This window comes from Rhincodon typus, chromosome 12 (assembly GCF_021869965.1).
Source record: "Rhincodon typus isolate 14 chromosome 12, sRhiTyp1.1, whole genome shotgun sequence".
NCBI classification, from domain to species: Eukaryota; Metazoa; Chordata; class Chondrichthyes; order Orectolobiformes; family Rhincodontidae; genus Rhincodon; species Rhincodon typus.
Genome location: NC_063343.1, coordinates 1,162,900 through 1,291,045, shown reverse-complemented (window position 1 = coordinate 1,291,045; position 128,146 = coordinate 1,162,900). Strand labels below are relative to the sequence as shown.

Genomic DNA, 128,146 nt, shown 5'->3' with positions numbered 1-128,146 from the left:
CTGCAGTTCCTACTAACCCTGTGGGTGAAAAATGTTTTCGTCAAATCCTTTCAAACCTCCTGTTCCTTCCCTTAAAACTATGGCCTATGGTTATTGATTCTTCTACTGAGGGAAATCTATCCTGTTCATGCCCTCATAACTTTGTACACCTCAAACAGATTCCCCCATCAGTCTACTTTGCCCTCAGGAAAACAATTTCAGCCTCTCTAGAGATAGTAAGGACTACCGATGCTGAAGTCTGAGATAACACAGTGTGGAGCTGGATGAACACATCAGGCCAGGCAGCATCAGAGGAGCAGGAAAGCTGACATTTTGGGTCAGGACCCTTCTTCAGAAATGGGTGAAGGGGTAAGGGAGTTCAGAAATAAATAGAGAGAGGAGGGATGGGGCTGGGGAAGGTAGGTGGGATGGTGATAGGTGAGTGCAGGTAGGGAGTGGTGGGGATTGGTCAGTGAGGCGGGAGGAGCAGACAGGTGGGAGAGAAGACGGACAGGTCAAGGAGGTGGGGATGAGAGGGAGGGTTGGTCATGGGATGAGGTTTGGAGGTGAGGAGATTTTGAAGCTAATAAAGTCCACATTGAGAGCATTGGGTTGTAGGCTCCCAAGGCGGAATATGAGGTGCTTCTCCTCCAGTTTCCGGGTCTACCAAGGAGCTTGAACAGTTCATCAACTTTACTAACACCTTTCACCCCAAACTCAAGTTCACCTGGAGTATCTCTGATACCTCTCTCTCCTTCCTGAACCTCTCTGTCTCCATCTCTGGTGACCGCCTCGAAACTGATATCTATTTCAAGCCCACTGACTCCCACAGCTACCTAGACTACACCTCCTCTCACCCACCTTCCTGCAAGAATATCATCCCCTATTCCCAATTCCTCTGCCTCCGCTCCCGAACATCAGAGCACTTGTGCTTGTTTCACGACAAATGACAACGCCTTCCACTTCAACTCCCCCTCCCACTCCCTGGGTGACATGTCCATCCTGGGCCTCCTTCAGTGTCACTATGATATCACCCGGAAACTGGAGGAGCAGCGCCTCATATTCCACCTCAGGAGCCTACAGCCCGATGGCCTAAATGTGGATTTTACTAGTTTCAAAATCTCCCCACCCCCGACCTCATCCATTGACCAACCTTCCCTCTCAATCCTGCCTCCTTGACCTGTCCGTCTTCTCTCCCACCTATCGGCTCCTCCCACCTCACTGACCAATCCCCACCACTGCCTACCTGCACTCACCTATCACCATCCCACCTACCTTCCCCAGCCTCACCACTCCTCTCTCTATTTATTTCAGAGACCCCACCTCCCCCATTTCTGAAGAAGGGTCCCGACCCAAAATGTCAGCTTTCCTGCTCCTCTGATGCTGACTGGCCTGCTGTGTTCCTCCAGCTCCACACTATGTTCTCTCAGCGTCTCAAGTCTCTCTTGTAGCAGCCACTGTGCTGCCAGACCCCTGGGCTTGAACCTTAGTGTTTTTGAAAAAAAAAACATAATGCCTAAAGAGATAATATTATTCTAAAAATAAACCTGACTTTATCACGAGACCATAAGGAAAAGACAACTGAAAGACTCAATTTTTGTCACAGTAACTTGACCTCTGCTTTCTGTGAATTAATCAGGAAGGTTACTTATGTCCATGACCTCGAGAAGCGAACTTTGCTGAAATGGCAATGATTTGATAACAATTGTTTTCAACCACTTCATCCCAGCCTGGTCTTTGCAAACAGCCCAATGGGACCACTTTTCTTTCCAACTGGCAGTGAGATGAATAGTTGCAGAAGCATTTGCAAGGTTTCTTGTCAATTAGCAATGATGTTTCGATCAATTTGGTTAGTTTTCTCAAAATCTTTAGAGTGTTTGCTTTTAACAAGTCATGATGCTTCTTCTGGATACTTTTGATTTCTTGGTAGTTCTGATTTTGAAAGTCCCATTGTCTGTCACCTCTAGTTCTGTAATATTATTAGCATCCATCAATAAGTTCCTGTTGCAAAGTTTTGTGTTCCTGAGTTATCAATCCTTAAACCATTGCCTTTTCGTTAGTGCTCTGTGTTCCTAAAAGGACTACGCTGATATTTAAAGGAAAATATCACTTCAAAGATACAGTTGACGCTATTAACTACCAATCAGCCGGAGTAGCTGGAATCAGATGTAACGGTATTACAATTGAGTGAAGGTAACTGCAAAGACACAAGGAAGGAGCTGGCCAGAGTTGATTGGAAAGGGACCCTAGCAGAGAAGACAGTGGAGCAGCAATGGCAGGAGTTTCTGGGGATAATTTGGGAAGCACAGCAGAAATTCATCCCAAGGAAAAAGAAATATACTCAGGGGAGGATGAGGCAACCATAGCTGACACGGGAAGTCAGGGACAGCCTAAAAGCAAAAGAAACAGCACACAATGTGGTGAAGATTAGTGGAAAGCCAGAGGATTGGGAAGCCTTTAAAAACCAGCAGGCGATAACTAAAAAAAGCAATAAGGCCAGAGAAGAAGAAATATCAGAGTAAGCTAGTTAGCAATATATTTAAAAAAATGCGAGAGTTTGTTTTGGATATGTAAAAGGTAAGAGAAAGGCAAGAATGGACATTGGACCTTCGGAAATTGAGGGTGAAGAAGTAGTAATGGGGAAGAAAGAAATGGTGGAGAAACTGAATAGGTACTTGGTATCAGTTTTCAGGTGGAAGACACTAGCACTAGTTAGGGGTTGGAGGTGAGTGTAGTGGCCATCACTAAGGAGAAGGTGCTGGTGAAGCTGAAGCTGAAGCTGAACGTGGATAGATCACCCAGACTAGATGCACTGCATCCCAGAGTTCTGAAGGAGATAGCTGAGGAGATTGTAGAGGCATTGATGGTGATCTTTCAGGAATAGCTGGAGTCAGGGAGGGTCCCAGAGGACCAGAAAATGGCTAATGTTTAAGAAAGGAGGAAGGAAGAAGACAGAAAACTGTAGGCTGGTTAACCAGGCCTCAGAGTGAAGAGACCCTTTAGAATTGATATCAGGAGGAATTTCTTCAGCCAGGGCGTGGTGAATCTGTGGAACCCATTGCTGCAGAGGGCTGTGCAGGCCAAGTCATTGAGTATATTTAAGACAGAGATAGGGAGTTTCTACATTAGTAAGGGAATCAAGGCTTACAGGGAGAAAGCAGAAGTCAGCCATGATTGAATGGAACAGCAACAATTGAATGGTGGAGCAGACTTGATGGACCGAATGGCCTAATTCTGTTCCTATGTCTTATGGTCCCAACACGTTTGTAAGAAGACCTTTGCAGGTTTGCCAGGACTGTCTGTGCCATTGCTGTTTCCCTTGTCTAGGTCAATTCCAGCTGGTCTGTCTGGTTTAATTCCTTTCTTTCGATTTTGCAACAGTTTGATAAAATTGAATGACTTGCCAGACCACTTCATAGGGCAGTTAAGAGTCAAACACATTACTGTGGATTCAGGAGTTACATATCAGGCAGACGAGGTAAGGATGGCAGTTTCTCTTCCAGAATGGACATCTGCGAACTAGATGAGTTTTTATAACAATTGATGGCGTTTATATGATAGCCATTAGACTAGTTTTTAAAAATCCAGATTGTCATTCATATTTCCCCATTTTCCATGGTGGAATTCATACACGTGTCCCCAGAACTTTAGTCTGCAGTTCTGAATTAGCAATCCAGTGACATTGCTACCATCCACCACCTACACCTTACAGGTTATAAAGTTTTCATGTTCTTTTCTGCAGAACCTAATTATAGCTTTCCCACTGTTTTACAAAATCTAATTTGCTTAAAGATGTTTCACTTCTCAGGAATGCAACTCCAACTTTAAGTGAGGACTCACTGTATTTTCCTCTACAGAATGCCCATTCTTTTCTTTAGCCTCATCCCACAGGAAATATATTTCAGTGTTACAGTAACTCTACAGCAAATATATTGTTAGTCCAATTCAATTTCCATCTCACTGATTAAAGACATTCCTTTCTTCATGATAAAAATTCTCAAAACCGACCTTGATACTGAAGGCATACGATAATTTCCAGCCAAATGCATTGAGAAGCAAGTCCCCAAACATAGCCTCATACTTTGCAGGAAGAATAATTCAAACCCATGATCTAATCCATATCTTTATTTATTAAGGTAGCCATGATGTAGAGGTGCTGGTGATGGGTGATGGGGGGGGAGCGGGGGAAACAAGGTCAGAAGTCACATGACACCAGGTTATAGTCCAACAGGTTTATCTGAAAACGCAAGCTTTCTGAGCACTGCTCCTTCATCAGTTGAAGTCACCTGAGGAAGGAGCAGAGCTTTGAAAGTCTGCAATTTCACATAAACCTGTTGGACTATAACCTGGTGTCATGTGACTTATGATTTATTTATTAAGGATATCTCTGAACCCACTCAGGCTCACAGCAACAAGTTTCCTACTTCTGCTGGAAGTTGATTTATAAATTCTACCTCACCCTACAAGTAGCACATGTATAACCTAAATCTTGGTCCACAGGATGTACATTCCTAATCCAACTCACTCAATTAAACCCGTATTCCAATCCCAACACCACACTTTCGAAGACTATACTCACATTCCTAACTTTGCTCCATAAGAAGCCCATTTCACAATTACAGACTGCTAGAAAGATGTTAAGACCATTAGACATAGGAGCAGAAATTAGGCCATTCAGCCCATCGAGTCTGCTCCGCCATTCAATCATGGCTGATAAGTTTCTCAACCCCATTCTCCCACTATCTCCCCATAACCCTTGATTCCCTTGAAAATCAAGAACCTATCTATCTCCGTCTTAAATATACTCAATGACCTGGCCTCCACACCCTTCTGTGGCAGTGAATTCCATAGATCCACCACTCTCTGGCTGAAGAGGTTTCTCATTATCTCTGTTCTAAAAGGTCTTCCCTTTACTCTAAGGCTGTGCCCTCGGGTCCTAGTCTCTCCTACCAATGGAAACATCTTCCCAAAGTCTACTCTGTCCAGGCCATTCAGTATTAAGTTTCAATTAGATCCCCCCTCATCCTTCTAAACTCCATCGAGTATAGACCTAGAGTCCTCAAACGTTCCTCATATGATAAGCTTTCCATTCCTGGGACCATTCTTGTGAACCTCCCCTGAACCAGCTCCAGGGCCAGTACATCTTTCCTGAGATATGGGGCCCAAAACTGCACACAATACTCCAAATGTGGCCTGACCAGATCCTTATAGAGCCTGCTTTTATATTCAAGTCCTCTCAAAATAAATGCCAAAATTGTATTTGCCTTCCTGACTTCAGACTCAACCTGCAAGTTTACCTTGAGAGAATCCTGGATTAGAACTCCCAAGTCTCTTTGCACTTCAGACTTCTGAATTTTCTCCCCATTTAGAAAATAGTCCATGCCTCTATTCTTCTTACCAAAGTGCACGACCTCACACTTCCCCTCATTGCATTCCATCTACCACTTCTTTGCTCAGTCTACTAACCTGGACAAATCCTTCCACAGCCTTCCCGCATCCTCAATACTACCTGTCCCTCCACCTATCTTTGTACCATCTGCAAACTTAGCCAGAATGCCCACGGTTCCTTCATCTAGATCATTAATGTATAAAGTGAAAAGTTGTGGTCCCAACACTGACCCTTGTGGAACGCCACTTGTCACTGGCTGCCATCCTGAGAAAGACCCCTTCATCCCCACTCTCTGCTTTCTGCCAGACAGCCAATCTTCTATCCATGCTAGCACCTTGCCTCTAACACCACGGGCCCTTATCTTACTCAGCAGCCACCTGTGCAGCACCTTGTCAAAGGCCTTCTGGAAGTCCAGGTAGATAACATCCATTGGCTCTCCTTGATTTATCCTGCTATTTACTTCCTCAAAGAATTCTAACCGATTTGTCAGGCATGACCTCCTCTTGATGAAACCATGCTGAATTTTACTGTGCACTTCCAAATATTCAGAAATCTCATCCTTGACAATGTACTCTAAAATCTTACCCATGACCACGACCGAGGTTAGGCTAATTGGCCTGTAATTTTCAGTCTTTTCCCTTACTCTGAAGAGTAACACAGAAGTGTATGTAAATCTCAGATTCCTGTTTTTTAAATTCCTGGTCTCAAATTTTGAAGGAATACCAGTCAAACTTGTGTCAGACACATACTAGTCCCACTCATTTTCTATAATTTGAAATAAAGCTGCAGTATGTTCATTTCCAAATATTACTATTTTTTCCTCACCTTTATTTCCAATGAAGCTAACAAATTTGGACTTCCAACCTCCCTTAATGCAGGTTCACTCCGAAAACTGGCTTCCTTACCTCAACCTTTACAAGGTTTGTGTCCCCCAACATGTTTCTCCCCACCCAAGTCGTATTTGCTGTTGAAGAATCCCATTTTGTAACTTTACTGGGATTGTTTATCCCACTTTCTCAGCCTAACATAGTGTAATCCCAGGTTCTCGGAATTTGTTGGCATGGATTTTTTGCTTTGAACATACCTTTCTCTTCACAGGTTTGTACTTTCTGTTTTAGATTTCCAGTTGCTCTGCTCAAATCCTGTTCGTATCCGGAGCATCTCTCTGCAGGAATTATCCCAGATGCTGATTCCTCATTATCTCCCTCTCTGCAGGTTAGACATTCCCAATCCCAAGTGTCTGGCTTTGTTCTCCACAGGAATGTGAATTCTCAATCCCAAAAATGCTTTCCAATTTGCCTTTCTCTCCAGATCTTCAAAATCCCATCAGTGTCTCTGACATCCCAATCCCACATTCCCATGGAAACTCCTTCCCATTCCCCAACTCCGGTGACGTCACGGCGTCCTAGCAGCTGCGTAAAGAATAAAAGAAAGTTTATTGCTAGGGCATTTAAAAAGAAACTCGAAAATAGAAGTTTACAGTTTAACTTTTAGCAGGGTGGGGAAAACAAAGGTGGTGAGAAAAATAAATAGCCGGCTATGAGAAGGTACAGAGGGGCAGGAGGCTGGAATAATAATAAGACACTATTTGCAGGTTAAGATTGGCTGAGGGCTGGTTTCACTCGGTGTTTTTTCTGGGAAAGCCGGGTGAATTGTTTGTTCATTTATTTCCCCCCTCTCTGCCTGCCTGTGCAGTGATTTAGTGTTTCTGAATTGTGCGAGGCGTGTAGCTGCCAGGACCTTTGCAGAGCTGAGTTGCCGGAGGGAGATATGGAGCCGCGGAAAATCGAGGTGAGAGAGAGAGAGAGAGCATTTTAAAAAAAAGTTTTTTTTTTAAACCTTTAGTGAATAAAACCCCTGTGGGGTAGGAGAGGGTGAGTGGGAGAGCTGTGTGATGAGGAGAGGGTGGTCTGGGAGTTTGCTGAAGGGGGTTAGAGAGTGTTTAGTCCCTGAGTTGTATAGAATAGGGGAATAATAATGATGATGATGATGATGATAAAGTTGGATACAATGTGTCCCGGCTGCACCCCGGGAATACTTTGTTACTAAATGGCTCTCTCTCTCGTTTCTTTGTTTCCTTTCGTGCCGCTGCCAGTGGGTCGGGCCTCCGTGCGGTTCCCACGGACCGTACACCTTCTACCGGGCTTTCAGCGTGGCCGAGGCGGCCTCCCCAGGCGGCGGGAAGCCGCTCAGCGCCAGGCTCGGCCAGTTCCTCTTTGTCCGCTGCCAGCCGCATGAGCCCGAGTGTATCGCCGAGCTCCAGCTGCTGTGGGAGGACCGCGGGCGCCAGCAACTGCTCGCCAGCACCAGGCTCTACTTCAGCCCCGAGGATACCCCGCAGGGCCGGAGCCTTCACCACGGCCAGGTACGGAGACCACTACTACAACCCTCCCCGGGGGAAGATAAACAGGGAATTGGGGACCTGTAGGGTGCCGGCTGGGGGGTAAACAAGGAGCTGGGGGACCTGTAGGGTGCCGGCTGGGGCTAAGCCTCCGCTCACCGGGAGCCGAACATTCCTTCGTTATCGCCCCGAGAACCCTCTTCAATACTTTCCACTCACTTCAAGGTCAGATGATCCCTATTCATGCCTGACTCTTAATCACTGCCTATTCTGCCCAGTGCTTTCTGCATTTTCCAAACTCAAGAGTTTCAGGGAGATTGAATTGCTCGCTGTGATTTTAATTTTCTTTCATCACCCTCTCCCTTCCATTTCCTGACTTACAGCTTTTCTCTTTCCTGAGATATTATTTATATTCTCTACATTGAAAACGGATCCAAATAACTTGTACATTTGCCGTCTCCATTACTAATCCCGAATCACTCTTGCCCTCAAAACAAGGGATGTTCTTTTCTTTTTTAAATTAAGCGATATTTTTCAACTCCTTCGAAGTTCTACCTGTGTAACATTATCTGTGGTTGGGTGGAGGCATTACAGAGTTGTTTTCAGGAATTTGCAAAGAGAAGCCTGGTATTTTTTTCAAAAAACAAAATCTTTAAACAATGTACGCGACAATGTTATTGGCGCCGCTTCAAAACTGCAAACAACTTTTAAACGATTGGTATCGCTGTGATTCAAAAATGAAATAAAGGAGAGATTAAACTCTCTCGCTGCAGTTTGATCTCTGCTACAAAGGGCGTAAATCTCACTGTTTCCCATGTCTGCTGTTTGCGGGTTAGATTCAGTTTGATGGCAACAAATATTACAGTGATCTGCAGCTATGTGGATTTAATCCCAGGGCAGCATTGCAGCGCTGTGCAATTAATATCGTGAATCTGCAATTGACCGTAGTTGAGCCCCACAGTCCCTGCTCTCAGTAGAGCTATTGCGTGAAGGTAGGCTGCCTTAATGCAATATTAATAAAATGAAGGCTTCACATAGCAGTTTTCATTTGTAGTTTTTCATGCTGTGTGTAATTTGGAATTCAGTGGAATAATCTGTTCCGATTCAAACCAAGCATTTCCTGACAAATGAGTTTTGACTTTATTTCCCAAGAGCAAATGGAAAGACTGCCTCTTTGAAAGTAGGCCTTTTATTCTTTCTCAATTATTTTGTCTGAAGGAGTTTATTAGACTTTGGTGTTTTGCAGTAAGTCAACCATTATGCTATAGAATTTTTACATCCGTTAATTATAGTGTTGTCTCCTTGCATTACCACTAGTGGTAGAGGCCAAGAACAGGCTGAATGATATTATTGCAAAGGATTTTCTTTTAAACAGTCAGAAAGCCAAAACTTAATGACAACCAAAAATCCTATATGATCTCAAAGCACATTATTAGATTCACATCTTGATGAGATTCCCTGTTGTTGTACTTGTTTTTTTCACAAGAAACCAGTAAGTTTTTTTAGAGTATTCTACATGGGGGCAAAGGAGATAGTCCTAGAGCTATACAGCACGGAAACAGACCCTTCGGTGCAACTTGTCCATCCCGACCAGATATCCTAAATAAATCTAACCCCATTTGCCAGCGTTTGGCTTATATCCCTCTAAACCCTTCCTATTCTTTTATGCAGAGATAGTAAGAACTGCCGATGCTGGAGTCTGAGATAACACAGTGTAGAGCTGGAGGAGCGGAGCTGGCAAGTTGACGTTTCACAGAAGGGTCCTGACCCGAAATGTCAACTTTCCTGCTCCTTTGATGCTGCCTGGCCCGCTGTGTTCCTCCAGCTCCACACTGTGTTGTCTATTCTTTTACCCATCCGGATGCCTTTTAAATGTTGTAATTGTACCAGCCTTCACCACCACCTTTGGCAGCTCATTCCATACACGCACCACCCTCCGTCTGGAAAATATTGCCCCTTAGTTCCCTTTTAGATCTTTCTCCTCTCACCTTAAACCTCTGCCGTCTAGTTCTGGACTCCCGCAGCCCAGGGAAAAGACTTTGGCTATTCACCATGTCCATGCCCCTCATGACTTCATAAACCTCTATAAGGTCATCCCTCAACCTCCGACACTCCAGGGAAAATAGCCCCAGCCTATTCAACTTCGCCCCATAGTTCCAAACCCTCCAACCCTGGCAGCATCCTTGTAAATCTTTTCTGAACCCTTTCAAGTTTCACAACGTCCTTCCTATAGCAAGAAGACTAGAACTGAACCTAGTATTCCAAACGATGACATGTAGGACAGGGGATCCCTGACAATGTTCAGAAAGATTGTACCAGCTGCCCAGAGGGAGCCAATGTTATTATTGCAGTGCAGATCTTTGTTGGAATGTTACAACAGAAAAAGTATTTAATTATGTCAATAAATCTGGGTCACTGTCAACAGTACTGAATGAGTGCTGGTTAGCACTAAATGTCTTTGTCACTTTATTCAAATAATTGAATAATCAAATTGTTTTTGGTTCAAAAAAAATTACTTCAGATGATCAGAAGAATGTACAGCAGTAGCTATACCCTGTAGTTTAATTTTCAGTTTCCCTTGCGTGTTTCCACCCCCCACCCTGTAGTTTTTTTTTTAAATCTTATCTGTCATAATGACTGCCTACATCCCTGGGCTACAGTCAGATTAAACATGACCTTATTGAATAGCGGAGCAGGCTCAAGGGGCTGAATGGCCTTCTTATGTTCCAAATACTCTTTATGTTTGAACATTCATATCTGTGTATAATGTTGCCCATCTCCACATGTAGCTCTGGTCCATCTTCTGGTGAAAACACGATGAATGCCTTTGTTGCCTTGCTTTCTGTGAACTTGAGCTAGTACAATACCTGTATCTTGTTCTGTGCCAAACCTTGCATACCTATCACCCTTATTGTTGTTAAACTACATTGGTTTGAATTCCAAAACCCTCCAAAATTCTTGTCATTGTATTTAATTTTTTTTCATGCTGTTCCATCATTCCTTCTCTGTAATGTCCTGCAGCCCAACCACATTATCACCCACTGACAAAAACATACTGTTGCTCTGTGTACACCTCACTACTTAATGCTCATGATTGGCACCAGGCTTTTTCCTGCTTTGGTTTCATGGTCTGGAATGACCTTTTTAAACTCAATGACGCCTCCATCACCTCCTTTGGGACTCTTCTTAAAATCCAGCTTTTGATCACATTTCTGTCATTCCTTCTAGTAAGACCCTCTTTGTTTGCTTTTTTTATTTTGTAAAGCACTTGGGATTGTTGTTGATGGAGGCAAAATGTTCTAATTCTGTGTTATCAGAAAGGTTGGGAAACAGCATAGATTTGGATTTGAGCTGCTGGGACCTATAGAGATGTGGCACTGTCACTTGCTGCAAAAATGAAGTGGGGTCCTTCTAAAGTCGCACCTTTTGACTTATGGAAATATTTCAAAAAGTTGGCCTTGATTTATGTTCAGCATCTGGAAGTGTATCATTTCTATTAGCAAATAGAAGTTCGAATAGTCCTTTATAGTTAAACATTGTTGAAGTATGGGACACAAGTAATGTTCTGTGATCTTGGAGGAGAGAAGTACTCCTTAATTTTCCTTTTGATTTGTGAAATAAATTGTGACTGTGGAGAGGATGTTTGTATGTAAAAGCATTGCTGAACTTTAGTTAAGTAACTTCCAGTTCTGATTGTGTCATTATTGTAGAAATTACAGTAACGATGGAGGCAATTTGGCCCATGTGTACTTAACTGGACGTACTTGCCATAATCTAACTTTCTCTCCTTTACCAGGTGTTTTATATTCCCTTTGAAATAAACTAAATTAGTTTAGTGGTCTGCAGTAAAGAATTCTGCTCTTCCAATGCTGTGATTAAAAAAATATTCTAACCCCTCCAGCCTTCCAATTGACAGTCTTTGATTCCAACTACAGAAACACAATCTTACATTATTATGTTCTTAGAAACCTTTCAGAAGTTTAAAATTTATTTTAACAATTCCAGTGAAAATGTTCATTTATTTAACTACTTTGTATAACATTTGATCTTTATCATTCTGGTGAATCTTCATTACATTATTTTCATAGCAACAATATCTTTTAATGTAATGTCAGGAAAGGCACACAGCATTCTAGCTGTCACCGAATTAATTGCATGACTTTGTTTTTACATTCAAAATGAATGTAAATAAATTCAGAATCCCGTTCTTTCATGTTTTTTCTACTTGCACTCTCACTGTTATTCTTTATGCAGCTGTTCCACTGATCTTTATTCTGCTGCACTACGTTAAGAGTCTTAAGTATTTAGATTATGTTTCCTTTCATTCTTCTTTTTTCCTTGAAGTGATTAACTTCGTAACTCATTGGACTTCAACTGCTAACTATTTGTTACACTGCATTCTCCCTCTTTTTACATTATTCCTCTTTTTTTATATTGAAGTCTTTATAAGAGCTAATTGTGATAGATTTATAATAAGTTCTAACTGCTGGATAGAGGAGCTAAGGTGTGCCAACTAATTATCTTCGACCTTAACTATCTTGTAATAGCATGTCTCACTATTGAATTCTTTCTGGGTTGAAATGGATTAGAAGTGTTAACCATTTTGGCCCCATTACTATGGCTGTGTGCCCCATTGTAGTTCTATCTCCATGATGTGAAAAGTACTACTGTACAATATTGAGACTCCAGGAGAGCAAGCAATGTGTTGGTTTCCTAATAACTAGTAGTCAGACTTGTTTATCATTACGTGGTCTGTTTGGGGATCTTTAAGTACTTGTTTCTAAACGAAAACTGTAGAAAATCTAAGTGGAGTTCCAGGAGAACTAGATTTTCTACCTGTTTCACTTTGGATATAACAGGTGGTTCTCTCTTGGCAGCTCAATTTGATGACAATTGCAGCAGATTTTAACAAAATATTATTGCAGCACAAAAGTTTTTACTCCATAAAATTCTTGTTTCCTGAACGCATATTGACCATTCAGTTCTGACTGTACTATTTTGAGAGACAAAATACAATAAGTATTACAAATTATAAATAAAAGTTAAATTGTGATATAAAGTACAAATATGTTAGTAATAAGGTGCGAAATATTTATGCAAGAAATATTGATAATGAATCCTGTTACTCTTAAATAATCAACATTGATAAAATAGTCGAGTTCTTATGAATAATGGTCCCATAGTTATGCTGTGTTTATGTTTGTAGACTTAGGACTCCATTTTGTTCCTTGAACATGTTACATAGATATTAGAAAATAATATGTGTGAAAACTGAAAGTAGTTATAGATGAGGAAAGGAAATGTTTGACTGTTAAACATAATTTTGCTTGGAAATGGGAAGTTCAGCCTACTTACATTCTCTTTTTTGCTATTTTAAATGTGATGATTAACTCTGTAACTCATTGGACTGCAACTGCTAACTACTTGTTACACTGCATTCTCCCTATTTTTTGCTATTTTAAATGTGATGATTTGTGGTGTAACCTTCCGAGAAAGAAGCCTAATTTAAAAAAGGGACAAGAAAGAAACCAAGAGTCCAAGAGAAGAAATTGAGAACTAATGATAAATTTTAAATAAACCTAGGAAGTGCAAGGGATAAATCTATGTGGAAATCCAAACAAAATACGCAAAGTGGCAGAGAACTAAAAGAGCCCACAATAAGGGTCAGGGGTGAATGTGGTTTTTGAGGACTATTCTTGAAGGCTACTTCCTGATTTTTCAGGCCCTACCTTTTTTCATTTTCAGAGATTTTACTTTACCTTTCATTTTCACTAGCTCCTTTATTTGACAATCATTACTTCAGTGCACTACCTTCTCCAATAGTGTTGAACCTCACGAGGTTTGTTTCTTTAGGCAGCAAAGAAGGCAAAAATAAAGATTCCCCGTGTATAAATAAACATTTTGTTAATATAAATAAATCTACCGTGCTCTGTTTTTGTTATGCATTTAACAAAATAAATAGTTAAATGCATGCGTAGGTTAAAAAGATGAAAAATCAAATTGATTTTTCAGAAATTATTTCTAACACAAATATGATTTGGAAATGACTTTTACAAGAAGTTTGCAGGAAGCTAAGAGATGCTGACTATTATCTGGCAGCACTTTGCAAATTACATATCTCTGTTTCTATGTCTCCATCAATCAAATAAATATCAATTACTCTGCCTCCCCTCTACAGATTCTTCTCTAATGTGCAGTGTCCTTTCAGCCTGTTGTTTATTGTAAATGTTTATAAACTTGGTCAGTAATGGATAAATTTCCACATTGTATAAAAACTGTGTGGTACCTACCTTCCCACTCACTAGTGAATCAACTGGTACCTAATCTGATGCTGTGCCGTCTATCCTCAGCTAGTACTCGGGCTGTGCTCATGGCCTGTCTGATCCACCCACTTGAAATCTGAGCGCTGCCCCTATTCTCCTCCCTGAACAGCCACTGCTCTGCCCTCATGAATCTCAGCTGTGTGATAACTCCAGCACTAGCCAGTGAAATCTTTCTAACTCACCATGCGGCATGGTGGCTCAGTGGTTAGCACTGCTGCCTTACAGCGCCAGGGACCCGGGTTCGATTCCACCCTCGGGTGACTGTCTTTATGGAGTTTGCACATTCTCCCTGTGTCTGCATGGGTTTCTTCCAGGCGCTCCAGTTTCCTCCCACAGTCCAAAGACGTGCAGGTTAGGGTGGATTGGCCATGCTAAATTGCCCATAGATGTATAGATGGGTAAGCCATGGGCAATGCAGAGTGACAGGGATAGGGTAGGGGGGTGGGTCTGGGTGGGATGCTGTTCGAAGGGTCGGTGTGGACCTGATGTGCCAAATGGCCTGCTTCCACAGGGTTTCTATGATTCTAAGAAATAGCCTGCACAGATGATTGTTAAAGTAACTTTCAGATCTGAAAGAAAACAACTGGCTAAATCTTTAGATAAGAAAGAAGGCTATAATTGTAGAGTACATAGGAAAAGTCCGTATTACCATACTAACATAACTTTTTTGTTTCTGGGTTAACAGAATACAAGAACAGATGAATAACAGAGCTATATTATTGATATTTAAAAGCAGCAATTTAGAAAAATGAATGGATCAGCCCCTTGATTCATTCTGTTATACAGCTGGATAATGTGCACTCTACCACTCGTTACTCTATATCCCCTGTTATTCTTAGCCTAACAAAACAAATTCAAATATTTAAATTGACCCAGCGTTTGTAGGTTTTGGGGAGACAGACCTTCAGATGTCCTTTATCCACCATGTTTCCTAATATTGCTGTCTTAGCTTGAAGTTTCTGATCTTGCCCTTTGTTCAGGATCAATCCTGAGGGATTAACTTTTTTTTTTGTATCTACCTCATTTTTATTACCTGTAGAAGTTGGATCACAACCTCCTAAACTCGAGCGAATCAAAGTCATGTTGCCAAACTTGCATTGTTTCCTCTCTTGCAGGTGAAAATATTTCTCACTGTCTCATTCGTTGGGCAGACAGTGTAAATCCTTTTGTTCAATTTAATTAAAAAAGGTATGAATTCATCCTCTTGACTCCAGAATTTTTGTTTTATTCAGTTAGATAGAATAAACTCTGCATTTTCAAATCTTAACACTTCAACTTGATAAGAAGCGATAACAACTAGAATGATAGTATTTGCTAATGGGAGAATCCTGTTGTACAGCAGGTGGCCATTTGGTCCATCATGACTGTACCAGCTTTTTGACAGAGCTATCTGATTAGTCCCACTCCCCTCCACATTCCCTGTAACCCAGAAAATGTTTCCCTCTCAAGTATATATTTAGTTCCGTTTTGGAAGTTACTGTTGAGTCTGCTTTCATCACACTTTGAGGTAGTGCATTCCAGATCATCACAGCTCACTACTTAATGAAAAATCATTTTGGCTGTCCTCTGGCTTGTCCAAATAAATTAGGTGCAGGAATGTGTCCCTCATCCTCTCCTCCACCACTCAATGAGATTGTGTGGCTGAACTGATTACTCCATAACCATACCCAAGAACCCTCCAGTCCCTCCGATCTCTGCGCTCTGCAATCTCCCTCTGTTCAAATAATCACTTTGCAAATCTCCAAGTCAACAAGGAAAATCTTACATTTTTACACTTTATACTCTAGTTTCTAGATCTTTGCCCATTGAGTAATGTGTCAATGACCCTTTTATAACCTCCCTATGTTGGCATCACAACCTAATTTTGCAACAATCCTTTATGTCATTGACATATTTAGCAACTATATCTTCTGTCCCTTCAATCCATTGACATGAATGGTAATGCATTGAGGCGCCAGCACTGTCCATGGCACGAAACCTGTTACATCTTGCCAAACAAGTTGACTCATTTATGTGTTATCTTTCCTATTAGCTTGCCAATCTTCTAGCCCTTGTCTGTGTTACCCCTAAACCATGAGCTTTCATTTTCATAGAATCCCTACAATGTGGAAACAGGCCCTTTTGGCCCAACAAGTCCACGCTGACCCTTGGAGCATCCCACCCTGACCCATCCCCCATAACCCACAACCCACACATCCCTGGATTTAGCATGGCCGATCCACCTAGCCTGTACATCTTCGGACTAGGGGAGGAAGCCAGAGCACCCGGAGGAAACCCGCGCAGACACTGGGAGAAAGTCACCTGAGGGTGGAATTGAACCCAGGTCCCTGGCGCTGTGAGGCAGCAGTGCTAATCACTGAGCCACCTTATGATACCTTATCAATTGCCTTCAGGAAATCAGAAGTGCACTACATCTACTGGTTCTTTATCCACAGCAGGTTACCTTCACAAAGAACTTCAATGGATTGGTCAAATATGATTTCCTTTTCGCAAAACGGTGTTAATTCTACCTGATTACCTTGAATTTCCCATGTGACCTGTAGTAATACCTTCAGTAGCCTAACATCTCTCATAGGGATAATGTTAGAAGTTAATTGGCCTGTAGTTTCCAGCTTTCTGTCTCCCCTTTCGAATAAAGGAGTTATATTTGCTATTTTCTTTCCAGGCGCTTTCCTGGCATCTGTCAAATTTTGTAAAATTAAAACTAACTCATCGACTGTCTCACCAGCCAATTATTTTAAGACCCTACATTGAAGTCCATTAGGACCTAAAACAGTTTGCTCAGTGTCCTTTTCCTGAATTACTCTCTCCGTTGCATTTCCTGACTTAACAGCTTTTTTTCTGGGATATTTTAAGTATTGTTGACATTAAAGACTAAGCCAAAGAACCTATATGTTTGCCATCTTCATTATTAATCCCCCACATTTATATTCCACAGGACAAGCACTCTCATTACAGTTTCTTTGTTAAATATTTATGGAAGCTCTTACTATCTACATTTATATTTCTCACTAAATTTCTCTTGTATGTTAATATTTCCCTCCTCATTAATTTTTTTGGTCATTCTTTGCTTTCTTAAGATTCTGTCCAATCTTTTGACCTGCCATTCACCTTTTCTGCAATTGTATACTTTAAGTCTGATTCTATCTCAATGTTTTAAGTTAATTGTGGATGGTGGAACTCCCTTTTGGAATTTTTCTTTCTTCAAAATGCATATTTCTTAGAAATAGAAATGCATCTATTCTGTAAATTCTTGAATATCACCTAAATGTTTGCCATAGCATCTCTGTTGACATATCCCATGACCTAATTTGCCTGTTCATGTTAGCCAGCTCTGTTTTCGTGCCCTCCTAGTTATTTTTATTTTTATTTCAGTTTGAGATACTAGTAATGGGCCCGCATTTCTTTCCATCAAAACTGGTATGATTGTCAAATTCAATCAATTATGGTTACTGCTACTTGGGCTGCCTTCACTGTGAGGTCATTAATTAATCCCATCTCATTGCAAAGTGCTAGTTCTGTTGTAACCTGCTGTTTGGTTGACTTCAGAATAAGCTACCTTAAGAAACTAGCCTGAAAACACTCCGTAAACTCCCCATCTAAGCTGCCTTTGCCCATCTGATAGATTTAAATCCCCATGATTATCACTGTACCTTCAAGTTGCCTATATATCTTTTGCCTTGCTTCATTCTGTCACATTACTGTTAGGGGACCTGGACAGCACTGCCACAAATGACATTCTTGCCTTTACCATTTCTCATCTATACTCAAACAGCTTCCAAATCCTAGCTCTTGGACTTATGTCATCCTCCTCTGGATGCTGATACTATAATTAATGTCTTTGCCTTTTCCTAGCTTCTTGTCCTTTCTGAATGTTATGTACCCATTCAATTCACAGGGTCACACTCTGTCATCCTGCAGCCATGTTCCTGTAATTGCTATCAGATCATACTTTATGTAAATAGAATAATCAGTTCTGTTTCAAATGATACGTGTATTCAGACACAGAACCTTCAGTTTTTGTCAGAGTCATACAACACAGAAACAGACCCTTTGGTCCAACCAGTCCATACCAACCATAATCCCAAACTAAACTAGTCCCACCTGCCTGCTCCTGGCCTATATCCCTCCAAACCCTTCCTCTCCTACTTGTCTAAATGACCTTTTTTATTATTTTTCTAACCTCTTGCCTTGTTTCATTTACTCATGGATTTGTACTGCCTATCCCTTCCTGTCTGGATATGTTTATCATCATTTCCCCTATTGATATACCTTTTTCTGTACTATTACCTACATTCTTTGGTTTGTCCCGTCTTCACAAATTTGAGCCCTTACCTCCAGTGTTGTGTTTAACCCTCCCTACTTCCCTGGTTACGTGGTTCACTGAAATCACCAACCCCAGAAAGTTCGGGCTATAGACCATCCTAATGATAACCGTCCCATTTTCCTTAGCACTAGTACTAGTGCCCTATGGATGATTTCTTACAATGAATGTTAAATCTGTGTCGTCTGGTTTCCTACGCACTTGGTCACTGGGAATAATAGATATTGTACAGCCAGAAAATATTGCCCCAGATAGCCAGTATTTTAGCAAATGTATTGCTCTTTTGGTCAAAAGACTTTTTTTTTTGGATTTGTAACTAGAGAACATGCTGACATCATTTTGAAATGTAATATTTTCTTGCAAGGAAACCAAAATACTAAAAATTCCCATGACAGGCAGGTGCAACCACGGATCTGAGGTGGCGGACCCTGGTTCAATTCCCCACCAGAGAAGAGTCTGGGGTGGGTGGGGTGGTGGTGCGGTGCAGTACAGGGATAGGTTTAGACAGGAGATTGAGGGGAGCAGTGCCAGTGTGCGATGAGTTAGCCAAGTAGGGATGGAACATGTGGGTGGTGCAACATGGGGATGGTGAGGAAGGGGTGGGGATGAGTGAAGAAAGGTGTGTGTATTGTGGATGGGAATCATTAAAAGCACTTGCCAAAGGTAAGCAAATGGCCCAAAGGGGCTCGAGGGAACGGTCTTCTTGTGAAGACGGAAGGAGCATGGCATTTGCTAAGAATCCATCTCGTCCCACAGTCTCCCCAGATGGCCGCTGAAGGATTCACACAATGGCCAGGGCAGTGAGTCGCAGTCTGATGAAATGAGGGTTGCAGGTTTTCATGCATTTGGTGGCAAACACCTGCACTGCCTTTGACTGCATTATCCTGTTGTTGAATACCACTACACTGCCGGTGACACAGGAACTGCACAGAAATTACTTCTAAAGCAGCAGTCTTGATTTGTTTGGAAATTGCATGTTATTCACAATTTCTCAAGTTTATTACTAAGAAAGTTTTCAGTAAGAAGTTCTCCAACTTTCTGGAGTTTGATTAGAATATACAAAAATCACACTGGATGTGGCGTTACAGCTTATAACAATTTTGTGAGACAAATGCTGAGGTTATGTCTGGTCCTGCTTATTATACAGAGCATTTAGACAAATGGGATTTATTGTGCTTTCCTCTTCTATATATCAGAGTATACTCAGTCAACGTATGCTGTTTCACATACTTCTCATTCCTAAAATTTCTGGTTCCTGCTTGTTTGCTTTTGGAGAGCTGTAGTGCAGGCATGTTCAGGGCCACAGTTACTCCAGGAAGATATTAACTTGACAGAGGCCAAGAAGGAAAATAAAATAAAAAGAACTTAAATATTTATTGCTGTGCAAGCCAATCATTGGCTGCTAGTCTGGACCATTAAAGGGAAAGCTCTACTCATTAAATATCTAGAGTAGAACAGTTATGAAATGAGAATAATAGTGTTTCAAATGAACAAGCTATAACATTAAGAAATATTTGGGCTTGAAAAATGTGTAAGTTGTACCTACTATAATCTCTTAGGGGTGGCTCAGTGGTTAGCACTGTTGCCTCATAGCGCCAGGGACCCGGGTTCGATTCCACCCTCGGGCGACTGTCTGTGTGGAGTTTGCACATTCTCCCCGTGTCTGTGTGGGTTTCCTCCGGGTGCTCTGGTTTCCTCCCACAGTCCAAAGATGTGCAGGTTAGGGTGGATTGGCCATGCTAACTTGCCCGTAGTGTGCAAGGATGTGTAGATTAGGTGGGTTATAGGGGGATGGGTCTGGGTGGCATGCTCCAAGGGTCGGTGTGGACTTGTTGGGCTGAAGGGCCTGTTTCCACACTGTAGGGATTCTATGATTCTTTTATCGTGTGTGTGACAAAACTCTGTATTCGGCAAGTAAAATCTAGAAATTTTGTTTAAGTTCCTGATTGTTGTGCTTATTTCTGCTTTCAAAATTCCTTCTGACCAGAATACATAACAAGTGAGTTAAGTTTTTGATTTTAAGGTTGCAGATTTTTTACTTGTCAGGGCTGCCTGAAATCTGTGTTGTATTGTCTTCTTGCTGTTCAGTAACTACAAGCGTGCAGTATTGTAGAACAGAATTTCACAAGATGTTTGATTTGATTTATTATTATTAACCTATGCGAGCAAGGTACACAAAAAGCAAGATCAGCATTAGATATATTAGTGGTGTTCACTAGGAGATTTGAGGGGATTTTGTCATCGTTGACTTGCAGTGTTTACAGCTTTTGTCTCCTCCTGGACTGCAGGCTGAGTCTGATATATGAAAAGGGATCTTTTAGATGATTAGCAACTTCCACTATATAAATTTATAAAGTGAAAGCCCTAGATGATGCAGGCATGCTATGGAGAGGAAGATGAGAATCAAAGGGAAAATTGGTTCTGGCTACACTTGTGGTTTTTTTAGTGGCTGTATTATTGAGTGAAGTCAGATCCCGGTAGTAGTTTTCTGTGGAGGAGGATGAGAAACCTAAAGAAAGGAACTGGCAATTTTAAACACTTTTGAGGGTGTAGTATTTAATCCTGGATAATAGCTATCAGTTAAAACGTTTCCGGATTTTCATCTTCTCCTCCTGAAGATTTTGGAGTTTTTGTATTTCTTGTCAGTATACTTGTAAAAATCCAATTTTTCTGTTGTGCAAATGTTACTTGATGAAGCAATATTGGGTTTTTCAGTGCTTGTTTTCTGTTTTTGAGCTGCTTCAGTATGAAACTGCTTACCAGTTTAAATTACATTTGGTAAAGATGCTGTGAAAATGTTTGTTCCCAAAACATTAGGAAGTGAGACTGAAGTAAGACAAATTAGTTATTGAGCTGGTTTTAAATAGTCTGGTGAACCCGTGTGGCTTATTATGCTCCCATGAGGCATCTTGCAATACTATATTACCTGAAAGATGCGTTATGAATTCCGGTTGATGTTGGAAGGGAGAAGAGTAAACTTGTATTATTTCTGCCTGTTATCCACATGTAGAATTATATGACATTGTTTTAAGAACCAGGCCTGGATTTTTGACACTTCAGTTCATTCAACTGAAAAATTAATTAACCTAAAACAAATAAAAAGGATGGGGGATTTTGAGAAAAGGGGACACATTTTTAAGGTGAGAGGAGAGAGATTTTAAAAAAAAGACATGAGGGGCAATTTTTATTTTTTAAAAAGAAGTTGGTTCCTGTGTGGAATGAACTCCCTGAGGAAGTGGTGGATGTGGGTACAATTACAATGTTTATAAGTTATTTGAATAAGTACATGAATAGGAAAGGTTTGGAGGGATATGGACCAGGAGCATGCAGGTGGGACTAGTTTAATTTGGGATTGCGTTCACCACGGACTAGCTGGATCAAAGGGGCTGTTTCTGTGCTGCATAACTGTACAAAAACAGAAATTGCTGGGAAAGCTCGGCTCTGTGGACAGAAAGAAGAGTTGATGTTTTGGGTCCAGTGACCCTTCGGATGAACAGGTCATTTGGCCCCTCAACCTTGCTCTGGGAGTCAATGAATCATGACTATTCAATATCAGCTACACTTTGGCCTACTATCTTCATGTTCTTTGATTTCCTTAGTATCCAAGACTCTAAGGGGAGGTTGATCAGCCTTATTGATGACTTGCCACAGATTTGCAGGACAGCGTCAAGGCAGATTAGTAGGAAAATTAATTTGCCACTGATCAAAAGGACCATATAGCTGTAAGACTAGTAATTACTGCTAATTATGTTGCAGTCTTATATCTTCAGCTGCAGCAATTAGAAATGTGCAGCATTTATTTCAATCTGTGGATAAGCTTTAAAGGAATAAAAATTTCAGTTTAGCTTCTTGTATCCAGTTTTTTTTGTATTGCATTTGGATACATTCTGCCAGGATGAAAATAATTTATCAAGTTACCAAACAATTGGTGTAGAGTTTTAATTTCTGGAATCTGTTTAATCGGGTCATGTAACAAAAGTGTCTCTCTTTTAGGGCAGGGGTTCAAATGGCTGGTATTTATCGGTATGATTGCCTCTGATCAGGCCTTTGTTTGGATACACAGAGTCCAGATACATGAATACACCTTCAAAGGATCAGAATGCTTCAGAGGTTGCCTGCTATCTATTACCGGAATGTTTGGGTTGTTTTCCAGTATTTGGGTCAGTATTTGGTGAACTAATAGATATGCTCTTTGGGGTTGAGCATGAGTTTGACGAGGAACTGAGGTCACATAAGAGCAAGGCAGGCCATCAGAAGAGGGTGTAGGAGGAGGGGTTGAAGCACTCTCCACGGCAGGAAACTATATTTGTTCAGGTTATTCAAGGAGCAATTTTGTTACCTGAAACTCAGCAATGAATAATGTGTGAGACATCAGTACTTCAGTCTGGGTAGCCTCACTATAACTTGCCACCTGCTGCAGTCGCTGTGGCAGTGTCAGAGTAGGGTAAGGCCAACGTTTGTCAGTGGCTAAAGATGAGTGTGATCACGAATTTTTGTTTCCTACTATTGATGCTTGTCTTGCGGTTTACTGTTCCCTCATTGCGTAAGGGAGGTTATTGAGGTTCTCCGTTCTCGGACAGTAATGCCCATTTTGTTCTGCCTTGCCAGAGGTAGATAGGTGGAGCAAGTATCAGTGACTGCGCTCTAGGCTGGTTCACTGATGGGCTTAGAGTGGTAAAGTTAGAGGCCGGATACTGTCTTTCTGAGGGAACATGGGGGTTTTTGCTTCATGGAGCCAAGGCTGCTTCACTAGGTGGGATGTTCTGCACTCCCATTAATGTGACAAAGTGGAGACAAACTGCTGGATGGCTGTAATATCCTGCAGGTCTATTTGCACTCTGCAATCCACAGCCATGCCAGTAACTGTTCCCGAGTTTCCAGTACAGCACTCGTGTTGTATGGTTACTGCCTGTGCTGCATTGGAAATTGTAACATTGGCTGTCATAGGCTACATAAAATCCATGAGTTAAACTGGCCCAGGGCTTGCATGGGAGTGAAGTGAAATTCATGCTGGAAGAACAGGAAGAGTGATTGGTGACGATAATGTGATCTGTTTGGCTGGTGTGCCTTTTGTGGTTAAATAGTTTGTACAACCTGCAAGCTGTGGAAGTGAAGCTTTCAACAGTGCTTTGTTTGTGAGAGAACATACCTAAGTATTGCCTATGGAGCATGACTGTAATTCAGTCGGTGAGTAATGGTCAACTGATGGTTGAGGCTACTCTTGTATTTGGTGAGAAGTAACACGACACCAGGTTATGGTCCAACAGGTTTTTTCTTGAAATCACAAGCTTTTGGAGCGCTGCTCCTTCAGGTCACCTGACAGAGGAGCAGTGTTCCGAAAAGCTTGTGATTTCAAATAAACCTATTGGACTGTAACCTGTTGTCCTGTGACTTCTGACCTTGTCCACCCCAGTCCAACACTGACACCTCCACATCATTGTATTTAGTGAGGAGATTGTCGAACCTCTTGTGACACTACTTCCAGGTTCTTGAGAGTTGACTCCTTGCGTGGATGCCCACAGCTATCTGCTTTCAATTCCCCTCTTGCTTGCTGTGTCTGGAGAGCCTCCTTACAGTTGCACCTTACAGGACCTGCTCCTCTTTTCTATCTTCTTGACTGTGAAACTTGCAACCTGCCTTCTCCTGTGCTGTGCCATTCCTCACTCCACCCCAGGTCAGATTCTCCGCATCCTGACTCCCAGTTTGCATTCCCCCTTTCAGGCTGCCTTTGAAGTTGCATGACTAATCATCTAAACTGCTGATGCTTCCAGCCAGGGGTCAGCAAGGTTTGTGCTGGTTGGAGGCAGAGATCATTCCGATCAACAGGCAACGTAAAGCTGACTGCAGTGCAGTCGGTGGGAACTAGTTAATCGGGTGTCGAAATGGTGCCGGCTATCCAGTTTAATGACATTGGTATTTATGGTGAAAATAATGGGCAGAGAGGCAAAAATGTCCAAGGAAATCTATGGAGAAGTATGACTAATAGAGTGAGCCATTTACTCAGTGCTTCTCTGATTTATTTGCATCCCAGGTCCACAATCGGAGTGGCAGTGGAGATGTGGCCAAAGTTATGAAACCTGATAGTGTCAGGGTCAAATGGTGGTGTTGTCAAAGAGCAGATCAGCAGCTGTCAGTGAGAGTGAAATAACTTGGGGTCATCTTAGGTAAAGATTAAGTGATATTTACATAGAACAGTCCTGCACAGGAACAGGCCCTTCGGCCCACCGTATCTGTGCTGACAGTGATGTCGTTCTAAATTAATCCCATCTGCCTGCACATAGTCCTTATCCCTCTCTTCTCTGTCTGCTCATGTGTCTATCTAAATGCCTCCTTAAATGTTGTTATCTGTGTCTGCTTCTTCCACCTCTCCTGGCAGCATATTCCAGGCATTTACCGCTGTCTGTGTTTTTAAAAAAAAAACTCATCAAAATGCTTTTATTTGAAATAAATCAACCTAGTCCAAGTTACATGTCTTGCCTGCAGGAAGGTGACTGATAGTATGTGATGAGAGAGAGTGCAAGAAAGAGTCTACCAAATTCAACTTGCAGCTAGGTCAGAGAACAGAGCTTTGTGGTGTGTCAGATCCCACAAACTGATCGAGCTTGTCTCGAGCAGAGAATTGCTGCTGCATACTTGGCCCGGTTTTAATGTTAAGACCAGCGTGTTTCCATGGTAGTAGGAGCTTTTTAACAATAGCCATAATCCACTGATCTGACAGGAGTTGCCCAGTGGGAACATTTTCTAAAGATATTGAGAAAAAGCTTACTTGTATGAGGAGCTGGGCTTAATAATGGAATTCTTTTGTTCGGTATAGAGTTACTCACAAATTAGTGGAACTATTTAAAATAAATTTAAATAAAAATTATTACCATGAAATTGTCTGCGGCAGGCAGTTGATAAAACTTCAAACTGGAGAGGGCTTTTGAAGAGATTTTTTTTGAAGTGTTGGTTTTGAAAACAGATTTATTTAAAGGGACTAGTTTGTCGGCTGTCTTTTGAGCAGACTTATTAGTGCTTGAAAGAGGTTTTTGTTTTCCTTGTTTGGGTGAATGTACTTTAAACAGTGATCACTAATGGCATCTCTGGAGAAAACTGAATTGAATTGGTAACTGATCGTGACAATGGAGCATTTCAAATTACCCGAGCCACTGCTCAAGCTGGATTCACATTTGTATAATTCCAATTAAATATATATTTTCTTTTCCTTAATTTCATTCCACTCCTCCCTTTTCCCTTGCTTTTAGGTCTCCTCAGGTCTCACTGAGGTGGACTCTGCATCATGCAGTACTGTTCTCAAGTCTGCTGTTGACAGGTATGTGAAGGTGACCCAGTTACCTTTCTGTCACAAATCACTTGGCCTATGTGCCCCACTTTCCCTTCATAACCTGGCTGAAATCGGAAAGATGCAGCAGTTGGAGGGACTGTGTGAGAGAGAGAGAGTGTGGGGGGGGTGGAGGGAATGATGATTTATCGTATTGTTCAGTGCCATCTTCACCTGCCAATGTTAATTCAGCCATTTTCACCAGTGGTATTAATACAGGGAGTCGGTTAGCTCAGTTGGCTGGATGATCTGGTTTGTGATGCAGAATGACACCAACAGCATGGGTTCAATTCCCACACTGGCTGATGTTACCATGAGGGTCCCACCATCTCAATCTCACTCCTAGCCTGAGACATAGTGACCTTCCCAATTAAATTCACCCACCAGTTGTCCCTCTCTAATGAGAGTTCCACCCCATGGTCCTTAGCAGCAACTACTGCTACTAGTATTGGATTCCCAAGAGAGGAAAGAATGATTGAAGATTGCACACTGTACTGAACCTGAACTCCATTTAGTACACTTGGGAATTTTTAACTCCTTCCATCGCCTCTTCCTCAGGGTTAATGTACTAGTCTAAACCAGGAATGGAAGTTTCTCCTCTCTCGTGACAGAAGTCCATAAGCAGCAGGGCTGCCTCAGCCGAAGTATTTTTTATACAATTGAGTTTTGTTGTTTTTTTTTATGTAGTGTAAACTTGCACCCCGATCTTCTGTCTTGGAAATCATGCTAATGGGGGAATGTGATTTTCCATTGGTTTCTGGAGTTGGGAAACTGGACTAAAACATGAGGGATGCACAAAGAGGATCTCAAATTTTTGGGAGCTATGTTAATGTCAGATACCTGGACAGTGCAGTTGATGCATGGCATTCTGTTTCATCCTCCTACCCTCCATGTGGGACCTAGAAAGCTAATACCTCGAATTCTTAAGGAAAGACTCCTTTCAATGTGCTGGTTTTGTGCTGTTGGATTGTTACCAGTTTTAAAGAGTTAACCCAAACCTTAAAGCACAAAACAAAACCTGTGTGCCCATCTATTTATTGGGAAATATTTCTGTGGAAGATTGAAGAGGCTGGTGATCCTAGACTTGAGAAGTCTAAGGTGAGACTTTAATAAGGTTCTTTGCAATTATGAAGTTGTCTGACCTGGTGCAAGTACAGAAGATGATCCCTCTTGTGGGAAGTCCAAAACTAGGGGTCATTTGATGTTTAAAAATATTGGGAGCAACCTCTTCATGTAGAGAGTTGCTAGGATTTTGAACTTTTTATCACATGAAGTAGTTTGGGCTAATGGCTTTAAATGCACTTACAACAGCTGGATTAACTGAATTCCTGTCTTAACTTCTCTGAACCAAGGGAGAAATGAATAGAAGGATAAGTAGAAAACAAAAACACTGTGGATGCTGTAAATCAAGAACCAGACCCGAAACGCTAACTCTGTTTTCTCCTTTACAGATGCTGCCAGACCTGCTGAGCTTTTCCAGCAACTTTGAGAAGGATAAGTAGATTGGGTTAAATAAAGTAGGGCTGTGTAGAACACAAACACCAGAATGGACCAGCTGGACAATTTGTAAAATAATGTAATTGGTCCTTCTGTTCTTTGACCCACCACAAAAGCCATATTGGGGCCTCGCCCATTGCAATCGTAGATGTGAACCTGTATCCTAATACAATAGCCTCGATAGGCTTGAGATATAATGTTGAGAATAAATAGAAGATGTCACTGCACTTGGAGAAAGATTTTTTAAAAAAAAATTTCTGTAAAACAACTCTATCTCTGTAGTGAAGGCGCAGATTTAAAAGTAGTTACCATTTGCAGTGGGAAGTGCTGACCACACTAATGTTGAGGCTGTGTTCCCATTTAAAGTGGAGGGTTTGCTTGAGTGGATTGGGATCTCTTCAGTATCCTGCTAGCTGTAAGAGAGTCACCAAGTCTTCTCAGAGATGTGAAACAAACCGTAATAAGAGTATAGAGAGGTGGGTGGGGGACGGTGTCGGGCTTGAAAATGAAATTAGGGTGGGCAAATAGGGGTCGCAAAATACTTCTGGCTGATAGGAAAACCCCAAGGCATTTTGTATGTAATCTAGGAGTGGATGACCAGGGAAAGAATGTGACCTATTAAAGACCAAAGGGGCAATCTATACGTGGAGTAAGAGTATAGGTGAGATCTTAATTGAGTATTTCTCATCTGTATTTACAAAAGAGAAAGACATTGTAGTTGGAGATTTCAGTTGGGCTGGTGAGGTTCTGTTAAGATTAATAAGGAGGATGTATTGGATATTTTAGCAGACATAAAGATGCATAAATCCCTAGGGTCTGATGAGATGCATCCCAGGCTGCTATGGGAGGCCAGTGACAGGGGCCCTGCAGAGATATTTAATACTTCACTGGCCAAAAGTGAAGTGTATGATGACTAGAGGATAACTAATGTGGTTTTACAGGTCAGTTAGTCTGATGTCAGTGAAAGGGAAATTGTTGGAAAAAAAATTTTGAGGGACAGGATTAATCAATACTTGGAAAGGCAGGGATTGTTCAGGGATAATCAGTGTGAATTTATTGGAGGGATATACTGTCTGACTGACTGAGTTTTTCGAAAAGATGATTAAATATGTTGATGAGGGTAGTGCAATTGAAGTAGTTTGCAAGAACTTCAGTAAGGCTTTTGACAGGGTCCCCCATGGAAGGCTGGTCCAAAAGATCAGAGCCCGTGGGATCCAATGCAAATTGGCAGATTGGATCCAAAATTGGCTTGCTAATAGGAGGCCAAGGATGATGGTGGAGGATTGATTTTGTGATTGGAGCTTCTGGCCAGCTGTGTACCGCAGAGATCAGAGCTGGGACCCTTACTGTTTATTATGTACATTAATGACTTGGATGTAAATGTAAGAGGTATGATTAGTAAGTTTACTGATGACATGAAAATTGGTGATGCTGTTGATAGTGAGGAGGATGGTCTCAGGCTGCAGTCTGGTATTGATCAAATTGGGCAGAGCAATATCAGATGGAATTTAATCCTGATATGTGTGAGGTGATGCATTTTGGCAGGTCAGTAAGGGAGGGATTTACACAATGTATGGTAGGTACCTAGGAAAGTACTGAGGAACAAAGGGACCTTGGCGTACAAGCCCATAGATCCCTGAAGGGGTCAGAACAGGTAGACATGTTGGTGAAGAAGGCATAAAGGGTGCTTGCCTTCATTAGCCAGGGCATAGAACATAGGAACAAGTCTTGTTACAACTTGATAAGATATTGTTTATGCCACAGATACTTTTTGTAGTTCTGGTTGCCACACTATTGGAAAGAAGTGATTTTACTGGAGAGGAGATTCCTTGGGATGGAAAGTCTCAGTTATGAGCAGAGACCAGAAAGGCTGTTAATTTTCTCTGGTGCAGGAGAAGCTGAGGGGTATCTGATTGAGGAATATGAAATTATGAGGGGCATGGACAGAGTAGATTGTGAGAATCTTTTTCCTGTAGCAGACGTGTCTAAGACCAGAGGGCATAAGTTTAAGGTGAGCAATAAGTGGTTTAGAGGGGATCTGAAGAAAACATTTTTTAACTTGAGAGGGCGGTAGAAATATGTGCTATCGCTGTTGTTCATGTCTCTCTCTGTCTCTCGCGCACGCATACACTTATTCCTTCCCCCCCCCACCATCATAAAGAATTGATATGTATTTTTAATCTGGATTTTCATCTCTTGAGATGGGATAGTTGTGGATGATACACAATCTACATGTGGTGGCCCATTGTGTAGGACAAGTTTGGATGGACTGGTGAACTTTGTCAATTCCTTCTTTGTTAGTAGCTCAAAAATGAGAGAGATCATTAAAATGAGGGTGGTCATCTTTTATATGAACTGTCAGTCTTCAAAGAAAACTCTGAAAATTCCAAATGATGGAGCAACAAAACTATTTGGAATGGATCTCAAAACCAAGTTTGTTACTCAAGAATTAACATGAACCTTTACATTCTACTATTTAAGATATATTAGACTGAAAATGTAAAAGTTTTTCTTCTGAAAAAAGAGAAAGGAGTATAGTCATTTTCCACAGTCTTTCCTGATTGAAAAATGTACTGCCCTTTTCTGTGGGCAGGAGGCAGGATTGCTGTTAATATAGACCAATTTCCTTTAAGACTTTAGCATTAAGGTGGCCTTTGCCTGTGTCTTATGTGGATAACTGCATGTAGTGAGTTCTGTGCTAAAATCAGACCGGTGTCTGCTGGGTTTCATCTGCCTGACTCTGACCTGCATGTACCTTTCCTTAGAATGGTGGAGATGAAAGAATTCAGAAGCATTCAGCAATTAACTTTTTTAAACTTGCCTTGGTTTCTCCTGTGATGTGTGTAACAAGCTCAAGAGAGGAGGAGCCTTGTCCATTTGGCAAATGTTACATTATTCGAACAATACTGGGAAATCTCCAATCCTCTAGTCTCACTCATGTAACAATTTTACTTTACATCAATATTCAATATCAGGGAAGATACATCATATTAGATATGGAATGTGAACCTACTACTCGAGTGTGGAACACAGCAGGCCAGGCAGCATCAGAGGAGCAGGAAAGTTGACATTTCAGGTCGGGACCCTTCTTCAGAAATGGGGAGGGGGAAGGGAGCTCAGAAATAAATAGAGACAGGAGGGGTAGAGTGGGGAAGGTAGGTGGGAGGTGATAAGTGAATGCAGGTAGAGAGTGGCGGGAGAGAAGATGGACAGGTCAAGGAGGCGGGGATGAGAGGGAGGGTTGGACATGGGATGAGGCTGGGGGTGGGGAGATTTTAAAACTGGTGAAATCCACATTGAGTTGTATGACACGACCTGTAATGGCCAAAACGAAGACCAGACTAGCTCCAGGCAGCTGGCATCCCCGCTCTGGACTACCAACCGCTGACCCCGTTTCAGGGGGCCGGGTGTCCAAGGCCAAGAGCCCAAGAAAGTAGGAGAGGAGAAGAAACCCACGGGGGGGAGGAAAAGAGGGAGTCAAAAAAGGAAAAGAACGGGTGGGGGTTGTGTCATTGTGACACCTGGAAACTGGAACGGCAGTACCTCATGTTCTGCCTTGGGAGCCTACAGCCCAATGGCCTAAACGTGGATTTTACCAGTTTCAAAATCTCCCCACCCCCGGCCCCATCTGATGACCAACCCTCCCTCTCATCCCTGCCTCCTTGACCTGACACAAACTGTCTGTCTTTTCTCCCACCTCAATGACCAATCCCCACCACTCCCTACCTGCACCCACCTATCACCATCCCACCTACCTTCCCCAGCCCCAGCCCCACCCCTCCTCTCTCTCTCTCTTTATTTCCGAGCCCCCTTCCCCCCCTCCCCCATTTCTGAAGCCGTGTCCTGACTGGAAACATCGGCTTTCCTGCTCCTCTGATGCTGCCTGGCCTGCTGTATTCCTCCAGCTCCACACTGTGTTATCTCTGACTCCAGCATCTGCAGTTCTTGCTATCTCTGATACTGCTACTTTATTCACCTGTATATTCGCCAACATTTTTTATTTATTTATTCACTGGATGTGGGCGTCACTGGCTAGGCTAGCGTTTGTTGCCTATCCCCAAAGGCAGTTTAAGAGTCAACCACATTGCTGTTGGTCTGGAGTCACATGTAGGCCAGACCAGGTAAGAATGGCAGTTTCCTTCCCCAAAGACATTAGTGAATCAGATAGGTTTTTCCTGACAATGGATTCATGGTCGTCATTTTTATCGAGATTTTTATTGAATTCAGATTCCACCATCTCCGCCGTGGCGGGATTCAAACCCAGGTCCCCAGAACATTTCCTCCGGGTAATGGATTTCTGGATTAACAGTCCAGCAGTAAAACCATGAGGCCGTTGCCTCTTTTGTGACAGGAATCACTGGCTAGTGATCAGAAGCAAAGAAAATCTGTCCAGTCTAACCTGCCTATCCCCTAGGTTGCTGTGGCCAACTGTTCAGATCAAGTGGTTTCTCAGGTATGAAGAACCCAACTTGGAACCTTTTTGTCTATGCAGATGAGTGACCTACATCGTGATTATTTAAATGGAACTTCTTTGTGAAGCATTGATGGATTAACTGCAATATCAAATATCAGGTTATTGAAATCTGTTGTGATTTCATATTGCTGTTACTTGTGGATCCAAATCTATTTTACATTTCCAGTGTGGTGCAGAAATTTTCCTTTTGTTAATGGAAGTTATCAGCCTTGAACTGAAACGCTGAACCTTTTGCAGGTTTCTGGCTGGAATTATTCCCATAATTGTGTCAAAAAGCAAACTGACTGCTGTCTGTGTCTTACTGATGGGAGAGATTTCTGCATTTGCAACTAATTGTGTGTGAAGCACTTTATGATGTTTTGGGAAACCTAAATGGAAACTCAGCATTTTTTTTTTAATATTTAGCTAGTTGAAACTTACTAACAGTTGATTGCTCTTTACTTTTTTTGTGATAGGATGAGGTCATTGCAGCTTCGAAAAGGATAATTATCCGTCTACAAGATTTGGTGAAATGGGTGTGCACTGAGAGTTCACAATGGACCACAGATACTGAGGAAGAGAAATCCAGCATTATTGATTTGCATTGCAGTGACTGCAAGGAGGACCCCGAGCTGAACATCACATCACCTTCACGCTGCTGCCCCACCTCAAACAGTGTGGAAAATGAATTTGAAAGTTCAGGTGAGGATTTGTCCAGTTGGTGGTGCCTGAACTTAATTTGTAAAAGAACTTGGAGTTAAAGCAGTCATCTGAGATTTACCTTTCTCTCCCCCCGGTCCTGTGAATTGTTGGATGCTGATATTCCTGCAGAGATCAGCTAACTTTTATCCACCTTTTGTGGAATTTGGCTTTTATATTGGCAGTAAGGGGGACTGAGTGAGGTTACTTAAAATGTCTGTCTTGGACACTGTTTGTTTATTTTCTGGGCTCCCTAATAAAACCTGCCCAGCTCCAGATCATCTTGTCATTAGGGCCTCCTCGCTGTCGCTGTGGCTCAAAATACATGTTCAATCTACAAACAAAACGGAGTAATTGGGAAACAGAGTGGTGTGGTGTATCAGGCAATGGTCTCTTTCATCTTAGCATTGCTCGGCTTTCACAAAAATCGAAGCCGACTGGAAAATTGCTGCAGTTCAGTGAGTGGGCATTGAGTGCAGACTCCCAATACACGTCCAGGGGACTGGCCAGTAATGTTGACCATCATGAAAACCCATTTCCTGTGGGATTAGTAAATCCTGTTGGAATGTATATGAAGTCCAATACCTGAACAGAGAGGTGTTTTTTTTGATTAATGTATGAGAACCCTGGCAGCACGGTGGCTCAGTGGTTAGCACTGCTGCCTCTCAGCGCCAGGGACCCGTGTTTGATTCCACCCTCGGGCAACTGTCTGTGTGGAGTTTGTACATTCTCCCCGTGGGTTTGCTCCGGTTTCCTCCCACAGTCCAAAGATGTGCAGGCTAGGTGGATTTGCCCACAGTGTTCAGCGATGTCTAGATTAGGGGGGGTTAAAGGGGGATGGGTCTGGGTGGGATGCTCTGAGGGTCAGTGTGGACTTGTTGGGCTGAAGGGCCTGTTTCCACACTGTAGGGATTCAATGTTCTTTGAACCCTGGGGTAATAAGGGGCTTATTCCTTAGTTGTTGCCATACTTGCCACTAAGCACAGTGCTTGGATTGTAATCGAGCAATTGCTAAATTTTAAAGCGGAACACAGCCTTGTTGTGGACTGAAACCTTGAATAATAAGTGCAAGAATTAATGTTGAAAGGATCCTGGATTCAAATAAACCTGGCCTTGGGCAATGCTGACCTTCGGAGCCTCACAGTTGGAATGCATCTTTGTTGAGTAGGTGAGCTATGTTTGTTTCACGCTGGAAAGTCCTTTCTGGCTAAAACCGGGAGCTTGAAAAGAGCAGCAAGTCCTTTTATGACTTTTCACCAAGCCCCTGCAAGATGCTGTTGATTTTTACCGAAGTAGGGCAAGGAGGCAGGCCCCTAGGTTCACCTCAGTGGCAGCAAGATTGAATCCTGTGCGGTTAGTGTGAATTGCCCTGTGTACTAATTGTTTCACCAGCTGACCTCTCTACAGTGGCCCTACAAAGAGGGATTGAAACTTTGAGCAGCTTTAGTGATGTTTCAGGGATAAGTCTGGATAAGAAATGCCTACAAACCCAGAGGGATGAATTTGGGCTTGATCTGTGCATTAATTCCTTGCAGTGATTTTTTTTTTTTCATTTGCAACATCTCCACTCAGTACCTTGTGGGATTGCAAAGTAACATAAAACATCTTCAGGCAGTGATGGATACAATGTACAACTAATGCTGATGTTTCACAGGATCACAGTGTAGAAGATGGACAAGGGTTCTTTTTATCAGTGGTGCATATTTTAGCTTTAAGAAAGTGTCTCCAGTTTAAACACCTGTGATAGTAAATAACATTAATTTGCCAGCTCTTCAGGATCATGAATAGAACCTCATTATGAGTCACTTTCTACTTGTTTTGGTTAGTTTATAATATTTATATGAAGGATCAAGTATTTACTTCTGAGGTTGAAATAGTAGACATATGAATCATGCTATATTCTCAGGCTGAATTCTTTTGACTTTCTGTCCTATTTTAGTATTTTTTATTTGCATATGGAAGTTGAAAGATGGTTAAGATTATTAGATGACTAAACTTCACTGTGTTTTACCTTATTCAATGTACTTCAATTTAGGTTAGAAGAACTTCCCTGATGTCGATATACATACACACAATGAAGTTTGTCATGTGAGGGGCTCTTGTTTATTTTCTTAGTAATTATCAATTGTGTAATCCACCAGAGACAGTTCCCATGAGAAGAAAAGAGAGGGAAAAACCAGAATTGTTGCATTTAAAATAGATTTGAGATGATGATTCAGAAATTGACTGTGTGGCTGATGAAGAAGAAAGCTGCAGACTGCAGGAAGATGCGAATGGATTAGTCAGATAGGCAAAACTATGGCAAATGGAGTTCCGCCTAAAGAAATGAGATAATGCATATGAGGAGGGCTAACAGAGCAAGGAAGTACATCACGAATAGTAGGATACCAAGAAGTGTAGAATAACAGGATCTTGGAGTACATGTTCACAGATCCCTGAAGGAGACTGGTCAATGGTATGTTTGCCTTTATTTCCGAAGCATAGAACAGTCAGAGCTGGGAGGTTATTCTAGAACAGAATAAAAACACAAGTTATACTACAGCTGGCTTACTTTATGCACTTCTGACCAGTGCACTGCAGGAAAGATGGTTGCGTTTGAGAGTACAGAGGAGATTTAGGAGAATATTACCTAGACTGAAGCATTTTAAGTTATCAGGAAATATTGGATTGGCTAGGATTGTTCTCTTTGGAACAGTGGCGACTGTCAGGAAATTTCATTGAGGGGGACTAAATAATGTGGTCAGGAAAGCCCTCTGCTGCTTGGTTGAATAATCCATAACAAGAGGCAGAGATTCAGGGAAAAGTGAATGTGGTTCAGGGGGATTTGAAGGAAATTTTCTTCCACCTGAGGGTGGCGGAAGCGTGGAACTCCTTGTCTGAAAGTGTGGTAAAGATAGAAATCGTCATCGTATTTAAAAACTACTTGGGTCTGCACTTCAGTGTCTTAACCTTCAGACCAATATCTGGAAAGTGCATTACTGTCTGATTTCTCAAGTCTTTTTTGGCACTGGGGTGTCGGTGGGGGAGAATCTCCACAGTAGAGTGTGTGTGTGTGATTGCACATTAGCAAGCTGTAAATTTCTCATCGGTTTGCCTTGGAGACTTAATGCTGGTATTCCTTTCACATAGGATGCTTGGCTGACTCCAAGAGTTAAACAAGGGATTTGTTCACAGTAAGATTTGATTTTACATAGAGCAGGCCATCAGACCTTTTGTATGTCAGGGTACTGTTGTCTAAGGGCCTGAAAGGGTTAATACTGGGGAGTGCCTTAAGCACCACTCACTGTGGTGGTATCATAGACTTGGTGGGGGGAAAGTTTACGTTTTTGGATTAAGATCTACCATCCAGGCACTCCTCATTATTACGTATATTGTGGTGATAGAAAGTAAATATAACTTATCCTTATTGGCTAATGTGCAATGAATTATTTTGTGCTTGAAGTAAGGACCACTTCTAAACAGAGTAGCAAGTGGTCTACTTTTCACATGCCACACTAAACGGGCCATGAGGAATGCTACCTGAAAACAAAGTGGTGGCAGTAAACGTACTGAATGGTGAGCTATAGTGCAGATAGCCTCAAACATAGTGGTCAGCAGTGAAGATTGCTCATATAGTAGGTATCTGTTCCAGATTAATTTTATTGAGTTGGTATTTCTGTATTTTGCAGTAATAATGACAGCAAAACTGTCATGCATCATAGAGTAAACTTCTCTGGGACCAATAGCAACTGCTGAAATCTATATCTTGTAGCTATTGTCATAGAATCATAGAATTTACAGTACAGATAGAGGCCACTTGACCCATCGAGTCTTTACCAGCTCTCTAAAGAGCTAGTCCCACTCTCCAGTCCTGTGTCAGTCATAATACACTTCATTATGGGCTTCAACAGTAATTTGATATTGTCAAAGATCGCTTTCAATACTCACCCAATCCAAATTTGTTCATTGTCATAAAATCTCTCATTTCTAATTTTTATGAAAGTTTACAATACTGTTGTTTATATCTTAATTGCTTGCTGTTGCCCAATCATTTGTTTAGTTCTCTGTAATTAAAAGTGAATGCAAATCACAATTTTATTTCCTGGTTTGCTGTCTGAGAGAAGTGTTACAATCGATTGACTGATTGTCCTGCTTGATAATGTCACTGTAGGATGGATGGAGACCATCTTGACTTGGTGCCAGATTCAGGCTGATGTCAGGGAAGAGGGAGTTAATGCCACAGAAATCGTTAGATCTTTGAGGCATCTGGCAAATGCTGTTGCTTCCCTGCTGTCTGTGATATCCAAGTCAATGTTTGCTTTTATTAAAACAAAGGTTTCTTTGGATGAGCAAGTGTGGGGACTGTGTGCTTCTGATGTATCAAACAAAAAAAAATCAGATGAAGGTATAATTTCTTCCCCAGTGCTGTTTCTTCAGTATAGTAACGTCACTCACCCAGGTATGACTATTTGTAAGTGGTGGTCACCTTGCGTTTTTGAAGAGAACATGACAGACTCAAATAGTTTTGTTTTCGAGTTTCAGTTCTCTAAGATAATACTATAAAAAAGCATTGGGAACTAGAAATAAGTTCTTTACACACAGACGGGGTGGAATGATAGATTCACTGCCACACATATCTGAAACTACTCTCAGGGCTTCAAAGGCTGCTTGAGAAAAAGGGGACATTGAAGAGAGTTGTTAACAATTTGGAACACCTGTCTAGATATAATGGTACAATGCATTTTGGAAGGTTGAGTAAATAAATTGAAAAATTTGAGATCTTGCACACTGTTACAGATAGCTAGCTTAAAAATGGTGAGCTGAACAGCCTCCTTTGCTGGAAATGTATCATCCTTTGGAAGAGGAAATGTGTGTACACGTGGGATTAGACTAGATGACTCATTTACCAAAAAAATCAGTGCCGATTTCATGGACTGTTTCCCTGTAGTTCCAAATGCCTACCATCTGTGCCTGTGTGAACTTCACTTTAGAATAGCTGAGTAAAGCTGCACATTAATCGCATCAACCCAGCCTTTACCCATACAGTTTAGACAGATGTGGAATCTAATGTTACATTTCCCTTTGTTCTGTGTTAAGCAGTGATTCATTATCATTGTGAAATTGATTTCTCCTGATCTCTATACTTCATCTCTAGAACAGCGAAATGCCTGTGATTCTTGTCGAAATTCCTGCAGTCTCTTTCTTGCTGAAACAAATTGTTACTGATGCATCTTGAGCAGGAAGTCAAATAAGCTTGACTGATGAATGCTGTGAATCATTACCCTAATTGCTTCAGCTCCCACCTCCCCACTTTTTAAATGATCTATTCCCAAAATAATAATGCCTCGCTTGTGCCGAGTTTATTAAATTTTCTAGTGAAACATTGCATCCCTGTTAGCACCATCCGTGCCCATTCTCAGTTTGCAGCTGTCTTCAGTATTTTCGCCGGCTTTTTTTTTTTTGGAAACATTTAGATCAGTGATTTGTTGCCATTACTCCTTGCGTTTCTTTTAATGCGTTTAACCCTTTATGTTGCCGCTGGCCTTTTATAATTTGCAACCTTCTGTCTTTCTGTCAATTTTTTTTTTTTTTTTTGTTTTCCTTTCCTCCTTGAGGATGCACTTGGGATAGTTTTCTCCCACTTTTTTGTTTAAGTTGTTATTCCTGTGTGACTCTAGATGTTTGAGTGGTGGCTGGTAATTCGATGATTCCATCAGCTATTACCCTTCAGAGGTTGTCTCTCACCCACACCCACTAGAAATGCAAAACCTCATCTAGCGTTCAGTAAGCCCATGTGCTCCAGAGGTGTGTAATAGCATCTCCTGAACAGGTTGATTTAGAAAATATCTATTAAAATGTGTAGCAGGGCAAAAATAGAAGTTTTCTCGTGCAAAAAGACTTTAATCTTCTACTGAGAGTCCAAATACCCGACTATGTCAGCACAAATACCAAAGTACATGTTGTACCTCCAAGGTATAAAACACCCATGGAAGCTGCTACCTCAGAATTTGGTAGGTTACTTTTCCAAGAAAAGATTGGACAAGCTAGTCTTGTATCCACTAGAGCCTAGAAGTGGAAGAGATAACTTGATTGAAACAATTAAGAGCCTGAGGGGGCTTGACAGAGAGGGACATGGGAAGGTGGTTTCCTTTTATGGAAGAATTTTGAATGAGGGGTCATTTTAAATAATGAAGTGTCATCCATTTAAGGCTGGGATGAAGCAAATTTTCTTTTCGGGGTTGAGTCTCCTTTGAACTTCCTCCCTTAAATGGTAAAGGTCAAAAATCGCATGACACCGGATTACAGTCCAACAGATTTGTTCAAAAATGCTAGCTTTTGGAGCTCTGCTCCACACTATGCCTGAGGACGGAGCAGAGCTTGAAAGCTAGTGTTTTCAAATACACCTATTGGCCTATAATCTGGTGTGGTGTGATATTTGACCTTTTCCACCCCAGTCCAACACCGGCACCTCCAAGTCCTTAAATGGTAGTTGAAGCCAAGTCTTTGAATGTTTTCAAGGCTAAAGTAGACCGATTCCTGATAAGCAAGAGGATGTAAGGAGTAGGGGCAAATTACTGCAGAAGCTGGAATCTGTACTGCAAACAACAAATGCTGGAGACTACAGCAGGTCAGAAAGCATCAGTGGACAGAGAGCAAGAGGAGTCTAGATGACTTCATCAGAGCTGAAATGAAGTGTGGAGGGGACAGCATTTATGCCATAGTTGGGGGAGGGATGTAGAGTAGGTTGGATTGTGGAGTACCCGAATCAGCCGCGATTTTATTGAACAGGCTTGAGAGTCTGAGTGGCTATCTCCTGGTCCTAATTTGTAAGGGTGAGGTGGGGGAAGAGCTTGATTCCAGTCTCTCTCCAATAATTGTGTTTTGTATTTAACATTCTTAAGCTGCTGTTCCTTCAGGGAAATTTGCTGTGGATCACGCTGGTGCTCACCAACATGCTTATTTTACTAGCCACCTTTTTATTGTACTAAAATTAGCAATTCAGTTAAAATTTACATTAAAATAATTAGTTTTTCTAGTTTTGCTGTGCTTATTATGATGCTGTTTATTATTACAATTGGTGTTCAACTTGCCCTGATTGCAATTCCTTAATTTAGATGAGGTAAATTGTCTTTTGCTATTATGGCACTGAATGAGGTATTGGTATGCTTGTGCTCTATCTCATGAGGCTGTTGTTGAGATTGTGTAATGAACTGTTCCAAGCCAGTCTCTGGTATTACCAAAGAAACCACATTGTGTTTTAGGGTTTAAAGATGATCGACCACGAGTGAAAATACTAAGCTACCCCCAGTACTGTCGCTATCGAGCCATCCGGAAGAGAATTCAGAAAGCATCTGCTGACTGTGTCAGTGAAGCTCAGCTACTGGCTCTTGGAGGAATTCTTCTGGTTAACCAAAACACCAAGATTCTTTACTGCCGGGAAACATTTGAACACCCAACGCTGGGGGATAACAAATCCATATGTGATGAGTTTGGTGAGTTATGGAAGTTTGCCATCTTGTTGCCTGTAGAAGCTTGTCTGCTTGTTTTCTTTAACTGATAGTTTAGTACTCTTATTCCTTTTAATATGAATTGCAACCTCATTATGCAATGTGGAATTGTCAGTTTTAAAATAAAATCCTGTGTCTTGTAATTGGAGAATATGAGCTCGCAGTACTAGACCCTGCCATATGTCTAAGGAAACACTGATAACACAGAGAGAGAGGATGTCTGAATGGCGGTACAGGTTACAGGAAACATTGTCCCTATGGTTGCTCAGGGACTAGTGATAGGAAACATTGTTACGATGCTTTGTTGTTTGTACAAAACCATTAAAAGTGTCGTCACAAAATTTTATGGATGGAAAGTATGCCTGGTATTGTTACAAACAGAAAACAGAGGCTAGCCAAGATGCATGGTTTTCCTTTATGCTAACGTTCAGTATTTCTAAGATTTAAACTGATTCTGAGATTAAATTTTGTTGTGACTTAAAGGTGTTTGGGATTTTATTGGATGTGGGATTCCTCCACTCAATCCAGTATAATATTAGAGGAAGAGTGGTTACAGAAGCAACTTGTGTTCTCACGGCGTTTCCCCAGTTTATTCGTTGAAAGTGAGGAGGAGACCCACCGTAGAAAGTTTTTCCCCTCTCTTAAGGTGAACCTGAATGGAATTGTGAGGTTGTAAATGGCAGAGTCCTTTTGTGTGTTGGAATTTGGGAAAAACATGTGATTTTTGTGTCCTCTTTAGCACCTCGTGTTTTGACACGTACTTCAGCTGGGAGAGTGGTCCGGACAAGGTTACAAATCACTGCACAGCCGCGATCACTGACCTTACTACATCTTCATTTGGCAGGAGGTAGGCTTGCCATTTTTGTCAAGTTGCACAATACGACACTTCCTTTCAGTTGTTCTAAACTGAAATACTTTATTTCTTTCTAACAATCGTGAAATAAAAATTGATGAGGGAATTCAAAATGTGCTTGGAGTGTGCAGGCATTTTGACCAGTGGCTAAAGGCTAGGAAATGAATGCCTTAACTCAGTGCTGCTAATAATGTGACCCAGGGAATCACATGAGATCCATTTCAGCTTGTGACTCTTGAGCTGTGGTTTCCCTTTAGGAATCTAGAGGTACTATTTTTCGCCTGGCTGTGAAATGTTACCAGACCCAGAACTGTCTCTGTTCCTTTTCCCTCTCATATTCATTTTGTGAGGGGATAAAGAGATGCTGTTGGGAAAAGTAATCTACTGCATAACAACGTAAATCTGTATAGCTCCTTCAAAGTGGCAAAGGGCCCAAGTCTCTTCAAAGCTGTATTATCAGACAAAATTTGACGTTGAGTTTTGGGCAGGGAGATCCAATTTCTTGGGTAATCCAGTACAGTTATGATTTAAATGTGTTGCTTGGTAAAAGTGACAGTGAATTTCTACAGGCCAGGTAACTTCAGCTCCTCATCTTTATAATATCAGGAGTCGCAGCTAGAGGAATGTGCAAACAGAAAATGTTATTTTGTCTCAGCAGCCTGGATCTGAAGAGGGAAAAGTTCTTGGTGTCAATACGCTGCCTATCAATCTGGGAAAGGAGGTTGCAATACATTAATAGAACTGTTCCGTTTCCTTCCTGAATTGTTTCCTGTCTTTTCTTCCTCTTATATTCTTCGTACATTTAGCAGTCCTGAATGCTTGACTTTACCCACCTGAAAGCACAGCTCCATGCAACTGAAATCAGTCAACCCATGCTCACTTCCAACATGGGCCCCTGTGGCACCAGCACTTGTCACATGCTGCCAACCTGAAAATGACCCACTAATGCCCCACCTGTTTCCCATTAACCAACCAATCCTCTATCCATTCTGTTACCTCTACACCAGGAGCTGTTATTTTGTGAAGTGACCTTTGTTGTGACACTTGGACAATGCCTCCTGGAAATCTAAATACAGTACATCCACTTCTTTCCCTTTATTTATGTTACTCATCACGTCATCAAAGAACATTTTTGTTAACATTTTTTTCATCTCTCTTCCTGTACAAGCTTGAAAGTTGTTGCAAGCTTATTCTCATTCTGTTTTCTCCATTTTTTTTTTTCCCTTACCCTTTGCTGGTTTGTAAGCTCTCAAATCCTTAAGCTTATTATTACTTTTGCCAACATTTTAAGCCCATCTTTTAACCCAGTACCACTTGATTGTAGTTGCACTACTTTTCCAGTTGGATTTTTTTTAATTGCTCATGGGAATGACACTCAATTAGGCAGAAAGTGACGTAGTGAGGATGTTGAAGACTATCTTCAGAAGGACTGTGTAGTGGTTGCATCAGCAGATGCTGTCATTGACAGACCTATCTGCAGCAGGCAAATGGATGTAGTAGCTATGTCCTTTAGAACTTCACCAGCTTATTCAGTTTAGAAGCTCCTGAGCCACTCTTAGTGGTGGACATTGAAGTCCCCAAGCCAGAGTACGTTCTATGCCCTTGCCACCCCCAGTGTTTCAACATAGAGGACGACTGATTCATCAACCAAGGTGTCCTCATTTGGGTCTGGAGTCAATGTTGAGGGCAGCTCCTTTTCACTCTACAACTGTGCTGTCACATCTGCCGAGTCTGTCCTGCCAGTGGGACAGAGCGTGGCCAGAGGTGGTGGTGGTGTTGGGTCTTTGTGTGTAAGGTATGATTTCATGAGTAAAGCTGTTGCTTGACTAAATTGTGAGACAACTCTCCGATGAGCCCCCAGAGAGCTTTGCAGGTCATCGTTGTTTCCAATGCCTTTTCATTGCCAGGTGATCTGTCTGTCTGTCCTGAAACTTTCTGCAAGTGGTTATGATTAAATGCCTTACTAGGTCATGTCAGAGGCCAGGTAAGAGTCATCCACATTGCTGTGGTTCTGAAGTCACATGTAAGTCCATCGGTTGTTTCCCTCTATTCTATGCATGTTCGTGAGTCTATTAAATACCTTTTAGAGTTATCACACTGATGGGTGAGGGTTTCGGAAGCAGATGAGCTGAGGCAGGTGTAGAGTTTGGAGATGTTGGGGGAGTTAAAAATAAGATACAATCTAATATGATGAATAATAAACCTGGAAATATTTCTGTCCTGGCAAAGATATGCTAATTCTTGTCTATCTGATCCACATTTCTGAACTCCAGCATTGGTGCACCTTTGTTTTCTGCCTGTCCATGTAGTAGTGGTGAAATTAAACAGCAGGGGGCAGCATCTGTGCACTTGCAAAGAGGAAGAAGAGTCGTACTGAATAGAGCTCGTTCGACTTTTTTTTCTGCACACCACTTGATTGGGAAATGTTTGGCACAAAGGCAAGATTTTTAAGGCTTGAACCATCCTGCTCCGGTATCTGGCGTTCTTTAGTTTATTGCCAGTCAACCGGTTGTGGAGGGATTTCTAGCTCCCCCAACCCTTGCCAGCCTCTCCATAAATAAACAGTTCTGACTGAGTCTGCACACTGCTTTAAAATTGACCACCTGCTTCTGTCACAGAATGGAAACTGTGTGATCTCGCAGTGAATCTTAAATGTCGAGGAATGGTTTTCTCTGTTCTGAGCAGTGTTAGTTGAGAACAAGCGCATGGTTTATATCATCTTCAAAGAAATCACACGACACCAGGTTATAGTCCAACAGGTTTGTTTAAAATCACAAGCTTTCGGAGTGCTGTTCCTTCGTCAGGTGCTGTGGAGAATTACCTGGAATTATCTCCCCATTATCTCTCTGCCTATATGTCCTGTGCCTGGGCACCTCTCTCCATTTCACCTGACAAAGGAGCAGCGCTTTGAAAGCTTGTGATTTTAAATAAATCTGTTGGACAAAGCCTGGTATTGTGTAAGTTCTGACTGTGTCTGCCCCAGTCCAATGCAGGCACCTCCACATCTTTGTGGAAGACCAGTTGGGTAGTTATATTGTTGAACTGGGTAAAGAGAAGAACAGAATGTATCGTGCGGTTTCTGAGAGGATAAAATTAAATAGACAAATTGTGGGGGAGGAGAGAGGTAGGGCTATGGGGAGACTTGTGTTCAGCTGGATCCAAAATGGCATTTGTGCTGTCAAATTCTGGTAAATTCCACACTCTGACTTGGTTACATATGATGTAGAAACATACATTTCAATTTAGAAAAGCTGAGCAAATTTTCTCAAATCAAAAATGAAATCAGCAAAGAACAATTTAACAAGGGCAGCACTTCAAGATGAGTGAGAAGGGTCGAGATCTGAAACGTCAACTTTCCTGCTCCTCTGCTGCGTGGCCTGCTGTGTTCATCCAGCTGTACACCTTGTTACGTTACTTCAAGGTGAGTGATGTAGTTCAAATCTCCATTATCGCCAATTTCAGATCTTTCATTCGTCTTTCACTTTTTTTTTGCCCCTGACAACTGAGAGAATATAGCTGTGTGATCTAACCACATGTGGTTTCAGAAAACTGAAGGGCAAAATACTCAAATTTTGCAATGCAAAAGATGTCTGTCTGTTTCTCAAAAGAATGACCAATTGCCTCTTCCAGCTACGTGTGTATAGAGAAGTTAACTAGAAATTCTGAAACATTTTGCCCATCATATGACAAATGCCAAACTCGCCCAAATTGCTGACTGCTACATTTAAACAAATGCAGTTGACAGCTATATCTGAAGACTTCCAAAGTAGAAATGAAAAAAAAAAAACGAACTAAAGGCATGCACAAATGCTACAGAGAAATTTTGGTTTCATGGTTTGACTTCGAGTTGTGTTACACAGGGGGTTGGTAATGATTTGTGAAATGAAGCCTACAGTAAATGAGGTCACACAGCTGTGCTGTGATTGCCAGTCAGTCCTTTCTGCCTCTGGAATTTCCTTCTATGTGATGAGTTGAGCAAAGTGTGGTATCAGTTTGTGTGTATATTTCCCCCACAGTATATTCATTCTGGTGTACTTGCCAAATATAATCCTGGAGATTACATTGCTTCCGTTCATTGGACATTGGAGTGGCTCCTATCCATGTGAAGTACTTTTCAGTGAAATCATTAAATGGATTCTTGTTTGTTCACTTCTCCTTGGTTCTATAAATGCCTGCATTATAAATCTGTCCAAGACCGGCTGTTGCAGTTTTGCTCTATTGACATTATAGATCCTTTCATCCAAGCAGCATTACAAACTTTTTATCGCCATCACCATCACCAATTGCTATTTGTCAATAACTTGCTTTTTAATTTTTAAATCCTCCAGCATTAACATCTCTTCCCTTCTCTTTTTCTTTGAAAGTTTATCTCCATAACATCTCTCCTTACAAGTCAGTTTCTTCTTAAAATGTGATAAATCGATTCTCTGGCTTTTTCTTAACATGTTCAGCAGTTTTCTTTGTTCATTCAGTGTTCTCAGACTTGATCATTTGTTATTTTTTCTGTCCAATTAATGCTTCTATTCTTCTCCACACCCATATTTCAAAGCAGCTTCACAAGTTAGACTCTTTGTGTAAGGGCCAAGTGTCTTCTGCATCCAAAATAACACTTGTCACTTGTGTTATTTCTTCAGCTTACTAAATACATGCTTCACATTAACTATTCTTTTTCTTGTTTGTTACACCTTCCACCTGCGTCCTAAATATGTGAAGATATTAAATGACCTGATATTACACACCTCTGGAGCAGGTGGGACTTGAACCATGGCCTCCTGGCTCAGGGGTAGGGACACTACCACTACATCACAAAAACCCTAATTCCCAATACTAGAATGCTTACATTTGGCTCATTTCCTTTTATGACTGAATTTTTCAGTGAGTTGTTTTTTATTTTGAGGTATGAATCACTTTATTGGTTTTGCCAAATTTCAAAATGTTGCAAATCTTGTGGTTCTCTTTCTGTGTGTTTCTTACAAATGCTTCATCACCAAAAAATGTTTCTTTGATCATTGCTTGAGTACTGGGGAGTCGATTATCCAATTGTAATGTCGGGGGATTATAATCCAAAGGTCAAAGCTAATGCTCTGAGGACACGTGCTTAGATCCCCTCATGGTGGTATTTAAATTCAGATGATTACTGTGGGATTGAAAGCTAGACTTAGTAATGGTGACCTCTTCAGAGATGTCATCACTGACCCCTGGAGCAGGTGGGACTTGAACCTGGACCTCCCGGTCCAGGGGCAGGAACACTACCACCGCAACACAAGAGGGCCATGGTGACTAACCGCTGTTGTAAAACCCCATCTGCTTCATTTAATGGTAGAAAGGCTGTCATTCTCATCTGGCCTACACGTAATTCCAGCCCCACAGCAATGTGATGGACTTATAATTGCCCTCTGAAAAACCTCTGCAAGCCTCTCTGTTCAGGGGCAATTAGGGATGGGAAACAAACACTGTCCCTGCCAACAACACCCACATCCCAAAAATAGCTTAACAATTGCATAAAACCTCAGTGAGATCATTGATTCATTATCTGAATTAGACCATAAAGCAAGACATAGGCTGAAATGAGATGAATGTTTCAGTGGGACGGAGCAGCCTAATCCCATTCTAACCAGGGTCCAGGATAGAAGGGCATTGGAATAATCAGTGCCTAGCATTCTAGGGGGTGCATTCTGCTCTGGTTAGGGACTACAGGGCCCTGATAAGAGCAGTTCTGGGGCCTGTGATTTCTGCCCTTGTCTCTTTGCCTAACACTATTCCATGTTAAATAACATTATTGTAAACTACTTCCTATCCATTCACAGTCAATATCATTAGAATCATAGAATCCCTACAGTATAGAAAGAGGTCATTTAGCTCATTTAGGTCTGCACTGACCTTGTGAAGACCCTTTCCCCACCCTATGCCCATTTCTCTGCATTTCCATGGCTAATCCAGCCAGCCTGCACATTCCAAGACACTGCGGGCAATTTAACATGGCCAATCCACTTACCCTGCACATCTTTGGACTGTGGGAGGAAACAGGAGCACCTGGAGGAAACCCACGCAGACACAGGGAGAACATGCAAAACTTCACACAGGCAATCGCCTGAGGGTGGAATCAACCCCAGGTCCCTGGCGCTGTGAGGCAGCAGTGCTAAATGATATGTTCCTTCTTAGATGGAGTTGAAGAGTGACCTTTATAAAGACTTATAAATTCATGAGAGATATAGATAAGGTGAATAGCAAAGGTCTTTTCCCTAGGGTGGGGGAGTTCCAAACGAGGGGCCATATGTTAAAGTTGAGAGGAGAGGGATTTAAAAAGCACATGAGGGGCAACCTTTTTTATATACAGAGTGGTGTGGGATAGTGTTCAATAGTGACCGAGATCAGTGACTGGCGAAAATAGCCTCTTTTTATTGACCATCTGTAGTGGCACAGTTCGAGGTGGCGATGGAATCCAAAGTACAGTTTTACAGTTGCCTCTTTAATACATAGTTTTTAACATACATTAAAAATTTTAGCACTGTGGTGTCACATAGTTGTATCTATTGTGCACAAGTTTGTGTGACATCTGTCCTGAGGAAGCAGGAGATAGTTTGACCACTTGCTAAATGCTGGCTGTTACTCCTGATGGGATTAGAATGTTTGTCCGGTCTGAGCTTGCACAATTAAGAGGTGTTAGTCCTTTTTCTTTAATGTTAGTAATGATAGAAAAAACACTAGACCTATATGAACTAAATAAGTGACAAATTATATGTGTACTAAATAGAAGTAAAGAGGATATTAAACTGATCTCCTGCAGCTGGGTCATGAGATTTCATCTCCCATTGCTGATTTTGACAGATCTTACACATTCATGGAGTTTCACAGAAGCATTGTTTTAATAGGAAGTGTCTTAAAGGGGATAGCGGCCCTGCTTAAGAAGTACATACTAGTGGAGGAAACTGATGTTCTGCAACCTATTCGAGTCTCGAGAGATGGTCGCTAAGGGCTAATTGATATTATAATCTTTTCATAGTTTCAATTGAGATATGGAGACACAATGGCGGGGATGACATTGTTCTGAGTAGGTTACAGTATTAACATTTATTCAGAGGTGGCCTTTGAATCAGAAACAGGTCTAAACACTGCTTGCGGCTTGGGGCCAGTAAGAATTGAAAGGTATAAAGAAGCACTAATGGGTTGGAAGGGAGGTTTAATTTACTTTAACGTGGTTTTATGAATGAGTAAGTGGAAATGCACTATAGTAAACATAGAGTGCTTGTGAGTGAGTTGGTAAAACAAATCATAATACAATATCTCTCAGCGGTTAGTGGTGGATGCAGGTACAATTACAATATTTAAAAGACATTTGGATAAGTACGTGAATAGGGAAGATTTGCAGGGATATGGGCCAAATACAGGCAAGTGGGACTAGTTTGGTTTGGGAACATGGACAGTGTGGATTAGTTGGGCTTAAGGGTCTGTTTCTATGCTGCATGACTCTGTGGCTCTGTTGATAATACTGTCACCTCTGAGTCAGATGTTTGTGAGTTCAAGTCCCATTTTGAATTCCCGCACTCAGAAATGCAGTGTTGAGAAAGTCCTTTTGGAAAAGAGTTCGATCAAAATCCACACATGCTGTGAAGTTGGTGTACAGGATCCCATGTCACTATTTTCTGAAGAATAAGAATGTTAGCACTTGCATCCTAGCTAACACTTATCTCTGAACAATGTCTCAAAAACTGATGATCAGATTATTGTCACATTGCTGTTTGAGGGAGTTTGCTATGTGGAAACTGGTTGCCGTGTTTCCTACATTATAACAGGGACTACTTTCAAAATGTACATCATGAAAGCTAGGATGTACTGAGATTGTGAAAGTCACTAGTTCTATCTCAGTCTTTATTTTCTTTTTGAAATAATGTTTCATGCAGAGTAGTGAGAAACAAATTTATGATGCCTTTGTATGTATGAGACAATGTATGTACTGTATTGAATGGATTTTTTGTGTTTACTGTAGACTGTCAGGTGTTGCTGAGGAATAATCTCTAATACATAATAAAAATGAAATACAATCATTCCTCGTGAATTAGTGACAATCATTTCGCCTCAAATCATTGAATGTTCCTGCTGATTGGATTGTACACTTTTATATAATTAAAGTAGCAGTACAAGAGCATTGTGTAGTGTCACCAGAAAACTCCTATTTGAGAATAAATTGTGGTGTTTCAAAAGTCAGGATCTGGTACTTATTTATTTTAAATTGTTTTCAGTTATTGCATGTGGTAATGGAGTTTAAGTCACAAAAGACCCAGAGGTGGAAAGCTCTTTCTTCCCATTCTTGTCAAATTCTCAACTTCTACCCCTATTGACGACATGTGCTCCCAAGAGTTTTCCGCACTAATTCTGGTTTTGCCTAATCTATCTCCTGGTCAGCTGTGTTGTAATGCTGAACATTCTGTCGCATTCTACAGATGTGTGCCTCTTTTTAAACACGTGTCTGAACACGCTCAGATCCGTGTATGTGCTGTGTGATGCAGTTGTGTTCTATCTCATGGCCTTACGTTAGTGTGCTTTTAAGAGACATGATCATTGACATTGATCACCATGCCCAAGAATCTGACCTGAGGGTATAAAGGTCTCATGCTTCCTTTTATCTGGGATTCCAAGAAGCATGACAGGCTACTGGTAACACGTTCCTCATTGTTCCTCTGTTATAACCAAATGTTTGTGGATAAAAGTTAGACGGACTAAACATCTGTTGGATTCGTTATTGTCATAATGTCCATGTCCATTTCTTCCATTGAGAGAGACAGCATTAACACTGCTGCATCTGTTAAAATATGCCTCTTGGAGAAAAAAATCTCATCAGATGCTGTTGTGATTCAGCTTCTCCAAAATGTTTTGGCATTTCCACATGGCCAAGGATGTGTAGGCAATGCTGCCCAGCCTTGTTTACAAATAATTGTTTCTGGTATTTTATTTTCACTTTAAGGCAAAGGAATCGTTTAGCTAATACTAGAGCTCTGGACAATTTTTATAAAAAAAAAAGTTTAACCCAGTGACCTAAATACTTACTGTTAATTGGACCCCTTCACTTTGAATGGATCTCTCTCTCTATTTGTTTGGTATCTGCTATTTTGGTACTTTTGGGTGCAGACACTGAAAAGGCAGCCGGACCTTTGGGGAATAGGATCTTTCGATCATTGTGCAGCAAGGAGACCGCTGGGAAATGTTCTTCCAATCTATAGAACAAGATAGATCTGTTTTAAGGAATTGAAACAGGAACCCAATGGTAGTTCTACCTCTCTACTGACTTGTGTTGCCCCAACACATTTTACATAATTCAGCAAAAAAATCAGAAGCGAGAACTTTTTGGCCTTTGCCCCATAATGCTCACTAACGTGTCCTCACCTACCTGACCATCAATCGAGCTTTGTGTAGGTTTGTGAAATGCTGTTACTCACTGTGTGTATTTGCCTGTTTACTCCCCTATGCCTTGTTGCATCAGAGCATCCAGGTTGTCTGTCTGTTCTGATGACCATTTCACACGTACCTTGTTGATTCCACATGGTCATGTCTTAAAACTAACACTTGCTGGTCAAATGTTCACAGGAATGTGTTGAATTAAGGCAGTTCAATCCAACCCAGGTCTGCTGAGTCATTTTCTGAAGATTATATTTTAGTCAGTAGGAAATTGTTATGTGATAACATTTTGGTAAAGTTTCTGACATTCTAGCCTGTCTGGAAGATCATGGATTGTTTTATGGAAGCTGACTTTGTGGAAAATGGCCTGTACAACTTGGCCCAACCTGGGTGAACTGAATGCTGTTACCTGTGAGGAGAATTAGATACGTTGATTTTGGATTTTCAGTTCCTTTCCACTTTATCTCCGATCTGCTGCATCATGTAGCAAGACTGCAAATAGTGGGTGAAGATAAAATGGTTTGGAATTTGTTCTCATTCAGTGTCCTGAAATTTGTGCATGATCGACATTCACTGAAGTGAAGTTAATAATTCAATCCATTCGTGCTGATGGCAGAGCCTTCAACTTACCTGCAGGAGGAGCAACCTACAATTATTAAAGTGCATAGTACCTGGAGTCGTCTTGTTAAAAGCCAGTTTTTTAGTCTCCGACTGAAGAAAATCATTTGAAGACTGTGTTTCCTTTGTTCAATGCAGTAAAAATGAACTGTCATTAGGTTAACCAGTGCTGACGTGTGAGGTTTGATTCGTACTGACGAATTGACCCTGTGCGCAGGAGCTACACTGAGGGGCTTAAGGTTTAAATGAAGAACATTGATTCCCTTTTGTGAAGGAAAGGGTGTTATTTTGGATTTTAGCTTTCAGTTTTTTTAATTAAAATCATTACAAATTCTTGTAAGTTCGTGAATACAGTAATGTGTTTAAAGTTTTAAGCATTTGAGAGTGTCTTTGTGACTGTAAAGCCATTCTGATACAATAATGGGTTATTAAGATCGGAAATAAACTGGTTTGAATTGGTACGGAGAGACTGGGGATGGTTCTGTAAGTTAGATGGAACGTGATGGTAATAACGTAAGGGCCCCAGGATTCCTGTAAGAGCCAATAAATTATTTAAAATGGGTAAATGGCTGCAGTTTGACAGTTCATTTAACCCTGACTGAAAACACACTTTTCCCCCTCAAGATCACATAGTGGGAAACATGACACCGCTCTGTCAGGCACAGCGTAGAGATCTATTGGATGGAATAAAGCAACTTTAAATCATTCCAAATATTTGGATAAGATGCCAATTTTTTTTTTTGAAAAAAAAAGCACAAATTGTTCTTATTGGTTGAGAGATGTGCAGGAAGCCATTGGTTTGATGTGTTCTGGAAATGACTTGTCTGATCTGTCGCAGTTTCAGAGGTGATTTCAATTGGTTGCTTTAGTATGTGCATGTAATTTGGGAGGATATCAGTGAGCGTGTGCAAGGGCAGGGCTAGAGTGCTTATGAGACAGTAAAGAGCAGATTGAGGAACAAGGAACTACTCACAGGTGCTGTTTAATCGTACTGCTATTGCTACAGCAGCCCCTATTCTGGGCAATATTCCTGAGAACTGAATGGAATTTGTATTGGCACAGCGTGGACTCTGGCTGATCAGCATCGGCTGATCAAATGTAAAATTGTAAGTATCATAGTCGGTTGTACGTCGTAAGGGTTGTGAAATTCCAAATGTAAAGAGAACAACCTAAAACTCTCCCAGTAAATATGAGGTGAGGGGAACAATTTTTACAGGAAGGAATAGTTATCATGCTATAGCAGAAAGGAAGTTTGCAAAAATAACCAACTGCAAATAAGACAAGAAAGTGTGTAAAATATTTTTAGCATCAAAATACATAAAGGAGTCTTAAAACCATCTTATTGCAAAAAGATGGGGAGTGATGCAAGATTAATTACAAATTCCAAGTACGCAGAAATGAATACGTAACCTCTATAATCACTGTTCTGTGGTTTCCAAATGACTCAAATTTGTTTTTAATGGTATTGGAATGATAAATAGTTACTTGGAAGTGGAATCATAATTGCTGAAGATGGTTGGAAGTACAGAAGCAGAATGATATTGGCAGCATTTTTGTGTATGATTTGATGCAGATTTTTATCGTGATTATTTACTTTTCTGTCCCCTCGCATTTTGACATACTTAAATGAAATATAACTGGTTATGAGAGTGAGGGTTTTCTGTTTGCCATTTGAATTAAATTACTTTTGCTGCACAAACTGACCCATATAAACGTACAGCTTGCAGTCAGGCATTCAGCCATGAGGGACAAAGGCAGTGGGGGTGGTCATGGGCAGAGTGCATATGTCGACAGACTGATACTGACTGGAGTGTAGATAAGGGTCAATGTTTGCATGTACTCATTTTTTTTTTGCATTTCATTGTCGTAACAGAATCAAAATTTGAATTAAGCAACCCCAAAAGAAGGCTTTAATTCCCAGTCTTTCTGACAACTTCCATGGTGGCTATTGTTGTTTGTTAGCTCATGGCAGGGTGGGCTGAATTTGGGACTGAATGCTTAAACTTGATGTTAGCGCATATATCGGAACTTGTTTGATAATGTGCAACGAGATGGTTCAGTGTGTTGGCACTGTTCACATTTTATTGACTTCCTGTTATTCCATAATTCTACGAATACCTGGTAAATGGCCTGAGGACGGTTTGTTGAACTGTGATTTTTGTTTTAAGTATTGAAATTACATTTCACACCACAAAAAAATACAAAGTTGGGGGGTGGGGGAGGGGGGGAAATATCAAGCAAATGTCGTTGCCTTGTTCAGCAGTCATTTGGATACATTTAGCTGGACCCAAGCCAAAACCCATATTTGGGGAAATAAAATGGGGCGGGGTGGGGGGGGTGCGCAGTGGTGGGGAGGTGTGTGGAAATCCTGTGCTTCACCTCGGGGCCAATGATCGAAAGATACAAGCAGCGAGTTGTCACTGATACTTTTGTGCGTCTTTATGCTTCCTGGCAGCAGCCCATATCAAAGGACGATCTCGAATAAAGAAGAAATCGACATGCAGAAAGAGTGACGAGAGCTTGTCACGGGAGAACCAATGGCCCAGCCAATTGGATGTCAAGGAAGAAAAGGTTAGTAAAATGGCCCATTGTTGGAGAATTTTCACCTCCCCTCTGTAGGGGCTTGGTTCATGATATTCTGTCTTGTTTGCAAATTAAGACCTTGACCCCACATGCTGGTGTCTCTACTGATAGATGCTCTACTATTTGTTTGTGATGAAACCATTCACTTAGAACCTTAGCTGATCAGATTTGTTTTAGTGCCGTACATCGTGTTGACTATTTCTGATATTGGATTTGTCGTATTTCAGGTGGCTAGGAAATGATGATAGCTCGGTGCCTTGACAAGGATGATGCAAACTAATCAGGCAAATAAATACTTTATGATGCAGTAGTGTTTATGGGATGCCCCACCGTTCTCCACAGAAATTGAAGGGTCATCGCTGTTGGAATTTGGATATACGGCAGCCACACAAACACAGTGGATAATGACTGGGCAATCTGTCTTACTAATGTTGATGGAAAGATAATTATTGGGCAGCATACCATGAAGAATTCAGCTGCCTTCCTTGAAATGTTGCGGGATATTTTGTCTCTGTCTAAGAGGGTGTTGGTTTAATATTTCATTTGAAAGATTCCAGTTCTGACTTTTTGAACACATTTAACCAAGGTATCTGGATGTAATTAAAACCAAACCAGGTGTACTTGTACAAACTCTCCCTCCCCCAGGGTTACGATAGTCCTGATGATATAGCCTTTCAGAGCTTCTTTTTAAAAGTCCCACTTTATGGTTTGGTCGTTCCTGGTAAAACTCTCAGCTCTATTGTATGCCTGAGCTATTTAGGTTACAGTCACCTTTTTTAGTGATGTGGCTGCCCCATCACTTCAGCAAGAGTTCTATGTTCTTTTTACTGCCAAACAGAAAATGTACCTCTATTGGTTACTTCTCCTGAGCACTAGGTATTCTGTGTAAGTTCTTCTGCAGCTGAAACTAAGACCTCTGCCTGAGTTAGCTGCTGTTGACATTTCTTAGTTACCCAGGTTGCTTCTCCGTCAGAAAAATTAAATTGCAAATTCCTTTGCCAGAGTTGACTTAATTTTGTTTTGCTTTCGGCCATGGGATTGTCTCCAAAAACTAAGCTTTTTGAAAACTGCATGGGTGGTTCATTACATGGTCCAGAGGTAACAGTAATCTATTTATTGTAAACCTGCCTAACTTGAGTTATTGGATTATTGAATCTGTCATAGACGGTTAATTTGGTTCTGATCCTCTGTCGGAGGTGTATCATCTTGGAACCACCTTGACCGAAAGAGATCTAGTTTTTAATCCCTTTGATCTTTTCCGTACAGGTGTAAGGAGATTAATTGTTGTTTGGTCAACTACCATTTACCAAGCCATGCCTAGATACGCTGAAATAAATTTCTGTTACAGCACGGAATGCGTTAGTGATCTTCCTGTGGCGCAATCTGGAAGAGTTATAAGAGGGTGGTTTTGCTGTTTCCATCACTGAATGAATAATGAATGCCTGTGTGTCAATACTGTGTTTCAAGAATTTGAATCTTAGTTTCAGTGTTTACATCTTGATTTTTGTGGTAGACCAGGTATTATGCGTCAACTTAATGTGGCTCAGTGGTTAGCACTGCTGCCTCACAGCGCCAGGGACCCGGGTTTGATTCCACCCTTGGGTGACTGTCTGTGTGGAGTTTGCACATTCTCCCTGTGTCTGCGTGGGTTTCCCCCAGGTACTCTGGTTTCCTCCCATGGTCCTGTGCAGGCTAGGGTAGATTGGCCACGCTAATTTGCCTGCAGTGTACAGGTTAGGTGGGTTAACTGCAGTAAATGTAGGGTTACAGGGATAAAGATGGATCTCTTAAGAGGGTCTGTGCAGATTTGGTGCACCAAATGGCCTCTATCTGCACTGTGGGGATTGTAAGATTTTATAACAGATAAGATCTCATCTTTGGGAGAAAGAAATTGGTTTAACCGGTGTTAAATGTGGTAGCGTTATTATACCTACGTCTGAATACAATGGACTCTAGACTGGTAGTTTCCAGTGCAGGATTGCAGTGGTAGAGCCTTGACAGGGACCATCGTTTCAGTGAGATGTTAACCCAAGACACTAGTTGCCTGCTGAATGGATTTTGAAAATCTTGTTGTATTACTTGAATACATATCATGTGAATTCTCCTGATGAAATAACATCGATTTATCACTTGACCAACATAATGACTACTACAAGACACCAGTGACTTCACATAAACAGAAAGTGTATTAGTGCCATAAAGATCTTGGGGATGTTATGAGGGTATAAAGGGTGCAATAAAGATACAAATTCCTTCTTGCTGGATGATTTTGTGAAGGGCTCAGCAGCAACTTCTATGTATTAAATTAACAAAGTGTCTTAAGGGCTCTCAAAGTTTGGAGCTAGATCTGAGGAAGGGGAATTCCAGAGTTTAGGTGCAAGGTAGCTGAAGACTTCATTGATTTAAGGAGAGCAGAAAGTTATTTTGAGAGCAGCTAGGCTGTAATGGAGAATAGAATTGAAGATTATCCATTCAGTTATGATCTCGTTGAGTGATGGATGGACTTGATTGGAAGAATGACCTTCTTGTGCTTCTGTGTCTTGTGTCTTATGATACAGAAGCCAGCAGAATTGGATAGGATACAAATGGTGGAAAGCCAGCAAATTATATTTGGAAAACTAACTTTAGGAGTGACATAAGAGAAATTTCAGCAGCAGTATGACAAAGACAGAGAATCTATTTGCGGTGCAGAGAGGTTTTGGTAGATGACCTCTTGCGGGATTGCTCCCTGTAGGGTATCCACTAGGAAGCACCATGAGCATTGGAGATCAAAGGCTGGAGGGGATTGCTGGAGTACATCACCAAACCCAGGAATGTTATTGAATAATTCCAATTAAAATGACCTTTTGAGGTTTTGGCTTGGTTTTTTTTTTGTTGGTGATTAGTACTGCCCCCTTCACCTAATGGGTGCCTCCAGAAAGTATTTTAGTGATGAAGTTGATAGTCTTGATGGACAGGTTACACTGTTAAATGTTTTGCTCTTGGAACTGAGCAGGAAAATGAGCAATTAATGTATTTTTAACTGCATTTTAAGTCAGATACTTTCTGAAGTGCATGGTGTTTTCATGCTGTATCTACATGAATCCCTGTCTTGCATTTCTAGAGTTTGTTTTTCCAAGTTGAAATTGTGTCTGAGGAAAACATGTACTGAGTTAATAACATGAAGGGGAAGTCCATCGCTATTGGTCATGAATTGAGATTATTAAACAAGATGCATGTCATACAGTATTTAAACTTGGTGTCAGCATCTTCCACCACTGTGTATAAATTGGAAGATCAGTGTGGATTTCCAATGGTGCATCTTCACATGATCGTTCTGATGCTATTGTTGCCTCATATGTATTTTATAATAATTTTACATCTCATATCAAAATACTGGAGATGCTGAAATATTCCACTCTGGCAGAATCTATGGAAAGAGTAACTGAGCTCATATTTTGAGTCGCATTGAAATGTTTCAGAGCTGGAAAGGTTCTTTATGACATTTAGAAGTTGCGTCAACTAATATAGGATAAATTCCTCCTGTTGAATCAGTTCTATACTTGTTTCCTTGTGACTACAAGAGGGGGCCAAAGGCAGGATACTCTGCAGCCATCAACTTGACCTACAGCTCTACAAGAATGTCCTTTTGCTTCTTGGAGTTATATTTTCCTGGTGAATGCTGAAGCTTGCTTGATTGGCACTCCATCCACAACATTAAACATTCACTCCCTTCAATCATTGACCGTATACAAAATACACTACAGAAACTCACCAAGGGTTCTTTAACAGCACCTTCCAAACCTGTATTCTCCACTGCCTAGAAGAGCAAGGATGGTTGGTCTATGTAAATTCCAGGCAGTGATGTTTCCCCTTTTACTCATATACACCATCCTGACTTAGAAATGTGTTGCCATTTATTTATTGTCATTGGGTCAAATTCAGGAACTCCTTGCCTAATGGCACTGTGGGTGTGCCTACACCCTGATGCAGCTCGCTACTGCTTCTCAATTGAAAGTGGCCATTGAATGCTGCCCTTGTCAGTAATCCCCACACCTTTTTGAGTGATTTCTAAACAAAAAGAGAGTGGGCATTAATTAAAAGGAGGCTTGAGGCCAGCTGAGGCAGGGAGTGAATCCGAGACCTGAGAAAGCGGGTGAGGTGGAGCCATAGAGTAGTTGTCTGATGTATTTTTTTCAGGGTTGAGTGAATGCTCTGTTCCCCTTGTTGGGGCAGATCTGGATTTGACCACAAAGCCTTCTGCAGCCAAGTAGTATTGTTGCTGTTTCAACCATGCCCAGATATTAAATGTTGCACAATGCTGAGAAGTGACAAAATATTGAGCCTTGAGGGAATAAGAGCTGGGTGAATAAATAATTGAATTCTACAATTTACATTTCCTGTTATTATACATTGCTGGGTCATACGTTCCTCGATTGACCTTACAGGAAAATAGGTGGTGTAATGATTGCAGAACAGGTCTTTCTTTGTTCCATGACTTTGGACAGGTTTGAAATACCAGCTGCTTTTAAGGACATAAATCATATCTGATTTTATTTGCCTTCATTTTGAATGAATGATTTTTTTTTTTTCATTTGTTGAATGACTAGTTGTAACATAGAACTTGAAGATATAGTGAGAAGTGTTTTGTTGCCACAATCCGTGCCATCTTGAGTTACACTAAGGATAAAAAGAAATTACTTAAATAAGAGTTTGTCTTCTGTTCAAATTGGGGTCTCAAGTGCAGCTTCAGGACTTCTGCGAGGTATTCTGGTCCTCCAGGAGCCCTGCTCCAGGAACAGCAATGACCGTGTCAATGCCCCAGGGGACCCCAGCTCTGCTGCTGCTACTGCCTTGCTGACGCCGCCCAGAGTCTGGGCTCTGTCCCTGGCCCCGACGCTGCAGCCACTGCCACTGATGCCACTCTGGCCTCGAAGATGATGAAAGAAGACAAAACGTAGATAGAAAAAACAATGTCACTGGCCTGGAGCAGACAGGCTCCTACCTATCATGCTGGCACCATCTTGGATTTCTTTCTCTCTTGTACTGTAAAGGATCTCAGTGCTAGACTCTGATCCCCATTGACCTCCTGTCCCAACCCTGCCAGATAGCGTGCTGTACCCCTGACATTTTTTCCCATTTAATTCAACTTGAATGAAAATTTTACTTGGAAGGAAAAAGATTAACTGAACTATCCTTAAATCTGTTGCATGAACTTCCATGTGTCCGTTTAATCGAAGTTGAGATCTGCTGGGGGAACATCGTCTGGATTTCCCTATAGAGCTGGATGGTAGAATGTAATACTCTGCCTCCTCCGTATTGGCTCTAGCACCATGTGTTGACCCATATTTGACAGGCCAATTATACAGTGGCTGTACAAGCAGTTAACGTTTTATTTTGTACATTCCTTCAGCTTCTACACATTGATTGACCTTTAAAAATATTTGGTTGGTTCTAGTTACGCCATGAGTGTTACTGCAAGTAATTTGGCATAAATCGTTGAACCATGTCTGAACCTCTGCAGAGTTGGTGCCTGTTTACCATTCTGTGGAGGGCAGCTAGATAAATCAAATCATAAGATCCCGTTAGTAAAACCACTGAGTAACACGAGGTTTACATGAATGCCTTTCCTTAGGAGAATCTGGATAGTCAACCCACTTAGCACCACAACGCCCTTATTCCAGATAGGTTGCCATATTATTGAGTAAGAGTCTGTCAGAAGTTGAGACATTCCAGACTGCAAAACCCTTCCCTATTACCATGGCATTCTTCAGACAGGATAATTCTGTCCTTTTTTCTCTTGAATTTATTGTGTGATTATTTTTCCTTCCAGAACAAAGTTGGATCAGAAACGATGGCAGCTGCAAGTGCACAAGCAGATCAGCCAGCTGATCAAAATGACCTCCTTTCTGCAGAGCAATGCTTCCTGAAGGCTCTGCATAATTTCATGTGTGATCGCAACACTCCCATCGCCAGAATACCTCACCTGGGCTTCAAGAAAAGTAAGTAGGGTTATAATTTCAAGCTGATATAGTTTGACAGCTGGATTATGAAATGAGTTGACTGGGGTCCACCTTTTGTAATGGCGCATTGTTTTGTGTTTCACTGTCGTATGCCACCATTTAAATTTCTCGATCACTCTGGCCTCTTACTCCTACACAGCAGTATGCACTATAACCCTAACCCTTGACTCGAGGTGACCAGTTATTCTGGTCAGCTGCATGTAACTGTTGGATTTGTCATTAGGTACGATTTGGCTGTAGTCCTGTTAAAGTTTGTTGCTTTCTCTCTGGGGATGTGTTGAGTCCATTATCCTGTAGCTGTGATGAGCATCATTGGGGCAGTTGTTGGACAAATGTTTTAAATTTTGGGACATTGCAGCCAATGCAGTCTTTGGGTACCCAATTCTGTTTACTTCCTCATCGGCACTTGAAATTTTAATTTTGTAGCCCATTTTAAAGCACGGGTCAGTTGATCTCACTGTGCATCCTGGAGCAAAGTAACTTTTAGATCAGTTACTGCAACAACCAAGTTAGCATCCTCTCAGCTGCAAACTTGTGATAATCTTTAAAATTAAGAGTATGATTGAATTACCGATGTTTAGAACACAACAAAACATGTATCTTGTACGTCTGTCAGCCCGGCTAGTTACCGTATGAACTGCTTGTGCAGATAGTACATACTGTATTTCTCTGATTGTAAACAGTGCTGGTAAAGGAGGCAGATCAGTGTAGCACAGTAAGCTGTGTGAGGCAGTGACTGGCATTTCAAACGTGCTACTGATTATAATTAAAGTGCAGGTGACTGAAGACACAAGTCAAATGTCACGCACTGTGGTGGGATTCGGAGGATGTTGCATCATAGTGTGAAGGTTTTCCTATCAGTGACTGATATGCACTATTTAAAAGGTGCAGATGTTCAGCCAGATCCGCTGAAAAAATAATTCAGTTGAAAGAACAATGGCACGTATTTGATTCTTTCAACGGAATGAGTATGTTTATAATTATATTCAAGAACTGGATATTGTGAGCTTTCTCCAAATTGAGTCACTGAGCATCAATTTAAATGGGGCACTGTTTGGAGAAGAGATTCCCCTCTGCCCTATTTGGGGCTTTAATGAACATTTATGTACGAAGGTGTATTGTGAACACCCTGGTTCCTTTACTGACAACAGTCCATCAGGAAGCATCATGTGATTAAAGTCGACACTAGTTCAAATCACAGATAGGGGAACTGGGTGGATTAGATAATAATTTAAAATTAAAGCAATGAGGCAAACAAAAACTACTTGACTGTCAGACCCCTTGATTGTGTTGAGTTTTTGTAATTATACTTTGGTTTATGAAACCAGCGCCTGTAGGATCTGCACAATTGCCAAAATTGCTGTAATTATCTGCTCCCCTATCCTTCCAAGTTTGATTCAAACTTTGGCTAAAATTGCTCCCTGCAGGTTTTAGGAGACATAATGGGCAGTGCTACAGGAGTTCCTCATGGGGAGTTTGTCTTGTACATATCTGTACTCGAGATATTGGTTTCTGAGTAAAAAGCATTTTCATTCCTTAAGATCAAGACTTTGCCTGAACTCACTTGTGTATAGTATCATAGTGTGTAACCATTTTATTATATGGGATGCTAACCACTATCTTGCCCTCTAACCTTCCTAGTTCTAGTTAACGAACACATTAGCAAGACACTGCCAGCTATAAGTTGCTTTATTTTACAGTTACAAATGATCATAGCACAAATTAGTTGAAATAAATCTTGTTCATTATGTAATTTTGGTAGCTTTTGCTTAAAAGAAAATAAACCACACTACACTATCCATATTAATTTGCCAAGTAATATTTTGTATGTGCTTAATAAAATCTAAAATTATTAACTAACTATCAGTGGTTGTTTCCTCTATGGAACAGAAAAATGAAGGCTTGATCTGTCACTGCTCCAGGTAGAGGGGCTGGACAGTGAAGTTGTCAATTAGACTGACAATTTTATCCAAGTAGAAATCTCTGGCAACTGACTGGCTCCTTCAAGATGAACAGGCAGGATCCAGCACATTAGGCTGTTGATGTGTCATTCATCACAAGATGGTGACATTCTGCAGACTCGGCTTATCTAGCTTTAATATACATCTCCTGTATGTCGTGATGAAAGATTTTGTTTAAATACTAGGATCACATGTACTGGTCTGGTAGCCTAACTAATTCTTTATTTTCTTTAACCATTCGCACTGGGATAAAGTGGCTAATTTTCACTCTGCTTGCATCCAGAAAATGGACTAACTGTACATTTTGTTGACCACTCCATTCGGTGAAAAGTAAAATTAGACAGGGGGTATGTGATAAATGGGGAATCTTCTACTGATGAATTCCACTCAAATATGGTCAAAGTGAACATTGTCCTCAAAATGCGAACCCCACCCCCATATTACCACAGTTGATATTAACTACCTCACTTAAGGCAAGGCATTAAGCATTAGATCTGCCTTATCTTCATGGACAGCACATGGATGTTTGTGTTAAAACCTCCAAGTATAAAAGTAGGCATTGAACACTCTACTGGAACCTGTGATGAACTAATATTGCAGCTGTTTCCTGGAGATAGGATGTACTGTTTGTTTCCTGTGGCTTGGATACAACAGGGCTCATCATCCTGTTACCAAGCCTATTACCTTTGACCGAATGTGCGTTTGTTTAGATTAATAGTTAAACCTTATCGTAACCTTTGGAATGCTGAAAGTAAATGGTCCGGCTTTACAAAAAGCACCATTGATAGTGATATCAACTAAGCAAGGTGAACCAACAATGATCTGGTTCATCACACCAGTATTCTGCTGTATATTTTTTGATGACATATAGAACAGTTTCACTAATCCATGCTGGGGGATAGAACCATGTTTATGTTACCTTGAACTCCCAACAGAACAGTATTGTGTAGTTCCTTCAACTATTGGGAAATAAAAGGTCTTATCTCTTTTAATATCTAGTTTATTTGTTTCTGAAATGTTGCTAATGAAAAACAAACAGCCACTGCAAGGTGATAAAGACTGACTGATGTAGGAAAGACTGTCTGCTCCCAGTACCCGTTATTAGAAATCAAATTATGCACAGTACTCCTAAACAACTTTTTCATCTTTTAAAGGACTAAATTGGTAAGCAGCATCTGAAAGGCCCGTGTGTCTTATTTGTTTCACTGATATTCTAAACAGTGGTTTGTAAAACTTGCCATATCTTTAAATGCCGGGGGAGCTGAAATTGTCAAATTTGTTTGAGCACTTTTTTATTTTCTGAGAGTTCCCTTAAAATGAGATGTCCTGAGTCCACACCATTGCTGAATGCCTGAGACATTCTGTAATTATCCAACTTTATCCAAATCCTTAGAACAAAAATAAATCCATATCCACTCTCGGGTGTTTTCACTCTTAACTTTCTCAGTTCATTGGTAACACTATTAATACAGAAAGCTTGGAGTGTTTAGGTTATTGGCCTGGAATAGCAGAAGATGAGTCAATACCCATGGGATGTATTATCTCCGTCTACTGATACTTAGTGTGTGTAAGCCTGAGAGTTTCATAGGTAAGGAAGTTTTGTGAGGGGAGTGCATTGCCCCTTTCTTTAATTAACTTTGTCAGCCTCCAGGCGAACAGGAGTGGGAAAGCTGATGGTAGAGTACAGGGGGCCATCAGGAGTTCAGCTTTGTGAAATTTTTGGGAAAGGGGTTTACATTTGGATTAAGTAAAAGGAGCCCTCGCAGGGAAATAGAATCCGAGTGTTACCTTTTAGAGTGGAGAGAACTGGATCTGCGAGAGGCACCATCTACTCGAGCTGGCTGAGTTTGAGGGGATAAAAAAAATCAAAGACCAACATCACAGACAAACTGTTAATTCATTGGTTGGTGAGAAACTGCTGTTAGCAAGTATCTTTAAATAACTGAAAATTAGAAATTTTTTTTTAAAGTGGCTACTTAGAAACACAAACAGTAGGGAAGTAAAATTTAAACTAACACCACGTAAAATAAAGAAATACATATATTTCTATAAAATGAAGGTTCATGTAAGTGAAATAAAGTTGAGATGTGGCAGGGCACATTGGTCAGGTGGATTGCATGTCCTGTAATATGTGGGAAGTCATGGGCGTGATTGGTGGCCCAGACAATCCCAGGTTCAGCAAGTGAACTGCAGCTTTCAGAGCTCAAACAGTGGCTCGAGTTACTGTGGTGCATCGCTGAAGCTGAGAGCCATGTGGATAACATATAGAGAGAGGTGCCACGCTGAGGGTTAGGAGCATGGAGGAGAAAGGAAATGAGTGATCACCACGCAGCCTAAGAGAACCAGATGGGTAGGGCAGGAACGCCCTGCGATCCTGTTTGCAAATCGGTTTCTGTTTTGGATACTGGTGAGGGTGTTACTTCCCTAGGGGAGTGCAGTCAGATTCAGGTCTGTGACACCACAGAGGCTCGGCTATACAGGAAGGGAGGAAGAAGAAAGAAAGAGCAATGGTGATAGGGGATTCAACAGTTTGGGGGACTGACTGGTGTCTCTCTGGCCATAGATGTGAGTCTTAGTGGTTTGATGCATCCCTAATATCATGGAGCAGCGCGAGGGCATTCTTCCAGGGAGAGTGGGCGCCCAGACATCATGGTCCATGTTGGTACCAACACTTTAAGTCTACAGATTTTGGGGAGCTGTGAAAGAAATTAGGAGACAGCACTTCTAAAACACAGTAATGTGAGAATTACACATGAAAGTATATTGTTGCCATCACAGAAACATGATTGACAGAAGGGCTGGACTGGCAACTCAACATTGAGATACAGGTGAGATAGAGGAGGGGGTAAAAAAGGGTGGTGGCTTAGCACAATTAAGTCAATTTATTGCAATAAGGAGAGATGATACCTTGGAAGGCTCCTCAAACGAGGCTTTATGGGTAGACCTTAGGAATATTAAGGGGGCAGCTATTTTACTGGGAGTGTATTATAGGCCCCCAAAGTGGGAAGTAGAGGTGCAAATATGTCGACAGTTCAGAGGTATGTAAGAGTAATAATCGAGTAATTATACTAACGGATTTCAACTTTCCCAACATAAATTGGGATAGTCATAGTGTTAAGGGTTTGAGGGGGCAGATTTCTTGAAATATATCCAGGGGAGTTTTTTGTATCAATATGTAGAAGGCCCAACAAGGGGCAGCACAGTGCTGGATCTGATTCTGGGAAAAGAAGCCAAACAAGTGTTTGATTTGGCAGTGGGGGAGCATTTCAGCAATAGCGACCACTACACTGTGCAGGCCATCCTTTTCCTTGTCCAGACAGAATTTGAACTGTAAAGGACTATAACCTGCAAGGCTGTGGAACAGTTATTGGGGTGGGGGGTGGGGGGTAGAATTAGAATGTGCTTCTTTCTTTTCTGACTCTGGTGGGTGTCCTTTTTTTGTGCTGTAACCTTTTTTTATGGTTCTGTCTGTTTAGTGTTTCTTGGATTTAAGCTACAGGTGACTAAACTATTGTGTTAGAGAAAATGTTTCTTCTGGCAGGGCTAGGCAGGATGTTTAGAAAACCGTGCTAATAGTATCAAATGGTTTAGGTTATTCTTGGACACTGGCAAACATGCACTAATTAAGAAAAGCCAGAATTGATTTGTTAAAATTAAATTGTCTTTTTAAAAAAAACCTGATTGGATTTTTGAAAAGGTTACAGTTGATTGCAGTAATCTCAATGATACAGTAAGCACATGAGTCCAAAAGGCAATTGAAGTGTCACATAACAGATATCAGCAAAGTTGAAGCGTGCGGACAGTGACAACATGAATGTGGACTTATTTGTGTGACAGGAATGTAGACCGGGCGAGAATAGTTTGTAGACTGGTAAAAGGTATGCAATGAAGTTCCTAGTGTTCAATAGTAGGACTGCTACTTCTCTTGTTATGTAAAAATGAACTAGACTTGGTGCGCTGACCTAAATTTCCAAAATTTTCAGAAGGTGCAGTAATAATGAGCAACTTCATTTACTCTTAAAAACAGAAAATACTGAAATCGCGGCAGGTCAGGCAGTATTCATGGAGAGAGAGCAAGACGATGTTTCAAGTCTAGATGACTCGTCTTCAAAGCGATGAAGCAAGCAAGTTGGAAGGGTAATGATATGTTGGACTTCATTGCAAGTGGACTTGAGAACTAAAGATCTAATTGCAGTGACACCACTCCTGGAATAGTGCCTGCACTTTTGTTCCCCTCCAAAGGGATATACTAGCCAAAGAGGGAGTACTTTGGAGGTTCGTGCGATTAATCCTTGGGATGGCAGCATGGTTTTTTGAGGAGAGAATGAGAATGGCCTCACTGAAACCTAAAATTCTCACAGGACATGTCAGGGTGGATGCAAGTCAGATCTTCCCTCTGGTTTGCTGAGCCTGAAACCAGAAGACACAATCTCCAGATAAAGGTCACATAAGACTGAGGTGAGGAGGAATTTCTTCACTCAGGGTGATGAATCTTTGAAATTCTGTACCTCAGAAGGCTGTGGAAGTTTCATCATTGAGCATGTTCAAGACAGAAATCAATAGATTACTGGAGACTAATGATATCAAGAGTGTGCAGTAAAGTGGCTTTGAGGTAGATGATTAGCCGTGATCTAACTGAATGTAGGAGCAGGTTTGATGGTCTGAAGGCTTTACTCTTGTTCCTAGACTAAACTTGAGCCATGAGAGGAAAATGATAACTTTGATAAGACCTTGGTTGATTGAATGGAGAGATGAATTTTAATGCAGAGAAATTTGCAATGATATATCAGAGTGAGACAGTTGAGAAACTGCTTGATGTAGCATACAGCTTCTGAGCTTCATAAATAGAGGTTTGATGCAGAAATGCAAGGACATTATGGTAAACCTTTTGTAGAACACTGGTTGATCATGAACTGGTGTATTCCGTCCATTGGAGAGGTTGCAGAAAAGCTCAACAACAGCGGTTCCATGTTTGAGGTTTTTGTTCGGTGGATAGATTTATAGCTGTTGGTATTCTCCTTTAAACCAGAGAGCTGTGCTTTAAGGTGACTGGAAAAGAACGAAGTAGCAATAAGAGGAAAAACATTTCTTTTTATGCTTTGAACGCAGAATTCCTCCTCACCCCTATCTTGGATTGCCTGTTCTGAGATTATGCCCCCGGTTCTAGAATCACCAGCCAGAGGAATCCTCATCCATACCTCTAACCCCTCATGCCATGTCATTTAAAAGAGGCCTTGTGGTATAAATGATGGACTGTTAATCCAGAGACCCAGCTAATGTTCTGGGGACCTGGGTTCAAATCCTGCCACAGCAGATGGTGGAATTTGAATTCAAAACAAAAATCGAGGATTGGAAGTCTAATAATGACCATAAATTCATATTCGATTGTCAGATTAAACCCATTCGGTTCACTAATGCCCTTTTGGGGAAGGAAATCTGTCATCCTTACCTGCTCTGGACTACGTGTGATTCCACAGCAACATGGTTGACTCTGAACTGCCCTCTGGAATGGGCAATAAATACTGACCTAGCCAGTGACCCCCTCATCCCATGAACAAATTTTTTAAAAATGCCCAGTGAAAATTTTATAAGTTTCAGTGAGGTAGAGAGAGTACAGACCCTGTTATCTCAATCTTTCCTCAGAAGACTGAGAATGTGTAGTGGCAGAGTGTTCAGTTGTGATATTGGATAATGAAATCAATGTGCAAGATTGCAGGGGAAATGTGGGTGAGTGGGACGAGCAGAGTTGCTGTTGTAGAAAGTTAGTACAGATCTACTGAGCTCAATGACCTTTTTCTGCACTGTAAGCATTCTGTGGTTCAAGTTCCAGTTCATTATTTGCCTTTGTGCAGATAGTAATTTAAACTGATTTGGATTTTCTGCGATAATCTGTAGAGGTCAAATTCTAGGACCACCTGGCTCAGCAATCTGGTAATCAGTTCAGCAATAACTATCTGCATTGGATTTTTTTTAACTAATCTGGGCATAAATAGCAGAATGTTTAACTTTTCCCATATACACTAGGTAGTTAGACTTCTTGGTGTATAAATGTGAGGCCTTGAAATAGATTTTGACATGCAACTAAATATTTCCTCCTTTGCCATCTCTGTTTCGCTGCTGTAGTCAGCAACTCCACATTCTGAGGTGAATAGTAATTGTGGGCTGTAGTTGAGGTGGGATGGCACTTGTTAGTTTCATGGAGGTATTCATTTCTAAGGTTTCATGTTTCATTACCTTTACAGTATTGTTTCCCCCAGTGCCCTCCTATCCCTCAATATCATTAGTATCCAGAAATCTATTGACCTCTGCCTTGAATCTGGGCGATGATTGAGCTCCCATACCCCGTCTGAGTGGAAAATTACAAAGAACCGTTCTGAATGAAGAAATTCCTCCTCAACGTCATAAAAATGCATCCACAAGTCTTGACCCACCTGTCAAGGGAAACATCCCATCCACATCAACCCTGTCGAATTTTGTAAGTTTCAATTAGATCACCTCTCATTCTTCAACCCTATACAGAGCACAGACCCAATCACCTCAGTCTCCCCTTGTTAGGGATTAGGGTTGTGAACCTCCAATTGCATCCCCTCTGTGGTAAGTGTCTTCTCCTTTTTAGATAAAGATACCAAAACTGTACGCAGTATTGCAGGAGATGTCTCATCAAGTCCCATTGTTTCTATACCATGACCTCTTTAGTACAGTACTAGAATCCCATTGTCCTGAAAGCTTGAATACCATTTGTCATCTTAATTGCTTGCTGCACCTATGTTGACTCATGAACAAAAGCACTCAGGTCCCTTTGGGTCTCATCACTTTCCAATCTCGCCATTTCAAAAATACTCTGCCTTTCTGTTTTTTCTACCAATGTAGATAACTCACTTTATTTATATTATATCCCACCTGCCATATTCTTGTCCATACACTTAGCCTGTCCAATTCACCTTGAAATCTTTCTATCCTTCTCATGACTTACAGCCCCACCCTGGCTTTGTGGCTGCAGCAAATGTGTAATCATTGGCTCTCCATATCCAAATGCCTTCTGTAGATCGTGAACAGCTGTGGTCTGAGCACTGATCCTTGTGGTACATCTCCAGTAACAGGCTGCCATCCTGAGAATGACCCGTTTCTTCCTACTCTTTTCTTCATTCTATTAACAAATTCTGAATCCATCGCAGTATACTGCCCCCCAATTCCATGTGCTGTAATTTTGTTTACTAACCTCCTGTGTGGGATTATAGTAAAAACTTCAGAAAATACACACCATGTCAACTAGTTCTCGTTTAACAATGCGACAAGTAACACCTTCCAACAAAATCTTCAACGGGTTTGTCAAACCTGACTTCATAGAATCCCTACAGTGTGGAAACAGGCCCTTCGGCCGAACAAGTCCACACTGACCCTTGGAGCATCCCACTCAGACTCATCCCCCTATAACCCACACACCCCTGAACACTACGGGCAATTTAGCATGGTCAATCCACCTAACCTGCACATCTTTGGACTGTGGGAGGAAACCGAAGCACCCAGAGGAAACCCACACAGACACTGGGAGAATGTGCAAACTCCACACAGACAGTTGCCTGAGGCTGGAATTGAACCCGGGTCCCTGGCGCTGTGAGGCTGCAGTGCTAACCTGAGCCACTGTGCCACCCCAAATTCACTTTCACAAATCCATGTCACTACCCAGTCGTTGTTTTGTAATGACAGTAATGTTGTTAACAATGTCGACATGTTACAATGAACGCAGACACAGAGTTAGTTTCTCTGCCATGTGTCTCTTCCTTTGTAAATTCTCCTGTCTCTGCCTGTAATGGACCTACCTTTGTGTAAAACTAAAAGATTAGTGTGGACATACCTAAAGAAGCTTTTACACCCTTTTTGTTAGTTGCTAGCTTGCAAGAACACCGGACCCGAAATGTTAAACTCTTGATTTTGTTTTTTGGCAGATGCTGCCAGACCTGCTGAGCTTTTCCAGCAACTTCTGTTTTTGTTTAAACACTAGCTATTGCCTGTCTGCAATTGAACCTTCAAATGTGTTTTGCCAATCTATCACTGCCACCTTGTTCCTAGGTCCGTATGTAAATTGAATTCACCGTGTTACCGCACTAGCAATGCGACATATTTATCCTTGCTCATTCCGCACTGTATTGGCTCGTAACATTATGTTGTCATGCTGCTTTCCATAGCCGGTTTCTGTTTAGCTGTTAAAATAAGGATGTGGAAGAAGTCGACCATTTGTTTAATTGAACCTGTTTTGTCATGTTTGTTAGTTTTGCTGGCTGTTTTCAATGCCTCTTGTTTACTGTTTTCCTCATTAACCTTTACTTGCTAAGTAAGCAAGCCAGCCAGCCTTTTTACTACCTCAGTTGATCTTGAATCTGAGAGAGTTTGTTCTTAATTCTCATAATCTTTTTAAAATATTCAGCCCTTTGGTGTTCTGCCAGTCAATGAGATCATGGCTGATCTGCATCCTAACTCTATTTATCTGACTTGACTTCAATATCCCTGGCTACCATAGTATACTGATCTCAGTTTTCAGATGTTTAAAATTGATCTAGCATGTACTGTTTTCCTGGAAGAGTTTTAGCCTTCTATCACCTTGAATATTGAAAAGCAAGATGTTGCTAAAACTTTTAGTTGCACGCTCATCAGAACAAACATGAATTCCAAATTTGCAATCACGACATTTCCAAATTCAAATACGTTACGTACAGCACTCTCCTATATTTGCCCTTTCTATTACCTCAACAAATAATTCAGTGTTACTGAAGCATGAAAGTTTCTTTTTGGAGTGTGTACTGGCTGGTCTTTCTGTTTTCTACAACTACATCTTTGAGTAGTGATTCCCACACTCTCTCATTCCACTGCATTAAGCTTACTGGTCCATCCAGCGGGTTTGGGCAACTATCTCTACATTTAGTAGGACCTCTGACATCTGTTTCCTATCTTATTTCCAGATCATAGAATCCCTAAATGGGAAGCAGGCCATTTGAATCCACACCAACCCTCCAAAGAGCATCCCACCCAGACCCACTCCCCCACTTTATCTCTGTAACCCTGCATTTCCCGTGGCTAACCCACACATCCCTAGACATTATGGGCAATTTAGCATGGCCAATCCATCTAACCTGCACATCTTTGGACCATGGGAGGAAACCCACGCAGACACAGGGAGAATGTGCAAACTCCACACAGACAGTTGCCCGAGGGTGGAATTGAACCTGGGTCCTGGCACTGTGAGGCAGCAGTGCTAACTTCTAAACCACCATGCCACTCCAGATGTGTCTATGCAGCCCATTTAGATAAGGGCTTTCTCCTTTCTATGTTTGAATAGTTAATCAATAATCTATCTTCCATATCTTGTATCCCTTTTTAATATCATGCCTACCATGTTAGTTTTCTACTGAATACTGAGGCAATGTAATTATTTCTGTCATTTTGACATTCATTGCCTGTGAGTTTATCATGTATTTCCCTGTTTGGGTCTATCTCTGTCATGATTATTCTTCTGTTGTTTCGTGTCTCTGTGGAATTCCCATGTTCTTCAACAATATGATGTAATTTTACAGTGCCTCTTTTTCCCTAACCTTTCCATGTTATCTTTTGTCTCCTGCATCTGTTTTATTTATGATCTTATTTTTGTTTAAGTTTTGCCCTTATCTCTTTATTGATTTACAGCATTTAATTTCTGCCAAAATTGCTCTTGCTTTTTAGGGAGAATTGTTAAGCCTGGATTTTTCAATTCCTCTTCTCTCTCCTGGTCAGTAAATTTCTCTTGTTCTGTTCACATCTCCTAAATCAGCTTTAACAATTCATTAACTTTGGTATTTGTTTAACTTTTATTGTGTTGGATAAAGATCAAGAAAGATATAAGTTTTCAAATAGCAAATGCTGAAATGTTCCCCTATGCTTGCTCCCATTAACTGTTGTAGTACATTTTCCTGTTCTGAGATCTAGCAGGGCTCCCCATCTTGTTGGAATTTATTTTACAAACTGAGTAAGACAGGGCCTCCACACTGTTCGAATCTCCTTTCCCTGTACGCCTTTTGATGTCTTTTTTTTTTAAACCAGCTTGTTTGGGGTTAGTTAATGGTCCCTTTAATAATGATTCAATGTCTTTGACTCCTTTCATGAAATTATTGCAGTTTTATTCCTAATCTCCTTTCCATCCGAGGTTGACTGATGTACATCCCCATTTATGAAATCAACCCCATGCCTTTTATTTCAACTAACCTTCCGTTAGTTGTGTTCCTTTTTCTTGCTATTAATATTGTTATCCAGACATCCCAATCCTCCCCTAACCTTTCAGCTTTGTTATAACCTACAATGTTGGTTTTCTTTTTGTAACCATGTTTTAGTTATTCCTACCATACCTGAGCCATTGCTGTATGGACTCTTGTTCTTTTATCTCAGAATCTGTTGACATCGTTCAGATTGTTTAATGTGTGTTTAGAGGCAGTTTCTTTTACTTTATATTTAGCTTTTGTTCGTTTTGTATTTATATTTAATCTCTGTAATGTTACTTCTCATCCATACTTTGGTCTGACCTTTTATTTCTCTGTTTTTTTCCCAGTAGATTAATATTACTGTTCTGCTTTTCACCAATACATTGGTCCCACTCGAGTTGAAATGGAGCCTCTCCCAGTTTCTTCCCGTACCAGTATGAGTACTTGTGCCACATAAAATAGAAGGCTTTCAGGCTAATATTTATCTTGCAGATCTGCATATACCTCTGCCAATTAGAATTTAGCTTATGTAGTATTCAGAGATTGCTGTCTGTGAAGTTTTGTTTTAATTGGTTGCTTACTTCTGGTATTCACTTTACAGGACTTCCTCCAATTTGTTCCCTTTGTCATTTGTTCCAACAAGGACCATGATAAATGGATCTTTCTTGATCCTTTCCAAGTTCCCTTCTGTAATGTCATTTACCTTCGCAACAGGTAGATAACACATCCTTTTGGACCTTTCTTCATGACTGGACAGGACACTATTGATGTCTTTAATTATTGAACCTTCTATGACCATAGCCATTCTATTCTGTTCTTGGACTGGATGTGGCTCCATGGTTAGTATTTTGGCAGTCCATCTTGCTGTCTCCTTCCTTGTCCTCTCAAGCAAATAATACTTTTGTACCTACTTCCCAGGACCTGTGTCTCCTGGATGTTCTTCCCCATCTCCTTTCAGTTACACTTCTCCTTTTTACTAACAGTCACGCACCTGGCTTTTTTCTCTGAAAGAGCACCGTTCTTGTATAAAAACTATTCAAAACTTTCCCTTCCTTCCATTGTAAATGTTGGAGTGTCTCTGTCTTGCAGTTCAGCTCAGAGGCTGAGTCAGATGTTTACTACAGATGTGAAAATGCCAGGCAGTCTCATGATGCAGTGGCTGTCACATTATTACAGTATCAACATCCAACCCGCAACATCCCTCCACTATTTGTCTAGTTAATTGGCAGTAATTTATAGGTGAAATTAATAGTAATTTTAAATAAAAACAAAGCACTGTGGATGCAGCAACTCTGAAATAAAAACAGAAACTACTGGGAATAACCAACAGGTCAAGAAGTATCTGTGGTGATAAGAATCAGAACTAATATTTCAGGTCTGATTCAAAGTGACAGACTTGAAAGTTCAGCTCTGTTGACAGATGCATTCTGGGCTGTAATGCTAATTAATCTGATGGATTAGCCTTGCTGTTAATCCATTAAACGATGAGGAAGGGAATGTTCCAGAATGGATTATGCCACGAGTTGTACTCAAGCTCAGCTGTCATACTAAATAGTTTTACCACCATGTATTTCAGAGGTGTTGAACCAATCAAACCTATTGGTAACTTGTCTTGGAACCTGAACTGGTGATCCAGTGCTTTTTGGCTGTATTTGGCATTAATGCCAGCACTCATAATGTAACAGCTCTCCAAAATAATTGAGGGAGGAGGAGGAGTGAAATGTTTCTCTGCTGCTGCAGTCTGCTGTGAATTGTACAGTGTTTTCTGACCAGACTTATCATTTCTGAAAGTCTTTTTTTCTTCCCCTTCCCTACTGCATTGGCTAATGGGACAGGCAGCTATTTGACTCTCTAGCCTGTGGTAGTAGAAACCTGAACCATTGACCCTGGAATATTCAAGCCTCTGTCATACAAGAACCTTCTGGTCTCTCTCTCTCAACATTTACATAGCGGTATGCCAGACATTGGGAACTTGTAAAGTATAGGGAACATAGAACAGTACAGCGCAGTACAGGCCCTTCGACCCATGATGTTGTGCCAAAATTTTACCCTAAACCTAAGGTCTATCTAACCTCCACCCCTACCTTATACTATCATCCATATGCCTCTCTAATAGCCACTTAAATGCCCCTAATGAGGCCGACTCCACTACCCTCTCCGGCAATGCATTCCACGCTCCGACCACTCTCTGTGAGTAAAGAACCTACCTCTGACGTCTCCCCTATATCTACCTCCACTCACTTTAAAACTATGCCCCCTCATAATAGCTACCTCCACCCTAGGAAAAAGTGTCTGGCTGTCCACTCTATCTATACCTCTGATCATTTTGTACACCTCTATCAAGTCATCTCTCATCCTTCGTCGTTCTAAAGAGAAAAGCCCTAGCGCTCTCAACCTTTCCTTGTAAGACCTTCCCTCCATTCCAGGCAATATTCTGGTAAATCTCCTCTGCACTTTTTCCAACGCTTCCACGTCTTTCCTGTAATGAGGCGACCAGAACTGGCCACAATACTCCAGATGTGGCCGAACCAGTCTTTTGTATAGCTGGAGCATAACTTCACGGCTCTTGAACTCAATCCCTCTATTAATGAAAGCTAACACACCATGTGCCTTCTTAACAACTCTATCCACCTGGGTGGCAGCTTTCAGCGAATTGTGGACATGAACCCCGAGATCCCTCTGCTCCTCCACACTGCCAAGAATCTTTCTGTTAACCCTGTATTCTGCTTCAAATTTGTCCTTCCAAAATGAATCGCCTCACACTTTTCAGGGTTAAACTCCATCTGCCACTTCTCAGCCCAGCTCTGCATTCTATCAATGTCCCTTTGTAACCTAGAACAGCCCTCCGCACTGTCCACAACGTGACCCACCTTCGTATCGTCAAAGTTGATACATGGTCCATACCACATTTCCCTCACACAGGTGAGGGTCCAAACTGTTACAAACATAAAATGCACTCTGCCCGTCAAATAAATGATGGGTGGTACGGTGGCTCGGTGGTTAGCCCTGCTGCCTCACAGCTCTAGGGACCTGGGGTCAATTCCAGCCTTGGGTAACTGTGTAGAATTTACATGTTCTCCCCGTGTCTATGTAGTTTTCCTCTGGGTGCTCTGGTTTCTTCCCACAATCTAAAGGTGTGCCGGTTAGGTAAATTGGCCGTGCTAAACTGCCTACCATGTCCAGGTGATTTGTAGGCCAGGTGGATTAACCATGGGGAAATGTGGAGTAACAGGGATAAGGTAAGGGCTTGGGTCTGGATCAGATGTTCTTCAGAGGGTCAGTGCAGACATCCATGGGCTAAATGGCCTCCTGCCACACTAGAGATTCTATGATTCTGTGAAATGCAAAAGAAACTACAACCAGGCAGTTTTCACACCATCACATTGTGCTGATAGAGCAAGAATGCATTGTTATGCTTCAACATTGTTTGCTGTACTTTTCAGCTGAACGTCCAATCAAGATTGGAAAATGGTGCATCTCAAATTCTCACGAAATCAGGTTGCCACATGCCTCCACCTGGCATCCAGCATGGGGTCATTCTTAGACCAAACTCTTTCTGGAAATATAGACTGCCTCCCAAACCCATTGCTTTCTCCAACCAGTGTTTTTTTTTCCAATTTGCATAACCCAGTGGAAGATAGATAATATACATCAACTTGGAGATCAACATTGACATAATATTGGAGTTTGTTTTGGAGAAATGAACTGCGTATGCTCATGATTGTAATATTCCCTCCATGCTGTGTGGCTGTGTAACAATTTGTAATACACTGCAATGCAGTGCCCAGCTACAGTTACCTTTTATGAGGTGCAGGGACATTGGAACAAATAGCTGCGCACAATAAAGAAAAATAAGCAGTATTCAGCATTTTAAAAATTCGAATTCTGCAAATAAGACCATATTCTACAGGAGTAGAATGAGGCCATTCAGCCCATTGAGTCTGCTCTGCCATTTAATCACAGCTGATCTGTTTCTCAACTCCATTCTCCTGCCTTCTCCCCATAACCCTTGATCCCCTTACCAATCAGGAGCCTAATAAAAGTCTCATGCTCTCCTAGCTGAGCTACCAGGGCTCCCACATACTGGAAAACTGAAGTAAAATTAAAAATAATTAGTAATACTCTAAGTCGGGCGGCTTCTTGGAGACAGAAGCAGATTTAATGATTTGGGTCAATGACACTTTCGTTCGAAGTAACATGTTTGGCTAGCATCATGTTTTAAATCATTGTCAGATTACAGGGGAGTTACAGACAACTCTTTCCTCATCTTGCAACTAACGTTAAGCCATCCAGGTGCAATTTTCACACAAAGGATGCAGCAAGTTTGAAATTCTCTTGTTGAAAAGAAAATGGATACTAGGTCAACTGACAATTTCCAAACTGAGATCAGTAAATTTTGAGAGAAACCTGTCAAAGGACTTGGATAAAAGGTGAACAAATGGAACTAAGCTGTGTTCTGGCTTGAATGACCTGAGTAACAGAATTGAACTGACTCGGGTGTGGAATGATTCACTCCTGATCTTATGGCAAACCATGTGCACGATGAAAATGCACAGAGAGATCTGGGTGTTCAGGGCCATTGCTACCTTCAGGGTACAACGCAGGTGGATAGAGTGGTCAAGAAGGCATACGGCATGCTTTCATTCATCGGACGGGGTATTGAGTACAAGAGATGGCAGGTCATGTTGCAGTTGTATAGGACTTTGGTTCGACCACCTTTGGAATACTGCGTACAGTCTGGTCGCCACATTACCAAAAGGGTGTGGATGCTTTGGAGAGGGTGCAGAGGAGGTTCACCAGGATGTTGCCTGGTATGGAGGGCGCTAGCTATGAAGAGAGGTTGAGTAGATTAGGATTATTTACATTAGAAAGACAGAGGTTGAGGGGGGACCTGATTGAAGTCTACAAAATCATGAGGTAGAGACCGGGTGGATAGCAAGAAGCTTTTTCCCAGAGTGGGGGACTCGATTACTAGGGGTCATGATTTCAAGGTGAGAGGGGAAAAGTTTTTAAGGGAGATGTGCGTGGAAAGTTCTTTACGCAGAGGGTGGTGGGTGCCTGGAAAGCGTTGCCAGTGGAGGTGGTAGAGGCGGGCACGATAGCATCATTTAAGATGTCTCTAGACAGATACATGAATGGGCAGGGAGCAGAGGGATACAGATCCTTGGAAAATAGGCTACAGGTTTAGATAGAAGATCTGGATCAGCGCAGGCTTGGAGGGCTGAAAGGCCTGTTCCTGTGCTGTAATTTTCTTTGTTCTTTGTTGTCCTTTGAAAAGGGGAATGAACAAGTAGTTTTGTCTAAATCGGCACGCATCATCCAGGCTTCACAAATGGAGCAAAATGAGATGGAATAAATCAGCAGGATTTCCTGAGGTGCACCAAGTGGTTAAACTGGTCAAACCCATTGTATGGCATTGTAACAGTCATCAACCAACAGGGATGTGCTGCCTTTGCAACAGGGTGACTGATGGGTATTTAGACTTTTCCTGGACAGCTGGCAATGTTTCAGAATTACTTTGGTACTTTATCATCATTATGCATTAAGAATATTTTTATTTCTTATTTCTTGCATATCAAAACAAAATTAGTTTTTATTAACAAGTGAGCCTTGTACAAGACAATGTGTCCTCCTTTTATTTAATCGGAATTTCAAATTGTTTGTGTTACGTTTTTACTAACAGTACCTTACTACACATAATGTTTATTGTTTAAGCACTGGTAGCAAACCTTTTTCCTGACACTTAACCACTTATTATAACTTATTGTGCTCCATCCTGTCATTTAACCCACATAATGTCAGCGTTGCCTTTTTTAATTGCAATCTCTCCATTCAGCCTGCTGATGGTCTTGCATGTTTAAACATTAATCCAAGTGGTTCTGTTTCAGTATTAACCTTAGCTTGAAGGTGTTTTGACTCTTGAGATTTTGGGGTTTAAAGGGTAAGCTTGCTTGTGTGAAATTTCTAAAACGAAAATAGCTTACTGTTGTCCACTGGAATTACTATCATTTGTATAGTTTTATGCGTTCCTTCAGTTCTTTTAAAGTAATAATTAATGTCACGGTGTCTATCAGGATAATTGAGTTATGTCAGCTATGATTAATGCAGGACTGAGTCAATTGCTCTCATTCTGTCCTAGCCCAAGGAGCCTTGATATTTAAATGCATGTTTTATGCTGTGTTTGAATTGAAAGAGTGTGCTGTAACAGGTGTGTCCCAAACTTAGTCAGTGAATGGATGGTGTTGAATTTCATGTTATTCCTGAAAATCCACTGCTTACCCATGGTGACATGCTTTTCTCTTTGTTTATCAGTTGATCTGTTCATAATGTTCACTGTTACACAACGGCTTGGAGGATATGAGGCAGTGAGTATGCTTCCTCTTATTTTTTTCAGAGCTGTTAAAACCTGTCCTCTTAGCTGTTTTTGACATAAAGTACCTCCTTGGAATTCACTGACTCGGGTGTAATGAAGAAATTACAAAGTTCAGAGATTGCTGTTCACCCTGGGGGCATCTCTCTGACATTCCAGTTTGCCACCTCAATTAAGGTGGCTTTTCTCTCAGATGCATCATTACCCAGGACATATCTTGAAAGCACTTTTCTATAAAGATTTTGCCCACAGTGATTGCACACTTGACAATCACCTTGAGCACTGCTTCTCCATTCTCATTCATTCTCCCACTACTTCTATGGAGCATTTCAACGTGTACTGTGTCCAGATTGTTTACAGCATCATGTGAAGTATAACATGGCTTCCCATAGTCTGACCTGCTTTAGTGCAGTCAATTTGCCTCAGCTGTGGTATTTGATGAATTTATTTCCTTCCCTTGGATACTTGTAATTGCGTTTAGGGTAATTACCTATCCTGCTTCAGGAAACTAGAGTGTTATTGCATGCAAAACAGAAGGCAGTGCTCCTGATAAGGTAGTGCTGAGGTACAGTCCATTGTGTCTAATTCCTGCTCTAAAACATCATCAGTATTTTAAGCACAGTTGAGTTTTGACTTTGAAAGCCATTGGTTGTACAGCTTGTTTTTTTTTTAAATTGACCGTGGTCTTTGTTAAGACATTCTGATTTCTTGTTGCAGGTAACTGCCCGTCGGTTGTGGAAACATATCTATGATGAGCTGGGTGGTAACCCAGGGAGCACTAGTGCTGCCACTTGTACCAGGAGACATTACGAGAGGTAGAGTACACTGCATCTCACTGCACTCCTCCACTGTTAAAACTCCTGCTGTGGTTGAATGCAACTTCTTTGGGCAATAGACAGAACTAATACCCGGCCAATGTCTGTTGCACCTGAGCATAATGAGGTGACTCGGAGTCCATGAAAGAAGTCATCAGTGACTGTCTTGTAACTCCACAACCTGGACCATCTTCACTTGGGTAGACAGCAACCCAGGTTCCCTGACTTTCATAAGTGACTTTTTTTTTAATTTACTCCCTCATGGGATGAGGGCATTGCTGTGGGTCTGGAGTCACATGTAGGCCAGACCAGGTAAGGATAGCAGTTTCCTTCCCTAAAGGACATTAGTGAACCAGATTGGTTTTTCCAATAGTCAGTAATGGTTTCATGGTCATCATTAGACTCTTAATTCCAGATTATTATTGTATTCAAATTTCACCATGTGTCATGGCATGATTAAAATGTGGGTCCCCAGACCATTAACTGGGTCTTTGGGTTAACAGTCCAGTGTTATTACCACTAGGACATCGTCTCAGCAGGACTGGATGGTACAATCTGTTACAACGTTTGACTCTGGAAACAGGCATAATTCAATTCATGGAGCAGTGTGTCAGGAGCCTTTTAAGTTCAGCCCAAAGAAGAATGTGGGCTACCTGTTTTTAGGGGCATTAATGGTGTGGTGTGTGCTCGAATATGACTTTATTCCTGAGGGTTCAAAGACGGTCTACATCTGGACACCAAGTAAATTGAACAGAGATTCTCCCAAGTTCCAAGGATATGGAGATCCGTACTGAAGCTTATTCAAACAAAATAATATTCAAATAATTTAAAGAGACACAATACAATCTTGTATTGAGTGGTATTAAGTAAGATGAAAGGTGAAACATGATGATGTGGTTTGTATCTAAATGTCTCTTTGTCTTGCTGAAACAAGACCGTGTTAATAGTTTAGTTATTAACAACATAATATAAATCTTGTTAAAAGTAACAGAGGTGAACCAAGTGCAAATTTTGACTGACTATTCGGTAACCCATTCATTTCTAATTCAGAAGTTCATTACCTTATTTGATCACATTCAGGCTGGCTCCCTGAGAATTTTTACAATGCTCAGGATTGTGCCTTCCAAAGAAGTTGTTAAATCTTCTCCGATGGGGCTGAAGGATCCCACAGTACAAATTGAAGAAAAGAAGTGGAGTTCTGTAATTATTTTGAGCAGTATTTATACCACAACCAACATTACCAAAACAGATTTATCTCACTCCCAGTGTGGGACCTTGCTGCATCTGCCTATATTGCAGCAATGATAATGCTTCAAAAGTGTATGCAATAAACTTTGTTTTAACTGGTACCTTATGAACGTGCCCTGTTCATAAACTGGCAAAAATTATATCCCTCAAATACTGTGAAGGTTACTGTATTATTCTGTCCAATTTTTAGTCTTTAAAAATTTATTTACCTCCAATGTAAATATACTTGTTCAATTCAATGGCCACACAAAATATCAACAACTGATTTCAATTCTCCTCAAATACCACAATGTCTGTGTAGTCAGTTGAGGGGGTGAGTGAGAAGGTAAGTTTTATTTAAGGTAAAGTTCCATTATTATTTGTGAGTTACGTTGTAAGTAAAGTGTAACAGTGATGTGTATACCCCCTGTATCATGTTTCTATTACTTAGTGTGTGTTTTACATTGATTATGTGGATCCCCTAATTATTTGGAATAATTGATCAATTAACACTCTACTGATCCAATAGGTGCTGGATAATAGAAAGCTGGATAATTATAAAGCACTTTTGAATGCCCCGAGGATTTGAAAGATTCTGTATAAATCTTACTCCTTTTTTCCTGAAATGACCCCTTGAAATGTTCTCCTACCTGTGTTTTATTGCTTAAGTTCTGCAGTTATTGCACTGTCAGTGATGTTATCAGATAAATTTGTATGACAAATATAGTGTAAGCTAAGAGGAATGTGATCTAGAATTTTCTGCCAATTACCAATCTGGAAGAAGTCAAGCTGGCAGAGTTTCAAGACATCCTCAAAGTCTTTCATGGCAAATGAGGTACTTTTGAAGTGGAGTGACAGCAACTTCAAGCAGAGCAAGATCCCATCAACAGGAAGAGCAATGGCACTTGGGAGAGCAGACGTGACTTTGGTTGAAAGTTGAAACCAAACAAGGCAGCACCCCCCTGCACCACCACCACCACCACCACAATCTCACAAATGTGCCAGGCTAGGTTATGGTTTGAAGTCTCTGCAGACAACATTGAGCCCAAAATCTTTTGAATCAGAACACGGAGGGCAGTAATGCAGAGCTCAGACATGAGGGGGAAAGAAAAATTTACAAGGCAGTTAAATAATAGCATAAGAAGAGGGATATTGGAGGACCAAGAGGGTGAGCAAGCTTGACTGGTTTACAGAGAATGGGTGGTAAAATTCAAAACAGAAACTGAACATTCTATGTTTAGAGACATGAGCTGTTAATAGTTACGAACCTTCAGGTATGTGGAAGCAGATCCTGATGAACTGGTTTTTAACGCTTTATTCCAATAAAATTATTGTTCTTGTACCATTATTCATTTCCAGAAAATGTGTTACAGTTTCATGTATAAATTCTGGTCTCCCTGAATGAGGAATCTCTGGACTGTGAGGAAGGGGTGGAGCTGTTTGTAAAGGAGGGAGAGAGAGAGAGGAGTGTGCCATGTGTATCTTGTCGTGGCTGCTAGCAGTTTTTATTTACGAAAGGGGCTATTAGAGAAAAGAGTCTGTTCTGAGCACCGTAGACAGGGCCAGCATTTTTGCAGGCCAGTGAGAATGTGAAAAAATTTGCTTTGAAGGTAACTGCCCAGCTCAACGAAGGCACAAAGACTGGTCTAACGTGTAGACACCACTTGAGTGTGCCAATTGGAAGTTGACTAGAAATCAAGTTCTTGGGTCTGATTTTTTTTTTTTTTTGAGCAAGATTTTTGTTTCTTTTAAATTTGAAGTGTGGTTGATTCTTTTGTAAATTTCATCTACTTTTCAAGTCTTTCTTGCAAAATTGTGTTGCAGCCATGAAGTGATGTATGATCGGAGTTGGATGTAACGTCCACATCCTTTGTTATTAACTTATTTTACTCTGGTACCACCCCCGACCTCAGCCAAAAAATTGGCTACACTAAGCTATATATATATCTAGAAATAAGGAATTCCTACAAGATACTTGAACCCTACAGTGGTACTAATATACTTACACCTATGTCTGTGTACCAAGCATGGTTTAAAGCCCTCCACAGGTAGAGAATAGTTTATTTAAAAAATGGAAACATCCTGCCCACCACACATCCCATCTTGTTTAAACATATTCAAATCTTTTGGCTCTTAGCCATTTACTTGTATCTCATGGAGCCAAGGGACCAGATGTAATTGCTCTGCTCCTGTTGGTTTACTTACGTTGAGAGAACTTGGGTGTTTTGCGTTAGGCTTTATTCAGTGATGAAGTCTCTGCTTTGGCACCAGCTTTACCAAACCTCAAGTTTACATAATTGAAAAAAAAGAGAGAACTTTGCAAGTATAGGAAAGTCATTGTGAAACTCGAAGGAAATGTAGGATGTTGCTAGGGTCGGAGGATTTGAGCTATAGGGAGAGGCAGAATAAGGTGCAGCTAATTCTTCTGGAGCTTCAGAGGCTGAAGTCTGACCTTTGAAAATTTATAAAATCATGTGTAGCATGGATAGGGTGAATAACTAAGGTCTTTTCCCAGGGTAGGAGAGTCCCAATACTAGAGGGCATAGGCTTGAGGTGAGAGGGGAAAGATTTAAATGGGACCTGAGGGGTAACTTCTCCACATAAAGGTTGGGGTGTGTATGGAACGAGCTGCCAGAAGAAGTGGTGGAGGCTGGTACAATTACAACATTTAAAAGGCATCTGGATGGGAATTGAATAGGAAAGGTTTAGAGGGATATGGGGCAAATGCTGGCAAATGGGACTAGATGAATATAGAATATCTGGTTAGCATGGGCGAGTTGGACCAAAGGCTCTGGTTCCAAGCTGTATATCTCTATGACTCTCTGTGTAAGGTCCTTGAATATTTTTAAGGCAGAGAGTAACAGCCTTATAACCATTAAGAATCTATCAAATAGGCAGCAATGTGGATTTGAGATTACAGTCTGATCAACTGTGAATTTATGGAATGGCAGTGCAGACTTGAGGGGCCAAATTGCCTACACTGCTCCTAACCTCTTAACTTCTTAGGAAAGGTGTGAAAATGATGTTTGAACTCCTGGGTGACTCCGATGCTGTTTCTCTGCAGGCTGATCCTACCGTATGAACGCTACCTCAGAGGGGAGGAACACAAGCCGCTGCCGCCAGCCAAGCCACGTAAGCACACTACAAGCACATCAGAGGACTCTGAGAAAGATGTCAAAACTAAAAATGGGGAGCCGAACTTGAAAGTGAAAAAGATTTCGGAATCGACTCAATTATCAGAGAAAGAGGTGAGATTTTCCCCTTGTTCCGGTGTGTACAATGCTCTGTTCTCAAGATCAACAAGACTCCCTCCTTTCATCTTGTAGCTTGTGCCTGACAACATTCCCATAACGCACAGCTTTGATCTTTAGCAAGGCCCTTTGGAACGAACAGAAGCCTCTGTATCAAGGAATTGAATTGCACTGTTAACCAGCATTTGTGCTGGGTTGTAATTGATGCAGCATGATAAATTGCAGCCTAATTTTTTTTTTTTTTTTTAAATTGATCTGAAGGCATTTTATATGCTGTCTTTTCCACGAGCCAGCTATTCACTGGCACCAGAGAATGGTGACAGTGTCATAAATGTATTTGGATTTCAAACTGACTTTGGAGAACTCCCTGTGGTATGATGTTAAATTGTAAATTTATTGATTGCAAGTTTTCTTTTTCCCTAGACCGTCCTAAACTAGCATGGAAGTGAGGGTACCCTGCCAGTTCAGTAGCAGTACTATTTTACCACTGAGTACAGGGCTGCACACTTACGTAGAAATTATAAATCAGAAGGGGGTTTGTGTTAGTGCTTATCCTCCATGTGAGCGGTAGGCTTATCACTACTTGTCCTGTTTGTGTATACCTTGTTAGTTCTCTCTCCTTCATCCACCAATCTAAACTATTTTTAAACATCCTCATTGTACCTGCTTCAGTCTTAAGTGAAGTAGGTAGCTCATGATTGCCATGGCTTTTTTTTTTTTTTTTGTCCCTCCTTGCTGGGGTAGTGCCTTTCTTTAGTTGTCCATCCTGGTTGAGGTTGGGAAATTGGGACATCAAATTCCTGTACTGCCACTATTTGTTGCTAAGGTCTGGAGTTCTATGTGCCACCTGTGGTTTTTTTTTTTGGTAAGCAAAGTCCCCAAGCTGAAAGAAACAGCAGCACTTGAGACTGACCCAATAGAATGTAATATTTTTTTCTTTCCCCATGTGATCAAATATTTGGCAGTCAGGTTGATGATCTTGTGGGAAAGCTCAGTGTCTGAGAGACTGTCCAGTTGCAGAGCTGATTTTAAGCCCGAAAAGAAGATGTTTTTCTCCTTCCTAAGAAAGCATAGAGCTGGAATTGGGCTTTTGTGGTTCCAAGGTAGAAGGCACACGTGGGAAGTTCATAGATAAGTGTGAGGGAGAAATGTGTGTATTTGGTGTTCTTAAATTTGGGAAACTGAATTTGCATTTGTAACTAAAAAAAATTCCAAAAGAACTGGGGATACTGGAAATCAAACGAAAACAGAAATTGCTGGAAAAATACTCAGCAAGTCTAGCAGCATCGGTGGAGAGAAATCAGAATTATCGTTTTGGGCCCTGTCTTTCTAAGTATTACAGAATTCCAGTGCCCCTCGTCCCGTGACCTCAAGTGATTGATTGTGTTGATTCAATAGGTAAATTCACCATGTGCTATGCTGTGCTGTACTGAGCCATTCCAAACAGGAGTGTCTCCGGCAAAGTTCCCTTTCACGGTACAGCTCCTTTTAAAATTGCCACACGTGCACATCTTAAAGGGGCTGTTTGTTGTGCATGGCCTGTTAGTCTCCTGAACTTGTTCTACATTCAGCAGTTGAGAGGAAATATTGGCCCCAAGTTTAATTCACTCATTTTGTTGTGTTGGTTAATATCCATGTGGTCAAGGGTGGTGGGTCTAAAGATACCCTCGCTGTCTGTACTCTCCCTCAGACTGCTATGTGGTTAATATCAGCTGAAAAGCGCACATTTGTGAAAATGAACTGGAACAGGTTTGGATTACACTAATGAGTCTGGAGTTGAACACGCTGTCAATGCTGTGGACAATAGGATGATTGCCCTGTGTGTTACTGTATGTGGATGATGATTACTGCCTGGGATAGAAAATTGAGATTGTGGGTGATTAAACTGAAGAGAGTGAAGTGAGGCAAGCATTAAACCATTTTCTTTTCCCTTTTTCAGGGTCATCTCTCAAGTGCTGGGAGATGCCAAGACAAAAGCCAAAGGACTGTCACAGCTCAGCACACAGGTACTCCGGGTAACCCCCAAGACAAGAGGATACAAACTCTAAAATGTAAAAACCAAGATGACGGTGCATCAATAACAGGAGAATATTCCAGAAGCAAGGCCTTCTCTCTTACAGATTTAGGAAAAGGTGAGAAGTCTGAGACTGAAGTGCATCAAACACATGAGCAAAAATTAAAAAGGCAGAGATATAGTGAGTGCCCAAGTGTGGGGAAAAACCAGAGATCTCAGCTGCAACCTCAGGACCTGTCGAGTGGCTCCAGTGTTAAAGAAAGTCTGCACATTGCCACCGAAGGAGCAAAGTCCATCTTGCCATCTGCAATGTTCCAGCACCTTCACTCGGGGATACTGAACTTTCAGTTACCTGAAGGCATGTCGCCTCTTGATGTTCTTAAAAGCAGGTTGGGCTTGACCACATCGAAAGTTGGATGCAGACCAACTTTTCCCAGGACACCCAAGGTGGACCAATCAAAGAACATCAAACTAGATAGCAAAATGTACAACAAAACCTTGGGAGAAGGTGAAACACAGAATGTTACTCGGCTTAATCAAGAAGACTCTAAATGTGTTTCTCAACCAGCAAAGAAAACTTGCATTGGACAAATGAATGGAATTCAACTGGTGAAAGGAAACCGGTCTCCTGTAACCCTGTTAAGTAACTCGAATTCTGCCAAACATGCTGCAGATTCTAGGGAAGAACGTAAAGTAAACCCAAGGCCAGGAGCGTTTGAGAGGCTACATGTGAATAATGACAGTGGAGATTCACAAAGTCGCCTGATGAAGGAGGGTTTAGTTGAGGAGGGATTGAATTTAAGCAAGTGCATGGGTAGCAGCTATGTGAGTGATCGTAAAAAACAACTGTCTGAAATATCACCTCAAAATTTATCCAATAAACAGTCACTGCTACAGATTGAGACTTCAATGCAATATAGGGAACAGTCCTCTCCATTAAATCTCAGCAAGTCAAATAGGAATTCTCCAGGAAAGAGAACTGCAGATCTAATGCATGCACCGGTCTGTTTATCACACAAGGGTGTCCCTCATTATCTGCTCTGTCAATCTTTACAAAATCATTGTGAGAACAGGGAAAAGCATAACAACAGTGAACGACTGGCTAAGAAGCTGAGACTGGATTCTTATTGCACAAGGATGGGTGAGCAGGGAAGAGAATCTGTTCATTCGGATCATAGCTCTGGTGTTGAGTCACTAAGTCCCTCGTCCCGAAGCCTCAGTTCTCGAGTTGTGTCAGAAGATCTCCCTACAGATTTGAGTCTACCAAAATATCCTAAAACCCAGAAGCCAGAATGCACTTCGACCAATTCTGAGACGCCTCAAGATAAAACAAAATTGAGTTCCGAGGCCATAAGTAAGCGTCCTACAAATCTGTCCCAGTTATCTTCCCTCCCCCCTGCTGTTTCAGAAACAGTGACTAGAGCAGACAGCAGCCAAAGGTCTCGAGCACAAAGTGGGCCTCGTGTTCCACTTGGAACATCCTTGATCAAGGATGGAATAAAGAGCTGTAAGGAGGAGCTTCCCAAAGGCTCCACTAACAGGCCATTCTCATCAAGTAACATGGTGTCAGCCAAGCAAAGCCAACTTGCACATCATCCAGAGGAATCGGGAAAAGAAGCGGAAGAGACATCCGGAAATGAGGTATTCACCTCTCATGTTGACCAATGTCAACCAGAAGAAAAGCCTGAAGGGGACCAAGAATCCAATCTGTCCAGTCGTCGGGCCGTCTCCTCACGGAGTCAAACAGACAATAAGAAAGGCACACCAAGCCCTTATCTCCTTGGAGGCTATCACCCAGAACTTCACCATATGGCAGAGAAGTTTGGAGCACGTTTTCAGCTGGTTGACTTGAATAAAAATTCTGCAAAGACACGCAAGTCTGATCCAGTTATTGTGCCTGCATTAACTCCTGGCCATCCTGTTTCATCTGCGATGGTTCCTGGTTCTGTGCCGCATCAACTTCTTGCTTCCCATTCCCAGCAAATGTATAACCACCTCCTGCGAACTTCAGTGCTGCCTAACCTGCCTTACGATGAGGTAGTAATGCACAGACTATCTGCCAGCCCATCAACATTCTCTCCCTCCCACCTTTCTACAGTTTACTCTGAGAAACGACTGTAAATGGCTTTTTGAGGAGGGTTCTCTCTCAGATTTACAAAAGCCAAAGTTCAGCTCGACAAATGCAAGGTTGCACCAGCAGTCTTTTTTTTTTTTTTTTTTTGCCTTTTGTTTCAGGAAGTCTATATGTTGTTAAAATTACTTTGCCCCCAGCCAAACTGTCTCAATCCCCCTAAACTATGCATCGACTATGACCTAGAGGGAGAATCTCAAATTATCTCTAGATCCTGGTCAGTGTTAACTCTGGGCAACTTGCAGGGATCTCCAGGAGAACAGTCTAATGGCATTGATGTGTCTGATTTTACTTTTCTCTCCACTCACCATATGAAGACGGATGGGGAGAAATTAGACCACTCATTTTCATCTCCTTGCGGTGACATCGTTGAGAGGAACTGCATTCAGTAAATCAAGTGAAACCGAAAGAATGGATGCTGTAAATCAGAAACAAAGCAGAAGTTGCTGGAAAAGCTCAGCAGGTCTGGCAGCATCTGTGAAGAGAAAGTTTTTCGGGTCAAGTGACACTTTCTCAGAAGTTAGCTCCCCAGTTCTGATGGAGCGAAACATTAACTCTGATTTCTCTCCATAGATGCTGCCAGAGCTGCTGAACTTTTCCAGCAATTTCTGCTTTTGTTTCAGTATATCAAGGCCCAGTTATATTGTAGCTTGTCGGAGATGAAGGGACAGGTGGTTACTCCAGCAACGATTTCTGTCTTCTATTTTCCTTTATCAGGAAGGCAGTTGGAGTTCTCTTTGAGCAGGGAAGTGCTTCCTTTAAGACAGAAACTGACATTCCGAAATGAAACGATGCTCCTATTTTTAATACACGTGCAAAATCTCTCTCCAAGAAAAATGCGGGTTGTGCTCAGGGAGCGTTTTGTATAATAAACTGCTGATACTGCTTGATCCATTAGAATTCTAAATGGTAGCTTAACTTTAACTTCTACCTGTCACGGTCTTTAACACTAGAGGGGAGTGCAAAAGGCTCATGTGTCGATGCTCCAGTTGAGGACTTAACAATGGACAAATCTTCAGAAAGATACTGTGAAGTAACAAAATTATAGTCCCAGGTGCTGCTTGAGGTTTTGAGAGAACAGGAGGCCCCCTCCAACGCTCAAGATCAGCAGAAATCATTTCCCACATGTAGGCTGGTCTCCTACCCTTTTGCTTGCCCTTATTCTTCCAACTTAAACAATAACTTGGGATGTGAGCTATTTGTTTAGTTGGGACATCTGTTATTGCACACATTTAACTACTAAATACTGTGGAACTCGGAGGAGGTCAGCTCCAATTTGCCAAAGAAGAAAACTTGACCCTAACCAGAAACTGATTGTATCAGGGATACTCCGACTCTGTACGTCCTTTCCTCATCTAGTTTCTTCTGCATAATGATTGTACATGTGTAAACACATATGAGTGTTTTTTAATGAAAACATTCCTTTTATGTTAGCTTGCCTGAGCTATTTTCAAAGCTTTTACTGTTTAAATGTGCTTGTCATTTTGAAAGTTACACTTTTTGTTTCCAGAATGTATCTGTAGATCATAATGTTGTATCACTCTGTAATGTATGAGACAAGTCCATAGTATTTACAAGATACTATTTCTGTTAGTAATAAGACCTCGGGACTTGACTTACAAGACAGAGAGAGCACTTGGTCAGTTGGGAGGACTATAACAGACTGCAGTGCGGAGTCTTGTCACTTGTGTAACATTTTCACACAGAAGTGATGAGATTGCACCCTTTGAGACTAGATAAAACTATAATAACTCAACGTATATTTAATGAATGTTGAAGCACTGGACGTTGTCTCCCTCATTCTTAATTGGCCTTGTGCAATTTCTGTTTTAACATTAATTTTTGTTCTTAAGCCAATGCAGCCACTTTAAGTAACTGAATTTAAACTGTAATCTCTAACTGTTTGCATTTCTAGATTTCTATATCAACCAGTTCCTGTAAACTCTGGCAATGGAGATATTAATAATTCCCTCAGGTACTTGCATCTCATTGCACCTATTTAAATGGTTACAACAAAGCAGTTCATCTTCATCTCCATTTTTCAGGAGATCCAACTTGCCTGGCATTGAGGTACCTAAATTGTACCTTGAGAACTATGCTTCCAGATGGTTATGGTGACTTCAAGAGGATAGCAGCAGAATTCTGCAAAGCAGTTGTCTTGTTTGACTAAACATATTTTAATTTACCTTCAGCTCAGTGGGTAAACAGCTGATTGTGGAGCTGTGTAAATGTACTGTAACATGATTTTTAAGTTTGACTTTTTTCAGACCAGCAAAACAAATGCACTCTTGGAGACTTTGGAAAGAGGCAAAAAAAATATAATTGTCAAAAGGGCCAGTTCACCTGTGTCTGTGTCCAGTTCAATTACTGTATGTTTAGCTGAAAATAGCCAGCTATACTGTGTGAATCTTGTTTGACTATCCTCTGATTACTTAAAGATTTGAGGGATCAAAGCTAATAAAATATAGACTGTTATGTTCATATATACAAATGACACTAGATCTCTTCTGCAGGAAGTTAGCCCTCTCAGATCACATTAATCTTCTGGCTTCCTTTGCCAGAATTTCTGTATACTATACACTTGAAATCTTTCAAAGGTACAGCATTATGAACACTAAGAATTCATGAGATGCATTACCCAGTTATAGACTTGAGTTAAGATTCTGAAAGAAAAACCATCTTGAAATGGTCACTAACATTTTCATATTTATTTTGCAATAACTTCATTCAGTTTTTTAAAAATTAACTTTATACTTTTGAGTGGTTAACGTTTTTTCCTCCCTGATTTTAGAAATAATTTTCTGTTGAATAAATACTGATTTTGCTCTTGCGTTGAATTAGTTTTATAGAATTTGGTTTTAAAAAGCTGCCAAGTTTTAATTTGTTACTGTCATTGTGGTGATCAAACCACCATCCCCCCTCACAAAAACCTCTGCCTATCCTCCTTTTCAATCCATTCAGAGATGAAAATAACACAAAAGAGGTCCAGATACAGATCTTTGCAGGATAATGAGTTCAGCAACAGAGTCCTGATTAATGGGATGAACTGTTTTGACCAAGTACAGCTTGAAAAGCTTATTCCTAATGTTACCAGCACCACCGGTGTAGTTGACCTCGCTGACTGATGGGTTTGATGTTCCAAACTTTAAGCCTTTTCCCTGTAGTTGTTCACATTTTAAATCATTTTAACCAAAATCCCTTTATTGTTTTGGGGTGCCTTTGGGTTGAAGAAGGGATTATCGTAGAACCTTCAGGAACAGATATAGATCAGGAATTGACAAAGTCGAGCTAGCACCTTGTGTCTTTTCAACTTCCTGTATCACACATTATGCACTGAGCTGTTAATAAGTTGTAAAAATGCCCCTTTGTGAAAGGCAACAAAGAACAATCTGAAAATGGCCTCAAACTTAATTTCTAAATCTGTCCTATTCCCAAATGAAATGAACCTTTGTCATTTTGAAAGTTACCTTAGTTTTCATGTTTTTCCCAATAGCATCTCCTGCAGATAGAATAGGCACATTCTACATAGTATGGCACTTATTCAGTCTTTGTTAAGCAGGGCAAGATGTATAAATATACAGTGCTTTTGTTGTGTTTGATACATAAATCAAGCATTGTAAACGACTGTTGCTTGAACAGCTTGTTGAGAGTACAGTTAGATTAACTTTGATTCTTAGTTTACTCATTCTCTCTGTGTCTGCGTGGGTTTCCTCCCACAGTCAAAAGGTATACAGTTTAGGTGGATTGGCCATGTTAAATTGCCCACTGTGTCCAGGGATGTGCAGGCTGGGTGGGTCAGCCATGGGGAAAATGCAGGGTTACAGGGATAGGGTAGAGGGGTAGGTCTGGGTGAGAAGGTCTTTGGAGGGTTGGTGTGAACTTGATGGGCCAAATGGCCTGCTTCCCACTGTAGGGATTCTGTATTATCATAAATGTATGTTATGGTTCATTACATCAACCTTGCTTAGTGGCGTACAAAATAGTTGTAATAAAGGAAAGTCTTTATCTAGCACTCTGTAGCCAATGAGTCTCTGTTTCATTGCCCATTGAATAGGTTACTTGAGCCATTGTACCAAGTGCTGGAAGCATGGTCAGGCATAGGGCTCTTGAGCTTGTAGAATGAGGGAGACAGATGTGCTGCTATTCATACAGCTATGGCCTGTAGAATAGGAAAAGATGTCTGGATTACCGTCTGTTTGATAACCATACCTTTCCAACTCATTTTTCACTTGTGACACTTTTGTAAAGAATAAACCAGGCAGTTTGCTTTTTGCATGTAAATATATTATTAAACTGCCAGATGCTGTAAGCACAGGAATACTGTCTTGTATATAGCTACTTATTATCAAGCAGATGTGCATGTGTTATTGAAGCTACTTTAAAAGATAATAATGCACATAGTTTATAAAACCGTGACAGCCACAATCTATGACCAGAAGACCATGTATTCAAAATGTTGTCACAATTGACAGCTTAAAAATATTTTGTATTTTAAGTTTGGTTTGCCAATATTCCATCAATCATGTGTGTCAATGTTCTGTTATGTGATCAATTCATCAAAATTGAATCCAGTCCAACCCAATCTTACCCTATCAAAACGCAACATGGTTCTATGTACGAATAGCTGCTCTGAAAATGTAATAATGTGTCCCACCTTGCTGAATTTAAGGTTATACTCTCTTGTCCTACCTCAGCCTTCCAGAATTGAAATGTGTAATTTCAGGAATGTAGCCTAATGACAGCAGGTTCAGTAAAGTGCATTATGTCCTGTACCAGTTGCCCATGGTTGGCACGGTATATAATTCTGTTTGACTGTACTTGTATCTCCCCAAGTAGATCCTGGTCCATATGCATGTTACCTGGGCTATGCTGACTAATGAGCATTAGAATGCTAGAGTCCTGAAACCTGGGAGCTCTAGTCACACCCAGCATTTCCTCACACTCAGTTCAGCCCTCACTTGGCCTGAGCAGTTTTATAGATGTGCTTTGGCTGCTCTATACGATGATGATTTTCTGGCTCTAAAGCGGTATGCTACTTCAGGCTGGGCGGCTTGTGGATCAGGTGTGAGCTCTGTTGGGTTTCTATGAAGTTCGATAGAAGCAACAGAGATCCACTGTTTGATTTTGTGCCCCTCAACCTGGCAGTTTTCCATTCACCTCACAGCACCTGCTGGAACTGTGGCAGGGTAGTCTGGAAATCCAAAACTTGTAATTCTCTAAAAAGGGGCCCTTAGGCCATTACTTTTGACCCAATGCACCCATTTCTCTTAAAAACCTAAGATCTAGTTTTAGTCACGGTGCAATTGAATTTGATGTGGTTATTTATAGACTTTTGTCTGTATGGTATAGCAACACTCCAGCACGAGCCCTAGCAACCTCCCAGTAATTGTTACTTTGCTTGTGGAAACTATCCTTAGTGAAGGGGATCCATTGAAATGTTAGACCCATTAGTGCTCCCCCAAATAAGAATCCCACTTAATATTGCGGATGTGTAATTTGGATTAATCCTTTCTGGCATGTTTCAAATGAAATGGTGAATCTGCATTTCCAAAAAGTTCAGATAGTGATATATACTTTGGAAGCAATGTATTTGATTTGCGAACTAACTTTTTGGTCACACTGGATTGGGGAATACTGTGGTATGCAGTTATGCTGCACTGTGGATGAAAAAGTGCTTTATTTTTTTGTTTTTAAAAAATGCTGTTGAATGCACTGTTTCAGAAATCTTGACATTTCCCTTTTCAAGCAAATTCCAAACAAAGTGTAATGTATATAATGGGACCATGTATGGAATAAATTATCCTTTACAGCATTGTCTTACTCCCTTTATAAAACTTTAAAGTATTTTTGTATAATATTCTGATAGTTTGAATAAATCAACAAGTTGCTTATATTTTCACACTACATTAAACGAAGGTAACTACTTTTTGATAAAAAAAATTAATTAGATTACTAACTGATTTTTTTTTTGTATGATTTCTTTCAGTGTATTGCAATCGTAATAAAGACATGTTCAAAGGTTCTTTTTGGTTCTTCTCAATCGAGTCTTTGTCTTTTACATAAACTCACTGGAAAACTCTACTTTCAAAACAATTTTGCTTTTTGCATATTTTATCCTAAATCTTCAATGGTTGGCATATGGGTCTTAGTGCATTGTATGAAATAGTGAACCCGGATGAATTGGAGGCTTGACCTTGCAAGAAAGAATGTGCACATATTCTCAAAGAAGGAACATTGTACTGAAGTAAAGTGGAAAAAATGCTCTTTTGCAGTATGAATGCCCTTTACCATAATAGCATAATATTGACTTGATGACTTGAAGATATTTAGTACACTTGGACTCTGCTGAAAGTGCTCATTCTTGGGTCCAAATCCATTGGTGCTGGTGTCAAGGTGACTTGCTTAAGCGGGAATTTTTCATTTTAGAACTTAAATGTCAGGGAATTATTCCACACAGGGAGACTTTGGAGTCTAGTTCTGTCCTTGCCTAAAATCCACATGCATGCTGTTCATTGGGTGTTACTGAGCAGCAGTCATGAATGGGAACTAGTATTTTTTTCCACTCGTTTAGTCTGAGATATTGAGGCAATTAGTGGCAATTCAACTGTTACCCTAATGTGGGCTTTGTTTTACGAATACATCTGTAATTGTTGGGTTCAGTATTACTTTGTTACTACCCACTAGCTCATTGTGGGAGCTATGTCATCTGATTTAAATTCCCTATTGGTGGAAAGTGATTAATGGAAGCCTTGAGTTGGGCAGTTCCCAATGAATCTTGTATTGATAACCTCTTGTTTTTAATATCTGGATATGTGGTCTGCTTTCTTACATTCCAAGCACTTCAGATAAAGAATTAAAAAGATTTATTAACTCACTCTTCAGTAATCCCCAGTATTCTGGCAATAATTGGGAAAACTTAAACACATTTCACTTTGCTGTGAAACCTGAGCTTGATCTCATTAGAATGCGTGACATCTTCATCAAATTCAGTGATGCTTTGCTCAATAATACAGTCACAAGTGTTTGGTGTACATGAGGGTAATTTGGGCTTTGATTGTAGGCAAGCATTCTAACTTTTTTATTGTAATTTCTAATGGGATACATATTCCCTGTGTGGCTACAGTTTTGTCATGTCATACCCTTAATTCCAGGTTGAATTATAGACTCCCTTCCCAGTACAGCTAATCATAAGTTTGGACCCAATGTCCAAGAGGGACTACAGCTTTCAAGCTTAGCAATATGGCCCCATCCTTTGTTGCTACTTCCAATATGTGAGCAGAAGGTTTAATTAAATAGTTACGTAGGTTATTTTTTGACTGCTGCAGACATGATGGGCCAAAGAGCCTTTTGCTGTGCAGTGGACCTTTATGACTTGGTCTTTCAACTCTTCAAGTATACTTTTAGAGAACAGTGACCTTCTTTAAGTTTTAAAATTCAAACAAACTTAAAGCAAGAGCCTTGAATTAATACTTCCAGTTACTACAGTACGCTCCAGTCCCACCAACGTCCAATGGTAAATGGACTAGCAGGTCCACAGGAACCATCTGCACAAGTGCAAAGAAGGAAATGAGAGGCAGCTGGTCAGGGTGCTAACGTTGAGTTATTTGGGCCCATAGATGGACCAGTTCAGTCCAAGTTGCGAACCTTTGAATCCCTGACCATGTCAAACATTAGGAATCTACCTGTGCCTCACTGGTGTGACAGATTCAAGCACATAACAAAAATTAAGGTATTAATTGGCAGCATAGGTGATTTGGTGATACATTAATAATTTAAAAAAAAAGTGGCCTGGGAGTTCAGAAAATGCTATCACATCCCATTGAATGGCACAGCTCTCCAGCACTCTCCACACCACATTGTCCTGGAAATGGTCAGGATGCTAGAGTGGCATGGATTTTAGCTCGACTGCAAGAGGATCCACAGAAACTGGCTAGTGCGGTGGTGGGGTGGGGAAGAAATCAGGAGGTAGGGGAGAGGTGCATTCAAAGGCTAGGTGGGGAGAGACAGGAGCTTAGTCAGGATGAGGATTATGGCAGCAAGAGGAGCGGATGGTGTTATGTATGTTGTTTGTGTGTTGCCCCAGTAAGAGATTGGATCAGGTGACCTGGAGGCAGGAGCTAGAGGGGTAGTCTAAAACTGACCTTGGAGCTCAGAGGACCTACAATAAAGTATTCCCTGTTCAAGTTTATCCTCTGCCAACCTCTTGTTCTATTTATGGTTCTAGTGAAACACAAACACAACAGATGAATCTTAGTGGTTGGAAGGACTGGTGGGAGATCAGAGGTTTTTGAGGTAAGGATAGGGAAAGGGGTCTGAGGGAGAAGAGGTCCGGGTTAGAACAGGATATGAATGGGAAAGAGAGAGCATCTGGGATTAGGGTTGCCAATGGGAAATGAACTCTTCTTGCAGAGCTAACAATAACAAATCATTTTTAAAAGAACATAGCAGCCCTGAATGGCATTTTCTAGTACAGAAATCTCTTGTTCTGTGAAAACTTTCTATTGTACAGAGTCAGAACGTTGTAGATTGAACTCCCACTTGTGTGCAGTTATAGGGGGATTCTCAATATTCAAGGCTTTGTATTTCAGTTGAGACACTGTGCCCTCAGTGGAGCGTGGGGTAGAGTTACCCTACTGTTGTGGGCAATATTTACCCTCCATCAACATCACAGAAACAGATTATTTGTTCAACACGGTGTGGGAGCTGGCTGTGAACAGTTTGGTTGCTCCATCTTCCATCCTACAATGATTTGAATGCATTAGATCTAAAGCACTTTGGGGGCGAATACAGTTATGAAATGAATGATGAAAATACTGACTCTCTTTTTCAAGTAATGCTGTGGAGCTGATATTAAGGCACCACACCGTTCTAGTAATGTCCCATGTTTTGGCCTCACTACCATGGTGGTTTGGTTCAATTCCAATTGCCTTGCACTTGTATAGGCATGTGAAGTCCAAATACTGATCAGCTTTACCAGGTACTCTTGAGGTTATCAGTTCACACAAAGCCAAATTGGCTTGTAATCCTTTCAGATAAACAATGATAATTTTGAGAGTCCCTAGTTAGGACCCCATAACAAAATAATCAAAAGGTTAATAGAAACTTACCAAAATCAAATCAGAATGTCATTACCAGGGATGATAATGTACCCTAGCCCCTGTGAGGCCCAGATATCACAACATGACTTTCTGAGTTGACTATGATGTACACAAGGGATTTGACAAATGTGATTCACCATGTTGCAACCAACGCTCCCCCAAAGTTGCTCACAGATTCTGAGGTGTCTACACAGCATAGGCATGCCAATCATGGCATTGACTCCCAGTTTCAAAATTCACTGCCACAGGCTGGCCTCAGAGCCCATGTAGTCGCTAAGAGAATTATAGGCAATACTGATTGTGCATCTTTCTAAAAAGAAAAATGTTGTAATCTTGAAAACCTGGGGCTCCTTTCCTAACCGCTCTGTGGCTGACCCTTCACTCCACAGCGTGCAGCAATTCGAGATTTCCTTCTCAAATACAATTAGGCTTTAAATACTGGCTGTACCCGTGACACCCAGATCTCCTGAATGAATACTTTTTAAAAATTACCAGTACGTTATTGAACTTGGAGCTTTCCCAGCAAAATTTATTGTCCAACTGTTCCTGCATAAACTTCTAAATTAGCCTTGGTTCAGTCCTGCCTTATCTTGGTTCCCATGATGTGGAGGTGCCGGTGATGGACTGGGGGAGGGAACAAAGTCAGAAGTCACATGACACCAGGTTATAGTCCAACAGGTTTATTTATAATCACAAGCTTTCTTAGCGCTGTTCTGTTTGTCAGGTGACGAACATTCACCTGAGAGGAGCAGCGCTGCAAAAGCTTATGATTTTAAATAAACCCGTTGGACTATAGCCCCTGTGCTGTGTGACTTATGACTTTATTTTGATTCGGGTGAAAAGAAAATTGGGATCTGACATGCACAGCATGTATGGTACATTGGAGCAAAGACACACTGCAGTCCTAGCACGTTTTTATTTACTTGATTTGAAGGAATGAAGAAAGGCAAAGGTGAATTTCTAAAACATAACCATCCAGAACAGGCTGCAGGAATATAATTTGGTCCTAATAGCTGGGAATGTTTAAGAAACTGCAGGCTAAAACCTTTGGGCATAGTGAGGTGGAATTGCACATGACCACTAGAAATTGGGACAGCGACTCATCTAAAACTAAATCCTCAAGCCCCATCTTAATATTTGAGGTGGGGTACCATGTCTCTGGATGAGATGGCATGGGGAAAAGTCATAGAGAAACCAAAAACGGGCTGGTTGTATCCTGAATATTGTCGGTCTGTTATTTGCAATAATCACCCACAAATACATGCTGAAAGAGAGACTTTTTTTCTACAGCCCCACCCAGATGAACAACATCTATGTGTATATATAATCGCGTCACTGAACAGTCCACAAATAGCAATGTGATAATGATCAGATAATCTGGGTTTTTTTTAGGTGTTGATTGAAGAAAAGTATTGGTCAAGGGCATGATAAACTCGCTTGCTTTTCATCATAACAGCGTTACTAGATGCTTTATATTCAACATGAGAATATGTATCTGTGCCTGTGTATTGCAAAGGAACCAAAGTGATCTCCTTTGAAGGTGCAGATATTTAGCTGTTGATTGATTTGTCCCTTTAAGACTGCTGTGCAAAAGTGATTTGACTCCAGAATGTTGAAAGCAATGACACTCGGTGACTCAAAAGAGTGAGTTATTAGATTGTAATAACACCAGCATCATTGCTAATGGTGACAGACATCAAGTAATGTCAGACTTTAAGAATGAATCAATTGTTTTAGATTACTGTATATGTTTTTTCTAATTAAATGATAAGCTCATATTGTTTCTCCTGGAAGGAGGACAAAGCAGCCCACCCACCGCTAAAAACACACATTCTCTTTACCACTGAACCAGCAGTTGCAGTGGGTGTGTAGCTTTTGCAAGAGACAGTGCAGCAACTCACTAAGGCTCCTCTGACAGCCCCAAAAAGCCAGGCAGCAGGTGCATGGGAGCATCAGCAAAGCCACACACCATCCTCTCTTGGAACTGTAATGTCATTTCTTTCTTGTTGCTGGTAAAATTCCTAGAATTCTCTATCTGAGATAACAAGGTGTAGAGCTGGATGAACACAGCAGGCCAAGCAGCATCAGAGGAGCAGGAAGGCTGACGTTTCGGGCCTAGACCCTTCTTCAGAAATGAAACTCTCTATCTGACTGCATTCAGGGTGTATTGACAAGAAAGCTCTCATTTGCAATGAGGAATCAGCAACAAAAGCTGGCCTTACAAGTAACATACACATCCATGAAAAAATACTTTTTAAGTATTGAATTCATCAGAACATCGCAACAGCTTAGCAGATTTAGCATAAATTTTTCTAATAACCTTTGCGAGGTTTAACATTTCAACTGAAGGAAGTGAAAACATAATGACATTCCATAACAAACAATGCAAGGCAGAAACTGGTTTGTGATGTATGCATTTACCGAAACCTTAAAATATTTGCAACTCTTCTTCCAAAGTGTTTGAATGCTCTAGTTCCGGAATACTTGAAAACAATTTAATGTGGGACACCACAGTACTCGATGAGTTGCAATGTTCACTGATAGCTGCATGGAAGAGCCAAACAAATTCACAACCTCCAACTCCCACCACCAGAGACTATTAAAGATTCTGGAATGTTCCAAAATGCCATTTAATGAAACAAAATTTGACTTAATCAGATGCTGTGAATTCATGAATCTGATTATGAAGGGACCGAATCAAAAGAACACAAATCGCCAAAGTGGTGTTAAATATCCTGTGATGTGATTCCATAATAAGAGGATTTCACTTAAAAGCCTTTATAAAAACTGATGGCCCTGACAACAATGTACTATCCGAAGGTAAAACATGGGGTTGCAATGGACATTATTCCACACAAAAATCGGGTCCACAGTGTGCTGTAACACAGCAGATCAGATACTTATCCAGAGAAGTAGGAAGCGATAGAAATAAATATGCTTCCATTATGAAACATCTTTCACAACCTCATGAGATCAGCCTGAGAGGATCCCTGAGCTACATTGACACTGCTGCAAATTAATTTTAACAATGTCCAATAGATACTGGGACTGGGCATGTGATCTCTATTTCAGAATCATGTGCATGTGTACTTGAGCGTTTCCTTTCACATGTTTTGATGAAATGATAAAAACAAATTGTGCGAGTGTTCACGTGTTTTACTCCATTGTTTCCTGAAAGGTGATATATATTTGTTAAAAAATGTATTTGTTTTGTCAGAGGTGCCCTCCAACAGATATAAGATTAAGCTAGGGCTCAACCAGCCCATTCAAAGCACCATAAGACACAGGAGCAGAAATAGGTCATTTGACCATCAAGCTCCATTGTTCAATGAGATCATGGTGATCTGATAATCCTCAACTCCACTGTCTCTTACCCTATAACCCTTGATTCCCTTATTGATTATATGTCTATCTATCTCAGCTTTGAATATACTTAACCTCCCAGTCTCTACAGCCTTCTGCAGTAGGAAAAAAAATCCACAGATTGACTACCCTCAGAGAAAAATATCCTTCTCCTTTCTGTTTTAAATGGGTGACCCTTTACTCTTAGATGATGTCCTAGACTCTCCTGCACGGGGAAACAACCTCTCGACATCTACCCTGTTAAGCTCCATAATAATCAATAAAGTCTCATCTCATTCATTGAAACTTCAATGAGTGAAGTCCAACCTATTCAACTTCTCCTTATAAGACAATCCCTCCATACCCAGGAACAACCTAGTGAACCTTCTCTGAACTGCCCCCAATGCCTGTATATTTTCCTTCGATAAGGGTTGCAAAACTGTTCACAGTATTCCAGCTGTGGTCAAAATGTTCCTCTGTAACAGCATTGTGGTGTATCTACACCAAACAGACTACAGCAGTTCGAGAGGCAATTCACTCCCAACTTCTCAAGGTCAATAGAGATAGGCAATAAATGCTGGCTTAACCAGCAATGCTCATATCCAATGAATAAATTTTAAAAAAAGCATCCTATTAGTGTTCTTGATCACCTGCTGTACCCATGTACTAATCTTTTATGACTCATACACAATAACTCCTAAATGGCTCTGCAACTCCGGTGAAGCATTGCCTAGCCACTGACAGTCTTAAACCTGTCGCAGGTTGGTTCTTTTTAGATTCATCTAATATCGGCATCCTCTGATTCTCCATCCCTCCATGAATGGGAACAGTTTCTCTCCATCTACTCTATCCCAAACCCCTTATGATTTTGAACATGTCTATCAAATCTCCTCCTAAACTTCTCTTCTCCAAGGAGAACAGCCCCAGAGTCTCCAGTCTGGCCTTGCAGCTGATGTCCCTCATCTCTTTTTTACGTAAATCTTTTCTGCAGATTCTTCAGGACTTTACACCCTTCAGAAAGTCTGGTGCCCAGAATTGGACACAACAGTTGAACCATTGTTTTACGAATGTTCACCTTGTTTTTAATATTCTATGCCGCCCTTTCTATAGTTCAGTTCTCTAGTGCCTTTTTAACCACTTGCTCTAACCTGCCCTACCACTGCCAACAATTTGTGTCCATGTACTCCAGCTCCCTCTGTTCCTGCACTCTCTTTACAGTCGTACCCATTTGATTATGTTGCTTCTCCTTGTGCTTTTGACCAAAATGCATCATTTTACATTTTCCAGCATTCAGTCTGAACAAATACATGTCCAAGCATTTCTCCAGCTTGCGGTGTCCTCCTGAAGTTCACAAGAATCCAGTCACAGTTCAAAGTACACTTTCAATTTTAAATCTTTTCCAGGATTTGAAATTGTGCCCTGTCCCCAGAAGGCTAGACTTTTAATATACATCAAGAAAAGTAAAGGTCCCAGTGCCGAGTACTGGGGAACCCCACTGTATGCCTTCCTCCTGTTCAGTCCTACTCCCCATTTCCAAGCAATCTCACATCCGTGATGCCACAGTCCCTTTTGTTCCAGTGGGCTCCACCTTTGTTGACAACCCTGTTGTGTGGTCCCTCATCAAACAGCTTTTGGAACATGTCATGTACGTCACATTGCCTTCCTCAGCCTGTGTATTAGTTCACCAGAAAAGTCCATTAAATTAGTTTAAGCAGAGTTTGCCTGCGCAAATCTGTGCAGCATCTCCCTTATTGATCATCATTTGTCCAAGCGACTTCTGATTTTGTCATAGACTTGTTGTTTCTGCAAGTTTTCCAAACACAGAGGTTCTACCTGACTGGTAGAATCACAGAATCACAATTATTACATTGCAAAAGGAGACTATTCAGCCCGTTGGGTCTGTACTAGCTCTCTGAGCATTTTAGCTCACTGCCAATCTCCTGTCTTTGCCCATGTCCATTTAAATCATTATCCAGTGTTCTCCTGAACTTGCCTCTGTGACACTCCAATATTTCCTATATGGAAATATCTTCTCTCCCATCATATTTACTTATTTCGCAAATCATTTAAAAACGTTGCTTCTTAATCTATTTATGAGTGTTTCTCCCTACCTGCTACATCCAGACTAATCGTGATTTTGAAAACTTGTATCAAATCTCCCCTTAGCCTTCTTCTCTCCAAGGAAAACAGTTACAGCTTCTCCAATCTTTCCTCATAATTGAAGCTTCTCATCCCTAGAACCATTCTTACAAATTTCTTCTGCCTTGTCTCGGATACATTCACATTCCTCCTATTAGAGTGGAACCCAGAACTGTACACAATATTTCAGCTAAAGTCTAACTGGTGTCTTCTATAACTTCGTGATAACCTCCCTACTATGTTACGTGGCCTAGAACACTCTATCCTTCTTTAGCAACTGTCCTGCCACCTTTTACAATTAAGGTACAGATGACAGCCAGGTCTCTGCTCCAGCATACCCTTTGGAATTGTACTCTTTATTTAACACAGATTTTCCACATTCTTTGAACCAAATTGCACTGCCTCACACTTCTCCATGTTGAACTTTATCTACCCACTCCACTAACATGTCAATGTCCTTTTGAAGTTCTACACTGTCCTCTTGAAACTTTACAATTCTCCCGAGATTTGTGTTGTACACAAACCTTGAAATTAACACCCACACTGAGGACATCACGATAAACCTTGCTCCAGCGCGAAAAATATCCATCGACAGCTACTTTTTGTTTCCTGTCACTCAGCTAATTTTGTATCCATGTTGCAAATGACCCTTTTATTCGATGATGTCTAACTTTCCTCACAAATCTGTTGAGTGGCAACTCCATTCAACAGCTTTTGGAAGACCACAACATCAACCTTCCTTTAATCAATTCTCTGTTACCTCATCAAAAAACACTCTAGACATTTAGTTAGACAATGATTTTTCCTTAACAAATCCATGGTGACTCTTTCAAATCAATCCACATGGTACAACTGTTTCTAGAAATTTTCTCACCACCAAAGTCTTAAGCAGACCTTTTCTTCTTTAAGTTAATTTCTATCTCCATTGTCAATGAACTACATTATTTCCCATCAACCTTTGGTTCCAGTCTATTTGGCCCAGTTCTGTTCTAGCCCATTCAAATCCACTCTCCGCCAGTTGAGCAATGGATTGACAAATGTCATTTTATGCCATCATCCTAACATTGATGAAACAATGGTCACTGTTCCCTAAACCTACAAGGCCTACCTCATTCCCAAGGACCAGGTCATGCCTCCTTCCTTGTTGGACTGGACACATAAAGGAAACAAACTGCCATTCTCCTGAATTCTCCTGAATACAACTGAGGAATGCTTGTCCCTTGCTGTCCCATTCAGTACCACTATCCCAGTCTATATATGGCTAATTAAAGTTCCCCCATTACCACTGCCCTATGGTGCTAACACCACTCTGTAATTTCTTTACAGATTTGTTCCTCTCTATCCTTCCCACAAGCTGGTGGTCTGTATTTTACGTGGACCAATACAATTATGCCCTTTTTGTTCCTTAGCTTTGGCCAAATTGATTCAGTTCTTGAACACTCTGAAACATCCTGTCTCTGCACTACTGCAATGTTCTCCTTAATCAAAAATGCCACACCTCCTTTTTCTCCATTGCTATCTGTTCTGAAAATCTAGTAACTTGGGAATATTTAACACCCAGATCGGCCCTTCCTTACATCAGATCCCCATTTTCGGCACAACATCATTATTCCACATGCCAATCTGTGCCTGTAATTCCCAGTTTTATTGCCTCTATTCCATGCATTCACATATATGCAGTGTAATCCTGATTCACTCATCCTTATTTTCTCCCTTACTCTGACTCCACTTGTTAACTTCCTCTTCTTTCTTTTAGTGCTATCCACCTCTCCAGCATTTTGTGCATCCTGGTGTCACTTTCTAATATTCCGCCCTGGTTCCCAGAACCCTGCCGAGTTAGTTTAAACCCTCCCCAACAGTATTAGCAAAACACCCACAAGGGAATCAGTCCCAGCTCTGTTCAGACGCAACCCATCCGTCTCTCCCAGACCCAGTCCCAGAAATCTATAGCCACCCTCCTGCGGCTGCACATTCATCTATTTAACCTTCCTATTTCCATACATACTTGCACAAGGCACTGCAAGATTCCCACTTCAAAGGTCCTGCCTGCTAATTTCCAACCTCACTCCCTAAATTCCAGGTACAGGATCACATCCCCCTTTTAACCAATGTCCTTTGTACCAATGTGACTGCGATCTCTGACTGCTCACCTTCCCCTAGAAGAGTGTCCCCCAGCCATTCCATGACATCCTAGCACCAGGGAGGAACAAACCTTCCTGGAGTCACACTGATGGCTACAGAAACGCCTGTCTATTCACCTCACTCTGGAATCCAACACCAGCTCTGTCCTTCCACTCCTCTCTCTGCACTCTGGGCCCTGCTGCACTCCTTCAAGGATCTATCATTGCACCAACATCCGGGTTGGAAAGTGGATTAATGAGTAGGTTAACTGGCCACTACCTGCCTGTTACTTTTTGACTGCCTAGTGATTACCCATTTCCCACGTGCCTGCTTGTCCCTAACTTGCAGTCTGAATGTGATACACATCCAGTTCTCTGCCACACAGATACACCTCAGTGACTCCAGCCATATTTACCCTGTCACATCCTTGAAGCCTCTTGTATATTCCAATAAGGTTGCCTCTCATTCTTCTATATTCCAATTAACACAGGCCCAACCTATTCAACCCCTTCTCTGGACTTCCTCCAATGTTGGTGTGTCTTTCGTTAAATAAGGGGACTAGCATCCTAACTAACTTTTCTGACAGGTCATGGTGGCATTAGCCATGTTGCCAGTGTTCTTGTTAAAATGGGATTTGGGACAATCAAGCAACTTGCTACTTTCTGAAATATTGAATGGGCTGGAAAATAAAGGAATCCATGAGGAAGGCTGAACGTGGAATATCAATAACATAGCCAATGGAGCCATCATTCCTAGCTGTAGACATTCAAAATTAAAGACTTCTCCTAAAGTGACAAAACCACTGACTTATCCTGAATTCACCACTTTTAAATTCGAGGGTGGTTTACACAAACACAAGGTGAGTTTTATTGCCGGCAATTACTGGTTAGGCAATGTTGTTTCACATTCTAACTGTAATTTAAACTAGATACATTATACAATGAAATGTGAATTGTAATTTTAGAAAAATGTTGGAGATTAAATACAGCAACGAGATTGCATTAGGGATTAAAGGATAATAAAACTATAATTGAATTCTTCACAGCAGATTCATACTCAAATAAAAAGTGATCTAGCAACTGGGAACAAGTATAAGTGTGAGGGAATGGAAATTCGCCAAGCTAACTATTGTTGAACATTATTAGCAGCCCTGAAAAACAACTCCAGTTGACTTACACCAAAAATAATAATTTTAATTGGCATTTTAATTAACTTGATTTATTCAGCTAAGGCTATGATTAACAATATAGGGTGGTGAAGTATTATTCATTGTAAGTGATAGCAAGATTACAGTGTTAAACAAATTATCATAGAATACCTTTAATAAATTATTCAATGTTTGGGTGATATACTCTTATCATTGCACGGTGGCAGAAGCCAAGCGTGGATGTTGTTTTGGCTAAGATTAGAGAATGAAATGCAGTGAAATGATAAGAGTTGAAAATGAAGTTAAAATGAAGTTAAATTCCAGACAAATTAGGTTTCAGTTAATCCCTTTCTGGGATTCAGTATTGGGGTGTCCCATTAACACAGTTGTTATGCCATAAAATAGCTGCACTCTTTGGCGAGTTTCCTTCACATTTAAGGTGCAAATCCAACCATTTCTTGATGCTCATGAGGAAGTTGACATTTTTGCAATGCTGACATTGAGTTATCCTGTAATTTGTTATGTATGACGATAGAAGTCATATCTTTCCTGAGCTGCTTCTTTTAACACAATAGTAACCGTGTACGCCTTTATATTTTCCCAACAAATTCTGGGCAAATTTAAAGTTATAGCTATTACGAGGGGGCATAGTTTTAAAGTGAGTGGAGGTAGATATAGGGGAAACGTCAGAGGTAGGTTCTTTACTCAGAGAGTGGTTGGGGCGTGGAATGCATTGCCAGAGAGGGTAGTGGAGTCGGCCGCATTAGGGGCATTTAAGCGGTTATTAGATAGGCATATGGATGATAGTATAAGGTAGGGGTGGAGGTCAGATAGACCTTAGGTTTAGGGTAAAAGTTCAGCACAACTTCGTGGGCCGAAGGGCCTGTACTGTGCTGTACTGTTCTATGTTCTAAAGTTCAGAGTCAAAAGCGCTTGAAAACTTTGCCATGTGACCGTTTAATGAAAATTGGGGGGGTGTTCTTTTCAAATAGTCACACACAGGATACAATCTACTGGCACCTCCAACTTTATACTTGAATCAATTCTGTTCCATTATAATCAACTTTTATTCCCTAAATAATTCCAACTGACAAACTATGTTTCAGCTCATCCTTTTTTTTAAATGATAACCTGTCTGCAATTTTAGGAGAAGTCTTTAATTTTTAGTGGCTACAGCTAGGAATAAAAATTCACTTAGCTTCCAAGTCACCCCCTTTTTGGGGGTAGGGGATGGATGTCTGCTATCACAAGAATTCAGAATCCAGTTCCCTACAAGCTGCCGCTGTTACACTGTAAAGGTCCACCAGGGGGCAGAGACGATCCATGATTCTCTTGGTTCCAGGTGAGTTTGGTAAATCGATGGCAAGAGTTTCTGGTTAATTTCTTCTCTGCAATGCGGTATGTTCAAAATTCCAGGTCAGTGCGACTCACTACAGGCTGACCTCCTAAGAAATGAGGCGGAAACTCCTTTGCAGAGCAGATGGTTTGAGATAACGAGTGTTTTTTTTTGCTGGTGTAGGATTTTACAGAGTATTACATTGGTTTGCAACACTTTGCTTCCAGTGGTGTGTGCTGGTTGTACGAGATTCCTCCTGTTATTCACCTCAGCTACTTGTTGCGTAGTATGTTTCTCCCGAATTGCTCACTATTTGTGGGTAATTGTTTTATATTTATGACCCAGTGTTAAAAAAACAAACACTGCAGATTCTGAAAATCTGAAATAAAAACAGAAAGTGCTGCAAACACTCAGCAGGTCTGCCAGGATCTATGGAGAAAGAGGGAGAGAGTTTCCATATCAGACAGTAACTCCCAGTTCCGGTGACAGCTCGTCCAACTGAAATATTGATCCTAATTCTTTCCTTCCATATATGCTGCTAGACAAGCAATTTTCTGCTTTAATGTTATATTTCGGATCTCTGGTTTTAGAATCTCTCAAGTGGAAATGTTTGTTTTTTCTATGTTTACTCTATTGACCCCTTTCTAAATGTTCATGTGAAAACGCTTGATAGACATCTCCTGTCTAGAAAAGATTCCTATCCTGTCCGCCTTTCTTGTTAGGCATCATCCTAATGAATCTTGTACCTTTTTCAGTACCTTTCTATATTTTGATCATCTGAGGACTGAACTAATCACTGTGTGCTATGATAATCTAACCAATGTTCTTTAAATGGAACTTCTCTGGAAATTAGTGATGCACTTGTTTTCTCTATGTTAGTCCATGTAACATATGCCACAAAGACTCAGTTTTGTATTGAGACAGATATCTGGAAATTTGTTAACAATGATGTATTGCTAATATCACATCTACTACTTACATATACAGCCTAGGATATAAGCTTACTTACATTGCTAATATAACATTGCTGACTGTCCATCAAACTGAATGTACCCAGTAAGATGAAGACACTTTTTAAACTAGGGCATTACATGCTGTGTCTAGCTGTCTTAAATAAATAGTGCCTTTCTGAAATCTCTACAGTTATCCAACAATGATCACAGTGCATGGTTTGCTTTTATTTATGGCCTTTTTAACCTGTGACATTACTTTTGAGTGATTTTAGCAGCTGGATAGCTATTAGGATCTTGGATTTAGTAATCTTTGTATTATACCCACATGCTAGTGAGTTTAGAAATAGCAGGATGGAGCAGATGAATGTGCGCCTGGAGACATGAAGCAGGAATGGTGGCTTTAGATTTTTGGAACATTGTTTTGGGTGAAGCTGGGACTTGTTCAGACTGGATCTGAACAGAACCAAGGCCAATATCCACATTGGGATGGGACAGTTTGCTAGAGCTATTGAGCAGGTTTAAGCTAATTTAGCAGAGGTTTGGGAAAAGAAAATGGAACATTGGAAAGGATCAAGATGGACAGAACTAAAATAAACAATAGTTCAGTAGATGCGGGAATGTAAGAAGGTTTATGGTATGTGAATGGACAGAATGTGGTAACAATGGGTGGAGAGCTGCAGGATAATGTGGGACCTCACGCCTTTGTGCATCAGCCTTTGAAAGGTGGATGGGCCGTATTGGAGACTAAATGCCATGACTTGTCCTTGGTATAATCCGTCTGGAGCTACAAAGGTGGGACTTTCCTATAGGTGGACAGTCAGGAGAACCTGCCAGTACTCCTTGAGTAAATGGATCTTGGTAATGTGAGCTAAGCTATGCCCCCTAACTTAGTTATGCAATCTTCCAGCCAGGGTATTGGGTAAGAGTTGGCTCCAGTCACCGCATTAACTTCCAGTGTTAATGCAGAGGCTGTGGACCTTGGTCACGAGGAGAACTGGAGAAGTTCAGCTACTGCTGCTTGGCTTTGTTGGTTGGTTCTCCAGCATATAGTTCATCTCCTCCTGAATCTGGGCCTAGCAATAGGGGAGTTGCCGCTAGATAAGCCTCTCCCACCTACAGCAAGAGTAATGTAGCCTGGCTTGTCTCTGCATAACCCTTAAATGCCATGGGCAGAGTTATTAAATCTGCTTGCTGTTGTGCACCTTGATGGGTGAATAAGGAGCCTGAGTTTGTTGATGTGTCTGTATGAGACAGCTGGGTAGTAGCTGGTTCAATACAGGCCTCTGCCACATCCCACTACGATTCATCCCCCAATGCCATCCTCATCCTTTAGCTCAGTATCAATGAGACAGACTGTTGCCTGCTTTTTGGTGGTGGTATTGTTTTATCATGTTGGCCTGATACAGTCTTTGCTGTTTATTCCCTGATCTGAGGTTTCAGTCTCCCTGAGCTTCAGTGACTCGGTAAAGCAGGCCGTGGTGTTGGTCAGGGCACTAAACACACAGGCTCCTGGCTGAAAGCTTCACCTGTCTGTCTGACTTTCGAATCAATGCTATTTCAGTGATTTCCAAATGTTCCCGGGTCACTCTTGGAACTGTGCTGCTATATAGTCTAACATGGAGACTTCCCTTCTGTCCCAGGTATTTTCTAATTGACCAGTACAGAGATGGTATCACCCACCTCTGGTGCATGTGGAATTGGGAGGCAATGGCTGGTCTGTTAATCCGGAGACCCAGATAACATTCTGGGGACCCAGGTTCGAATCCTGCTACAGCAGATGGTGGAATTTGAATCCAATGAAATATCTGGAGTTAAGGATCTAATGATGACCATGAATCCATTGTCAATTGTTGGAAAAACCCATCTAATGTCCTTGAGAGAAGGAAACTGCCATCCTTACCTGGTCTGGCCTACATGTGACTCCACACTCACAGCAATGTGGGAGGAAACCCACGCAGACACGGGGAGAATGTGCAAACTCCACATAGACAGTTGCCCGAGGCTGGAATTGAACCTGGTCCCTGGTGCTGTGAGGCAGCAGTGCTAACCACTGAACCACCATGCCGTGTTATGGGAGCTAACACAAGTATCATAGTGTAATAGTGCGAGGAACTGCAACTGTTACACCTTCCTAACACACTAAGAACAATTTCCCCCAAACAGATGTGAGGGAATTAACCCAATTCTTCATCCAGCCTTTGGGCAATTAAGAATGGGCAATAAATGCTGCCTAGCCAGCAACGCCCTTGTTCCGTGAATGAATCAAAAAAATTGAATTTGGGTCTCCAGGCTCAGAGGTAGGGATACTACCACAATGCCACAAGAGCATTTCCTGTTTCTGTTCTGAAAGCCTGGTCTTGATGAGTTTCAGAGGTGCTCGCTTTCGGTGCAGGTACACAAATTCGAATGGAATAAAACTACTGGTCTTATTGGATGAATCACTGGTGGTTACTGGAGGAGATCCAGTCCTTTATCCCAGCCATGGGGGTATTCATGGCAGCATGTTCCCATCATTATTTCACGGTCTAATGTTACCATTCTAACACCCCCTGTAACTGTGAATGACACACTAACAATTTCTGCTGAGTCAAATCCAGGCTCCTCATCACTTATCTTCAGGTCTTCCTTGATGCTTCAACATGAAGTTTGAGCTCTGGTATGACTGGACTTTGATGCACAGTCCAGGCTGGATGAAGAATTGGGTTAATTCCCTCACATCTGTTTGGGGGAAATTGTTCTTAGTGTGTTAGGAAGGTGTAACAGTTGCAGTTCCTCGCACTATTACACTATGATACTTGTGTTAGCTCCCATAACACGGCATGGTGGTTCAGTGGTTAGCACTGCTGCCTCACAGCACCAGGGACCAGGTTCAATTCCAGCCTCGGGCAACTGTCTATGTGGAGTTTGCACATTCTCCCCGTGTCTGCGTGGGTTTCCTCCCACAGTCCAAAGATGTGCAGGTTAAGTGGATTGGCCATGGGAAATTGCCCCATAGTGTACAGGGAAATGATGGGATACAGGATAGGGTGAGATGCTCTTTGGGAGGTCATTTGCAGACTCAATGGGCTGAATGGCCTCTATCTACACTGTAGAGATTCTGTGAACATAAGAACAATATGTGGGTCATGGTACTGAAGAATTCAGTTGACAGCACCTGGTATATACATAAACAGACCACAAGCACAACCACAGACATAACTGCAACTAGGGACAGGCAATAAATGCTGGCCAGCCAGCAATGCCTACATCCCATGAGTGAATTAAAACAAAAAGGTCACAGGCAGTGTGTTCTAACAAGAACCAGCATCTGTGTATGTGGACTCAAGCAGAGCAATTTGTGTCTGCTACAGCCCCATGTCCCTCCACATTTCATGCTGCAAGAGGACTCTGTAAGATGGAGACTGAGAGTGTTCTACCATCAGGTCACCTGACATAGTGATGACATCATGAGCGTGTCTCATGTGAGAAGCTCTGAGGAGATGGGTCCCCAGGGATGGCCTGGACCTGCTGCAAACCCGTTTTATGTTGATCAGCGTCCACGGAGTCCACAAACACCTTTCTGTCAATTTCTCAAAATCCAGCATCGGAATTGTAGATGTGTAGGTCTTATTGCAGGTTGGAGCTTTTCCTATAAACTGACACGTTAGCAGGTGCTGCAAATCCTTACTACGTCCTTGTGGAGACACAGCCGATAAAACACATGTGAATACGAGCTTAGGTTTTGTGTATATCCACATTGTTGTCCGTGTGAACCAGGTTCACTTGCCATAATGTTCCTGACCGTACCTCACAGATAGCACAACCTGGTGGATCACTGTCCACTTCTCATGTGCAGGTCTGTGAGGGACAGGGTCTTCATTTCCTCATCAGCAACTTCTCTTTAACAGCCCAGCACTCAGGGACTGTTTCTGCATCCGCTTCAATGTGAACAAGCTGTGCCAGTATTTTCACTCACTGGGTCAGTTTGTTGGGGCAGCTCTGTTCATTACCTCCTTAGGGGTTGGGTTTGGGAATTCTCATAGGGTCCAGTAAAAGAATCCAGAGAAGCAAAGCAGAGAGGCTTCAGCTGGCAGAGTCACCCCAGCCTCCTTTAGCTACCCCTGTCTGTGTGAGCACGCAGTTAGGGGAAATGATGGGCTGTTTTCTCTGCAGTCTCCCTGACATCAGTGGGATTCTCGGATACTGTTACCTTTGATCCCAGCAGCTCCTTGCTGAGGAGCAGGTCAATCCATCATCACTGGTTTCAACACAAGGTCACTGCCTGGAAGCACCTGGTAAAGATTGATCGGTGTGTTCCCTGCTTCAATCCCTTTCCACAGCACCTTGTGATACACATTGTCCTCTCTGGTGGGAATACTATGTCTTTTCCCTCTGTACAGTCTGACTGGTCCTAATATCACACAGTATCAGATCAGCTTCGCCTCTCTCTGGGGAAATATGGTCACCTTTCCTTTGGATCCAAAATCCAGCAACTCTCGGGGATTTATTTAACTCCACTCACGCTCTCACGAGGGATTCACAGGAACAGACCGAGACACAGCTGTATCTGCTAACTGGCTCCCATTCTGTGCATGGGTTAATTTACACACCAACAGAACTGTCATTAATTTCAGTTTAGTGTTCCTCAGTGACCTACAATCCACATGGGTTCCAAACTGTAAGGAACCCTCCCTTTCCCAGTAAACCACCCAGAGCAGCTGAAATTAGGAAATCTTCTTAAACTCCATCCAGCTCCCTGATAACTTGGCTTGCTCTTGCCAATCTTCAAACTAACTTTTTAATCAGCCCTCATCTATAGTTTCTTCATTGAAACAAATTTAGTTCAGCTTGTCTCGGGGTTACACTCCTTAGTGAGCAGTATGGCCATTATGTCTTCAGTTCTGTAGCTGAGGAAGTTCACTTGCTGTGGTTTTATCGTATTGTAATTATTTGTATAATTTTACGTTTCTAGCACAGACCTAACCTGTTATGGGTAACAGACCTCAAGATTACTTTAATGTCATTTCGACTATTGTTTTATGTTTTGGTTTCAAAACTGTAACAGTTACATTCCAATGAGTAAGAAAAATTCCAAGGGATTTGAAACACATGGTTAACTGAAGATGTTCAAGATAATATCAAACTTAAAAAATATTGTGCAAAGACAGATTGGGAGCTTCAACGGGAAGTAAAAAAGGTCCAGAAAATGTAATAAAGAGGGAAACATTAGAGTCTGAGAGATCGCTAGCCAAAAGTATAAAAACTGAGAGTGAGAATTTCTATAAAAATTGAAAACGTGATTAAAAAAAGTGACCATTTGGTCCTTTACAAAGTGTGACTGGAGAATTAGTGATGGACAATATCTAAATGGCAGATGAGTTGAACAGGTATTTTGCATCAGTCTCCATGCAGCTCAGTGGTTAGCACTGCCGCCTCACAGCGCCAGGGACCCTGGTTCAATCCCACCCTCGGGTGACTGTGTGGAGTTTGCACGTTCTCCCTGCGTCTGCGTGCGTTTCCTCCGGGTTCCTCCCACAGTCCAAAGATGTGCAGGTTAGGGTGGATTGGCCATGCTAAATTGCCCCACAGTGTCCAGGGATGTGCAGGCCAAGGTTGGTGTGGACTTGATGGGCCGCAAGGCCTGCTCCCGTACTGGAGGGATTCAGTGAATTATAGAAGATTGAAGTAATTTCTGTAAATCAGGCAAAGGGAGGGAGGAGGGAACAGGATAGTCTCCACCACCAGGGAAGTGGAACTGAGTAATTGCTAGAGCAGTGGGGCAGTGGGCTCACTAGTGCTTGGGCTCTGAGGGACTTTATCCCAGGGTCTCAAAAGAAGTGGTTCATGAGACAGTTGATGATTTGGGGATGGCCCTATTTGATTGGATGTTGGTGAATATGATGCCCTTTATTGAAAAAAGGAGGAAGACAGAAAGAGGCCTGATGGTTTAAGATCTGTCATATAGAAGCTATTATTACAGCAATTATAGTAGGGTACTTGGATACATTCAAGTTAATCAGGCAGAGCCAGTGTGTTTTTTGAGATAAAGAAATCCTGTTTGGCCAATCTATTGGAGTTTTTTTTTGAGAAAATAACATGCTGTGAGTAAAAAAGGGAAGTGGTGGTTGTACAGTACTCAGGTTTCCGAAGGTGTTTGTAAAAGTGCCACATCTAAAGTTATTGTGGAAAATGAAAATAAAAGCTCATGGTCTAAAGGGTCACATATTGACCAGGATGGAAGATTTGTTTCCTGCTAACCAGCCAGAGTATAGGCAGAAATAGGCCTCTTCCAAATTGGCAAGATGTGACCAGTGGTGTTCCACTGGGATTGGTCCTGTGGCGTCAACTGTTTACAATTTCTATGAACGCCTTGGATGAAGGGACACAACGTCTGATTACCAAATTTACTGAAGACACATTGCTAAGGAATTAAGTTGTGAAGGGGTGCTATAAATATAAATAGGTGAAGTGGGTGGACAAAGACCTGAGAATTGGATTATAATGTGGGAAAATGTGAAGTTGTCCATTTTTGGCAAGAAGAATTTAAAAAAGGCGTGTTATGTTAATGACGAAAGATTGTAGAGCTCCAGAGGTGTCTTCGTGAATGAGTCACAAAAGGCTCATATGCAGTCAAAGCATGTAGTTAGGAAAGCCAATAGAATGTTATCATTTAGTGTGAGGGGAATTGAATACTAAAGTAGGGAGGTTATACTGCAGTTGTACAGCACACTGATGAGACCACATCAGGAGAACTGTGTACGGTATGGGTCACTTTATTTAAGGAAAGATGTAAATGCATTGAAGGCTGTTCAGAGAAGATTTCCCAGACTGATACCTTGAATGGGTGGGTTGTCTTGTGTGGAGAGATTAGACAGGCTCAGCTCGCAGCTGCTGGAGTTTAGAAGTGTAAAAACCAACTTGATTGAAACATCTAAAATCTAAAGGGCCCTTGACAAGATGGACGTGGAAAGGATGGTTCCTCTTAGAGCGTGGAAACAGATCCTTTGGTTCAAATCATCCACGCTGACCAAGTTTCCCAAGATAAACCAGTACCAATTGCCTGCATTTAGCCTGTATCCCGTTAAACCCTGCCTATCCATGTACCTGTCCAAATATCTTTTATATGTTGTAACTGTACTTACCTTCACTAGTTCATTCCACATACACACCATCCTTTGTGTGAAAAAGTTGCCCCTTAGGTCCCTTTTAAATCTTTCCCCTCCCACCTTAGACCTATGTCCCCTAGTTTTGGACTCCCCTACCCTGGGAAAATGACCCTCTATATTCACCTTATCTATGCCCCTTATGATTTTCTAAATCTCTATAAGGCCATTCCTCAGTCTCTGACACTCCAGGGAAAAAATTCCCAATCTGTTCAGCCTCTCCTTATATCTCAAACCTTCCAGTCCTAGCAACATCCTTGTAAATTTTTTCTGAGCCCTTTCTAGTTTAACAACATCCTTTCTATAACAGGGCGATCAGAATTGTACACAGTACTCCAAATGTGGCCTTACTAATGTCCTGTACAGTTGAAACATGACGTCCCAACTCCTATACTCGATGCTGTAACCGATGAAGACAAGCATACCCAATGCCACTCACCATCCTGTCTATGCAGTTCCACTTTTATGGAACTATGAACCTGCACCTCATGGTCCCTCTGTTCAACAACATTCCCCAGGGCCCCACCATTAACTGAGAGTCCTGCCCTGATTTGCCTTACCAAAATGCAACGCCTTGCATTTATCAAAATTAAACTCCGTCTGTCACTTCTCGGCCCATTGGCCCATCTGATCAAGATCCCGCTGTACTCTGAGGTAACCTTCTTCGCTGTCCACTATACCACCCAATGTTGGTGTCATCTGCAAACTTACTAACCATACTTTCTATATTCTCATCCAAATCATTGATATCAATGACAAACAACAGCGGACCCAGCACTGATCCTTGTGGCACATCACTGGTCACAGGCCTCCAGTCTGAGGAACAACCCTCTACTATCACTCTTTGTCTCCTACCTTCAAACCAATTTTATACCCAATTGGGTATATCTCCCTGGATCCCATGTGATCTAACCTTACTAACCAGTCTACCATGTGGAACTTTGACAAAGGCCTTTCCCTGGTATATCTCCTTTTTATTAAAATTATTGGAGATTCTAGAACTATGGGTCACTGTTTAAAATACCACCACAATAACACTTAACACTGGAGCCCCCCCCCGGATGTGTACTCAGCCCCCTACAGTACTCCCTGTACACCTACCACTGTGCTGCCAAATTCTGAACGACCACCATCTACAAATTCGCTGATGACACCACCGTGGTGGAACAGATATCTAATAACGACGAGTCAAAATACAGAAGGGACATAGAGCACTTGGTGACGTAGTGGAATGAAAACAATCTGTCTCTCAACATCGGAAAAAACTAAAGAACTGATCATCAATGTCAGAAAGAAAGCAGGAGAACACACCCCCATCTACATCAATGGAACTGAGGATGAGAGAATGAAGAGCATCAAGCTCCTCGGAGTGACGATAACCAACAACCTGGTCTGGACTTCCCACGTAGATGTGACAGTCAAAAAGACACAACAACGCCTCTTCTTCCTCAGGCGGCTCAGGAAATTTGACATGTCCATAAGGTCCCTCACCAACTTCTACAGAAGCACCATTGAAAGCATACTGTCTGGGTACATAACAGCCTGGTATGGAAACCAGGCCAATGAAGGCAAGCATTCCAAATGCCACCTTCACCACCCTGTCTATGCAACTCCACTTTCATGGAACTATGTATCTGCACTCCGAGGTTCCTCTATTCAACAGCATTCCCTAAAAACCAGGTGTTGCCTATTCAATCCAAAGATGAGGCAAAACTGTTTCTCTGAGGGTTGTGAGTATTTGGAACTCCGTTCCTGAATGTGGTGGAAGTGGACCCCTTACATATTTGTAAGGCTGAGGGAGATGGACTGTTGAGGTGAAAACGGTATGCGGGGCATGTGAGAGTGAGGAGCTGAGTTTACAATCAGGTCAGTCATGATCTTATTGAATGGTGGAACAGCCTCAAGGGGTTTAATAGCCTATAGCTGCTTCGAATTCTGATGCATTTAAACGTGCTTAATGACACATCCCTGGGGGGATTATTTTGAAAGATTATAAGGATTAAAAAAAATTATTGCCAGCACTGTTACAGTAAGAATATGTAACAGAGCTAGTTATCAGTTTGACTGATAATCAGTGACATTGGCCTTTAGGAGCGGCACGGTGGCTCAGTGGTTAGCACTGCTGCCTCAGTGCCAGGGACCCAGGTTCGATTCCAGCCTCGGGCGACTGTCTGTGTGGAGTTTGCTAATTCTCCCCGTGTCTGTGTGGGTTTCCTCTGGGTGCTCCAGTTTCCTCCCACAGTCCAAAGATGTGCAGGCTAGGTGGATTGGCCATGCTAAATTTACCAGGGATGTGTAGACTAGGTGGGTTAGCCATGGAAAATGCATGGTTGCAGGGATAGGGTAGATGGGTGGGATGGTCTTCAGAGGGCTTGTGTGGACTCAATGGGCCAAATGGCTTGCCTCCATACTATAGAGATTCTTTGACTGTTGCAGGGAGAGGAATGGCAGAGGGTAGAAAGAATAGTGCCATTGACTGTCATTTCTACTTTATAAATTCCAGGGTATGGAGACACGCTTTAATGAAAGGAGCAGGCAATGTTCCTCCGTATGAGGACCCAGTAATGAGTTCACCTTCTTCATTACATGAAGATTTGAGGGTAAGATGCTCTAATTGAATGAAATCATTTGCTTTTTACCCATTAGTTCATCAATTGCTTACCCACCACTGGTTACTCTTATTATAAGATAGAATGAGTATTGATTATAGTGATGATTGGCACAAGAAATTAACATCTCACCAGGGAATTGCAGTATCTTGTTGGCGCCCCTATCAAGAATGGTAATAAATATTCACGATGACATTTACTTTTCTGAGAAATACTGAACGATACTCCAACATTAACAAGCTCATTATTTTGGATGACATTTATTCTCACATGAATGACAATACTGTATTTATATCCAAATATGGTTAACGTACACTTACCAACTAGCTGACTGTCTAGCTATGTTAAATATTCAAAAGTCACATGGATAAAAAAGTTTCAATCAGGACTTACAAATGCGCAATTAATTTGTAGACATAAAGGTCAGTAGAGGTGATTTTTTTTTTTCTTCATTGAGTTTCTGTTTCTGGCCCTGACATTAGCACTTCACCTCTCCACATTGCTCTAAGTAAACACTGTTAATGAAGACATTGGTCCCATTCTCTTCTGCAGACTTCCACTGTGCTCTGTGTCATTGGTTTAGATGTCAGTCTAAATGGACATGATGCTGAATTTCCAGTTCAAATATCTCCATCAAAACATTGCAGGCAAACCACACTGTTCTCACGTTCTTTGATAGCCCATGTCAGAATTTCAGGCCTGATCCCTTTAAGCATGAATGCATTTGACCCTTAAACTTATGTTCTGTCTCATTTAGCCTCAGGTTTTTGAGGTTATTGGAGAGAGGCAGTTGTGCTGTCCTGAACTAGGACCCCAGAAGGCTAGGCTAATGTACTGGGGCGTCTGGGTTTGAATCCCATTATGACAATGGTGAACTGTGGTGAATTCCATAAAAAGTCTACAATGAAAGGATAGTCTAATGATGATCATGTAACCATTGCCAGTCGATATCAAATTCATCTGATTTGCTAATATCCTTTAGGAAACCTGTCATCCTTCCTTAGACTGGTCTACGTAAGACTGCAGACCTACAGCAATGTGGTTGCTTTGTATCTCTGAAATAAACCAGCAGGGCAGTCAGCAGCAGAAGTGTGGAGAAAGTAATGAAAATGTACAGCCCACCTGACATTAATTGAGGCAGAGGCAATGACCTAGTCCTGTCAACACTGCAAGATCTCCTTATTGAAATCTGAGGCAAATTGGGAGAATTGTCCCACAGGCTATTTAACCAAATACCTGACATTGTCACACACATGCAATCAATCCTCACTGACCACTATCACCACCTCCTGGGTATGTCCTGGCCCATCAGCCGTGCAGAACTACCAGATGTGGCGGCACAACGACAGACAGTTGATAAGGAGTTGCTCTGAGCATCCCCAACGTTGACTCCAAACCTCATAAAGTCTTATGGAATTAGGCCAAGTATGGGTAAGGAAACCTGGTTATCATGTACCACCCCATCCTCCGCTCCTTCATGTTGAGTACCATTTGGAGGAAGCACCAGAAGGACAAAACAACAGATACATGGGAACACCAGCACTAGCAAGTTCCCCTCCAAGTCCCTCACCATCCTGAATTGGAGAAATATCACTGATTATCTCGTGTCAAAATTCTTGATCTCCATTTCTAACATGGGTATTTTTACCCCACTAAGAACTGTGACAGTTCAAGGGGGCTGCTCATCACCACCTTCTGTAGGGCAGTTAGGGATGGGCAATAAACTCTGGACATTCAGTATTGCCCACATCCCTTGGTCATGACCAACTAACAAAGACATCCTGCCAGGTGTGTTTCGCTGAGATTGCAGGAAATTACTGAGAAACACAAAATGTGAGTTTGTGTTGAATGTGTTATTACACATGTCACTTGTTCTTATAGTCTCGGATCCAGGCTGTGCTCTCTCCATCTTGGGAAACCACAGCGTCTGCTGCTCATTTCCATGGCCAGCCCTACTAGGAGCTGCCGGGAATGGGAGGTTATCCTCTTCCTGTGGAGCCCACCTCACTGCAGTGCCTCAGATCCCACGGATAAGAATGAAGCAGCTTACCCAGGTCTCCTCTGGGTTGCTGCGCCCCTACAGTCCACATGCTACCTGGTGAACTCTGGTGTAATCCGCGCTGTGGTCTGTATAATCAGAAATTCCAGCCTTTGACAGAATGGACTTGTCATTTCCCCAACCCTCCCTAACTGCTCAGAAATCTTGGAGTTGGGAGTCAAGGCTGAGGCTCCTCTTTAGTAAATCGGTTTCCTGATCCAGAAGTGATCCTGAGGTTCTGGTAGGGATTATAGCTGGATTCAGATGAATCCACCCACTGATATGTCCATACATTTGCTTATTTGCAATGGCCTAGTGTTATTATTGCTGGACTGTTAATCCAGAGGCCCAGATAGTGTTCTGGGAACCTGCGTTTGATGGTCCGCATGGAATTTGAATTCAATAAAGAATCTGGAATTAAGCATCTAAAGATGACCATAATGCCGTGAATCCATTGTCAATTGTTGTAAAAAAAAACCATCTGGTTCACTAATCTACTTTAGGGAAGGAAACTGCCATCCTTACTTGGTCTGGTCTACACGTAAATCCAGACCCACAGCAACGCGTTTGACTCTTAACTGAGTCAATTAGGGATGGGCAATAAATGCTGCCTAGCCTGAGACACCTTCATCCTGTGAATGAATAAGAAAAAAATTACTTCTTTGTTACTTTAAATGGAAAAATGGGCCTGTGACAATCATTAATTGTGACAGACACACTGCTGCACACCTCCCTAATGCAACACTCTGCCTAACAAAAATGTATCAAACCTTGTTTGAAATTTTTAGAATGCCCTAAGCCTGTTTTAGGCAAACTCATATTACCATTGTATACATAGTACATTGTATACATACCATTGCATACAGTATATAACACACTGTATGTCATTTCTATATATCTGTATATAAACAAGATGCTCAGTAATGTCTAATAATGCAGTTTATTGCCTTTCACATTATGAAGAGTCAGTTCTCAGTGCCAGACACCATTGATTTATTTAAATTCCTGTCTGGGTTTTTTCCTCTCTCCTCGCTGCCATAGCAACTCTCGTTGCTCTCCAGCTTATTCAGTCCTTACCCGTTCTATTGATTCTGTTTTACTGTGGATCACTGAACCCTATGAAGCAACTGGAAAGGTGAATCTTAAAGAGGTTACTCTGAACTCACAAGTCCAGCAACTGATTCCTAAATGAAAAAAGACCAACAGAGCAATTGTATAACAACAAAGGAATTAGACAGGTTTGTGTCTGTCACTGGAGAGGGTCACTGAGATTTCACTGAAATTTGCACAGTTACAAGAGCAAAGAATCAGTGGCACTTTCTAGCTAATAATTCTAATCCCACTGGAGTCTGTTTTGATTACTTTTAGTGTGAGAGCACAATTTTAAAGATGTCTTTTTGCTAGATGTGGTGACATCATTGAAAAAATATTTTTATGTAATTTACATACGCCACATCTCTTTGACATTTGCTGTTAGGATAAGCACAGCAGTCACTTTGTGCTGTGCTTTCAGCTTTTGAAGTCTTCCTCGCAAGCACAATTACTTCCTGCAGCTTTCTTGCCTGCGTCATACGGTAATGACAAACAAAGTAATTATTCTCTAACTCCTTCAGGAGCTATTTGGTTGACTCAAATTCTTGTGATGTGGACGATACCTACATTTATATTCTAAAAATACACCTCAACTAGCCCCACAGAAAAGACGTTTGGGCCGGTTTAGTTAAAAAAAACAAAACCTGACAAATTTACCTGATTTAGGGTAATGTTAACATTCTGGTAAAATTCCACCGATCTTACTCTACAATATATTTGATGCTATAAATTACAACGATGATACTATGTGCAATATAGGATAAAACAATTCATTATAACTGATCCACATTTCAGACATTAACACAGCCTTCGACATGACCATCTTTTGTTGAGATACTGTACACTACAACACTTGTGAAGATATACCCTTGCACATTTTTGGCTGCAGTCTGGAATACACCTGGTCTCAGCCACTTTAGCTGAGCTTGGGGAGACTTTAATATTAATTAACTGTTAGAGATCTGACTTGGCTCAAACATCGAAACATAGAAAGTAGGAGCAGGGGTAGGCCATTCGGCCCTTCAAGCCTGCACCACTATTCAATATGATCATGGCTGCTCATGCAATCTCAGTATCCTATTCCCCTCCTCTGCCCATACTCCTTGACCCCTTTAGCCACAAGGGCCACGCCCAGCTCCCTCTTGAATATATTTAATGAACTGGCCCCAACAGCTTCCTCTGGGAGAGAATTCCACAGGTTCACAACTCTGAATGAAGAAATTCTTCCTCATCTCAGTCTTGAATAGCTTACCCCTTATTCTTAGACTGTGATATCCCTAGTTCTGGACTTCCCCAACATCCGGAACGTTCTTCCCACATCTGGCCTGTCCAGTTCCATCAGGGTTGTATGTGTTTTCATGAGATGTACCCCTTCATTCTTCTGAATTCCAGTGCGTACAAGCCCAGTCAATCCAGTATTTCCTCATATATATTAGTCCTGCCATCCCGGGAATCAGTCTGGTGAACCTTCAGTGGAGTCCCTCAAGGGCAAGAAGGTCCTTCCTCGGACTAGGCCACCAAAACTGCACACAATACTCAACTGAAGTTGTGCTCTCTCACGTGCCAAGCAGCAGAAACGGGGGTAAGATTGGATGACCATGGAGGCTGCCACATTGAGGGCAACCACAGCAGCACAGCGTTAGCATTTTCAGAAGGGTTAAATAAAAGAGTGAGCAAAGGAGACAGTCGCAGGCAGACAATGGGAACAGGGTGCCTCACTTTTACGTGTGCAGGTTGCCCTTCATGGAAATGCTCACTGAATTGTGTAACCAGTTGCAACAGGAATTTGAGTCAAACAACAGGGGCGCTGTCTGTGCCTGTGAGGCTACAGCAGGACCCCATCTCCATGGGGGAATGTGGTGGAGTAGTGGTAGATATAAAAGATATAACAAGGGTTGGTTAGGAGCAGGCTTACTGTCATCCTGGACAGCTCCAACCTCTTCCCAAAGGAGCCAAATGCCCTGCTCATGGGATCGCTCCTGCATTTGTGCTACCCGTACTCCCAACCGTCATCGCCTTTTGAGGATTGAAAGGCTGATGAGACGTGAGAGCCCATATCGTGATAGCGGTAGTTTGAACTCCTAGAGAAGGTGCAAGATTTATTGTCAGGCCTCACTGTAGCTCTTATACTGCTGGCTACTTGCTCTATGGCTGACTGCATTGATTTTTTTGGCACATGTGATTCCTTCATGCTCTCTCCCAGCTTGCACAAGTTGGCTGGCAGTCAGTCCATACACTTGCTGATTTTCATCTTCTCATGCTGGAGCCTTAAATGTATAAATATCACAGCAATTGCACAGCAGTCATTCCCGTGTTTGTTTTAGAGTGTTTATAGTTTGAAGATGTTGAATCCCATTGCAGCGTCAGTAGAGCATTGATAAATAATGGATAATGTACAATCTTTTACTTGTTGCCCCATTTTAGATAAGGGACAGTTTTGTGATCACACTTTTTCTGTGTAACTATCCCTATGTCCTTATTCAGAATCGGTGCCCAGGACCTTATAGCAAAGTAGGTCATTTAGCCCAATGTGCCTGTACAAACTTTTAAAAGTGCTGTCCAATTAGTTCCATACCCTTGTGCTTACCCACTGGCCCTGGATATTTTTCCTTTTCAAGTTTTTAAAAATGGTTAGAAAGAGACGCACAATTTTGCAACCTTCCATGTTGTAATCATCAGAACTGACTCTGAAGAAACCAAATGTGGAAAGGGGACATCGCTGTGTGAGATTTGTTTGACCATCGTTGGCATGAAGATGCAGCTGGGATTGTAAGCTCTCAATTTTAGTTAGCTGTGCAGATTCGGTTTGACTCTGACTGGTCTGGGTGTTGCTTTGGGGAATGTGTGAGGGATTCACAGTCTCCATGACCCTTGCTGCAATGATGAGTGTGCAGTGTCCAAACAAATTCTTTTTGCCTACAAAGTACGGAGTCCTGTGTGTGAAGTGAGCCTTACTGATAATCTTAAACTGGAAACCAGTGAATTTCTTTGCACAGCCAGGATTATTTAATAAATGCTGTCCCAATAGCAGAATGTGGTGTGATGTTGGAGATGGTGTTTTGAGGCTTGGTTGAGCCTGATCAGTGTAAGTTTCACATGCAGGGTACTATGATTTAGAAGTCTCCCCAACCCGTACTGTGTGAATGTCTGACTGATGCATTTGCACCTTTAAAGGCTTCATATCATTCACAAGTAGAGCCTGCCCATTTAGACAAAGGGAAGTCCAAGGCTTAGTGATATTATTGCTGGAGACTGTTTTAATTAGAAACCCAAATAAAGTTCTGGGGACCTAGGTTTAAATCCTGCCACGGCAGATGGTGGAATTTGAATTCAGTTTTAAAAAAAAAACTGGAATTAAGAACCTAATGATGACCGTGAATCCATTGCCGAACCCATCTGGTTCACTAATGCCCTTTAGTGAAGGAAACTGCCATCCTTACCTGGTCTGGCCTACATGTGACTCCAGACCCACAGCAATATGGTTGACTCTAAAATGCCCTCTGGGCAATTAGTCCTGGGCAATAAATCTGCCTCATCCCGTGAATGAATAATAATAAAAAAAACACTTGCTCCTCTCACTCAGAGTGTGGTTGATGCCATTTTGCAATCCCATTGCAGACTTACTGCTCGGATGAGGGTGAAGGACAATGCAGATTGTGTTGGTCAGAGCGAGTCACACACTCAGCCTGGTCATAAAGAAACCACATTCTCCACCCCCCCGAGCCTTCACCTTCCTTTCTTCCTTGCACTCCTTGCTGATCCTATCGGTGCTGAGCTTCCCTCCAACATTACCCTGAGCCCCAGCCCAACAGCTTGGCCATGCCAACAATGTCACCACACCACTCCCAGCTGCTCCATTGAAGTTAGTGGTCATGAGTGTTGATGACCTCCCACCCTTGACTGAAGAAGCCCCCCTTGATGAGGGACTGCTCCCTTTAGACTTGGAGACATGGCCATTTGGTTGAAGCACATACAGTGTGTTGGCCACATATGCTGTGGGTGTGGAGTTGATGTAGCATGATGCCAAACAGCAACATGTCCATCGCCTTGACTGTTCGATGCCGATGACTATGACAAGCTGCTTGTCTGCACTCAATGGCAATTAACTTCTGGATGAAGCAGCGATAAGTGTAAGGCAGGACAGAGGTGCTATGAGCTTTCAAGTAGCTGCAAAGTGAGTGGGCACTAAGAAAGCAAGTGAGGAGCTCAGAGATTACCCTGGTCCGCTCCATGTGATGGGCACATGTTCCTGCAGACACAGTGACCCAACAGCAGCATTATTGTGAAAGGTGCATTCCAAACTACAGTATTGAGGTGGAGAACTGTGTATTCTCAGTGAGCTGGAGCTGTGCCATGTTGATGCGCTGAACCATGTGTGTGCCCAATGCCATGGATGGGGTGCAGGCAGTCAGTGCCCATGTTGTGTACCCTGATATATTGGGGACTGCTAGCTGAGATGGAGGCCATAGGAGCAGATGGTGAGCTGGAGCTCCACCTTCCGGCTCAGGAATTGTCAATGTCTAGTTTCTCTCTGACATTGTGGTAGAATAGGTACCTGCATATCAGCAAGGCAAGATTAAAGGATAATGACGTTAACTGCACAAAATTAGGCCACTTGCCACTCACTCATGAGATTTTTATCTCCCTATTCAAAACGTGATTGCAGAATCGGATGTTTTTTTTTCCCCTTTTCACATTGAGAATGTCACTCTCCACTGAAACGCCATAGCTCAATCCAACAGCCGCTGGAAAAATTCAGCTCAAAATAATGCACTATATAAAATCATTTCTTCACGTCTCCCCTCTGGTGGTTTTGTCAATTACAAAGAACAAAGAACAATACAGCACAGGAGCAGGCCCTTCAGACTACCAAGACTGCACTGACACTTGATGCCTTTATAAACTGAAAACGTTTTGCCTCTAACTTGGTCCGTATCCCGTTATTCCTTGCTTATTCATAGATCTGTCTGATGCTTTTAACTTTGTCCCTTCTAGGTACTGATCCTCTTTTATCAAATCCCTTTGTAATTTTGAACACCTCTAATTCAGTCTCTTTAACCTTCTCTGCTCCAATGAGAAGCGCCATTTCTCCAAGTGCTTGAATTCTCTTGTACTTGGTGTCTCTGATGTTCCTTCTTCAAATGTCCGTTGATGTCTAAGGATTTGGTATAACTTATTTGCTTTTCGTTCTTGATGCAGTTTACTAATAAAGTTAGGGGGAAAGATTTAAAAGGACCTAAGGGGCAACTTTTTCACGCAGAGGGTGGTGTGTGTATGGAATGAGCTGCCAGAGGAAGTAGTGGAGGCTGGTACAATGACAACATTTAAAAGGCATCTGGATGGATATGTGAATTGGAAGGGTTTGGAGGGATATGTGCCAAATGCTGACAAATGCTTGACAAATCTTTTGGAATTCTATGAAGACATTACGAGCGAGGTGGACAATAGGGATCCAGTGGATGTGGTGTACCTAGATTTCCAAAAGGCCTTCGACAAGGTGCCACACAAGAGGCTACTGCATAAGATAAGGATGCATGGTGTTAAGGGTAAAGTATTAGCATGGATAGAGGATTGGTTGACTAACAGGAAGCAAAGAGTGGGGATAAATGAGTGCTATTCTAGCTGGCTGTCAGCGACTAGTGGTGTGCCTCAGGGATTGGTGTTGGGACCGCAATTATTTACAATTTATATAGATGATTTGGAGTTGGGGACCACGTGTAGGGTGTCAAAGTTTGCAGATGACACTAAGATGAGTGGCAGAGCAAAGTGTGCAGAGGACTGTGAAACTTTGCAGAGGAACATAGATACATTGAGTGAGTGGGCAAAGGTCTGGCAGATGGAATACAATGTAAATAAATGTGAAGTCATACATTTTGGTAGGAGTAATAGTAGAAAGGATTATTACTTGAATGGTAAAAAGTTGCAGCATGCTGCTATACAGAGGGACCTGGGTGTCCTTGTGCATGAATCACAGAAGGTTGGTCTGCAGGTACAACAAGTAATTAGGAAGGCAAATGGAATTTTGTCCTTCATTGCTAAAGGGATTGAAATAAAAAGCAGAGAGGTTATGTTGCAGCTGTACAAGGTGCTGGTGAGGCCACACCTGGAGTACTGTGTGCAGTTTTGGTCTCCTTACTTGAGAAAGGATGTATTGGCACTGGAGGGGGTGCAAAGGAGGTTCACTAGGTTGATTCCGGAGTTGAGGGGGTTGTCTTATGAGGAGAGACTGAGTAATTTGGGATTATATTCATTGGAATTCAGAAGATTGAGGGGGGAACTTATAGAAACATATAAAATTATGAAGGGAATAGATAAGATAAAAGTAGAGAGGATGTTTCCACTGGCAGGTGAAGCTAGGACAAGAGGGCATAGCCTCAAGATTAGAGGGAGCAGATTTAGGACTGAACTGAGAAGGAATTTCTTCACCCAGAGGGTTGTTAATCTATGGAATTCCTTGCCCAGTGAAGTAGTTGACGCTACTTCAGTAAATGTTTCTTAAAAAAAAAGGTAGTTTTTTTTGAACAATAAAGGAATTAAGGGATACGGTGAGAACGCGGGTAAGTGGATCTGAGTCCATGAAAAGATCAGCCATGATCTTATTGAATGGCGGAGCGGGCTCGAAGGGCCAGACGGCCTACTCCTGCTCCTAGTTCTTATGTTCTAAATGGGACTAGATTAAATTAGGGTATCTGGTCAGCATGGACAAGTTGGACTAAAGGGTCCATTTCCATGCTGTGCAATTCTATGACTCTATAACAGTTTTATAATCTTGTCTTGGTACTTGAAAAGATTTGGATACTTGTGTGTTCCTACCTCATTAGGAATTTTTAAAAATCTGATCATCTTCTCATACTGTAAAATAATTTTTTAAAGAACTTTATCAAATATTTGTGGAGGTTTTTTTTTAGAAGGAGTGTTTAATGAAAAGAAACTTCTGAAAAATAATTTTCTTGCTTTTTTTCTGGATCTACAAGAAATATGGGAAGTTGCATTAAATGAGAGTAAAATGACGATGAGGAAAATGGTGTGACAGGCAAAAAGCACTGGGTCAGGAGTGATCCTATTGCGATGGAAGTACTGACCACAGAAGGGGGTTTGACAATGAAAAACACACAAGTGGAGGACTGAAAACTACAGCCACCACCACCCCCCAACCCCACTCTCTCACTCTCCATAAGAGGTACGTCAGTCTTCATTTAGATATTTTTGAGTCTATAACATGCCGCTTGCACTCAGTTTAGGCACTCCATCATTTCTTTGGCAGCATTTGATGAAAAATCTGGAGCTACCTTGACCCTACTGTGAAACTCCCTCAGTAACCTCACTTCCCCCTTTTAAAGAAATATTCTCAATCTCCCACCCACCCAAATTCCCTCCCGTGATCGAACCGCAGTTCCTCCTTCTACTTCCTACCCCCCCCGAAAGTGCATTAAAATAGGTTCTGCATTGTAGTGCTGTGTAAATGCAAGTTGTTGTTGTTGTTTGGATAATATAAGTGGAAACTAATTAGTACCGAGCAAACGATTTGTCACAGCTGAAACTCTTTGCTGTCATCCATATGCTGTTGCCACTGTGTACATTAACTGCAGAACATGGACCTTTATTTGCATGCTCCCTATGTACACTTATAAATGAATCTGCCTGGAATTTGTAATGGAGAAATTGCTGTGTTTGATTCCACTCATTTTACATGCAATCACGCATCAGGGATCAAGCAAGCGGTGAAGAGAGACTTAAGATTGTGACTTTATCTTCTACCGATCTCGTGAAAATAATGGGTAACTAGTTCAATGCCTCTGAGATTATGAAAAGTTATGATGAAGAAACTGACTTTTGCTCCCCAAAAAGCATGCTTGATTGGTAGTTCTTTGA

General features: G+C 41.5%; 1 protein-coding gene across 3 annotated transcripts; it reads left to right on the top strand.

Annotated features, from left to right (window-relative positions):
- Positions 1-6,651: 6,651 nt before the first annotated feature.
- Positions 6,652-91,042, top strand: LOC109929886 (AT-rich interactive domain-containing protein 5B-like). Of its 3 annotated transcripts, XR_007263394.1 has the most exons (12): positions 6,653-7,159; positions 7,464-7,733; positions 32,104-32,329; positions 39,568-39,798; positions 40,553-40,660; positions 53,133-53,248; positions 59,073-59,241; positions 77,762-77,814; positions 78,537-78,634; positions 82,926-83,109; positions 85,052-89,232; positions 89,303-91,042. XR_007263394.1 is itself a non-coding variant. In XM_048603832.1 (11 exons), the coding sequence occupies exons 1-11, from the start codon at positions 7,139-7,141 to the stop codon at positions 87,245-87,247; spliced, it is 3,669 nt and encodes a 1,222-aa protein (XP_048459789.1). In that variant the 5' UTR covers positions 6,652-7,138; the 3' UTR covers positions 87,248-91,042. The 3 variants fall into 3 exon arrangements, 2 of the variants coding, with proteins under 2 accessions (XP_048459789.1, XP_020385047.2); XM_048603832.1 differs by having other exon boundaries at positions 6,652-7,159; positions 53,136-53,248; positions 85,052-91,042; XM_020529458.2 differs by having other exon boundaries at positions 85,052-91,042.
- The last annotated feature ends 37,104 nt before the right edge of the window (positions 91,043-128,146 follow it).

Bases quoted from the DNA above. Each gene is read 5' to 3' on its own strand.
- LOC109929886 (XM_020529458.2), top strand. From the start codon at position 7,139: ATGGAGCCGCGGAAAATCGAG. The intron at 59,242-77,761 runs GTAAGTAGGGTT...TTTGTTTATCAG, and splicing joins TCACCTGGGCTTCAAGAAAA to TTGATCTGTTCATAATGTTC. The intron at 83,110-85,051 runs GTGAGATTTTCC...TCCCTTTTTCAG, and splicing joins CTCAATTATCAGAGAAAGAG to GGTCATCTCTCAAGTGCTGG.